General features: G+C 39.4%; 1 long non-coding RNA gene across 2 annotated transcripts; it reads left to right on the forward strand.

The window, feature by feature from the left end:
- Nucleotides 1-549: 549 nt before the first annotated feature.
- LOC149916980 (uncharacterized) lies at nucleotides 550-87268 on the forward strand. Of its 2 annotated transcripts, none has more exons than XR_016468514.1 (4): nucleotides 550-609; nucleotides 82785-82899; nucleotides 84529-84610; nucleotides 85360-87268. It is a non-coding gene; the product is annotated as an uncharacterized LOC149916980 (long non-coding RNA). The 2 variants fall into 2 exon arrangements; XR_016468515.1 differs by lacking the exon at nucleotides 550-609 and adding an exon at nucleotides 80550-80647.
- Nucleotides 87269-144179: the final 56911 nt, after the last annotated feature.

Below are 144179 nucleotides of genomic sequence, written 5' to 3' on the forward strand. Positions count from 1 at the left end.
TTTTCACTTGTGTTGACTTAAGAAGTCTCTAAGCGATTCTAATAACAGAGACCATAAATTATCTCTGTTGGTCAAGGTGAGAAATAAAGCAATGGCATGACAACACGATCTAGCATTCCTGGTAGTGGATTTAGAATGCTATAGCTCCGTAACACAAAGCACTAATTACTTATATTTTTAACCTATCAATTAAATGACATGGGTTATTGCTGTTTGTTTAATCACAGTGATACATCACAACTTAATTTTGGCAGGTTTTACGCCACGCTGTGGATCTTTTTTTTCAGCTCGTTAATTTGTTTTAACACACAACTGAAACTGCAAGGCTGTTTTACATGCCTTTTTTTCCTCTTTTGCACAAGGAGCCTCTGCATTTGAATCCCTTAACGCCCCACAGCTGTCATGCTAGCAAGACCCAGGAAACTTTAGTAGGTCTTTGTGGGCTTAGATCTAGGAGAGACACAGGTGCCTGATTAGGGTGAGTGATAACTGATCTGCTACACCTTGTTTTGCAGGTATTTCAGCCACTCTGCCGCCAGCGGCTGATCTGTTTGAAGGCTGAGGGTATAGGGGAAAAGCTGCTGGACTTCAAGGACACGATGAAGTTTGGTGAGTGGAAAGGTTTTTTTTGGTTTTTATCAACCTTTTTCTGTTGGTGGCTAGTTCAAGAAAAAGGTTTTCTAAATCAAGCTGTGTGTTTTGGCTGTGAATTTGGCTTCAGTCTTGATACTTGGAGGTGCAGAGTTAAGGGGCTGTGCCTTTTTTGTTCTCTTTGCAAGGTCTGAACCTTGCGTGCCAACCTGGGGCCCCGCTGCTGAGTGCCCTGGGCTGCTGGTGAGAGCTGGAGTGTTGGATGCTGTGTGCTGTGCCCCTGTGAGCCTCCCTGAGGGGCCTTGGCTGGGGCTTGTAGCTTCTGTTTTTCTGTGTTCCTTAGTCCTGCAGCTTTGTGCTGCTAGTTTTTAAGAAGATAAATGGCAATGCACAGCTGCCTGCCTGCAGCAATAGCGGTGACTTGTTTCTGCTCTAAGGGGAGTTCTGAAGGGAAGCTGGTCTGGACCTCAGCGTTGGTCAGGCATCAGTGTAGGTCAGGCATCTGACCTCTTTTGCTGGGCAGTTGGTCATCTGTTGTTGTTTGGGATTACAAAATAGTCTATAGCTTAACACAGCAACATGACTTCCCCTGGGTGATTTCTGGGATGGTTTTTTTTTCTTCTGTACATGCTGAAGAACTTGAGTTTGTTACTTAGATTATGTGGTATGAGGTGTTTTGAACTCTGTGAGCAGCAGAATTTCCTAAGGTGCGTAAGAGGTGTAGTGTGAGTAAGTTTTTGTGTCCCCCTGAGTTGTGATCTGGAAACAGGTAAGCTGCTGTGCTAGTTGACTGAAAAAAGTAGAAAATGAGATGAGTCCTTAAGAGTTACTTGTCAGTCGAAAAAGGACCTGTTTCATTATTTTTCTTGTGGAGAAATGATGCTCAGTGCTGTAGGAAGTGGAGTTACAGTAGCACACGAGTAGTGAGATTGATGCAGGGATGCGTACGCTGATTAAGAGTGTTCACTGTGGATCACATCCAGGAGGACTATATTTGTTGTCAACAAGCAGAACGAATAGGAAAAATTATTTCTGGTCACAAGAATGTGTGTGCTATGAGGGTCAATGGTTGACAGGCAAAAACACTGTACAGATCTTGCAGTGCTGAGGTGCAAAAAATAAGTCTGATTTAGCTGAACAGTCTTTCTATAAGGCTGTTATGTGGAAATGTGGGTGACCTTGGAAACAGAAGGGCTCTCCCTCCAAGAGGGCTGCTCAGAAAGGCTTGCAGTATTGCAGGAAAGGCATTTTGCAGTGCACCAGGTGGTGAGGATCTGCGCAGGCTGGAATCAGTGCAATCTGGAATGCCAGGTGGCACGCTGAAGCCTGGTGCCAGCAGAGACTTGCTATCATTCTCATTGTATAATTCATTGGTGATCTCGCTAATTTGAAATCAGATCTGTATCTGGTATTGATTTAAAAATATTCTGCCAAATGAATGATAACTGGCATCAATTGTTTGTCAAGATGCAGCTGAAGTCACAGTCAAAGCGAGTAAAGCTCTTGAAATAAGCCCTTTTCCCCTTTATTTTCCCTTTCTCCATCACTCTTGTATTTACAGCTTTTATTAAACACGAGGGCTTTGTATTGGGAATTGTGCAGAGGTACCAGTCAGGCCTGGATGGGATTGCTGAAACCCTCTGAGCAGCATCAGAATTATTAGTGCTCACCTCTGCCTTTCTAGTGTTCCAGATCTTTTCCTGAATGTTTATAGTGGCATTTCACAGTCAGGCCTGGCTCAGTGACCTTTCGGTGGGTTGTCAGTGTGTGGTTAATACTCACTTCTCACACAGTTGCTGAAGCAAATGCCTCTGGCACAGTCTGCAGGTGAAGTCTGTGCTGCAGATGAATCAGATGTGATAGAACTGCTGCAGTCTGGAGCGTGTGGCAGTCTTTAAAGCCATCTCAGGTTTTGCTCGAGACGTAGCAAAATAAAATGTTTTTAGGTGCTTAGTTTAAAAAGGTGGCAACGCTCTTTTTTAGAAGGAAAATAAATAGCCTTAAAAATGTGGGTGTATCTATGAAGAAAGAAGCACTGAATAGAAACAGCGTGAAGAAAACGGGAGTGTTTGCAAGCTGTCAGAGAAGCTTGCCTCCTTATTGATCTTTGGGCTTAACAGAATGTGACAACTTACAGCAACCTAAATGAACAAGCATGGGAGAATACACAAGGTCTGATTAAAAATTTATTAAGCTGAGCTGCAAAACCTCTGAAGGATATTCATGTTGGGACTTTTTTTTTTCTTAGCTGTATTGCTAAACAATCTAGAGTGAATTAGGCTCCTACAATTGGAAATTTAATTTGGGGTCATCTTTAAATGAACTCTAAAAGCATTAGACTCTCTTTGGCCAGGATCTTTTTCTTGGGCCTAAGTCCAGCATGTCGTCTCCAAATCAATTCCAAGGTCCTTTGCCAGCCCAAGTTGTTATTGATTTTTTTTTTTTCTTTTAACAAAAATTCATCTCTGTGGTGATCACATTATGTGTCCTGGCCAGTAAATCAGCAAAACTGATTTCTAACTAAGGGGAGCTGATGTATAAGGAAGTGCTGTTACTCGTGTTTAGCAGCGGCACAGCATCTGGAATGCGTGTCCAGGTTGATGGATATCCTCCCAGCAAGGCCAGCTTCTGGACTGGCCATCCTGTGGCTGCTTGGATGTCACGCAAGAGATGAGTACCTGCATACATACACACACAGACAAACCCCTACAGCACCTGCCCTTCCTAATTTCAAGTCTTGGAGCTTTGGTTTATGCTGGAAGCAGGCTGCAGCCTGGTGAAAGGGTGCTGCAGTTTAGAGGGTTGGCTGCTTTTGAGCTGGTGAGTGCCGGAGGCCTTGGGGTGCATGTTGTCAAATGACTGTGGCACTGATGACAGGAGCTCTGCTTTTTGACCCACCTGCACGTTACGTTTTGATGAAAGTCTTTTGATTCATTTGTTAGTGTTCTGATACGAGGAGCAAATGTGAGACAGCAAAGATTATGATACTGTGGTAAAGGTAGAAGTACATATACGATATTCCCTTTCACAAATGACTTTTCTGTGATTGACAAGATCAGGCAAAGCAACACACAGCCACAGGGAGTTTGTTTCCTGCTTTTCTTTGTTTTTTCTTTTTAAACATGATTCTGAAGTAGATGCTTGCTGGCTGGAAGAGTGAAGGTGCCTGTGTTTGTATTACAGGATGTCTTATGAAGAAAATTTCTGAAGGAAAATATTTTTCTTCTAAAGGTAAAATAATCTTTTCCTCGTGTTAATTGCCATGAGAGTCAAATGGAAAATAATTGGCATGAGTACAGTTTGAATAGGGGGACACGAAATAAAAACAAGTATCTCAAAGACCAGGTGGCAATGCAAACCAAAGCAATGGTGTCTTGTGTGCTACTAACTTAGTTAGTGCAGTTACCAATAATTACCGCATCCTTAAATGACCATATTGTATTCACTAATGTCACGAAGGTCAACTCGCAGTCATAGGATAAAAGGGGATACTGCAATAGCTCTTAATGTGCATCGAAATGAGAAGATTGATATTGACAGAGTGACCTCTGCTCTGAAGGGGCAGTTTATTTTGAATGCCTGCAGTTTTTCTTGTTGGCGATTGACAGCCTCGATGGTATGGCTATTAACTTCCTTTGGTTTTAATTTTTGTTCCCTGAAGGAGCAGCACAGCCCGTGCTATCTGTGCTGTTTGGAATGACGCAGCAGTAGCACGAGTGAGAAAAGGCTGCTAAGACTTGTCTGCATGAAGTTGCCGTGCCCCTGTGCTCATGTCCCCCAAATGCCCTTTGATTGGTCTCTGAATGACCCCGGCTCTGTGTTAATGTCTGGCATGCAGTTCCGCAATTAAAATGTGTGGCCTGACATCAGTTCCGAATTTGTCTTGCCTTCAATTTTTCATGTCCACCCAATTCATTCTTTTGTCCTCTTATCCTTCACTGCGTCATGTAAGCATACGCTTTATTCTTCGGTTGCTTTCAGTGCAAAGTTTGCATACAACTCACTTTCTCAGTTCTGTTCCATTTTCCTCCTATTATACTTTTTCATCTGTTCGTGCTGCTTTATACTGAAAATGACATGAATTGATCTTATGTAACATACGGATCTTCCTCATGGTTGCAGTGAAGTGATTTTGTTTAGGACAAATTTAGCTAATTCAGAGGGGAAATCGTGCTGAAAGATGTTATTAAAAAAAAAAACAAGCTGCAGGTGATGCACACCTCTGTGTTTGTTAGTAGGAAAAGGATGGATTTCTACAAGACATAATGTTTGTAAATACTCAGAGGCAAACCAGGAAGATAATATTTGAAAGAACTAGCCAGCATTTTGTGCTTGCAGTTAAATGGATTGTCAGATTTCAGGAAGAACAACTGCATGTTCTTTTCTGCTTGAAGGATATCTTGGTGCACGTACATTTCTAAGCTTAGATTAGATAAATGTAGATCTTGAAGACTCTTCTCTGATTTTATTGGGTGGTTAGGAGTTCAGGCTTAGTAAGCACCATTACTGTCGAAAGAAAAAGTGTTTTAAATAAGACTTGTGAATATCTCTGGGATTTGACTCTAGTTGCTGTAGAGGGAGGTCATATTCAAGCTATGGCTTGAATAATCAATACAGCTGTTCTGAGAAGTGAAGGAGAAAGAAGTTGGGAAGTATAGCAAATCTGTGAGAGTGCATAGGTTTCAGTAGAGGGCTCTTTAACCTAAGCTTCCTTAGAGGCTGAGCATACTTAGAGTGCATCCTACAGATTTGCTTCCTGAAGAATGTGGTATTGCAACTTCAGGAAATGGTCTGCACTGTTTGTACAATTATATCGTCAAGAATGGCAACGACATTTCCTTTTTTCTTTATTTTGTTTCCCTCAGCCTTTTGATTTGCTAAGTGCATTGCGAAAGTCAGGGACGAGTATTTCTGAAGAGACAAGTTGGTGGTTTCTTTCTTTCCCACCCTCTCCATTTTTTTCCTACTGGAGGCTTGTTCTACAGATATGATGCAGCTCCAGACTAACGTGTGGTGCACAAGTCATTCCATTTGGCTTAGCTGAATGGAATCATTGCATTCAGATGGCCAAGGGACATTTCTTTGATGTCCCATGGGTGTAAGACTGGTGACTGCTCAGAGATGGGAAACATGAAGAGGTGGTTTGACAGACCTGAGGTTATTAGGGCAGACAGAGGCCTTGGTGGTCTTCCCCATTCTCTGATGGATCTTTTGCCATGCCAGAACTTTGGTGATCCCTGAGCAGCAGCACGTGGGGGTGATGCCTCTTGCTTGTATGCTTGGGGCAGGAATGAAGACTGATTTCTTGTTTAAGGTAAAGTTGTAGAAATGTGATGCTTCAACTAACTTCTAAAAATAGGTTTATAAGCTATGCATTTGTAATAAGTTCACATCGATTTTTTTTCATAATATTAAGATTTATTCTCTCAGAAATATAATAAATCTGAGTTGAGAAACAGACCAGCATACACATTCATCAGCTGCCTCTTGGGAAATGACATTTGGAAAGAAATAGCTGGCCTGGAGGCTCACTGTCAGCCCGAAGCCCTCTTTCAGAGAAAGTTTTAAGGTTTAATCATAACAGCTTTGTTTTCAGTGTTCAGACCACAAAACTCATCTGGCAGCTTCTTGAGGTTCAACCCTATATGGTGAGAGACAGTACAATACTTGTGAAGCAGCACGCTGTGACTTGCAACCACATTTACTTATGAATATTTGTGTGTCTTGCTGTAAGCTGGGTGAGAGGTGTGAGAGCAGAGCCATGAAAGAAGTGGGGTCAGGGACTTGAGAGCAAGCCACCCGTTTACTGCAGAGGGAGGGAGGTGTTTTTGTCACATAGTTTGAGGAATGCCTGTTACTTCAGATGTGGGCATCGCTGAAATGATTGATACTGCAAAGTCTGGTCATGCTGTGTTTGAAAGAGCGTCTCTTGTATTCACCTGAGCCAAGGAGGTGTGCTAACATTTCTTTAAAGTGATACCTGTTTAAAAGCATCTGTTTTAACTTCAACACCCTTTGTTCTTGATGTTTTTAATTTGGGTGTTGGTGAGATTTGTTTCTGCACGTTGCAGGCTTCAGTGAATTCCTGCTCTGCTCTATGGGTCTGGGAATAGTGCAGAATATCAAGGGGGAATGGTTTTAAGCTGAGACAGGGGAGGTTTAGGTTAGATATCAGGAGGAAGTTTTTCACCCAGAGGGTGGTGAGGCACTGGAACAGGTTGCCCAAGGAGGCTGTGGATGCCCCATCCCTGCAGGCATTCAAGGCCAGGCTGGATGTGGCTCTGGGCAGCCTGGTCTGCTGGTTGGCGACCTGCACATAGCAGGGGGTTGGAACCAGATGGTCATTGTGGTCCTTTTCAATCCAGGCCATTCTTTGATTCTGTTAGCCCAGGGTATTTAGGTGGGAGAGCTGTTTCTGTGCAACAGGCTAAAAGAGTTGGGCAACTTTACACATTCCTTGAGAAGAACTTGAGAGATTGATTGCATATTTTCTATTACTTATTTTTGTCTATGTGTAGATTGTGCTAAACCCTGTTTGCTCCTCAAACTATTTCCATTGCTAAATTTGTCAGCAACAGATGTGGTAAAGCTAAAATAAATGGCCTGTAATGGGACTTGATATTAGGGATTATGTGTGATATTCAGTCATATTGTTGATCTCTCACTTCTCTTAAAGGCATTCATTTGTAACAGTTATTTATCAATGGAAAGAAATAAAAGTCTTAGGTTGCCAATCTCTTCCTGAAGTTGAGATGCTGAGTTGAATTGCAAAGACTTTCTTATACTTTGGAGCCTACTTAAATTGGTGTCAAGATAGAAAAGGAATACTGAAAGGCAGAAGGACACCTGGGGACTCATATCCCCTATGAAATGGGCCTGGATGCTGGGTGAGTGGGACAGTGGGGTGCAGAAAGCAGCCCGTTTTGTACAGCATCTGCCCTTGTTACAGGTCAGTGGTCCCACTGAGAGCTCTTAATTGTGCTGCTCCAGGTATTCATTCAGATAACTGCTCTCTTCAAATGATTTGTTTGATGAATGTATCCATTTGGTCTCATTCTGGGGAAAATATTTCTTGTATCTTCTGTACCATTCTCATATGCAATGCTCTTGTGAATAGTTAGTGCCAAAGCCTAAGAATACAGTTTTGTTTCTTTAAAACCACACGGTGTAATAACAAATAATAATAATTAAAAAAACAGAAATAGTTCAATTTATTTTGTTCAGGAGATGCAGATTTTCAACTGCTTGCACTTTCCTTCTATTTTTTTTCTTTTGTTATCTTCTGAACTCTGTTTTCCCAGCTCTTTTTTTCTGTGCAGTGGATGAAATCTTATGTCACAAACATCAAATAAGAACTAAAAGGAAGTTCTGTGCAGGAAATACTGTCTGTGCCTAGGGGTCTGTATCTCTAAGGCTTTGCCAGGTCTTCTGGTTCATCAGTCACATGAGATCTGGAGATGGCAGCTGCCACCATGTTGCTGATTTGGCTGTTAGCAGTGCTGCTTGGGCCGTCAGGAGAAAGGGCTCCTGCATTTCAGGGCTGTCACTACCAAGCATTTTGAGCAGGGGGTGATGGGGGGGCCTGTGATAGCTTGCCTGGTTTGTCCTCTGCTCTCCTCAGAGAATTCTTGGAGTGCAGGAGAAGGGCTGCAAGGGTCAGAAAGTCAGTGTTTTTCAGCAGTTAAGTCATAGTTAGAGTTCTCAAGTAATCCCAGTTTTTTTAAACTGTTCTCTGAGGGGAGGGAGGATGAGCTGTATGACAGGCAAACGTGCTGCTCCAGATAAGATCTTTTCTGTATTGAGAAAAGGGGGAGTCTTGTTGATTTGTTGCCATTTTTCATCTGTTATAAAGAGCTGAAGTCATGAATGCCTGTTCCCCTGCTACCCTGCAAGAGGGAGTGTTAGGCTGGCTGATGGCTGCATATATATGCAGTGACCAGGCAGCACTGTTCTGCTTGTTATTAGGCTGGACCTCCAACCCTCTGCCAGGCCATTGCTGACAGCAGTGAGGACCCAGCCTGCCAACTTGGAGATAGACAGGGAAGAACTTGAGTTCAATTGAATTCTCCATGACTGAAGATGTTGTAAATATCTGGCCCTACACAATCTGTTTTCATGGTAGTAGTAGGAACTTGCTCGTTGGCTTCTCCAGCCTTTTTTTCTCTATGCAACAAATGAGGATAAAGCATCCTAGTACCCAGGAGCAAGTTTCTGAACAAAAAGATGTCAGATAATGTAATTCTGAAATTATAGGCAGGTTATAAAAATGACACTCATTTTCTAAAGTTCAGAGCTGGGATATTTTCCTTTCCAAGACACCTGGGAATTTTTTTTTTTGAGCTTATGTTTCGAAAATGATAGAATTTGGATGGTTTGCTCTTACTGCAGCATTAATTTCATTTATGAGGAAAGACAAGATAACAAACATTGACCTGAGCTAGAGAAAATATTGACATAGGAACTAAAAACATTACTGGTTAGAGTGCAGGATGAGAGCTCAGCGCACTGAGATTTTATGCAGCTTGAACCTAATGCAGAGACCGATTGTTGGGGTTAACACCAGCTGGGGGAAGACTTGGCAAAACCAGAAGGAAAGACTCTGGAATGTCTCTGAATTTTATTAGGATTTGGGAGTTTAGCTTCTCTCTTATAACGCGTTGCAAAGTGATTGACAGTCTCCTGTTAATTCTCTTCCAAAAATATAAGTCATCTGTATTGCTCTCAGAAGGCAAGGTATGACCCACTGCATATACAATTTGTTACTTTTCACTCAGTTCTTTAAATATGCCTTTCATGGTGATCAGCAAAGTTCCAGAGAATTCTGTAGCTTCATATATTGGATTTAGTTTTAAGTCACTTCATGATTTCTAGTGTTACTCCGTCTTCCTTCCCCCCATCCTCAAATAATGAGGTTCTGCTGTACTGACCATTGGATATTTTATCTTGAATGGATCTTGAGAAGGATACCTCAAGCCGTCTTAAAGGACTGAAGTGAAGGAGATGGAAGTTAATTGTTGTCATTGAGCTTTCTGCAGGATTAAACTAGGTGAACAGCCGTAAATGAAGCTAACAGGCATCAGCAACGATGCCACCAGGTTGTAAACAGTTAGATAACCCAGTGAGAAGTGAAGTGTCTGGAGATAGGTTGGTCTGCATGCTATGCCTTGCTTGGTCACTATGACCAGGGGAATCCTGCTTTTTGGATTCATTTCCTCACATGGTGCCTGCATCTTCCTCACTGTGCAAGCATGGGACACCTTGTGAATCCAGGTCCTGGTGTTGTCCTCCCTTTCTACTTTGCCTTTTCAGAAGAGCTGAGGAATCTTCTGTTTCACTACTAAACCAGGAGAGACATAAAATGGCTAACAGTACTGTGCAAGTATTGCATTCCAAGATCTTGCAGCTACCAATTACTTGTGGTGCAGTAATAATTAAGTAAAGCCTATCTGCCTGAGGTCAGAAAGCCAGAAATAGAGTATATCTCTCCTGACTCCAGGTCCAGTGACACAGCTGCTAATTCACACTATGACTACTCGAGTTCATTAAAAATCTCCCACAGCCCTGCCACCCTCAGCAGCCAAAAATTCTTCTTTTATTAGAAGAAAGGAGCCTCCTTTGGGACTTCAATTCCCCCAACACTGAAAGAACTTATCCAGCTGAGAGCATGCACTGTCTTTTGAAGTACTGCTAGCACTTTTTGACCTGAGAAATGAGAAGGGAAGTGAATTCTTACATCTCAGCTTGGAAGGTGTGTCTAATATAGCCAGGACCTGTGTGCTGTACGCTTCTCTTCCGATGTCAGATGGCTGCACTTCATGTGTGTTAAAACTTTCCTCAGATGAAAACTTGATTTGTTGTAATGGAGAGGATGCCCGCTTCCCCTCCTAAGCCAGCTGAACTTTTAAATAGATCTTGAGAATGAATAAATGGCAGTTTTTTAGTTACTTTAGAGCAGATTTTGAGGCCAGCCTGGGTAGGTGTTGCCTGATCTGTTATAGAACTCAATGACCCTGTGATTTCTTCATTGAGCTTATAGGGTGAGATTTTTGAAAGGGTAGGTAGTATCAATTCTTGATGTACCTAAGTAGTCCAAAGTGAGGGCTAATGATTCTTCTCACAAGTTGTTCCAGCTTTCACCTACTAGCTTTAAAGCTTATGACTGAGACATAGAAATGTGTGTAACTTCAGTAGAGACCAAACATACTTCACTATGGCCCAGGATGTTCAGAACATGAGCTGACATAAGATTTGGTGGCAAACTTGATTGTATTGGCAGCTCACTTCAGATAATATCAGTTCTGGTATAATTTCTGTCCGGGCTTTAAATGCTTTGCAGAGTTATTTTTGAGGAGAACTGCAACTACTGAAGTTGTTTCAGCATATATGTTATGAAAATATTTAAGACTTCCTTCTTGTGTAACATTGGCTTTACGCTGCATGAAAGACAAACATTTTGAAAACTTGTGATGCAAAGCAGTGTTAGATAAGTTCATATACTCAACTTGATCCCAGATCCTCTTGAACTGTTTCAGCAAGGAGATTTGGGCCTTATGTGAACTGCTCCAAAGCTTTACTTTCGACAAGGAGAAAAGGCCAGTTGCTACTAATAAAATGTGTTGATGCCCTTTTACTCTTTAGGATGATGTAATTGTATTTTTGGAAGATGTTTACATGTTCTATTGTATGATTTCTCAGTCGAATGCTTTGAAAAGCTGCTACAGAAGCTTAGTGTTATGAGTTAAAGCTAAATAAATAAGTCAAGCTCTCTGCTGCCAGATTTAAGGCAATATTGCTGTTTTAGCCTGTACACAAACATCACAAGTGCTCGTAGCTAAAAGTGGCCAAGAAGTGCAAGAAAGGAAAGGGAAAGGAGGACAAATCCCTTCATTATTCCTGCAGATGTTTGAGCTACTGGAGACAATAGCACTTTAACAGACTGTTCTTCCCTGTTCCAGGAGCGATGCCAGCACTTGCAGGAACAGGAAACTTGGCAGTCATAGCAGTCTCTCTTTATTAGTGAGCTGTGTCACAAACTTTGTCTCACCTACCTCAGAGATCTGCAGAATCGGAGAGATGATTGCAAGAGAAAAGCTGTACCCTAGAAGTCAGACAGAGCTAGAGCCACGGGTGTTTGTCTGTTTCACTGTTCCTCCTTGTCAAGGCATTCCAAATTATATAATGTCAATGCTCAGCAGTTAGTGATCTGAAAGACTAATATCATCAAGCCCCTCTTTTCCAGGAGCCTCTAACGAAGATTTAAAAATGCATAGAGTGGCATTCAACTGCAGGTGATACTCATGTTTTTGTTTTTTTTTCTTCTTGCTGTTGCTAGCAAGTTATGTTAAAACCACAATTTCAAGTGTCATAACTGAATTTTAAGGGCGTAACAGATCACAGGACATGATAGATTCTATGGGGCTGTGAGCAACGTGGTCTTAGAGGGACGTGGTCTTAGAGGGAGGTGTCCCTGGCTATAGCGTGGGGATTGAGCTAGGTGATCTTAAAGGTCCCTTCCTACCCAAACCATTCTATGATTGTGTGATATTACACAAACTGACTCCATTTTATAGTTACTTAAATGGCCTAGATGAAGGATGATTAATTTGAAGCATGAGATTTAAGTAGCATGTTCTCAGTGCACAGGCTGAGCTGGAGTTAAACAGGCATGATGCCAGAGCAATATCTGTTGAGCCTTTGCATGCATGCTTCTATGTGTGTGATGCTACAAAAGTGTCTGTTTATTGCTGATTGCAGTAAAACATGAGGATCATATGCTGCCTTCTTGGAACAATGTTAATCCAAGAAATTGATAAGGTAAAGAATGTGCATGTAGGAAATGTTATATTGTCACATAGACTCTAACTCTTGATGATGGGCAGAAGATTTCCTGGGCATCTTATTTGTACTTTCACTATCTTTTTAAAGACAGTAGTGATCAAATTCTACAGTTTTTTTACACAGTGAACGTGAGGTTCTGCTCTGGGATTTAAATGCTTATTTCTCTCTATATGCATGTATCCTATATATGTATTAGGATAGGATTATATCAGAACATTCTGCAGATCTATTTTTTTAAGAACTCAATGTAGATTGGGTTGTTTTCTAGTGAAACAGAATGGCACGTTGACCTTACAAAAGATATAGCTTAAAATGGACAGTTTTATGTAGGCTGCCAAGACAAGTTATTGCTAGGTTTTGTTTTATTTTTTATGTTTATCTGTATATCTTTAATGATATGTCTATAAATATATCACAGGTTTGTCAGTGAAAAAGGGAGAAATTGTCCTGGCTGCAATTTTTTGGAGGGGAGTGAATTGTCTGTCACTCATTTTTTAATTATTGCTGACTAATTGTGTCAAGGAGCATCATGCTATGAACAAAACCAGGAACACTTGCAAGACTCGTTTTCTGCTTTTCTTCCTTGATATGTTTTAGAGATGCTTATCAGTCTGTCTTCTGAGATTAAGTATTGATCATCAGAAATTGCAGAATGCTCTAAGCCTCAAAATTGCTCAAAATAAAATAAACATATGGACAGTGTCATTCATCTTGTTTTATAGATAAGAAAGCAGTAGCTGAAGGAGTATGAACTTAAATGAGGTTGCAAGAGAAACCTGTCTGGGTGCCAAACTGTACAGTCTCAAAATTCATTCAGTGTCTCAGCTATAAAACCATGCTTATGTTCTTGAACTCATTCTCTGTTCACCTGTAGGTACAGTATCTTGTTCAGGTAAGGTTTATTTGTGTATTATTTTCAACATGTCATGGCAAGTAGTTTGAGATCTGTGCATCAGAACAATGTGAGCGTAAGGGGGAGAAAAAAGAGAAGAGGCACCTCTATCTATTGCAGTGATATGAGATGATGTGCATTATTTGGAAAAAAAGAATCCATTAAGAGCAGTGAGCTTGAAAGCCAAAACAAATGACAGGATATGTGAAGGATTAGTTGAATGGAGCATCTGTTATTAATAGTGAGCACTGCTTTTTGAAAACCGATGCGAAGCATTAGCATGGTGGTGAGAATTAATGTTTTTCCACGAAAGGGAGAATGAATGGGAATCATGCTTTTCTTTATTTAGAAGTATTGTTTTAACGTCTTGCTTTATCTGAAGTCCAGATGCAAATAGAATTCTAAGTGAAGTGATGCCTGGAACACTGGCTCTTTCTGATCCTCTAGGGAAAAGCATGCCTGGTGCAGCAGAGCAGATTAATTCTTCTAGGGAATGTTAACTACATGCTTGATCAAGGGAAGGCAGGCTGGCTAATGCTCGTTTATTGAGTGGTAAGCAATGGAAAATTAGCAAGGAGCTGTGGCACATTTTGAGGGCTTTATTGATCTGATTTCCCTGCAGAACTGATTTCTGCATGAAAGCAATCTACCTGCTCTCAGGAGCTGGAGCACATACACTGAAGTTTAATCGAGTCTGGCAACTGTGATAAATACAGATTGCTCTCAGGAGCCTTTCACAGGTGGCACCAAAGAACAAATGCTCGGTAATCTCCAGCTCACACTTTCCTTCCCTTCTTTTTCTCTCTTAAAAAAAAAAAAAATGTATGTATGTGTATATATCCTTTTGTTCATTACTGTTTTTCTGTGGCAGACCCTGAGATCTGAAGGATTTACAGAGAAATGTTCTTCAAATCTGCAGTAGCAATCAATTTTTTTTTGTTAGGGCTTATGTGGCTGTTGACAGTGAGTGTTGTTTATGTTGCTGTTTATAATTGTAGGTCATGTAAAAGGTTGAGGCTTTTCCCGGACTATAAATGCAGGTTTCTCAACTAAGATCAAACCCTGAAAGGTTCAAGCTTAGCTTTACACTATGGAGATGTTTGCTGCTACAGTCTGTGGTCAAATAGTGATGTTTTAGGCATCCTTATAGCTTTCATTGAAGGATCTTGGACCACAATGATTAAGCACCTTTTAAGTGTACTTGAGTATTTATAAACTTACATTGTACTGCATATCAAATGTACTGCAATACCCAGAGCTTTGATATCTGTTCGGGGGAGGTGATGCAGCTGAATGGGTGCAGGAAGGCTAAGATTCCATTTACTGTGTCAAGAAACTTATGTTCCTCCCTTGCACTCCCTTGTCTTTTAGAGGTGCCTTCCTGTGTGGTGATGCACAGGAAGTAACAACAGGGATTTAACTGGCCTACAACTTCAGGCTTCTCTTTTACAATGAAGGCTAACAAAAAGAACCTGAAAAACTTCCTGCTTAATGTTATGCTTCGTGTTACTGAAATGCAGCTGTAGATCATGTTTTGCTCAAGTCTCCAGCTGTCTGTGTGTGAAGGGAGCAGCAATTCCAACTTGTTAACTTGTGAGTGGAAAGGTCATTTCATCTTTGCTTTTCATTAGGTGGCAGGTAATGGGAAAGCTGAGTTGTGACAGGAAAGACCAAGTAATGTGTCTTAGCTGCTGGTGGGCAGGTGGCTTTATATGCAGAGCTCCCAGATGCAGGCATCTTAATTATGGCTCTTGTAAGGTGGCAAGCTGACTGTTGTGTTGAAGTCCCTGGTGATAGGAACTCAAATTAATTTCACTTTTTGCTTATGAAAGTGAATTCGAATCATTTGCAGTCATATTAATATGAATAACTACATGGGAAACAGTATTCTTTTTTCATAATTCAAGCATTTGCTCAAGAAGGTTGTGGATGCCCCGTCCCTGGAGGCATTCAAGGCCAGGCTGGATGTGGCTCTGGGCAGCCTGGTCTGCTGGTTGGTGACCCTGCACATGGCAGGGGGTTGAAACCAGATGAGCTTTGTGGTCCTTTTCAACCCAGGCCATTTTGTGATTCTATGATGATGATTCATTTGTATCTGAATATGGCAAATGCTAACATAAAAGGACTACGTTAAAGATTTGTAAGCAGTTCAAGAGGTGCTATCTTCACAGTACCTCACTTTAGCTGGTGTCTGGCAGCTGCTTTTGTAATAGAAGCTCCAGTGGACAAACAATTTTTGAAAATGTGTTGTTGTCATATTGGTATTGGCATTTCCAGAAAGTACTTTGCTTCCATTAATTATTGGGTTTCATTACGAACAGTGTTAGAAAGTACTGTTTTTAGGGACAAGGGTGAAAAAAAGACAGCTTATTTGTGTTTATGAAATAGCAGGATCACAGAATGGCCAGGGTTGGAAGGGTTCTCAAGGATCATGCATCTCTAACCACCTGCTACAGACATGGCATCAACCTCTGCATTTAATACCAGCCCAGGCTGCCCAGGACCCCATCCAATCTGGCCTTGAACACCTCCAGGGATGGACGGGGCATCCACAGCCTCTCTGGGCAGCTGTTCCAGCACCTCACCACTCTCTCTGTCAAGAACTTCCCCCTGACGTCCATCTCCCCTTGTCCTGCTGTCACTCACCCTTTCAAAGAGTTGATTCCCCTCCTGTTTGTAGGCTCCCTTTAGGTACTGAAAGGCTGCAATGAGGTCACCCCACAGCCTTCTTTTCTCCAGGCTGAACAAGCCCAGCTCTTTCAGCCTGTCCTCATAGGGGAGGTGCTCCAGTCCCCTGATCATCTTTGTGGCCCTCCTCTGGACCCTCTCCAACAGCTCCCTGTCTTTCTTGTACTGGGGGCTCTCCAGATCTGGACACAGGATTCCAGATGAGGTCTCACAAGGGTAGAGTAGAGAGGGACAATATCTACTATCATTTTTGATCTTAAAGCTTCAGAAACAGTTGGTCGTTATTTCTGATGAGAAATGTGCTTTCAGGCAGTGTTTCTGCCTTGCTGCTGCTGCAATACCTGGTGGGTGAGCATCAGCAGAGGCCACCAGCATCCACAGGTAGCATCAGTGGGAAGCATTCAGGCTTGGGAAAATGACTTTGTCCACTTGTGAACTAAACCCTGAGTGCACTGCAGAGAAATGTCTCCAGCGGACCTTGGCTTTGCTCTTCTGTGGGTGTGGGGTGAGGTGCTGAGCACCAGACAGTCGTGCAGGCAGGGATCAGGTGTATTCAGACACCCAGGTTCACGTGGCCTCATAATGTCTACTAATAGAGATTAATGGGATGATTGAGAAAGTTTCTCTGTTAATTGTCCAGGTGGTCTCTCATGTGAGTAATTTGGAGGTATCAGACCTAGGAGCACTACATTTGTTAAAACCTATTGGCGAATTCTGGGGATGTGCTATTGCACCTATGGAAGTATTCTCTTAAGAAAAAGCATTATTGTTTTCTGGTGTTGTGTAGGGCAGAGAAACATTCAGAAGAGAATCAGAGTCTGTTTTTTAGCACAGGTGCAATACCTGGACCTGTATAATGGGTAGCCTGTATTGGTAGTCTTTTCAAATGAAAAGCATTGCTGATGTTTTCACAATGTTACATTTTTGTCTCTCCTGGGTTTTGTTTTTAATTTTCAGATCCTGTTTACAGGGCTTGTTCCTGTAATTCTTGGTGTTTCCACTGACTGTGCTAGGGTACTCTGTGTGGGAACTTTGCAGAATTGCAGCCTGTGTGCCTGCTGAATAATAAATGATGCAGACTGAAAATAGTCTTGCTTTTAAGCTTTTCTCGCACACATTTTTTTTTTTTTCTTTTGGCTGCTGCTTGTGGTTAATTCTGCTGCTGATTAGGGAATAAATGCAGGCAGCTAATATCAGATGACTTGAACAAAGAGGGATGTAAAAGCTGAAATTTTCAGGATACAGATCTGCTAGCTGAGTTGTTGTATGTATTGTTTTATATTACAATGACTAGAATTAAGTTATTCAAACGAATGTAAAGGAAAGACTGTTTCCTCAGATGATGCACTGCATAGGGGAAATGAGAGTAGAAGGGTACTTCCCTAATTTCTGGTATTCTGTCACCCAGTTGGAGTCTCGAAAGCTTAAGAACTGTTTTTCTATCAGTTCAAGTCCTCCTATTTCTGAATACATTTGGAGAAACTGGCTTTATCTGCACATCCACTTTTGATACGTGGCCTTTATGGTCCATGGACATCAGGCAAAATACTTTTAGTGCTGTGCCAATAATGATAGAATGCTGAAGTGTTAGGATTTGCTATTAGTTACACGTGTATTTTGGAGCAGCACAACAACATACACTTGGAATTAGTCTAATCCATTTTACAATCCTGTAATTTATCTTCAAGTTAAAATCCTGATTTTTTTTTTTTTAAAGTAGCACAAAGGGAGAGCTGTTACATTTACTTATGCAAGATATTTGCGAGGCAAAACCACTACTTTCCCTGCTGGAATTTGCTTTCGAAATATAAATTTATCAGAGAGAGAGAAAAAAGCATTTCTTGTTTGACAGCAGTAGCAAGCAGGGGGTCTCAGACCATTTGCTGGTGAACAAGATTACATATCATAAAGCTGTCATGAGTTGGCACTAATTTGACAGTTTGTTGGCTCAGGAGACTCCAGCACTGTGAATGCAGGGGATAGAAATGTCTCTGTGATGCCATGAGGTTCACGTGGAGGGCATTGATGAATGGCAGACAAATTGGATGCTTAAGTAAAGTTGTCTTGCGCTTGGGGGGTGCACATTAAACCCTGTAAATTTGAGTTGTAAATTATGTAATAGAAGAAAACGGGAGATTGAAGATGACTTAAGTTGTAATATCTGGGCTTTTGTTGTTCTAGGTTTCTTTGGTGGGCCAATTTAAAGCATCTTAATCTAAGTATCGGAATTAGTCTGCATGCGCTCTCCCACTTAGCGGTTTCCCTTGGAGTCTTTTATAATAGAACTAATTAACTAGAAGCTAATAATCTTTAGGCAATGTGCAGGCTACTTTAGGGTCTCAGAAGGAATGGGGGAAGAGAGAGAGCCTAGGAAAAACGCATATCAATAGAGATAAGGGATGCTATCCTGAGGAAAAGGTAAATGGGTAGCAACAATGTTATCAGTAGTGAATGACAAATGAACAAAAAAATACCCCAAGCCACAAACAACAAAATACGGTTGCAGCAATAATTTGAAGAAATATTAACAGAATATCTCAAAAACCATTTTTCTATCTGTTTCTGACTTTAGATTTAACTAACAATAACAGCTGATGTATTTGTTGCCCTTTGCAAAGAGCCGTGGCCGTGTGAATGCTGGCTGTACACTCAGCCTTGCTCATTATTCCGTATGGATTAGCAGGAACATCCCTTCTGATTTACGGACTTATTAATTTGCTGACTGCATGGAGAACTGAGTTTTATTTTTGAAAACTACAAATAAACAGTGTAGCCCAGAATTACTCTTTGGCTTATCTATTTCCTTGAGATCAACAGTTGACGTTTGGTGGAAAACAAGTTTAGCATAACTGGAGATTTATTTTTTTCAAGCCAAGATGGCACACCTCAGTTAGGTCACTTTTCTTTGTATGTATTGATCTATGTTTTTCTTATTTAGCCAGACAAGCAAGAAATGAAACTATCTGTTTTTAAAGAGCTGATATTCGTGTTTTTTCTTCTCGCTGTTGTGCTGTGCTCTTTTGCACATGATTTTCCTCCAACCATTGAGCAAACAATCAGCCTGCTCCACGCTGTCTGCTGCTCTAAATTAAATATTGACCAGATGTGATAGCTTAACAGCATAAACTTGCTCTGAGTACAAGACAAGCTCATTTGTACACTTAAGATCACTCTTATGTAGGTGAATGCTCCTCTGTGAAGTGTAATAACAGATGAGGCTTTTGGGCTCAGGCTTTGCATGTACAGATGAAGAGAGTTTGATATGCAAGGTGGTTCACAGTGAAGACATACCTGAATGAGTTGCACTGGTAACTGTATTTTGATCAAATGTTTCTTTTCATCTTTTAGAGACTTAGGAAAACTTAAATTGCTGAGATATTTCAAGGTCAGAGTGTGCTCGCTTGCAATCACGGTCAGTGTGAGCAGTTGAATTTCTACAGTAAATCCATACGTTATTTCAAGAGCACTTATGTAAGCAAGGCAAATGGAAAAACTGCTGAATGACTAGGGAGGCAAAAAGCAGATTTAGGGCAAGTCAGCCTTTGGGGGAACTGCTGAATCTTAAGTCTTCAGTCTCTGAAATGGTGTTTATGGTTTCCAAACATCACAGAAGACAAAGGTACTTTAGTAAAAAGTAAACAGGCTTAGGAATAAATTAAATGATTACCCAGTTTTACCTCTTTCATTTTTACTAAAATGATGGTTACCCATCTAATGTGAAGAAACTGAGGCTTGGATGTAGATGTTGGGACCAATGTTGGTCTGTCTTAAGAAATTCACCTGCCAGAACAGTGGTAGCTGTGCTGTTCTGTGTAGATGGAAGTCTCAGCCCCAGGCCTGGCTCTGGAGGAGATCCCCAGCCCAGCAAAGCATGTGTGAGATCTTGCCCATGTTGAGCAGAGTGCTCAGGAAAGATGTGTGCTGTGGTTATTGATCTTTTCCTTCTTGTGCTTTCTTGAACAGGAAAAGGGTAATTGTTGGTGCCTGTTCGTTGCCTCAGAGAATCTGTGTTTCAGGTGCATTGAATTGCGACCGAGACTAGGAAAGAATGGAAGTCAAAAATCAATGTTTTGCTTAATTTAAATTCATCCAATTTCCTTTGAATTGCTAAACATGAATGAAGGGGCTGTTTGCTCACTGGAAGTTGCTTCTCATGTGAACTTTTCTTGTCAGTCTTTGCTGCGTGCTTGATTTAGATGACTGGGTGAAATCAGCAGTTAAAATACTCTTCTTTAGTACTGTTATTTTATGATTTGATGTACTGAATATTAGGAAAAGGCTGAAAGCCAACCCATATTTGGGACAGTTGCATTCCTGGAGTGGAAGTACAACATAAATGAGAATGGTCTCATTTTCCCTTCTCACAGAATGGCCTGGGTTGGAAGGGACCTCAATGATCGTGGATCTCCAACCCCCTGCCACAGGCAGGGCCAACAAACTCCCCATTTAATACCATACCAGGCTGCCCAGGGTCCCATTCAGCCTGGCCTTGAACACCTCCAGGAATGGACAGGGCATCCACAGCCTCTCTGGGCAGCCTCATCAAAACTTATTTCAAGTACCTCTGGCTTTAAACTGAACAACAAAACCTTAAGCCTGTAGTAATGAAAAAAGAAAACCACAAGCAATTCTGAGAGAAAGGGCAGAAGTAGTTATATAATGCTTTCCGAAAGGGTCTTGGAAAGAAAAGTAACATAGGTATTTTAGTTGTGCTACAGGATCATCTAAAGTTGTGCTGCCAAAATCATGTAATTAATAATTAAAAAAAACCACTGAGTATGGGAAGTGAAACAATGGATGTAAGGTCATGAAGGCAGGCTGTTCCTTATTTGCAGGCATATTTATATCATATTGCTTGCCTGTCTTGAGAGACAGTGGTGCTTCAAATGGAGAAGTGCATATATTCTAGGTGACAGCTTAAGTAAAATTTGCTGCATGCTGACACTTGGTCGCTTGGTAGTGGTAGTATATGAATGACACCCTGTAGAAAATCCCCTCCTATTGAGTTATTTAAATGTCATGAGCCATAAAAACAAAAGTAACAACAATCAGTTTTAGAAAACAAATTGGTGGTAACCTTGTTTTGGTAACATTTAAAAGATAGAAGTCCTTGGTACTCTTGAAAGGTGCAGAGCTACTGTCAGGAGTGCTTGCCACCTTCACAAGCCTGGCTTTAGGCTCCAGCTTCTGAAGTACTGTGGATGTGCAGCCAGACACTGAAATTGCCTCCAGATGATGACAATTGTGTAACACAGTTCATCTGTACACACAAAACTGGGACAGAACAGTAAAATGACATCAACCAAATGGAAAAGTTACTGGAAAAAAAAAAAACCACCAAGAAAACTCTTATCCAAAAAGGACTAGAACAATATTATGCTGAAGAAATGCCAGAAATCATTGAATCATAGAATGGTTAGTTTGAAAGGGACCTTAAAGATGATCATCTATTTCCAATTTCCTTGCCATGAGCAGCTTTGCCTCCCACTAGATGATGTTGCCCAAGGCTTCATTCAACCTGACCTTGAAAGCTTCCAGGGATGGAGCATCCACAACTTCTCTGGGCAGCCTGTTCCAGTGCCTCACTACCCTCTTAGAGAATAATTTCTTCCTGACAAGTAACCTAAACCTTCTCTCCTGTAGTTTGAAATGATTTTCTCTTATTCTATCACTATCAGACCATGTAATAAGTCCATCTCTCAACTATTTATAAAGTCCCTTTAAGCTGGAAGACCACAATCAGGTCTGTCTGGAGCCTTGTTTTCTCCAGGCTGAGCAAGCCCGGTTCTCTCAGCCTTTCTTCATAAGAAGTGTGCTCCATCATCATGGTCCTCTTTTCATCCTACTCCAGCAGCTCCATACTTGTCTTGTGCTTGGGGCCTCAGGCCTGGCCTGAACACAGTACTTCATGAACTCAAAGTAGAGGGGAACAATCATCTCAGCCCTGCTGGCCACCTCTTTTTTGATGCAGTCCCAGGTACAGTTGGTTTTCTGGGCTGTAAGCTCACACTTCTGGCTGCTGTGAAACTTCTCATCCACCAGGACTCTCCCAAGCCCTTCTCTGCAGAGTCAAGCTCTATGAGTCCTTCTTCCAGCCTGTACACACACCTAGGATTGCCTCGACCCAAGTGCAACACTTGGCTTTGTTGAAGTGAACCTCATTAAACTCATGTGAAGCCACTTTTCAAGCCTGTCCCTTGATGGGGGGTCCCAAAAGGGACCCTTTTTGATGGCATCCCTTTTTCTATTGTATCAACTGCACTACACAGCTTACTGCCATCAGTAAACTTGGTGAGGATGCACTCAATCCCCCTGTCTGTGTCACTTATGAAGATGTTGAAGAGCACCAGTTCCAAGATGGGCCCCTGGGGAAACCACTTATGAACAACTTCCACTTGGACTTTGAGCTGCTGACCGCAGCCCTCTGGCTGCAATCACCCAGCCTATGCTTCATGTACTGAATGTTTCAGCCTTCAAATGCACGTTTCTCCTGTTTAGAGATAAGGCCTTGTGCAAGTTCAGGTAGATGATGTTTGCCCTTCCTTTTTCCACTAATACTATCATCATAAAAGGTCACAAGATTTGTCAGGCACGATCTGCTCTTCATGAAGCCATGCTGGTTGTCTCAGATCACCTCTTTGTTTTGCACATGCTTTAGCACATCTTCTAGGAGGATCTGCTCCATCATCTTCCCAGGCACAGAGATGAGGCTCATCAGTCCGTTGTTTTGTGGGTCCTCCTTTCTCTTTTTCTTTAAAACGAGAGTGATGTTTTCCTTTTTCCAATCACTGGGAACTTGACCTGACAGCCATGAGTTCTCAAATATGATGGAGAGTGGCTTGGCAAACATATCAGCCAATTCCTTCAGGACCCTGGGATCATCCAGCCCCATAGACTTGTACATTTTCAGCCTCACAAGACCATCTTGGGCTTGCTCTGCTCTTACAGTGGGAGCGGTCATAATCCCCACCTAGAGTTTCAAAATGCTGGTGTATAAGCTTGAATATCCAGATCTGAAAGATGGGGAAAAGTACATCAACTAGAATTTATGCCTAGAATAAGAGTGAGAAGACAGGGAAAGGGTTTTGATTGCACTTGCATTGGGTGCAGGTTTATGTGTCACTGTCCCAGCACCTCTGTGAGAGTGTACACAGATTATCAAGAACAAGAGAAGGAGTTTGAACACCACATTGCTCTGACCATTCTTTTCCTAGCAGGTGTATTTATATTCCTAACCTTTCAGTGTGAACTTAGTAAAGAAACCTCGGTTTCTCAGCGTGATGCACAAAATCCAACAGATGGAAAGGGGTATCTTTTCACCTCATCTGTAAAGAGTGTTAGTAAGGCAGATAGGCTGCACAAATATGCAGTAAGCACCACGTCTGCTAAGATTCATTTCCATTCCAGAAGCTGCCCAACCCATATGGATTTTGTAACTGGGAATCCTGTTGCAATGCTGTAGGGTTTTTTTTTTTTTTAAATGAAGCATTAAGCTATTTGATGGTTTCCTTTTGTGAGATAGCAGTGACTAGATACCTTGACAGTATGAAGGTTACTTGTATTGCCCTTCCCTTGTTGAGGCTTTAGCATCTGGCTGTACTGGAGCTGCATCCTGCTAGGCTGTTTTGTGTGGAGGTATTATCCATCTCTCCTGCTAAAGCTGATCTGTTTTGTGAGGATTCAGATGGGAGTTTGAGGATGCAAATGGATTGAATGGGAAATAAATGTGGGAAAAGTCATGTGGAGTAGGAAGAAATCTGTCATTATGGTGATAACTGTTGAGTTTTAAATATGAAACATTTGGAATGAGAGCTTTTTCTATCGTGGGTGAGCAGTCTGGTTGCTGGGCTGTCTCGTCGAAGAATGAATTAGGTGTATCAGTGGGGCTGACATTGATAGTTGAAGCTTGCTTTTATAATGGAGCTGAATTTGTTCAGTATACTATGGGAATACTTGGTAGACTACCCCCTGAGCTGAGATGTGCAGAAGTACTTTGTTTTATGTGCATTAACGAGACACAGAAGCCAAGTTCAGTATTTTTCATCCTTGCTCAACTGCCCAGCACGGGCATGCAGAAGCTGAGCTTTAGGCAGATAGGGAATTTCAGATGATGAAAAGTAGCACATCAGAGGAATTTACACAGTGAACATGGGTTTTGAAGATTATAAATTTGGCTTAGGTACTTAAAATCATGTAACTCCAGCTTTCGGTATGTAAATCCCTCATGGATCTTGGACATGATTTATTTTGTGCCTCAGTTTTCTGTATGCAAGAAGAAAAACATGGTTTACAAGTACTCAAATGTTCTGATGGTCTAAGCAAGAAGGAAGTTGTGATAAACATGTTCAGGTAAAATGTTTATGCCTGAGTGAAGGAAGGAAATAGGTTTTGAATGTTGTCTAATAAAGGCATGTCTTAGCAAGGTCTTCCCTGCAATAGGGAAAGCTGGCCTCCTTGTTGTGTTTGTCTAGGTTAAATTAAAACTGAGGTTGCAGAAGAGCAGTGTATCATTAAAATAGGCTTTGGGCCAACTGGTGACTTGCTCCACAACTTCAAATTGTATTTCTGATCTGGATCGTTTCAATTAGCTATTGAGTAAAATTGTCACCGACTGTGAGATGTGGCCAGTGCTTAGAAAGGAGACAGGAATGGCAACAGTACTTCAAAAAGAGCATGGGTTGGGGCACTGGGAGGGAGCAGTTTTGCTTAATCTACTGATTATACTTTTGCTCAGCTCTCTGAAAAGAAAACGTGTAGCTCACACCTCCTCCTTTCCTTTTTCTAGTTAGCCAGCTCCACTTACATCTGCACTTGGCGTTATTAAGGGTCTCTTATGCATGCTATCTCAAGCTGCAGAGGATCCAACCTTGAAAGTTCAAGGCGTTTCATCTGCCTTCTATTAATTACCACTTTTATTCCTTGTGATTCTACTTGCTTTTAAGGGAATCTTTTCTATTTCTCCTAAAGGACAAGGCATGTATCGATCATTTCGTGACCTTTTCTGTATCTAAGATGTACTGCTACATTCAAACAGCAGCGTATCTTTGTGATATCGTGGGAGATTAAATATTGCAGTTGAAAACATGTAGTTCATTTAAAGTATGTAAATACTGTTTATAGCACTTAAGAAATAAGACAAGGGTTGGGGAACATAACGAAAACCTTGCAAGTTTGAGGGGAAAAAAGATTATTTCCAAGATATGTATAAAATGGAATGTTCAAGTAAACAAATTTGTATCCATACTAAGAGACAGTATGCTGTTCCCTGTGATTTATGACAGTTTTAAATAGAAACCTTTGCTAATAAACTCTATACTAATAATGTTCTTAGTGAAAGTGCAAAACTAGCAGGACAAGGGGAAACGGTTTGAAGTTGGGGGAGGGAATATTTAGATAGGATACCAGGGGAAGTTCTTTACAGAGAGAGCGGTGAGGTGCTGGAACAGCTGCCCAGAGAGGCTGTGGATGCCCCGTCCATCCCTGGAGGTGTTGAAAGCCAGGTTGGATGGTGCCCTGGGCAGCCTGGGCTGGTATTAAATGTGGAGGTTGGTGGCTTTGCTTGCAGCAGGGGGATTGGAGATTGATGATCCTTGAGGTCCCTTCCAACCCTGGCCATTCCATGATTCTGTGAAAACTGTATTTCTATACATTTTTTTTTTTTGCAAAACAAACGAACAACCCACTAAAAAACAAAAACCTTGTTTTAGCATACGAGCCACATCTTTCCCATAAGAAAATCAAGGCGCTGGCAAGGGAAATGTTCTGTTAACTGGTTAATGTCCCTTGTAAGATGGATTGGATCATGGTGCAGGGAGCTCTGTAAAGGCAGCCCTAACTTCACTCTATTAGCACTGTTAATTTCCTTCATCTTATTTCCTTCCCTGACTACTTGTGCTGATGTTAAGCAGTATATGGTAAGTTAAGTGTGGGTTTGGTACAGAACTGAAAACCACCTGTAGAAAGCTGAAGGATGTGGATTTGCTGGTACTCTGAGGTGTACGGGTTGTGCTTCAGAGCTAGGTTAAAATTTGTGGGTTTGTTGCAGAAGCACCACGTTAAAACTGGAAAACCTGGTCTGAATGGTCAAGAAATTATCTGTTTTTATTTATTTGTTTTTTGCTTTAGTGATCATAGAGCTGCTCCTCCTGCTTGGATTTAACTCCAATTGCATTAGCATTTTAGATGCTCTTAGATTTAAATGAATGGTAGACTGAAGTGTGGTAATACTCCTCCATGTTTTTTACTCCTTGCTCCTTTACTCCTTTTTACTCATCAGTCTAATGGGTGAAACCAAGTCAGAGCAATGAGCGAGCAGGAAGTACATGCCACCTTATGAGTAGGTCTGGATGTTTTAGTTTCTGAAAATGGAAATTTTTCATATGCTTGGGAAAAATGGAGAATACCTTCAAAAGAAGAAATCTTTAGGCATCGTTTGTGTTCTACTGCACTACATCTAATCCCAATTTGAGTGTGTTAAGCTCTCAGAAAGCCAGATTTGACTCGACTCTGAGTTGTCTGGTTTCCCTTCCAAGCTATTGAACCAAAAAAAGGAAGAAAATCAAGACATGATAGAATGCATATTTTCTAGCCTCGGCACTGAGTTTCTTCTGGAAATGAGCTAGAAAGGGCTGTCTTGGCAAACAGCACATTAGTTGTGACTTCTGGTCACTGATAACGACATAGATCTAATTAGGATGTAGTCTTAATTAGGATGCATTGGAAAAGTTGACCATATGGTGATAGAAGATGGGAAACTTGTGATTTAAAAAAAAAAACACCTTCTTGCATAGTGTAGAAAAAACTAGTGGTGGTTTTTAATTTTTCATCTTTAGGGATTCCTGGCTGCCAGAGATCTTTTTGATTAGAATCCTAAGAAAGTATCATATTTGAAAGCTGAGGACATGCAGTATTTGGGAACACATTGGCCTATTCTTGACCTGGAATAGATGTGCTGCATAACAAAGCAAAGCTGAGGAAACTGTAGAAACTTTTGTTTTTGTTTTGTTTCTAAGAGATGCTGTAACTGGCTGCGCTTAATAATACATGACTTGGAACCACTCTGGGGAGAATCGTGATAGATTCACCCCACTCTTCCCACACACGTGTAATTATGTCAAACAAAAATATTCTGAAGGGACAGCCATTCTGGATTACTTACTTTCAGCTGTGTTGCACCTGCCACTCCCCTTCATCTTTTGATGTGAGTCGTCTCCTTTAGAAAGTCACAGCTTGTGTATATCCTTCTTCACCAATATTGCTTTGCTTTGTTTGAAGGAGCAGCACCAGTACAGTAGAAAGCTTTGATTAATGTCAAGATGAATAATCAGGGACTATTGGGATAGAGTATTTCTTATACCTGCTTTAGAATGAGCACCATAAGTCTTAGGACACAGCTGTAACTGCCCCAATAAAAAATAATAAGCGGAAATACAGAGAGGAGTTAGAGTGTTTCCCATCTGTCACTAGAGAGCTAGAAGCAGCTTCTTACAGCTTTGCTTTTTTTTTCCATCAGCTGCCTGCTGGCTGTTAGCTTTGCAAACACCCTGTTATAGAAAGTCTGTGTAACTGTCCTGAGACTGAGTTCATCTGCTTAGGCTCATTAAACAGCTGTAGTAAATGTGCTGTAGAGGCTGTTGGAGGGGAAACCTCCATAGAGGTGGTTGTATCTTCTACTTTGTGGTCTTGACCTCAAAGGATAGCAAAGAGCAATGCAAGTGGTACCTCAGCTTTGTTGTGTTGGTTTTTTTTTTTTAACCATTCTTAGAAGCTTTGAAGTATAGGCATAATTACTCTAATTATAAAAATGGTGCAGTATCAGAATAGGCCTTAGGACATGAATTAGATTAGACTAAAGGTCAGGTGGAAAGCTCCATCAGCATGTCCCAGAGCACCACTCAATGGCTGTGATACATGAGAAACTCATCTAATTGCTGGAGTTGCAAGCAAGTACTGATACTTGTGTCTATTATCACTTGCTTTTTTTTTTTCCCCTTCTTAAGGCATATTGACTTCTATTAGGTATTTAATGCAACTATCAAAAGCAGTCACTTCCAGTAGCTCACAACATAATTTTGGGTATTTTGTAGACAATATTTGTACACAGATAAATGTATCAATGAACTTCTTTAGCAGTCCTTCATTACCAATAACGCTTCAAATTAATTACAACTTTTCTCCTTTACACTTAGACTTACTGGACCAATAATCAGAACGGTCATTTTCCTTCCTTTTGATAGCCTATTTCACTTCACTGATTCTTATAACTACTACAAGGCTTATTGGTTTTGTTTTTTAACATGTAATAACACATTTAATGGAAAATACAGTCTATCCTGAGAACTGACATGTTGAAATACCATTTTCCCTCTTTATTCTATAACAATAGTAAATATTACTGAACTACTTGAATTTCCTTCTAGTTTTGTATGCTGGGGAGAATAAATAAAGGCAGAACCAAAATGACCTCTATGTAGTTGATTGGTTTCACTAAGAATACTTCAGGGATGGTGGTTTTAACCAGAAAATTCTAAGTTACAGAATGTTACTAGTGTATCATCTCACATTAGTTTCATTTCAGGTATTTGTATTAATGATGTTACACTGCACTTAGAGACTAACAATTGAGAATGTGTTTTTTTTAACCATTTAATTATTCATCTTAATGCCAGACATGTTTTTCAAAATCCTTTCTCAAGTCATTGCTTGAACTACAGCCAAGAACGGACAGTATCAGCCATTGGAATAACGTCTCTGAGAGTCCTTCAAAGGTTTTTCTTCCTCTTGCCAAAAACTGAGAAAATATATGATGACAATAATTCAAAAACTTCTGTGATCTTGATATCTTAGACAAGCAATTCATTTGTAATGCAGACAGGGTAACTGGTGCACAGTTAGACTCATCAGTGTGTGCTAGCTTTTGCTTTCAATTGGACTTCTTGTCACAGTTCTTATACGACCTTTTCTTCTTACTTTGTGTGCGTGGGTTTTTTTCTGCATTGTGTCCCTGTGTTCTAGCAGCCCTTACTTATGTTCTGGAGAATGGGAGGAAGAAAAAGTTAATTCCTGGATACTGTGCCATGAATACATACGTATCATATACCATGAGGTGTTTGATTCCAGGTGTGGTTAGCTGTGTGACCTGAGATAACCAGTCTGCACTGAATGTTGGAAGGTAGTAGTTCTTGATGTTTCCAGTCTGTGTGTTGCACATGACATTGCTTCGAAGCTTTCTTGTCTTCCTCCATGTGCTCACCTAAGTTTAAAGGACTCCTACAAAGTGGTAAATAAACTTGTCTGATTCAGTTTCATTTCTGATTTGCAAATTGAAGGTAGACCTAACTCAGAAAACAGGCAGGTATATAATGATGAGGAGTCCTGCCATTACTGCTTTGATAGGTGTACAATCCAGGGCTGAATTCTTCTGCAAAAAAGGGCTTTCACAGGAATAGAAGTGTCCTGTGTTTGGCAGGCTTATGTAGATTAAAATGTATTGGGCATCCTTTATGTCTTCTCTGACCTGTGTTCTACCCTACACTCTTTAGCCCACCTCTCACACCTCTCCTACAGGATTCCTTTGGTGAACAGGAAATGCAACAGTCATTTGTTCCAAATATGCTTCTTGGACCTTAGTGATGTAGCAAGAAAATGAGGCTGATTGTGCTGAAGAAGCTTTTCCTAAAAGCCAACTAAAATTTACAAGAAGAGAAAATTGCTGCTTCGGGTGATGGATTTGCAGGTTGTGGAGAGGAGATGGTTAATGGAAACGATCCATCTCAGCTCCATCAACCTTTCCATTATGAAAACTTTTTATTAAATGCTTGTAATGTTGATTGATAGTAAATATTGGGTCTCTGTTCAGTGGTTCGACACGAGGTTGCAGCATGGGATTTTTCCCTGCAGCACACCATTAACAAGAGAACTCGAGCTCCTTTCCAATTATTTTAACCTGTCAGTCTCTAATTCACCACACAAACTTTGAATTACATTGCCTCTTCAAAACTTTAGTTAAAATGTTCCTGTTTGTAATATTTCAAATGAGATCTTATACGTTAATACTTCATTTTTGGTGAGTGTTTTAGCTTTTATTCAAAGGGACAAAAGAAAGAGATGGTGCAGGGCCCAGTGCAAGAGGTTCCCTATTTTTACCCACCTGAAATTGCAACTGTAAATGCTTTCTGGAAGAGCTGATCTCAGATGCCTAACAGCCCAGTAATTTAAGAAGCAGAGGATGCTAAGCCAAAGAAGGCAGAGAGCACTCTGCTTGCAAGGGGCCTTCAGAAGGCTATACTTTATTTCTTAAGAAGGTGAGAAGACTGTGTGTCTGTGCTTTTGAATGGTGTGCTCTACTGACTACGCAGAGCACAGTGTTGGGTGAGACTGCAGGTCTGTCCTTTGTTTTGTAGGCTGTAGTGTGTTAAGCAACACAGTCTGCAGTGTTCTGGTATGAGCATTTGAAGCAAGGATAATTGAGTGTTGTTTGTGTTGATGTTCTAGTTATTCTGTTTACTCCTTAAATGTATGTAGGAGAATAGCAGCTATGAAATCTACAGCTGTAATTGTAGAAATGCCAGGCAACTAGTGAAGGCTAATTTGATGACTGGAAAAAAATAGAATGGAGCTGCTTTAGGAAATGCAATACACATCAGACCTGAAACTTATCACAAGAAAGTAGTAACTTTTTAAAAAACTTCTGATTTTTCAAAACATTTTTAGTAGCTGAAGTATTTCTTCAATATTCATTAATACTTCAATGTCTAGTTTTTTAATAATCATGCATTCAGTGGTTCACAATGAATAACTGGAAAATATAAGCTGCTTCTAGATCAATTGTAGCAGACTGAAAGTAAGTGAAACTGAATTGCCTCCAATTTTTTTATTTTTTTTTTTAATTTCAGTCTTGTTGTGATTTGATTATATGCATATTTCCTGCCCACCACATTCAGGTGTCATGAGAGAAGACTTTTAACAACCTGGTCTACTAGTTTTTTGAGAAGATGGCTGTGTGAGGTTGTACATTTGAAAGTCTTGGTCTTAAGTAGGTATAGATGGGCAGCAAGTGACTGTAAAGCTCATTGTGCAGTATAATGAATTAATCAAAAGAGCTGAATTTATGTAAACTATAATCCGGTAGCAAATTGCAGTGTTCTCCAGGAACCCATAGAGTTGGGTGGTGAAATGAAAAACTACTCTTGGGGAAAAGAAATTTGACAGCAGTTGAAGCAAACAGATGAAAGCTGTTATTGGCGAATAGTGAGAATTAGAGATGAATTAACACGTTAAGCATTTCAGAGCAACCACTTGTTTTCCAAGGGTCTTCTGTGTAGACTCTCACCCTGCTGACCTGCTCCACGGCAGGAAAAAATGAGTGATCATTTGCAGTAAAATATGGTGAAAATACCTGCAATCCAGCTGTTCAATTTCATTCAGCCTTCTCAGTAAGACTGTGCTTTCATGCTACATTAATTCTGAACTTAATTGAATGCTGTCATCTGTGTGCCATTTCACTGCAGGGATTTAGTCTGAAAAAATAGAAGAGCTTTAGTTGATGGTGTAAGGGAACATGTTGGCAATTTCTTCTTGAAATAAAGAAGCACGCTTCTTTAACAAATATGCTCACGTTACCTGATCAGATGAATTGTGATAGTTGAATTAAAAGCAACTGATGAAGTTTTCTTGCTTGTTCAGCTATGCCATTAAACTCTTTCAACGTGAAGATATGTTAAATATTAAAAGCTTCTGAAAAGCACATTTCTTTGAGTTTCCAGCTGCTTGTGCATCTCTTTTCATATTCCGATTGCAGGAATCAATCAGCAGAATTTTTTGCTTTCATTTGAAACAGAAAAAAATAGTTCCTAGCACTATTGGCAATGGGTGCAAGAATGGTTTGTGAGCTAACTAAAGCTCTGGCAGCAGAACACGTGTATAAACGAAAGCTCAGAAGCCTGAGTTACTGCGGTGTTTATTTCTTGTGGTGTTTCTCTTTTTGCTTTCTTGATCCTGGCAATGTTTAATCCATATATATGTGTGTTTGTAGATGTGTACGTATATCTTCGTGAGTGTTGAGAAGGCTTTCAGGGTAACCTTAGGAGATATTTGTCACATCAGATGTGCTCAGTCACTGAGGGGAGCTCTCTGCTCATGTGATGGGACCTGCCAACTCTGCTCTGGGAAACGTGAAACGTTTTACCAGCTTAGTTTAGCAGGTGCAAATATAAATATTTGCCATGATATGTGGCACTGTTGCTTCTGCGCTGCAATGTTGCTCCAAAGTTATTTAAATCACGCTGAAGTGACGGGGGAAACTCACCTTGGATAATGCAGGGACAGCTGTCACCCTGCCTTACACACCTGGAAAACCCGTGTCTCTTCATTAAGAATTATGAGGACCAACAAGTTGGTAAATAGGAACTTATAGCCATTGTCTTAGGTTTTTGTGTTCTTTCCTGCTGCTTATGTAGAAAAATAAAACAGAACACGTGCTGAACATGTGCAGTCAGCCTGCCCAACTGTACACACGTGCTGGTTCTTGCTGGCATTGTGAGCCAGCATTTGGCTCCAGTTGGAATGGTTTCTCTTGGATGAATTGGTGACCTGTAGAGCAAGCAACAGATAGATACAGTTTTGCAGTCAATATTTTTTATCTACCGTGGCAAGTGCTTTTCCAACCCAAGTCAATATGGGACTGTCAGCATTCTGTGTATGTTTACTTTGATACTGGAATACAGCTGCCTTGGGAAAAAATAAGTGCGTGACAATTGATTCTCTGGGCCATCTCTTTAACCAGCTATGCAGAAAGAGAAGAAAAAACTTCTGAGATCACTGAATATGTGACATGTGCTAATGCTCTCTGATGGTGCTGGAGTGGAGTCAAGCCCTGAGTGCTTATCCCTTAGCCATACACCATCCATGTGGCATGCACCTGCTGTAGGACAGGGGAATCCAGTCCTGTTGGACCAAGAAGTGGTCCATAATAGCCCAGAAAGCTCAGCTGTAGTCCTGAAACTTCAGTGTTTAACAACACAGGAACAAGCTGCTCATTGCTCACATGTCTTAAGGTGTACCAAGAGTGTCCATAACTTTTGCAGTTATCTAACTTGCTAGAGTATGAAGATGATCACTAATGCTGAGGTGCCTTTTTTAATGGTAACTTTTCTTGATGTAACGTTATCTAGCGATGAGTTCAGTACTGTTTTATAGCATGAGCCTCCTAACCTTGATTTCAATTTGTATTCTTTCACCTGGAGCTGTAAGACATTCTTATTGAGTCTTGTTCTGATCAAGTGCAAAATATGGATTTACTTCATATATGCAACATAGACGTGTGTTCATGGGCAGATTCACTGTTACCTTCATAAACATTCCCTTCTCCCTCAAGTTTATTGGCTAATTATAACCGTGTTGAGAAGTCATCCTCTGTTCCTTGAGTTACCTCAGATAAAGCCATTCGACATTGACCTTTTGTGGGTTGTATTTGTTTCTTAAGTAATTATTCTATTGTGAACTCTATTTCATGTTATGATTTCATTATGAGCTGTGTTTTAAATGACCAGAACTGAAATTGTGTTCTTGTTTAACTTTTTTGTTTAGGGCTTTCTTCTGCAGATGCTTTACACATGCACCTGGAGAATAATGTGTATGAATAAATCATATATACAAATAAATATATTCTTTATTTATAGTTGTAATTGTTAAGTAAGAATGAGCCTGGTAATACGAACATTCTTGAAATATTTTCTCCATTTTACCTCGTTTTCACTCTTGTACGGAATCACTGACACTTACTATATAATTTTATGGTAAATAATAAATTTTTATTATTATATAATAGGCATAGCCTATTCTTTTTACTGCTCTCCTATTGTACAGTTGTCCCTGATGCTAGCTGCTATGTTTTGTTATTGTTGTGCAGAGTTCTCAGGTGCTGCGTGATATTTGTGATCCTTTAAGCTAATGATGAAAGATTGAGCAATCATCCACGTACAGCATTTGGAGTTCAGAATCCTTAGTTTTGTTTCCATCTGTATTTATTCCAAGCTCTTTTCCTTCGTTTGAAGTACAAGTGTCACTGACACTCAATCTTCTATGGAGACTGACACCAAGTCCAAGTAGTTGGAACACATCACATGTGCTGAAGTCCAGCCTGAAAACAGTCAAAGTGACAAAAGCTGAGTGTCTGTCTGTGAGTTCCACTTTGCAGTGAGCAGAATTTACAAAGAAGGTGGATGGAGATTTGTCACTGTGGAGCTTTGTTCCAGCAAGAATGGAATTATTCCTCACTTCTCATTCCAGCTAGTATTTTCAGCAGGAAAGTGACTGTCTCACTTAAACGAACAATAACTCCCGGAATAGATGCTGCTGGCCCTTCTTAAGGATTGTAAGTTTTATAGGCTTTGAATAGGTAATTTTTCCTTTCGTTTGCACTCAGTAGAGCAGAAAATGCTGTAAAGACATTGAATTAATAGGTTATATAACAGCCTTGCTATGCTTCTTAAACTGTTCTCATCCATGGTCATTGAGCATTGCCCACTTTCTGACTTCTGTACTCTTGGATCCATGGCTTTAATTCAAGATATTGTAACACATAGTCTTTAACTGGTGTGATTAAAGATAATCTTAAGTGAGGATAATTCTGTTTTTTTCAGGGCACTTTTTTCTCAGTCCCAAACTACAAGCATCTTTATTATAATAAGTATTTAGTGAGGAGATAAGGGCAAATGAGATTATGCACAGTGGCATTAAGTGAGCAGTAGATTTTTGAAGCAACAAAACTAAGACCGGTGTTGTAAAATAGGAACAGAAGAGGTCTTTGACTCTGAGTTGGAAGACAGAATGACAGCTGGAGCTGAATTGTAGGTCAGTCAGTTCCCCAGGCTGTAAGCCCACCTACCAGAGAAGGTTTTTCCACTTGTCATCTGTTTTCTCATTGCACTGTAGAGCCTTGGAAATAGCACAGTGTAACTGAAGTCAATACCTGTATCCAAGCATCCTTATCAATATCAGCTGATGTTATCAGGTCTGTGAGAGACAGCATGTTTTGGCACGTTGAGGAGATAGACAGGCATGAAATTAAACTAAATGCCACAAAGAAGGACCTTTAGAATAATGGGGAAATTATTTTAACCTTTCTCTTCCAGTATGGCATTCTGCTTAGTGTTATCAAAAGCTGGGGACACCTTCTTCAATGAATCACTTAATTATCACGCAAGCAGTTTCAGTATCCAAGAAGTACACTACCTTGTACGGGATGTCAAGCACCTGGGATATTTGATGTATCTGGAGTGGTACTTGACCCTGTGTTGTAGTGTATCTTTATTTAGTGTTATATACATTGCTGTGATGCTCTCACATCACCGTTGATCTCCTCGATGACTTTGAGAATGTGTTATTAGTTTTAATTGAATACAAAATTCCTTTCATGAGAGACCTTGCTTGGGTGCTTTTTCTTGGTTGAAATCTCACTGTAAGTGCCTGCTTCTCCATTAACAGTCCTGGCAGCATGGTGGATTTGACTAGTTGATAACGGGGAATGATGTGAAGTTCTGGCGATCCAGGGAACTACAAGGTTGAGGTGAAATGTTCCCTGCAGTCCAGAGGTAGTAAAGAGTCGAGTGCAAGTGAACCTGAATGCTGTCTCGTTTGCTTCTGACGTTGAATATTTTGTGTCCAGGGAGGGAATTTGGTTTTTTTTCCTTATAATAAAGAGAAAAATAAATGAGTTATTGGTGTAGAAGTGAACTGGAGGTTATGAACATGTTGTAATAACCCTTTTATTTATATATTAGCTGTTGAGGAAGTTTGACGAATTTAGTCTAAGTCTGGTACCTGGGGCAGTAGAGCTACCAGCCCTGTGCTTATCTCCCTCGATTTGAAGAATGTGAACCAGGTATTCCCTGGTTTCCTTTGGTTTTCTTCAGTTTTCTGATGTTTTCTGATTGCGTTTGGGAAATACTGTTGTATTTGATATGTAATAAGTATTATATTGGGGGATAAATCTGCTATTTAGCTGAGTATTATAGTTGTGTAAGTTTCCTAGCTCATTGAAAATTACAGTTTTAGGCCAAAGTGCTGCTGTATTGTAAAAGGTAGGAATGAGGATTATTGTTGTGAAGATAGGATTGCATAAGCAGGACACAAGAGGTGAGGTGGTGGGAGTCCAAGTATGCAATCAAGCAATATTGTTAAGAAGCACAGGCTGCAGTCTAATTTACAATGCCTTCAGGCAAAACTGACTGGCTGCTCAGTTAACAAGCTGAATAATATCCACCAACATGGGGAATATTTTAAGGACTAATGGTGGATGGGGGACAGAGCACATGGAGACAAATGTCCCACTTGAGACCTCTCTCAGATCAGTGTTAGCTTAAACTGTACTTGGTAGGAAAATGGACTGTTACGGTTCACTCAAAGTTGAGGAAGAGAATTTCGGTGTAAATGCTTGTGTATTGCTGAGACACTTTTCAGATTCCTCCTCTTAAATCAGCCTTAGGGTTATACATCTTATTCATACACAGAATACACATCATAGATGCAACTGTGAGATACATAAAACCTGCCCTTTGTTTTGGATATTAGAATATAAGTAACTATGCAGAATTTCAGATGGGTACTTAATTACTGGTGCAACACAACAATATATAATTTTCTCAGTTAAGTTTGGTTCTTTTAAAATTCTTCTGTACTGTTCCGCAGTTCTGACAGGCACTTTTTCATATTTCACATAGCATTATAGATAGGCTGTAAGACTGGAAACCATTGCCACGCATTGATGCCTTCTTCAACCTTATCTCTTCCTCTTTCTGAGTGATATGAATTAGTTCATTTATTTAGGTGTTTGTTTATAGAATAAGTTCTGGGAGCTCAGCCTGCCGTGTCTTCACAATGCTAAAAAAGAGGACGTGCCATCTTAGGATGTATGCCTGTACTTGACTTGTTTACTTCCTTATGCAGAAGGATTATTCACAGTAAATGTTTATTTCTTGCATTTGTTTCTTTGTAATCTGAGTAGCATCCATTCTGTTTCCATTATTTGTTATATTAATATTCATTAGAGAAGTATGCATTGTACAGGGTCAGTTATCGTGCTGCGTTTATAATGCAGTCTAATTCCCGATCCTGTGGCTGAGATTGTTCTGAGTCATCTGTATTTGCACAAGCAACATCTGGGGACACGGAAAGCTTCACCAGAGAGGTATCAGATCTGCTGCTTTCTATGTGAAAGCATCTCTTACCAGGTCTCACCACCCCAATTGTTACACAGACTGTCTTGAGAAATGTCCTGAGAGAAGCGAAAAAGTTGAAACAAGCAAACTGCACTTCCTTCAGATTTTTTTAGAGGGTAGAATTGATAGTAACTGTTGGAATCTACCAGAAGATGAATCACTTGTAATTCCTGCAGCAACGGACATCAGATACTGTGGAAAAAGCAGTGTTTCCAGGTTCTGTGTAGGTGTCTGTAGATAACACGATAGGCATAACCTAGAGATTTGGGTGTAACTGGCTTCAAAGTATTTTTTCTGTAGATGTTTTCTTCTCTTTTCTGTAACTTTGAACAAGAGCTGTGAAGCAAAAAGCATTCAACTACTTTGCTGTTTATAAACGTGTCCTATTGTTTTTATCTTGTTTTGATATGAGAGGAGACTTCAGAAAAAGGGACTGTGGAAGCATGGCTGAGCAAGCATCTTTAATAAATTGGCTTTTGGGAAGTGAGGAGGAGGACGTGGTGGATTAATACTGTTCTAATGGGTTGAAGGTCAGATGTTGTATATGGCAGTAATTAAAATATTATGTTACAATACAGGGAACAGCAATCTGTTTTTCTAATCAATAAACAGCTGAAGAGCTGCAAGTTACAATTCCCCAATCACATGTATGGGGCTATTACACTGCAACTGTATAGTTAATCAATTTACTAACATCTGTGAGATGTCTCTTCTGTCAGATGCGAGGTTTCCTTTGTAGGATAAATTCCTGAATAGGACTGAATGCTGGTAAACTTCAGCAAGGCTTTGAAAAGTAGCGCTCCATTTTCTGTTCTCGCTGGCTGAAAGTTGAAGTTGAACACTTATGCAGTTTTTTCAAGACCTGTGTTACATTGGAGGGATCTGGATCTGTGCCTCTATCAAAAATCTATCAAAAGAGGAGAGGAAATGATACTGTTCAAATGACTTAATTATTTCAATTTTTTTCCTTCCTCTTCATCAGATGTGCATCCAAAAACGTCAGTTGCATCATTAATGTCACTTGGGAAGAAAACACTGTGGCTCAGCAATCAATGTTTCCAAAATACATTGCTGAAGAGATTCCCCTCAAACATACCAAAGGAAGATCCTCTATAGATTCATTTATTGAGATATTTACATTGCAGCGGCTGACTTGTTCAAAGAGACTTTTATATTCTCTCATTGAATTATCTGAAGCCAATCAAGATATTTCATGGTAAGAAGTCACTTCTTGTGGTACGGCTGCTGGCTGGCAGAAAGCCTATTAGAGTCAAAGAGCGTGAAAATTGGGTTGAGATATCTGTCAAGGATGTTGGTAGCTCTGCTTCCTACAAAAACTGGAATACATAATGTATTTAGAACATGAAATATAATGGATCTAAAATAGGAAAAAAAAAAGGATACAATACCTGGGAAATCAGCAAGGAATTACATTAAAAAAAAAAATATCTGTGTTTACAGAAAAAAAAGTTATATCTTGTGACTTAAATTGCTTTGCATGTGTTGATATTGTCAGGTTTCTTGAGTATTTTCAGTGAGCAGCTGTTCTGCACCGTTGGAGACAAAATTTATGTTGTGTTCCAGCCTATTTGCAGCAGTGGGGCTTAACCCCCTCCTGAAAGAACTCCTATTCTGAGGCAAGAGGGAGCCTGAACCACAGCAGATTTTACCTCTGTTCGTTGACGTGTGCTTTAAAATATCACCAGACTGAAACTTTGAAGCTTGGGAAATGGATTTTTATAAACAAAACAGAAGAGAAAAGTTTTTTTTGTAGACCACTTTGCAATTAGTTCAGCAGTACGTTGTCCTTATACGCTATTACTTCTGATTTCAATGGCCCTATGAGAACATGTTGTGCTCAGTTTTTAATTAAATTAGCAAATATATGATATTTATTTTTGAAACTAGCTCGCCAGCAGTAAGATATTTGAACAGAAACTAAGGACAGCAGCACTGTAACTCTATAGAGAATTGGTTCGTAGCTGGCATCAAAACCCTTTCTTAAAAACTCGGGTACTCTGGATGAAGCTGAAAATCAAATCACAATGATAAAAACAATATCTGAGGTCATTTTGGCTTTTTTTGAAAAACTGGATGTCTTTTCTGTGTTGATGGATTTCAAAATGTGTCTTTTAAATATCATCTGAATAGTATTTATCTTGTTCTTTACACCATTGTGCCCAATGTGCTAGGGTGGAGTAGAGTGAATTTAATAGTTGTCAGTATCCACTTTCTTCCAAATATTTTCTGTTTGGAAGAAGGTGGAAGTTGCACTTTTTCTTTGGACTACTGTGTGTGTCCCGGTTAAGCAAGGTCAGTTTCGAGAGGCAGAAGTGAAATCTGTCAGAGGCAATATTTATGAATGGACTTTCACTCTGCTGTAATTGAAATTAATGTTGAGTCATCTTTTCCGGTAACTTCACCAGCAGACAAATTTCAGTTGACAGAGGGATAAAAGGTCTGAATGTCAGCTCTCCAAGAGATAGCACAAAATGCAGCCAGGGCTGTAAATCATTTCTTGAAATGATCATGTTGAATTCTAATTGATCTAGAGACACTCCTGGAAGTCTTGTAGCAAAAGCACATCTTTATTTTAATTAGAAACTCCGATTTGCAGAGAGCGAGGCAAGGAGAGCAAGTGGAAAAGTTCTGGATATTTTCATGCTGATAGTGCCTACTTTCCATGGAAGCACAGTGGCTGTGTTACCTGCCTGTAGAAGGTAAAAACTATGTTTAGATGTTATCTGCAACAGGTTTTATCATGTACGATCTGCATGTTCTTCTGAAGCTGACTTAATGATTCACAGTATTTCGTAGTGCTTGCTAAGATCTGTTTGCAGTACATCTTAAGAAAACATCTGTGCTCCACTGGGACGAGATAGATGATGGAATATTAGGAAATGCACAAGAGGGGAACATAAAACATTTTGGCTATATGTATAGTCCAAAGGAGAAGAAGGATTAATTAGGATGCATTTCAATCTTTTTCAAGTCTTTGTATTCTCCAAATGTATCCAGTACTTAATTTGGGGCATATTAGTCTAAATTAATGAACTGAAGACCTTGGGACAGCTTTCTTCTTTAGATGGTACAGAAGTGAACATTATGGGGAAGTGAGAGTTATAAATGCAAAAAGCTTGCTTACAACAATTAAAGGAGAAAATGAGGAAGCTGCTAATTTTATTTTGACAGCTGGTGCTTATGGTCAGTGATGTCTGAAGTTATTTAGAATTTTGAGGTAAATACTACCTGTTAGTTCCAGTTTTATTGAACATCTCTGGGATGTGAGCATTCTTGAATGGATGCTGTGAAACACATAGGCTGGTATTTTCAGTTACTTGGACTAAAGCGTGCCACAAAGATGTTAGAGCAGCATAAGGTCGTGGCATTTTCCGTTCTGTGAATATTTATAACGTTGCTTAATGTGATTCTTGATTTTTTTCATTAGATAAAAAAGGAAAAGGTTTTCACTGAACTACCAGTCTGATGTTAATTTTCTCCCCTTGGTGTTAAATGAATGCAGCAACCAGCAAGGTTCTTGGAAGGGCAAGAGAGCTGGCGTTCTCTGCTTGGGTCTGGCAGCTGGATGTGTGCCAGCCTTGAGTTTTATTTTCTGCTATTTGCCAAACTACCTTACATTAGACCTTCTGAGCTTCTTGAGGCTTTTCTTACTTGAACTTCTCGACTGCAGTGAGTAACGCGCTTCAAACATCCTGTCTGGAGACAAACGTCCTGGTTGCAGTGACTGTGCAAGCTGTGGTCTGCTCTTTATGGATAGAGTATGTGTAAATGACTACTTAAAAAGCAGCAAGACCTTCCTATGATTTCTCAATAGCAGAGAATAAATGCAAGTCTGAGATGAGTATTATGTTTGGCCATGCATTTATCAGGTACAAAGTGAATATAAGTTGGGCAGCATTGTTGTTGGCAATGGCTCTATATATCCCCCACATCATGTGAACTGCCTCACATTCCTCCTTTTGGCTGGTATGCAGCATAATTTGCTGTTTGCTAAATGCTTGGCTTCCTGTGATGGCATTCTAACCTGCAGTTCTCCCTTGAGACCTCGGAACATCAATACAAATCCAAAGCGCTCCAGAAGGAGAGTTGTGTGTGAGCTTGAGTTGAAAGCGTAATTCGGAACCTCTTTTCATCTGGTAAAAAGTGCCCTGAGAAGGAGTGGCAAACTTTCTATTTAAATCTGATTGGATTTGTATTCTATTTGATCATTTTTGTGAATCCCTCATCTGGATCAAGACAAGCATTGTGAAAGATGTATTCATATGCATCTTTGTTCAAGATCACCTCACTTTCCCAATTCACTTTTATTTGAATCTAACTGAATTCTAGAAATAAACCATCAGAAACTATTTGGGGTGGGGAAAAAAAAAGGAGTCATCCAGGACTTTCTATTTAAATCCAAAGTGTAGGAGCTGTCAATATTTCCTTTCCATATTTTAGTAGATCTGAAGATGCAGTTATTTCCATCTGAAAGTGTTTGGCTGCATATTTTCACAGTGGCAGCTGAAGTCTGGGATCCATCCCAAGTATTAGCCAGGCTCTTGCTGCCTTATCTCACATTGTAGATTTATTCCCATCTGAGTTCAGCAAAAGGGAGCTTAAATGACATGAAAACTACATTACTGTCCAACTAGCTGGACGTGATTGGCTACTTTGGTCATAAAATCTCACATCTTGTGCAGAGCATCAGGAAGGAGGATTATAGCTTTGCAAAACAGTTGACAATAACTATAAGCACCTAGCTTAAGAACGTAGTCCTATTATGAATCAAAAGAAAATAAAATAATGGGATGGTTTGGTAGAACAGAGACCTACAGTTTTGCTCTTTGGTAGACTCACATTCATAAGCACTGTTTCAGAAATCTCTTGTTGCTGCCACCAAAGAACTAGCCAAGGCTGGCTTTATGAATCTCTGTAGTGCTGGGCAGATGTAAACTTTGGAACCAGGTAAACCACTCTTCTGTCTATATCTGGTATAACTGTGGCCTTGTAATGAATAGTATTTCTTTTGCTGTTCCAGTTTCATGTTCTCCTCCTCATGTCAAATTTGACAGCTGTACATCCATGGAGCAATTTAAGTTTCCCACTGAGAGTAGAGATCAGCTGGACTGCTGTGCTGAAATCCCTTTTGCTGAAGTTGAGTGTAGTCCTGCAATCCACTGCAGCTCTGGTGTTGAAGCAGCTGTAAGTCCTTTTTGGTAGCCTAGTAGTTGTCAGATCAGCTTTCTGTGGAACCTGACTGTCAAATCTGATACAAGAGAAGCAGCTGAAGTGGGCAGCCAGAAGTGGTCTGCTCTTAGTTTGCAAATCCACCAGGAGGAGCCGAACAGGGCAGTAAAAATATAAATTCGATTCTTGAAGGATGCTCTGGCTAACTACTTTGTTTAGATATTGGAATTTCATAGTGGAGGTTTTTTATGAGGTGGTTGCTGTTCCTAGAACCAGAATAGATGATGATAACAACCTTGGCTACTTTCCAAACCTTAGAAAATGATCTTTTTGGATTTTTCACTTAGAAGAATCTGCACTTCTCATAAATCATACTTGATCGAAATTGATCTGCTTTCTCCTTCCTTCTGAAACAAAGAAATGGCAGAGGAGCACACAATTTTGCAGCAATAATCTGTTAGCTGCTTGTGACTCTGGCTGGTGCAGAGTGAAACCTAATTGTGTATGATGAAGTGCTAATTTGCCAGGAGAAGATGAGAAGATCAAAGGGTGCTAAGGATTTTTTCTTCTTTTACACTGCATTCTGTTTTGACAACACAGAAAGTTAGAGGACTAATGCTTGGTTCCTTTATTTTCTGTACGCAGGATATGAAATTGTTTTACATCAGTTCATAATATGATAAATGGGTATTTTCTTTCCCTAAACACAAAAAATTGTTATGCCGAATATACTAAAATCATGAGGATGCTTGTATAGTGGCATGCATGATTTATGATGCACGAAGTGGGCCTTAGGTTTTTATTATATCTGAAAGTATTAGGAGGAATATTTGTATACTAAGACTTTATCTTTTAGTGAGATTGTGGTAATTAGGGGAAGATTTATGGATTGTGTACAAACTCTAAATGCGTAACAGAATTAATTTCTGATGTTAAGTAATTTGAACTGACAAGATCTATCCAACCTGTTTTTTTGTGGTTCTTTCCTATCTATTGAAGCTTCCTCAAGTCTGGTCTTGCATGTTTTACTGGCTTTTGTGAATTCAGTGCCCAAGGCAAGTGCAAACACCTACAAAGCACAAAATGGGTGTAGATCATTCTACTTAGCTCCTGAGCACAGATGGAGGGATTGTACTAGTGCTCAGAACCTACTGTTGTCTGTGTCCTGCTGCATGGAAAAGGGCAGAAGCCAAGGAGGGCTCACTGGCTTTTCATTGAAGAGTACAACAATCTGGTGGCAACTTGCTGTTTGTTAGTGTAACCCAGAGATAAGCTTCAGCTTAAACAACATCAACAAAAGAAAGAAAAGCCCGGTTTGAGGAACTCTGTGTTCAAGTTACTCACTTAAAACTTGCCACTTCTCATTGAGCTGAACAGCATGACAGCTGGTAGCAAACAAGTAAACTCATTGCCATACTATCTCTCACTGTGGATTTTGCCAGAAGGTATTAGTGTCTCTTAACTGTCTAGTAATTTGTAAAAGGCAAAATAACTTCACTGGAGAGCTCTGCAGGTGTGCTGAGTTCTATGCTGGAGATAAGTTGTTCTGCTGGCTGGACTAGGGGGCTTCTGCTGGAACACCATCTTCTCTGCTTCAGCCATATATTAGCATGCATGTCTTGTAGCATGGTTGCATTTCAGTGTGTAACTTCTGGAAGCATCTCTACAATTAGTTGCTCAATGTTACCCCCAGCTTTTATTAGATTTGCTTGCTGAGGCTCAGGCTAATGGCCACCCAGCAGTGTGAAGCCAGCTTGGTGCCCAGGTTCTGTTCCATCTGCCTGTTGAGGCATTCAAGGAGATGAATTTTTAGTCTTTGCCTTTACATGTGGCTATGGTTGTGCTGTGCATGATGCAATGTCTGCTCATCAACTGCATGTTGGCTGATCTTGCTAGCAGTGAAACTGCAGCTGATCAGCTTTGCCCTTAGATTGTGAAGCCAGAAATTGGTTGCATGTGGCTTCCTGGAGAAAGAAGAAAACGAGGCCCTCGTGATATAGATAAACGATGTCCAAAGCACTCGTAAAACTATGGAAGTGAAAAAGCAGCGTTGGGCTCATGTCAAGAGAAAATGAGATGATAATTTATTTAGTGAGATCTTCCGAAGCGAGCAGTGTTGGTGTTTGCTGCCTCGCAACGTGGTCAGAGGGAGGAAAGCAGGAGCAGGCTTCATCTACTGAGAAATGCTAGAGAAACAGAAATCCTTACCAATAAATGATTAATTACTGTGTAATGAATGACTTTCTGTTAAAATTGAAAAATGGTGAAGCCTTTAAAGGGAGAGTAGCAAAAGTTATTTGAATTTCTCTAGGGAGGGGAAGCAAAGCAGCCTGGAAGCATGCAGTTCACATTCTGAACATAAGTAATATACTGCTGTAACACACTTGAGCTAGGTATGACTCTGGCCCTGAGTGTAGGTTTGTTCTTTTAAAATTTATTGAAATGATAGATTATGTGGATTGATTAAAAATATATATATATATATGTCATCTATGCATCTTGAAGATATAGTCCAGTGCTTCAGTGCGTTTTCCATTAGGGAGGAAGTTTATTGCTGCAGTTGATAACCTTTTTGCATTTCTCTGGATATTCAGGTCAGAAGATCCAAAGCCACATGTTATTTGGTCTTAAAGAAATGACTTATCATTCCTCTATTTTTTTTTCATGTCTTTAGAGGCTGTAAGGGTTTTTGCTTATTATATTAGCAACCCCCTGTGTTCCTGCTGAGTTCCTGTAATTTCTTCATTCAGAACAGAAATGCCTCCATGTCTGAGTTTAGCAGCAGCAGTTGTGTATGTCAAATAGAGCCAAATAGTAGGTGTTAAGGCCGGAGGTATCGTCTGGAATGTTCCCCATTACTTCTGAAGAAGGTGATGGGGAACTCAGTATTTAGGCAGTTAAGGACAGGTTTGGTCGGCTAGCTTCTAGGAGTGAGTTTGAGAATATGTTGGTAATGATTAAGAATACTGTTAGTCTCAAGTATATACCCTCTGAGTTGTGGTATGTTGAAGAGAGCTGCCTTTTATTCTAATACAAGTGCTTTTTTTTTTCCTTAATCATACGAATACAGTAACAATGAAACCTGTAAAACCACACATTTTATTTTCATGCATTTTTCCAGCAGCGAATTTAACTGCAGTATTGCTACAAGCAGACAGAAGGCTTTTCCTGCTAACAGATGGGGAGGATCTTGACCCATCCTTTGTCAAATATCATGTGAGTCTGGTAGCTGATTGCCATCAGATGCGTGCCTGGGTGGGTGCCAGGGTGGCCAGGTAGGGTATGGCCGCAGCCATTCATCACACCCAGCCTGTCCCCCCTCCTTCCCCCCTGCCACAGAGATAAAATGATCTAATAAAATCAACTTGACAGTGAGACACAGGGCGAACTGGTATTCAGTTCTTGGAGGAGAACCTTGCAAAAAACAAATACAGGCATCTATAAGCTGGGAGCACTCCTAGCCCCTGACAACGTTTCCAGCACAGTAACTCATAGCTTTCAGGGACTGAATTGTTCAGGAGCTCTTCCGTGGTGTTTTTGGCCTCCGTCTGTAGAGGTGTTGTCAGAAGAAAGCAGGGCTTATTGTTTTATAGCTGCTGCAGCAGATGGACACAGTAGTGACTGGTGCCACGTGGTTTCAATGGTGACAAATGAATAGAAGCAGGGCAGGTAGCGAGGAAACCGTGTACAGTAATAAGGGCCTGGTCTTAGCTTGGATTGAATAAACTCTGGAAGTTCCCTTGTGTGGTGTTTCTGCTTTTTTTTTCCCTTAGTTGTTACTTGGTACGTGCTTGGTTTTATTTCCTGAATTGGGATCGAAGTTCAGTGTAGGCCTGTTTGGTGACTGCCTGTGAAATCCCTCGTATGATCAGTCGAGCTGGAGACCATGTTTCTCACCTGAAATGGGGAAGATTTCCAGCATCTTATCCCAATAGCATTAGTTTCATACTCCGAAGCCCTGAGTGGTGTAGCAGGCCTTATTCTACTATGCGGGCAGATTTCTCAGAGAGAGACACTTGAGATAAAAGCTGCCATGAAGTATTTATAATCCACACAAGGAAAGAGAGAATTATCTCCCATGTTTTACGTTTTGTGAACACGGGATTGTCAGATGGGTTTAGTGAATTCAGCAGCAGTGGCTTAAGCTGTTCTCCTCCCCAGCTGCCTGCCATATGGCTGAACACCACCCGGCAGCCTCAGTGGCAAATCAGGGTTTTCTGCTTTGAGTGATGGAGCACACAAATTTTCACTTGAGATGTCCTTACTAGCTGTGCGTGTGGTGAAGAGAGCAGTAAAAGAGTTGTCTTTGTCCTGTGTTTTTATTAGCTGAACATTGATGAACTACACAGACTCTTTTTTTTTTCTTTTTCAGTTTATTTTTCCCTCTGCAGCACATCCCATCTTCATTCTGGCTAAGTAAGGCAGGGCTGAATTTCATTTGTTAGGATAGCTCAGAACACATTACCTTATAGCTGCTTCTTAATAATGAAACCATACAGAAAGAAACGTGCTTTCCACGTGAGAAATGTTTGCTGGCCACGTATGTCAGTGTGGTTTACTTGACTGCTGCAGACCTTTCTGCATGTGAAAAGCAAACCCTACATTTTTTACATTTTAGTTTCCTCTCACTTAAAATGAGAGGTAGAGACCAAAACAACAGAATACTTGCTGTCTGTAAATCGAATTTCCAAAGCTTTGAACTGCAGTCCTTATCTCTTCATAATGTTTTAATAAATTCAAGGATTTGAAGGCCACTGGGTACCTCTGTGGTAATCTGTTATAATTTTGCACGCAACATCTGCCAGATAATTTTATCTATATCAGGTCTATAATTTCTAATTTTCCTCAGCTCTAGGCTATTTCTTGTTGAAATTAAAGAAAAATTGCCCTTGACTGAGAGCATCATCTGGAAGACAGTTCATAGACACAGTCCTTATTTTCATTCTGTAAAGCAAAAAAAGTACTTTATCTGAGGGTGTTCTATGCTTCCTCCTTTTCTGCTATTCTGTTGTTATATTTTGATAACCAGATTATATTTCAAACAACACCTAAAATTATGGCGTTTTCTATGGTTTTGCTGATATGTTTATGAGAAATGGTCCAAGGATGTAGGAGGTTCAGAAATACTGTTGAATGATAGGGACGGAAGGAGGACACACATTCTTGTCCAACCAACGTGTTTAGCTGTGGTTACTGCAAGTTGCTCTGCCTTAAATGCAGAATTACAGAATCATAGAATGGCCTGGGTTGAAAAGGACCACAGTGCTCATCTGGTTCCAACCCCCTGCTGTGTGCAGGGTCACCAACCAGCAGACCAGGCTGCCCAGAGCCACATCCAGCCTGGCCTTGAATGCCTGCAGGGATGGGGCATCCACAGCCTCCTTGGGCAACCTGTTCCAGTGCCTCACCACCCGAGAAAAGAATCACTTTCAGTTGGCTTTCTGGACATTAAATTCAATAAAATAATGTTATGCTGACAGGAAAGAATTTAAAATGTGTGGTGTAATGTAAACTGGTAGGATATCTGTTTCAAGTTAAGTAATTATACTCTAAATATTTTATACTGTTTCAATTTTCAAGTGTTTAAATTAGTCCTCAAAACAATGCTTTAGCTTTTCATTTTGGAAATACTGCAGCACAACTTCTACGTATCCCTCTGTTTTTAAACCAAAGTGATGTTTAAGCGGGGAGTGCTCTCAGTTCATGTACTTTAAAGCAGAGCTGCAGATTTTTTTTAGGGCTGTCAATACCCTGAGTGTTTTCTAACTCATTTCTGCTGAGATGTCCTTGTGATGTCAGCCAAGACCATCAATTCCCTAACATTTTTTTTCAAGCACAAAAGCAAAAATCCCTTTCTCCTGCCCCTATCCGGTTTTCTTGCTCTATGGCTCACTGCTCTCGCGAGCTGTTTATTATGAGCCTGGGTTATTCCATTTGCTTTGCTGCCCTCTGCAAGCCCTTAGGGCTGGTGAGAAAGCAAGAGGGCTGTGGGGTTTCTGCAAGTGTGGGTAGAGCTGTGCTCTCCATTGAGGTGCTGTGTGGGTGCCAACAAATTGCACAGTATGACTGACTGCAGTCACTGTTAATAAAAGCTGGAGAGCAGCTGTTTTAGCTATCGAGTTGAGTTTCAGCAGTGCGTGCTTTAAGGCTTGATTCAGGTTAAGTGGCCCATATGGAAAGCTGTGACTTCCTCCTTTTTTGCTGGAGGAGTTCATAGGAATGGCTGTTGTACAAAATGCACACTCATGTTCTGCTGATGCTGTCAGGTGCTTAGCACTTCCTTTGTTATCACACACTGGAACTAGCAAAGACTTGACGTGGCTGCAAAGGCTGAGTTCTGTATTGTGACATTATCTTTCATAATAAGTGCTGTTTATTTGAAGAGTTTAGATCTGCTGCTAAATTTTTATTCACTTTCCACATTACTGAAACATTATAACTGTGGATTCTTGGATTCTCGAGGATGATTTTTTTTTCTGTTCTGTTAGATAATTTGTTTGTGTAGGGCTTGTTATGCTAAGTGGCTCTAATTGCATGGGGAGCTGGCTCCTGTGGTGGGACAGCCCATGTTCTCAGCTTTCTACAGCATCAGCACGGCAAGGTTTGGGATGGCTGCAGTGGGCAGACAGCACTGGTGCAGCTTTATTTTTATTTTTTTCAGTTGAGAGCTTGTGGAGCTAAATGAAGTGCTACTGTTAGGACTTGTCTGCGAGAGTTGTTTGGTTTTCGACTGATAGCTTCTGATCTCAATCCAGCCTCTTGTGGCACAGTGAAACTTGAAGTAGAAATAGGAGAAGTGGTTAAGAGAGCACGTCGGGTCTGAGCTCTAAGGAAAAAACAGTGATAAACAAGGCTTTCATTAGAATATATACTTTCAATAATTGAGTTCTTATTAAAAAGTTTTCTCACAGGCCTGAAAACATTTGCTGGTCTAATTTTTAGTATGCTTCTGGTTGTGGCCCCTTGGTTTGTTGTAAGCTTGATTTAAAAAATACATATATGCTTATGAGATAACTTAGGGACTCCAATTTTACAATTTAAATCTTGTTAGAAGTTGTCATTACAGACGTGTTTTATCATAGAATCATGAATCATAGAATGGCCTGGGTTTAGAATGACCTCAAAGATGAACTAGTTTCAACCCCCTGCCACCATCCAGTCTTGCCAACCACCAGACCAGGCTGTCCAGAGCCACATCCAGCCTGGCCTTGTTTAGATAGTTAAGATCCAGAAGCTGATAAAAGCTTGAACTTCTGGGTCAGTGCCAGGTATATTCCTCTTTTTTCCTGCAAGATTAATATATAAAAATGTCTGTAACTGAGTAAGATGCTGACAGTGCAGGCTGTCTACAAAGAAAAGCACACTCACTCCTGCAGTACAGGAAGCTGGATTGAGCCCTGCAGGCATTGAGGATAGCCTTGTTGGGCTGTACTGGGGAGCAGCTCGGGCCAGCAGGGATGGAGGCACACAGTGGGACCCAGGGGTCAAGATGGAGCCAGGAAAGGGGGAATGGATGTAGATATCAATAGGGAAAATTGTGGAATGCTAAGAGGAAAATAAATAAATAAATTTGCATCAAAAGTAGTCAGATACTGGAATAGGTCTTCATGATTTTCTACCAATTGAAATAATCAGATCTTGACTGGGGCCTTTTCCAATTTGAATTCCTTCTGATTCTGAGTTTCAAGTGGATTGTTTTTAAGGCATTATTCACATAATTCTGTATATTTATATGCGGAGTCCTTAAGATATGAGTCTATTTTGACTAAATCAGTGCTAAAGATAAGATGAAAAATCCGGAATGCTCAATTTGACCCAGAGCAGAAGCAGAGATTCACAAAATGGTTTGATGTAGAGCAGGCCTTAAAGATCCTCTAGTTCTATCCCCTGCCATGGGCAGAGATGCCTCTTGGTAGATCAGGCTGCCCAAGGCCCTGACCAACCTGGTCTTGAACATCTCCAGGAATGGGACTTCCTTGAGCATCCTGTGCCAGTGCCTCACCATCCTCATAATGAAGAATTCCTTCAGTATTTCTAATACAAATCTTTCAGTTTAAAAAACATTTCCCCTTGTGCTATCACTACGTGTCCCTGTATAACATCTCACTGCAGCTTTCTCATAGGCCCCTTCTAGGTACTAGAAAGCCACAGTGAGTTCTCCCTGGGCCCTCCCCTTCTCCAGGCTGAACAAGCCCAGCTTCCTCAACCTTTCCTCATAGGAGAAGTGCTCCAGTCCTCTGAGTAACTCCATGGCCCTCCTTTAGACCTGCTTCAACAGCCCCACATCTTTTGTGTAGCTGGCTGCAGGCCTGGATGCAATATCTCCAGGTGGGACCTCAAGAGAGTGTAGCAGAAATCATCTCCCTTGCTTTGCTTCCAGCCCTCTTTTGATGCAACCCAGGTTGCAGTTGGCTTTCTCGGTTGCAAATGCACACCGCTAGCTCTCATAGAGCTTCTCATCAATCAACACCCCCAGTCCTTCTCCTCAGGGTTGCCTCAGTCTGTCTGTTCTCTGCCCTGCTTGTGTTTGTGCTGTGATTGCCCTGACTCAGGTGGAGGACTTCATGGCTAGATTTCAGTTTGAGGTAGGGTGTACTTCACATGCTTCAGCAGTGGGCATGCCTGGTAATACAAAAATAAGTTATATTAAGAATGAGATGTATTGTGCATTTTGGACACCTTTGGGTCTACTGTACTTCTGGTTTGTGTTAAGTCACTTTTCATAAAAGTACTGCTTGGAGAGAAAAGGAGAAAGTGTTAATGAGAACAACAGGATGTGAGCTTTGAGGTAATTTTTAAAGTATGATGTGGTCTGAATTTAATTCGTCATATTCGTTCTCACTGTTCTGCAAGAAAAATGGATCACAGTTATGATCTGGTTTTAAATGGGCTTCAGTCAATCAGGTGAGTATAATGATGTAAAACTGAAATAAAGAAAGTGATAGCATTTATCAAGAGAAGAAGGAATTGAGTTTACTGAGACTGCAATATGCCCTCTAGCTCACGCACTTAATCTTGAAGGACATCTTTTTTAATGTGGTGTGATTGCTAATGTGAGTCACAGCAATATCCATTAGCTTTGTTTGGGAACTGTACAAAATGCATGAAATTCAAATCCAGTTGCAGAATGGTCAAGAATTTGGATTCATTCTGTTATTTAAGAAACGTAATAAGTATCATTTGTAAACTTCTGGTATTGGATCAGGTTTTGACTATCTCAGGAAGTCTGGTATATTGATTCTGATCTGACATCAGTGCAAGGAAATGGGCGAACTACAGAGCTTCTGAGATAGCATTTATTGTAAACCCAGATTTGTTTATGTTTTGCAGTGAAACTCATACAGCGGAAGCACCGTTTAGAAATCAAGGGCACACCATATCCTGCAATCAGGTATTTCTTTCTCCTGCTTAACGTGTATCACCTGTGAAGGGGTTAACAGGTATAAAGCTACTGCTTGCACAGGCAGAAGGTGTCCTTGGGACAGAAGTGACTCAAGGGGGAAGGAAGATGCAGTGCTTTTAACATAATATCTTTACAGGGAGTTTTGGCAGGACATTGTCTTGTGGCATCTGAACGCACAGGATTTGTCTTTCTCCTGCTGGCAAGCACAGCTTCACTTACACTTAGTTGAATTAGTATCTTCCATTTAATACATAGAGTTGGTTTTCTAATTGCGCTCCTCTTCAATACTAGTAATATAAACAACGGACAAAACGCAGAACGTGTTCCAGGGACTGAGTTGAAAAATGAAGATAGAGACAAAGGTAACTTTTTGACCAGTTAGATTTGACTTCTGTACCCCTGTGGTAACTTCAGACTACACAAAATAGGGCATTGCATGTTGTTGCTTGCGTACCGCTAGTGGGATAGAACCATCAGCTTTCTCAGAGCAGTAATTTGTTTGAGTGAAATGTTTGTTTGTGCTTGCATCTTGAAGGCCGTCGCTATCACTGATGTGTTGTGCAGACACGTTTGAGGTAAAACATAATAATTATCTTTCATGGCAAAAACACAACAGTTTCCAGTTACTGCTTGCAAATACCAAAGCACTGCAGAAGCTGCAATTTACTTTCTCCATTTCAGTTATCAATACTCTATAAACGTCCCTTTCCTTATTAGATGAGAAAGGCAGACATGTCAAGTCCCAGCGCAGTAGCATTTTATAAAAACACTTGTAAGGTTTTTAGTTTTCCACTGTAATACTCGGTGAATCTTTTTTTGCAGAACAGATAAACAAATTATTGAAAATTTGTGAATTCTCACTTACATGTTAAGTGATGAAACTTCTCAAAGTCCATTCAGAGCAGTTCCTCAGTCTTTTGCAAAACAGAATTAAAAATCTTTTGCTGTTTTGTTCGGAAAAGCAATGATGAAGAACGTGACCAAAAAACAGTGATGTGCATTCTATATCAGATTGAAATCCTACCATAAGAGGAAAATCTTTGGTGTAGAGGAATCCACCCTTCTCTTGATAACAAGGCTCCCAGAAACTGCAGTCATAAAAGGTGGAGCCAAGTAAAAACAGGAGCCATTCATTAAAGGAAATGGCTACTAATTACAGACAAATAGATTTCCTATGCTACTTTGTAGCTTTTATTTTCCAGGGAGTACATCTTGTCTGGTTTGCTTGCACTGATGTCTGAATAAAAGACCACAAGTCGCTACATGGATTTGTCTACTTTTCAGCTGTGAATAAATGGGCTTGCCTAATGTAGAAGTGGTCAGCTTTAAATCTAGCAATGACACTGAATGGATAAAAACATGACATAAAAACAGAGTTTTGTTGATGTTCCTGAATAAATTACCAGTAAGGGGAATTAAGTAATGAGGTATCACTGTTGTGGCAAGAAAATTTCCTGCAGGTGAAGCAATGAGGTGGTACACATAGTAAGGTACAAGCTATTTCACTATGCATAGGGTTTTGTAGGAATGCTATAAACACCTAGCAGTACTCAAATGATAACAGCAGTGCAATGGACTTAATCCAGTCCTTGCCCATGCGCTGCATGCGTTAGCACAAGAGTTTGGCTGCCATATTTGTTACTCAAGAAGTTAATCTTGTTTAGAACCATGGTCCCTCAGCTGCAGCTGGACACCTTTTACAGCACAAAAATAATCCATGTTGTGCTATTAAAAACTGGATTCACTTGACTACAAATGAACTGTATTTCTAAGAGTAGATTAAGGAATTATTTATCTTTCTTTAGACAGTGTGCTCTGAATAAATGGTGAGCAAAGAAACACAATTGTTTTCTTAGACCTTGTGCCCATTCTTGCTCTTCTCAAGCGACCCGTGTCCTATGCTTCATCAGCAGACACTGAACTTGGCTGTGATCTCTGAAATGTTTCTGCCTTTAGCTTTTTGTTTGTGCATGTTGTCAGGATCTCTCAGGAAAATAAGTAAGTAAAATTTTGTATTTCCCATACAAATTTTGTATTTCCCATACAAATTTTGTATTTCCCATACAAATTTTGTATTTCCCATACAAATTTTGTATTTCCCATACAAATTTTGTATTTCCCATACAAATTTTGTATTTCCCATACAAATTTTGTATTTCCCATACAAATTTTGTATTTCCCATACAAATTTTGTATTTCCCATACAAATTTTGTATTTCCCATACAAATTTTGTATTTCCCATACAAAAATTGTAAATTCTGAATCAAAGCAATGCTTAAAAATGTATAAATAGGTATTTCCCTGAAAACTAAGAATGTTCTACCTTAAGCTTTACCTCCATGTCTGTCTGTGTTTTCCTTCTCCTGTGCTAGAAGCAGTGTGAGTGGCCACATGGTCAGCTGGATGACAGAAAAGATCTGGATAAAGTGTAAGAAAAAATACCTCTAAGAAAAAAAACTAACAATACTATGGCTCTTAAACTGCTTTAGCTATCTGTAAGGCTAGAACTTGGGGCTTGCTTTTGATGCGCTGTCTCATAAATCTCAGATGCTCTGTCACAGCCTCAGAATTTTGTAGTTGATTGACCTTAGAGTGAGTTTGTTTCCTTTTGGAAGAGTTGAAATCGCCACAAACAGATTAGGGCAGAACAGACCGGTTCATTCAAATCAGTTTTTTTTTTCCAGATTATACAGCTAACTTCATTTGAAATGACTGAAAGGTTTAGAGAAGGCGAAGGTCAAATTCCAAATACTATTTTGTTTTGCAACACGTTCACTGTACCTTACAAAAAAAAAAAAAAAGAAAAGAAAAAACCCGAAGCAACAAAAAACAACCCAAACAACCTCCTCCTCAAATGAGTGATTCAGGTTAAAAAAAAGATATTAAGAAGACATAAAACCAACTACTCTGCAGAGCACAAACTCATCTCTTTCTTTGTTTGGAGGTCACCTAGCCAGCCTTGCTCCCTGGTGCTTCAGTCTTGTCTTGCTGTGCATGCACCTTGCAGACTGGCTGCCACCACCATGGGCACGAGACCCTGCTGCTATTCCTGCCCTGTGCTGGTGTCAATGTGGAAATTCCCCATTTGCATTACTAGTCCGTGATTGTTTATTCCTATTATTTATGTCACTTTGTGGATGTTCCTTGCATTGTTTATTGTGTCCCTTTGGAACAAATAAACATTTTAATTATGTTTATTTGAACATTTTGGCTTGCCAAGATAAAATTCATACTTCTGATTGGTCTAGATGGAGAGATTCTGCTTATTGAGTCTTCTCAGACTGCTCATTAGAACTGATTATTTTTCAGCTGTTAAAGTAAGGGAAACCTCAGGAGACATATAATTATTATTTTTAAAGCCTAAGGTGTAGTTATGGTATCAGCTTAGATAATGATTGTGTTCAGCCAAGCAATCTTGGGGCGAGGGGAGATATTGACAATGAATAATTTAGAGCAAGCTTCTGAAATAGTGTTGTAACAGTGAGGATTTGGGAAAAGTGGGACAAGTGTGGAAATAAATATGGCCTTTTTCTAGCTCACGTTCCCCACTTCACGCCTGCTCCTGAATGTCTGTCTGCTTTCAGGAATAGAACCTTATCTCCAGAAAGAATTTGGAGCATTTGTGTGTTCCAGCTGTCCTGAAATAATTCCAGGTGACAAGGATTTATTTCAAATCAGTGCGATTTTCATCCCTTCTTTGTTCTGCCCCCCAGCTGCAAATTCCTAGCCTGATTGCTAGTTAACAGTCTGGCCAGCCTGAAATAAACAAGCAAAGGAGCTGTCGGCAGCAGCTGCAGATGTTTTGGTGTGAGTTCTTTAACTTGGACCCTTGTGAAAAGGAGCTGTTTATTTAAAGTTAATTTTTGGCAGTTGTTAATTCCTTAAGACAATTATCCTATAAAACAGACAACGCAGGAAAAAAATCTATGGAAAAATGAGGGGCCTTGTTAAGACTTAGTGAATACAAGTTTTGTCAAGAATAAAGGCTAGAAAATGAATGAGGGGACTCCAACTTGACTTGTATTTGTCCTGGGCAGCCTGCTTCTGTTCTTCTGTCTACTGAAGTTTGAGATGTGAACCCTAAGTGTTTTGAGCTTTGTGGGGAAAAATGCTCAGTGAGTTCTAGGTGTCATTATTTAAATCATCTTTTAGGTTCTATATGCATGCTATCCAATTGAAATAACACTGGCCTTTCCTCTAGAGTGCCTGTGAAGTGCACTATTTCTCTTTTCAATGTGCACAGGCTCTTTTGGGAAAGGCCCTGTGTGAGACTCGTAGTGGATCAGACATGTCTGAGCACTGGGGATCTGAGTGTTTCTTAGTGCCAGAGCAGAGCAGCAGTTGGTTGCTGAGTCCCTGAGAACTCCTGAAACCTTCTGCCTTGGTTGTTTGTATTCCAACTGTTATGTTGCTTAGTGCATTGGAAAGCGTGTTGCAGGGGACAGAATTTATGGGCTTTTAGCTGCAGGTTGGAGGTACGGTAGTTCCATAGTGAGAATGGTATGACATCTATTTAAGCTGATTTAGTTCTGTGTGTGGACACTTGGATATGGGCTGAAGTATGTTTTAGGTCCATTCAGCCTGCACCTGCTAAATTGCAGAAAGCGAAAGCTGCCTTCGAACACTCAATATGGAGAAGAGAACATAAGCCATGAATTTATTTTGTTAATGGGCTCCAAATGTTCTCAGATCTGCCTTCACGTTTTGTCTGTTTCTTCTTAATCAGTAATTTGAGAATTGCACAGCAAATTAGGATAAAGCATTTCAATAACCATAACTAGACCCGAAATTCTTACGAAGATGAGGTGCTTTTAAATCCCTACGGATTCAAAAAGAGCAGGAGGGAGAAAAAGCTAATTTCCTGAAGACTTTTTCCAATCAATCTGTGCATTCACCGCTCAACTGTGCTCCCATTCCCATAGGACAGCTTCCCCAGGCAGCACATCTGCAGAGGTACGTGGTTACTGTGCTGTGCTGCAGCCCAGAGCACCCTCAGCTGTGACTTCCACTTCATCTCCCTCAGTTGAACTACTGGCAGCTACGGAAGGCTAATAATGAGCAGGTTGCCATAAGTTTTTTAAAAAAGTGGCAGGAAACATCTTAATGCAACTGTCAGTCTGTGCACATACTGTAGGCTTGCTCTCTCTGATAGCCCGGAGCTTAAAAGTGCTGTTCTTTGCCAAGGAAGAGGCGGCTATCTTCAATCTGGCATCTGAAAATGACAAAGAGATCTATCAAACAGAATTAGGAGCACAGATCCTTCCTGTTCTGTTTAGCTTCGTAATTCAATCTGAGTCAAACCAGAGGCCTTGCCTGAGGAGAAGTGCTCCTTCAAATCTAATGAAGCAGTCCTCCGATTTACCATCATGTGAACATTAATATGTAAACTTCCTAAGGTATAGAGGCATATTGCACTGACAGGAGTTACACTTCCAAGTGTGCTGACTTAGGAGCTCTACTTCACGCTCTCTATAGACTTCTATGGCAACTTCACTGTTCGTCCTTTGATGCCACTCTGGGGCTCCTGACTCAATTTCCACCCCATCCCGAGGACTATTTGTCAGGTTATATGAGAGATTGTGGGAAGCTTTCCTGAGCTGCACATTGCGTGGAAGTTCTGAGAAGTTTCCTTAAAACTTCGTTGACTTTTGTCACAAATGGTCTTTGTAGACTTGTTTTGGAACCTACTTAATGTTTGCTGTCCTATCCTGAACGTGACCTGTGATAAGACTATTTGGACCTCCTGCTGTTTTTTCTTTTCTAATGTTCTCAGATGATAAAAAAAAAAAAAAACAAAAACAAAAAAAAAAAACAAAACACTCTGTAAGTGTGATATGATAAAGATGCAAAAGAAAGTGGTATAAAGTGAGAACTCAGAATTCTGACTCAACATAAGTTTTCTACCATATTCTCTTCTTTTTTACAGACAGTTGTTTTCCACCTGTTGTGTTCCAAAATACATCTTACCAGGGCTGGTACAACTGAATGCTTTTATGCTATGTATTTACTTGAGAGGCTATGGGTACTGTTACTGGGATAAGACACTTAATAACTAATAACAAAAATGGCTTATGAGGAAAGTAATTGACCAAAGATACCTTGATCTGACTTGAGACGTTTTATTTTTCATTCTGCCTTGTTTCTCATCTACCTTTGTTTTGCCGTAGCATCTGAACACCTCAATTGCAATTCCTTTGCTAGAAACTGCCTTTATTATTTACATTCAGTACCTTCTAGAAAGACTCTAACCTCCATTGCTTTTTTGGGGGTTACTGCTGTTAGCAATACTGAAGTCCTTGGGAGGAATACTGTTTAGCCTGTAGTATCCTATGAGTTTTTGTCTGTTTGCAAACATTAGCATGTTTTTCTTGTGACAGATAAGGATTGAGACCTGGCAAAATATCAGCTACTGGAAGAGGTACCTGAATGACTACTTATAAGAATCAATGACATGTATGATTTCTTTCTGTGGACGCATTTTGAAGATAAATCTTTGTCATGTCTTTTGAGTTTGATTTTGTTTGCTGTACAGATGAGATTTAAAAATGAGTATATAAGAAGTCATAGAAGGTACGGAACCACTTAGGGATGTTCTGTGGTAATATAGCAGAGATGCTAGAATATCATATGGTAGAAATGCTGAAAAAAGAAAAAATGTGAATGCATTCTGAACAGGGAATCATTTGGCTGAAATCTCAGGCTGGTAGAACCTGCGTAGGGTTGTGCATTCTTAGGGAAACTGCTTCTCCTGCTAAGTTAGGTATGGATGGTTAGAAACAAACTCAAGCTGACTTAAGTTCAGTGTTTGGCCCATTTCAGTCTGAGATTCAAACTCTGCTGTGGGCATTCGTTACCAGTAATAAGTTCAGGCTGTAATGACAGAGGCATTTATTTCATTCCCTAACTTAATTTTTCACAGCTATTTTCCAAAACCTTTGGGGAATAATGAAACCTGAGTTTCTACATGGAATGAAACAAGATAGAGGAAAAAAATACTGCAAGCAATGAAGTTTAACTTAGTAATGAAATTATCTAGTGCAAACTTTATATTTCTTGAGTTCACGTGTGACCATCTCCAGCCATTTCATGTTGTTTCAACACTTTTTCATAACATAAGAGTTATTTAAAAACTGTGGTATGTAAATGAGGTCATATGAGTTTAATTTCTTTCTGTACAGATAGCAATGAAGTATTCCTTCTCATCTGCAACAGGGGAGGAATTCTGGGATTCTCTTCTTTACCCGCATGATGTTTGGCTGAGTAATTTTCCAGTAATTCAGGAGCTGGCAGCAGTGAAAGGCTGCAGCAGGAGCAGCATGATGCTCTGACAGCCGAATGACTCCAGCATAGGCAACAGGCCAGTGAAGGCCAACTGCACTGCAGAGGTGACCTGATGACTGTCCTGAACGTGAACAGCAGGCTGATCTTTTCACTGTAGATTACGATCAGCCTGGTGTGATGTTCAAAGTGCTCCACGTGCCTTTGCATCCCTGTTTTTCTTGCATGCTGCCTTTGAAGCCATGTACTATCTACCATGAAGTCTGTTGTCTTCTGAGACTGTGCTGACTTCCCATCTATTTAGTTTACTTTGGTCTATTTTCGTGACTCTTAGAAGCAGAATACAGCAGTTAAAAAAAAGAAAACTGAACTGTCCAACCCTTTTTCTGTGCTGTAGCTTTCTTTGGAGGTGACTGTTACTGATAGAGCACAGTGCTATGGTATTTAACTGTCTTTTCCAGCAGTTATCGTTTTGTTTTGATTCTATGGATGTATTAGACCTCTACACTTCTATGTTCTCTAGTGTTTTTGTCAAGAACTACTTCTTACTTCATATGCATGCTTGAGTTGCACATCTGGCTTGATGAGATTGGCGTGCTAGCAGTAGATTCTATGAATGCACATGTTTTAAAAGCAATTTCAACTGAGGATAACAGCAGCCTGCTGTCTGGTTTTGAGATGGGCAATCATTGTACAGCCTAGAGATCTTCAGTGTAGGATTAGAATGTTGCTCAGGCTGCTTTCTTGGTGCTGTGATTCCTTGTTTGGAGTTGAAACCAACGAATGTAAAAAAATCCTGGGCTGGAAGAAATACTTGACCTAAAGTTTTCAGCTTAGAGATGGATGGTTCTGCTTCTTGGATGAGAAAGATTATGAGAAAGATAGGCCACAAGCTGTAAAGAAATACTGTATAACTGAGTGAGAGTGCTCAGGGTAGGAGAAGCAGGTAAGAGCTTTTCTCTGTCAGCACTTCAGGTGACATCAACACAGAAACACTGAGCTCATCTCCCTGCAAACATCAGGTGCAAATGTTACCTGAAGTGCCAGCTGCAACTGGCAAGTCCTGCTGGTTTCAGTTAGCAACTACATCTGAAATGCAGTAAGAAAGTCTGTTGATTCTATTGTCTGGCTATGTGGATTCCACAAGAGGTGGTAATACAGGCTATTTTAAAAAGACTAACCTTCGTAATTGTCTTAAACAAGCAACTGCGTAGCTGTTTTTATGGTACCCTTCCAATTGGCCAGCACTGCATCATAACGTAGAGGTCTGTCTCTGCTCTTTGCTATTCTATATGTTTTTTGACAAAATAATGAAAAAAGATGTCAAGTTCTTTGCTTCTGTCTTTGCCTGTGTAATAGCACGCAGATCAAATGTTAAGCTGATCTTATAAAGCTGTGAAACCTGGAGTCTGTGCTCACTGATCTCGAGCTGCAGCTTTGTCTTGAAAGACTTCTGGCTGTGCTGAAGTATCTCCAAGCCATGGGCTCCATATTCCCATTCTGTATCCATACCTAACTAACTAGAAGGTGTGGGTAGCTCTGTGTGACTGTGACCTGAAAATCTATCTGGAAACAGGTGATACTGGAAAACAAATCTCAAATCTTAGTTGTAGATGGTTTTTAAAGTTTTTTTTACTACTGGCTTTTGCTGAATGAAATGCCAAACAATGCAACTGGGAGGATGAGACATCCCAGCAGAAAATAACCTTGGAGTTTACTGCTGGTTGGCTCTGCCATTGGCCTTGCCATTTTAACCAACTAAGTCAGGATCTGTTGTGAGATAAGAATGCAGCCAACTGGGACAGCTTTATCTGTTACTGGGAGGTCTTAAACTACCTCATGCGTGTATGAATTCTGTTTTTCCAGCATTCGAGTTGGTGCAGAATAAGAGAACTCTGAAAGAGAATTTTCAGTAAGAATTCTAGGTCCTTGAAAACATGGGCAAAAATGTTGCGTTTGTCAGTAGCCTCAGTCCTGGAAGTAATGAATTCTTGAAAGTTTTTAAGGTGAAAAACAGTATGCTATATCCATCCCAGATGGTAAAGGTATAAAAAGTCTGAAACCAGGGGTTACAAAATAGGAAGTATCAAGCAAACTTAATAAAAGGTGGTGCTATCACAACACAACACAATCCGTGTTTCAGGAAACTAATAGATATACTGGATTCAGCATTCCTGTGAGTCAGGAGTAAGTGATTCACCAGATTTCCATTATTGATGTGTCTTCAGCTTTGTTTAAATATTATGCCTGCATTTGGAATCCTTTCACCACTGGTGTTCTATGATAGCCATCTTGAGTTGTACGAAGTACTGAAATCCTGTGAGTATATTTTTAGTATAGCCATTGCCACAGCTTTTGGGACAGATGTAATTGAAATCTTTTAAAACTTTAGGGCATGAAGAGAGAGCTGTGACAGATTGAGAGAAGTGACTTCAAAAATGGTTATTAAAAATAGGTCGCTTTGAATTTTACAATTAGGACAAATGTTTTGAAATGTAGGGAGAGTTTCTAGCAGTTGCTGGCAGAGGGGGCTGTGTGTCCGTGGTTAGCAGAGCATCCTTTAGCCAGGGAAACCCAGCAGGGGAACTGTAAGTCACTCCCAGCAGTGAGGAAGTAAGGAACGTATGACCTACAAGTGTTTGAGTGTTTTTGGTGGGGATCATGGATGCCTTTTGCTAGGGCATAAGGTGGAAGAAATGTATCAGCTTTTGCATTGCTGCTAAATGTAATACCAAATACATAATATTAATTAAAATAGAGATAGAACAGGACAGCATTGCAAGCTGTCATTGCAGTAGTGTAAGACTTAACTCATCGTAAGAGGACAGACAGGAGGTACTTGTGGGAAGTTTTGCTCTTTGATGTGAATCTGGTTTGGAGGCAGTTATGTATGAATGTTGGTAGACTAATTTGGTTTCTTTTAGGCATGTTTTTGAAGAATGCTGATAAGGGCAGCTTGAAAGGAAAGTTCACGTTCTCAACTTTCTACTTCAAGATTCCCAGAGGAATAAAGTATACGTCAGTGACATTAAAATGGGATAATCATTAAACAGTGAGAAATTTGTCTGAATTAATGATAGATAAAAAGAAATCATGCTGCAGAAAGGGAAATTGTTAATTTCATGTGCGCTTCTCTGGTACCTGAAAAATGCAGAGGAAAAATAAGTGACAGCTTTTGAGCAAAACAAATAAATACACAGTAAGATGTCTAGATAATGGGAAAATAAGGGTGAAATTTGCCTTAGACATAACCAATTTAGTAAAAATAAAATTTGCATATTGTGAACTTTAAGCTGCTAAGAATTCTAACTTGAATACAGTACTTGTTTCCACTTAGTTATCCCTTCGTGGACTCCTCTGAAAGTAGTCCAGTCTGAATTTCAGCCTGAAAGAAATACCAACACCTCTGACTGCAGTCCATTCTGTTGTAGTCAGAGAGGCTTTAACTGCTCTCCCAAAGCCCCGGGTGTTATTTGATCCTGCTGAGAGCATCCTGGTGTTGCTGTAGCACTGTAGTGCTCAGCGTGAGTTAGCTGCCCAAATATTTTCCTTGCAGATGTTTCTTCCCCTGCTGCTGATGCACAATCTACCTTAGGCTCAAATGTAGGTGTATGTGCAGGGTACTCAAAACCCTGGCCATGTAATTAAGCTGTTCCTGGCTAGCAACAGCAGTGACGTGGATTGAAAATGAGTGCTATTAAATTTATGCAGGGCTCACATATTTCAGAAGTGAGATGCGAGGTCTGTACGTTCAAATAAACAGGCTGACTGTATTTCTTCTGTGCGGGTTGTAGACTCCCTCTTTCTCACCCCACATGTCTACGTTAACTAAAGGCTACAGGGAAACCCACATAATTAAAAGGCACTGAGGTCATGAGCTGGTTATGAGGCAATTTAGGTTTCTTCTGCAGGCCTGCTGGGTCGATGGAGATACAAGCCTGCTTTCGATGGGAACAATGATCTTCTATTGTAAAATACGAAGGAGAAAAACGTGATTTAGGAAAGTCTAGTGCCTCACTGAGACTTAATTGGATTTTCAGAGATGTGTGTAGCATTCTGTTTCACTTCAGGATGCATAGGGTTTGTCATTACTGAAGTATTGCATCTGAGATAGATCACAGTTCAAGTAGCACCCCAGTATCCGGGCAAATGTTTACTCAAATGAGAAACTGCCCTGTGGAAAGTATTGCTTGAAAAGCTGTGCTTTTCTTTGATGTATGGCTGGAAAAAAAGAAGATAATTTCCTGACATTCTGTTTTAGCTTCACGTTTCTGTGGTTCTCAGAAATCCCACTTGGGTTTTACATGTGGTGAGACAGTCAGCTGCTCTTAGGGTTGCATGTGTGTGGGATAGCAGAGATCACTTACCTCTACCTGAGCCAGGAGTTGTGCCTTCTCATACCATCAATGTGCGTCATCACCTTAATTAATTCAGCTTAGGTTACCCACCTGCCTAACCAGTAATGAGCCAAATACTAAGAATAACCCACAACTGTGTTTCTGTGCGTGTATTATACATGCAATTATGTATATTGAATATTTATATAACTATAAAACAAAAGCAAAACCCCCCAAACCACCAAGAAATCGCTGTCCTTATTTCTCCTTAGTTTTGGAATTGGAATTCACCGTGAACATTTGTTTTGTTATGAAATGAGGCTCAGAAGTTAGCAATCCAGAAGGGCCTTTTCTAACTTTTGTTCTGCTCTGTTCTGCCCAGCACCCCTCTTTTGTTGCTGAACTGCAACAAATGGCCTTTGTATAACTGAGGACGTGGCACAAAGGCGTCTTAATGTTCCCATTATTTGGGAGATGCAGTGTATGCTGCCCATAGGATAGTTTTCTGACTCTTAAGCCCACCTTATTTCAGCAATATATTTGTTTCCTTATGCTAGCTAATATTCCAGCATGATTAGACAAAATCCTTTGTACATCTGTAGGAAAGATCAAAATGCAGTTTTGTTTTCTGTGAATGCTATGAATCCATCAGAAAACGGAGAGGGCGTTTGCTAGTTGCAGGCAATTTCAATATTATTTTTTCAAAAGCACATATTTTATACCCTCAGTTATTCTTTGGTACTGATGGCAAATCTAAAATTATTTTTTTTAACGTATTTTACTATTTAGTACTAAATAGTAATTGTAAATGTAAGTGGAATTAGACAGCAATGCAGGGTTGGGTGGTGAGCTGAGGAGCAGACAGAGCTGCTTTGGCCGTGCTGTACCAAGTTGCAGCATTTCCAAGTGGATCTGAATCTTACAGGTAGTTTTCAGCCTCGGGGAAAAACTTTTTGTTGTTGTTATTGTTGTATAAGATGAATCTTCACTGTGAAATGAAGCAATGAAATACAGGAGAGGCTTCAGCACCTCCTTTAAAAACAAACAAACATAAAACCCCCCCAAAATTGTTTATTCTTCTTTCCTGCATCACATCTTAGTCTCACTGAAAGGCTCAAGGCTTCACGTGCTTTTTAGTTGAGAAACTCCTGCTGTATTCTGAGCTGGGCTGTGATGTCTTTGTGAGGGGTGATGCAGCTGTTTGGCATGGGAAGCCCTGGTAGTGGCTGCTGAAACAGCTGCTTGTGGTGCTGTGCTCCAGGCTTTCATTGCTTTTCTGCCCCAGCCTTCATCCAGAAGATAACTTGGGTCCTCAATTAGAGTCAGAATGTTAACTTAGAACTTTTTTTATACATTTGAACAGTTTATTTCATTTTTGAAGACGTTTCAGAGAGTATCAGGCAGCAGAATCAGATGTATTCATTTATTTTTAAAAAAGACTATTCAGACTTCAGGACTGAGGAAAGTCTGGCCCTTCCCAAATCAAAACAAGCATCCAAAGGGAAGGAAATGCAGTTTACATAGAAGAAACAGCTGCTAATTTTTTTAGTCATCCCGTAATGAAATGTGATCATTTAGTATTGTTATTGTTGATCTCCTTTCAATTTATATTTCTTCAGTTTGACATTTATGTGCCTACACTTCTATTTTTTAACTCCGCCTTAACTAACGATGAGTGGAAAAGACTAACAAAAAGCTGATTTTTAGACTGATTTCATGTGGATTGAATCTCAATCTTAGCATAGCAAGCTAAGTCTCAGCTTAACGACACATCATGCAACGTGTGCCATGATTAATTTTTTTCAGTGTTTCTGTGTAAGATGCATTTATCAATTTGTAGCTCAGCTGTGTATTATTAACGTTTTCATGTGGGCCAAATGTCATCCACCTGTGTCAAGTTATGAATCATGGATCTTGGTCCACGTTTCCATTTAATACAGCCTGATAAAGAAAAAAAGCTGCAAGACAATACAAGCAGCTGATACTACCTGAAATAGTGTTACGTGGAGGGGGAGGTGTACTGACTCTCCTTAATTCTAATGTTTCTTCCTTTATCTCTGTATGGGGTTAGAGTCCATCGATCTGTTTCTCTTTTAATTAACATCTGAATTCTTCTACAGGTGCAGGATTTGTTTTGATGTACTCCCTTGATCTTGACCCATATCTGAATAATTGAGGATTGGGTAGACTCTTTTATAAATGAGCTAATCATTATACATTAAACCCTATTAGAGTCAATTTGTTTAATTCCCAGTAGAGCTAGTGAAGTCCTTATCTGTGTCAAAATCCTCAGAACAAAAGGACTGGCTGAGGCAAGGAAGATAAGCTTTTTCCCTCTTACCCCTGACAATACTTCTCAAAAATCTATTATGCAAAGGCAGGCTGAGTGGAGTTAGCTCTCAGAGCATATGCTAGACATGTCAGGAACTAGCAAAGCATCAATAGTTTGCAGATCTGTGTGGTTCATTCTCTGCTTGTCTTTCCCTTTAAAGGAAAGATAGTAAATATTAGTGCAGTGGTGCTAACGGTGAAATGACATGAAAAATAATTAGTATCAGTGTTCACAACTCTGTGAGCAGTAGTACACGCTATGATGTGTTAAATCCTCAACAGTACTGGAACAGCCCATGTCCCACCTGTAAGCCATTTATCAGATGTTGGACTTGTCTAATTGCTGGTCAGGTCTCAGAGTGATGAATCCTATCTGCATTCAACTCTCTGTGTGCAGAGCGCTGAATCAGCCCGCACAAGGGACAAGTTGGAATCACAGAATCATAGAATGGCCTGGGTTGAAAAGGACCACAATGATCATCCAGTTCCAACCCCCTGCTATGTGCAGGGTCGCCAACCAGCAGACCAGGCTGCCCAGAGCCACATCCAGCCTGGCCTTGAATGCCTGCAGGGATGGGGCATCCACAGCCTCCTTGGGCAACCTCCCAAGGGCCTCCTAATATCCAAGCTAAATGAGCTCCGTTCCCTCAACCTTTCTTGGAACCAACAGCGTAAAGGAACAAGGAGTAATCAAATGAATGCAGAGGAGGATGTGCATACCCATCAGCTTGAACTAACCAGTTGGGAGATGAAGAGTTCTGGTAACTTTGTCATATGGAAATTTGGAGGTATAGAGTTAACCTTTCTGGATTTAGCAAAAACCTGGTGGTTTACAGGAGGTTTAAATTTTCACTGGATTTGCTAGATGAGTTGCAGATGAGATAAATAGGTGTTGTAATTCATTCTTCTCTCATGTTATTGTGCTCTCATCTCAGTACTCTTGACCAGGTTAAAGATGCAGACCAATGAAAGGCGCATTATTTTCAGTTTAGTGTGAAGGGAAGATATAATAATTAGTATGGGATTTATGGAAGGAGAGGAGCAAAATCGTCACCTGCTCTAGCACTGTATGTGTGCTGTGGCCTGCTTGCATCCACTGAAGGTTTTACAGACCAGGGATAAGTTAATTAACTTGAGGGACTTCTGGAGAATGGATGCAGTAGCAAGGTCTGGTGAGACAGATGCAGTTTGCTAAGCTTTAGCACTTAATCTTCCCCAAAAGTAAACCTTTAGACAGACATCTTTCAAAAAAATGCTCTCTCCGAGTCCCAGTAATTTTCAGGGCAGTTGTAAAAAAAAAAAAATGCGTTGCCTTTAGGATATTTAATAAGAGTTAGACAATTGACAGTTGAAATGTATTATTTTGCTACTTCAACTTCCCTTCAGTAGCTGGGAGGTCTCAGCTACCATCCCAGCTTAATTCATGCTGTTTATGGAGCCTGGCAGTTTCAGAACTACAAATAGAATTTATGTCCATTTTGTTGGATAAGTTCTTTTATGACTGCTTATGCTTAGTCACCTCTCTTGCTTTCTATGTACCTGCACACTAAAATGGCCACTCACTACTCCACTGAAAGCTGTGCTTGAAATAATTCAGAGATTCAGAGAAGCCGAAATCTTTAGAGTATGGGATTTTGCACAATAAGCTGTAAATGAAATGACAGCTTTACTTTAGTTATTAAAGAAGGTGTTATCAGTGTATATTGTTGCAAATGCAGAATACTTAGGAGTTGGTAACAGATGAACTTCTGTGGGAGAGAGCGTTTCCTCTTGCAATATAGCAGAAAAGACACAAATAATACACACACTTGGTTAGATGCAGATTTCTAGTGCAGACGTTTCTGCTAGTAACTTCAACCCATGTATGAAGGAAATAAATTTGCTGAATGAGTTAGTGGTCATTTAGCTTCTGCAGTAACTTATTTCTTGTCCATTGCTAGGCAGATGCTGCCAAGTACAGTGTGTCAGACTGCATGGTGAGAACATGATGTGTTTTATCAGTGTCTGCTTGCCAAATCTATTGCACATCATGTTTTGGACTATTTTCAAGCTAACATTCCTGAGAGTAAGGAAAGAGTTTTGTGCACTTATCCTCCTCTTTGGTGCCTTTTCTGTCACATTTATTACAAATGTTTTTCAAATGAAAACATAACTTCCCCTTAATAGCATGCATACAGTATTATTTGTCTTCTAATACTCTGGTAGCATTTAGCCACGGGCAAAAGGAATTTTATAAAGAAACTTTCTTAAGGCAAGAAAGTCTTCCTAGGATGATATAAACTGATTGCCTTTAAGGTACAGGATATCATGCATTTTCCATTTATTGAAGTATACAGGTAAATAGGAGGAGGGTCACCTGGATTTAAAAGCGTATGCAAGTTATAAAAAGGCAAATCACTAGAAAATTGTTTTATTCTTTGTGAGGAACAAAACTAGCTCACCTTGGCTTTCTTTTTTTCAACTTTCCTAGAAGCTAAAACCTGTGACTTGCATGATGGCTTTAGAGAGAACAGATGCTCTGATTTTTGGGAACCCTTCATATTCACTACACTGTTCCTGCTTGCTAATATTGTGCTTCTAAAAACTGCACTGTAGCATTAGGTATATAAACTATCCTGTCCGTAAGGACGATGCCCACTAAATACTCAGCAGTGGCAGAGAAGCCTTCAGGTACAGAACAGGATCCAGCCCTACAGAATTACCCTCCCTCACCAGGTATTTGTTGTGGAGAAGCGGAGCTCCCTCTGTGCAGAGGCCGTCACAGATCACGCAGTTCAGAGCAGTTGCTCTAATTCATGTTGAGTTTATGGAGGTCAGCCCGTAACTGAGAATCAGAAGATTTGTCCTGACATTGCACCTTTCCTGTGTTCTCAGCCAGAAGTAGAACAGAGAAAAATTGCATCTACATTAACTGTGGAAGAATTTTTCTGAAACTGTCCTAGAGGGCACTAAATCAGCTGTGCTATTGATTTTGTACAAAAGACAGCTGCAAAGAAGATGTAAGGACATGAAGAATTACAATGATTAGATTTATACTTGAGCTCATTTAACCTGCTTTGTCGTATACTCAAACAGACAAGCAAATAAGATGAATTATCTAATGAAGGCCAGCCTGGATGGGGTCCTGGGCAGCCTGAACTAGTGAGTGACAACAAAACCCACAGCAGGGGGGGAGTTGTAACCAGGTGATTTGAGGGTGCCTTCCAACCTCAGCCGTTCTGTGATGCTATGCTTTATTCTATTCTACTTTAGAATGATCTGAAGAGGAAGGTGGTCAGGTAGATGTAGCATGTGGTTGGTTGAGTTAGCTAAGTAAAAATCCAGTCTCATCACTTAGCCCCCCGTCCTTCTTGGAGGGGATGAGAGAAAAGACAGCTCAGAACAACTAAACCTCATTTCTCAATCATCATGTTAGCAGCTATGAAAGTCAGGTGCAAGTGCTATTGACAAAGCAGGACATGAATTCCTTTCTCAGTTCTTTGCTGTATCAAAATGGTACAGTTTCTTTTTAAATGAACTGTATTTTCAATTATTACTTAACTTCTAAATGAGTAAAAATGAAAAGCCTGCTTTCTTGAGTACCTGAGCATCCAGGCTTATGGGGAATAAATGCTCAAATGCATGTCATAGAACTGACTTGACTGTCTGAAGATGGTGGCTAATTATGACTAAGAAGCAGACAATAATGAGGAAATTATTTCACCCTCTATTTGCTTACAAAATGGAGACCTTTTCTCAAAATGCTCTCCATCTGTTCTGAGACTTCTCCAAGCTGCTGGAAACAGAAAAACAAGTGAAAAGTTTCACGTCATTGCAATTTGATGGTTCTCACTATAAGGTGAAATGCAGGGAGAGTGTGTTAGGTTAGGCCAGGGAAATCAATAGGTTGTACAACGTCTTTGGGTTGGAGGCTATAGGGGGGAGGAAGAGTTTGTAGCATGTGTTCACATGTAGGGATGTTTATTTGCAGGGCACGAGAGAGAGAAGCAGGAGATGGTTTTATAAAACGTAGGTTTTAGATTAAGCTGCAATGTACCCATCTTCCTCTGTGCTTCACTACAACTTGTGCAGACACAAAGTACTTTTTCGAAGCAAAGTTGCAAGTTAAGACTTGTTTTTATTCTTCAGTACCTGGAAATTATATGGGAACTTGCAGACACTGATACTATGGTGCAAAACACTTGGCTGCCTTTTATGGTTTAAAGAACTGATCTGTGCTAGATGATGGGCAAGAATGTTCATGCTTGTAAACAACACTTACAAACATTCATATAATCGTGCCTTGAGAACAGCAATTGCTAACAATTAGTAGAATTAAATCCTGTGTTTGAAGAACTTTTTAAGGAGTCTTAGCAAACTGTATGGAGAGGATCAGTGGAACTGACGCATCTTAGAATTTTCACCTGAAGCCTATACTGTATGGACTAAGTATCCCAGATGTGTGGATAGTTGAGGCCTACGTTGCATTGTGTATCAAGGTTGAAATGCCAGCAAACTTAGAGAATTGTCTTCTAGCCACCCAAGCACTGAAGGCTTCTGTGACCTTATTACCATTTCTCTCCTCGTGAAAGCTGGTGATGAAAGTGCACTCCATAGATCTCCTATCCCAGCCTGTTTCCTGTGATCTTCTTACAAGAGTTAGGGAGAATTCCTAGCTGAGGAATGAATCTTAGGGTTAATGCGGTCTATCTTATCTCAGATCCCACTGGGAGAATAGGCTTTCTGTAATTCAGCTGCAGGTTATCCCTTCTTCGTGCAGACAAGATGGATGGGGAGATGGAGATGCTTGTTAAAAAGTGACTGGGTAGGTTTTTAGAAGACAAGAAAAAAATTTGCTTCCAGTTGGGCATGTGAGCAGAACAGTTCAGGTGTAGTAACGAGGATGTTCTTAGAAATGACCACTTCTTATTCAAAGCAATATATTCAGGAAAATATGGAATGCACATTATTGAAAGTGATAAAAACATGTTGTCAGAGGCTGAATGTAAAACCAGGTTCCGCCTCATCCCCCAGTATTACATCTGTTAGCTATCTCCTGATTAAATAAAAGCTCTTTTAGATTTAGTAACTTTGCTCTGGATATTGTGGCATCACTGTGCATGTAATGGTTTTAATAAATTTCATTTATAGAACTAAACAGAAAAGCAATCACTGGCAGAAAGGACTCTGGCTGCAATACTTTAACTCTTTGGAAACCCATTGTCATCCAGCACATGTGTTGAACCTCACATCACCTGCAGCACTATAGGCACCCACAAATAATTAATGTCTTTTGGTTTGTTCGTTTGATTTTAAATTGAAATACACAAAGAAGCCTGCAGTGTCTGCAGTTGATTATGCTTGGTTCTGTTTGTTTTGCTTCAGTGATTATAGGAGGGGGGTAACTTTTTTAAGAAAGATAAAACCTCTTACAGGACTTAAGTTTTCTGTAGAATATTAATCCAAATATTGTCCTTCTCAAAGTTTCAAAGGGAGAAACAAGTTCAGAAAATATTTGGAAGATGAGAGCAGTCAGAAATAACTGTGGTGTAGTGGTCCGTGATGTAGAGTTTGGACCCAGACTGGAATTTGCTAAAAGCTTATTTTTCACAAGCGTGCTGTAATTTATTTTCAGGTGTGAAAGCAAGGCTGCAGATCAAATAAATGCACTTTTAGCAGTAAAAGGTGATTTCTGTGGGATCCTGTTGAATGATTGGGAAGCCTACTTTGTGTAAATCTGCAGAGGATACGCACTGTGTTAACTTTCAGCTGCTTGGCTCTAAGTTCAGTCTGAAATGGGACAGATGTGCAAGCCTGGAAGTTGCCAGTTAAATTTTTCCTGTTGGCCAATATCTTTGTGTCACGTGTGTATGGAGCAAGCTAGGTTATATATTCTATGTGCTGCAGATAGAATATATCCACTGGAGCAGAACCATCATTTTAAGAGGAGCTTCATCATTCTGTGACAGCAGGAAATTGCAAGATATCAGTAACTTTTATTCATAAGTGTAATTCTGTTCTGAGTCTGTATTGCAATAGCACTGGGGCCAGCTCTGGGACTGGGCCCTTTCTGTGTGTGTCAAAAAAACAAATACCTTATCTGATTGTTCTTTCAAAAACTTTGGGGAAAATAAATAAAATGATTTTTAAGGATTACAAAGAGAAAGCAAGTGAAGCGCATGGGAAAGATTTTGCTGTTCTTTTTCCTTTCAGGGATAAAAAACAGGATCCATACTGGAAAGATTTCCACTTTTACGTCTCCTTTGTCTGCACATGTTTACTTTTTTCTTTCTTCTGTGTGGCATTTTAATGGAGGTGAGGCTATTTATTTAAAGGAAAACCACAGATTTGAGAAGGCAGTTCTATGCACAGATAACATGGGTTGTTCTAGACCTGGACACAAAATCTGTACTCTGGCCAAACCCCTCTCTGTGTTGCCATGGAGCAGTAATGCAATAATGAAGTACAAATGCTGCATGGTATCTCCACCAGAAATGATGAAAACAATATACTTGCTTTTGTTATCGCTGCTGTGTTACACTTTGCTTCCACTGATGACAGCAGATAATTGTGCGGCTTGCTTGCATTTAGTTAAGCTGTTGGCATGTACTTGTGAGATGGTATGCTGAAAATTGCTGTGAAACAGGAGCCAGCTCCTTGGAGAGCTCTCCAATGGGAGCTGTGCTGATTGAGTTGCCATCTTAAAGAATTAATATATATGTGTTGTTTTTTCCAAATGTCCTCCGTTCCATCATATTTGGTGTTGGGAGCACTGTGTTGAACAAGGTTAACTCTTTTGATATTGTTATCTTTGTACATTGCTTTCAATGAAAGAGATTAAAAAAAGGCCACGAGAAATAGCCAAGCCAATCGTCATTCCACTGCCATCTGTGAAAACTGGGTTAAACTTAAGCAGTGGAGTATGACTGGATTTTTGGGAGGAGAAGTTGTAAGAGAGACATACTTTAACCTCCTTGTGTTCAATTCTAAATTCCGCGCACTTGCTATCTTCTCAGGGCTCCCAGAACATGAAAACAAGTCGCTTAGCGTCTTGGGAGTCTTGATACCTTTTTAAAAACAGAAGTTTAGACTGTATTTTACTGAGTCGAACATTGGAAAATAGCGTTTGTTCAATTCTAATCAGGATCAGAGGGAGTTGGAGATGATTATCTAATTTAATTTCTCTACTTGGAAATTATTATTAATGTTGTTATTGTTGCTGTTGATGTAATTCCAGGATGTACAGATGAAGATCTCTTAAATGAACGCGTTCCTTTTTGCAAAATATACTTCATAACATTTGTGTAAGATAAAAAATGAGAAAACGATGATTAAGAAGAGAATAATCACCTCTTTCAACAGTTTGTGTTATGCTGATCAAAAGTTCCTTTTGTCTATGCAGTTGTTTGTCTGCTTTTAAGTCAAAAGTAATTTTGCTGCCACTTCTGCAGCAAAACAGGTCCTGTGATGGCAAATCTGACTTGAAAGCCCACCAACCTGTTGGCAAGATTTGACTGGGAAGTGAGATAAACAAAAATTGTCCTTGGTGGATTAGGTACTTGAGAAAATAGGTGTTGCTCTCATCGTTTCCCATACTCTAATCTTGCTATTTTAATTATGAGGGGTTCTCTGAAAGTGATGTCTCCAATTTATGATGGTAGCCCACAACATCAGAGGTGGATGTTGGTGGTATGGCAGTAGAGGCTGAACCTTTCCATTGATATATCTCATTATATTTTGTTGCAGTGTGACAAATGGCAGCAGAGGGGCAGTGTGACAGAGTGGTGTCTGACATGGGAGGGTGTATGGAGCAAAGGTATGGAACTGAATGCCTCTGTGCAGGATAATTAGCACCCACTGACATTCATCGATACATGCTGAATGCTTACAGGGCTCTGCTGGTGCAGATTTGTATGAGCACAGCGTGCAGGCCTTTGTTCATTGCTGGTGAAAAATGCCTAGCTAGTGTTGGTGATTGTTGAAAAACAGTGTTGCTGAGAATGTAGTCTATCATAGTGCTCATATATTTGTTGTAGTTTGCGTGGAAATAAATAGGAGGCATTTATTTCAGAGCAACCTATGTAGTTTTACATCAAGTGCTTAGGGTGGTAGCTTTTAGTTTGTTCATGTGGATAATGCACTGCAACTATGTAATGAATACTTAATGACTGGGTAAGTCTTACAGCCTTATCAATAGATGCTTCCTCTTAGCGACTGCAAGCACCAGTAACTGGTGGCTGCCTTGGCTTTTGGAGCCCAGAGAGTGTGCTAGCAAAGCATTGCAGCTGTGAGAGACAGTCAGTAGTTAATGGAAGGAGAATCCTTTGAAAGAGTGGATCTCCACTCTCTTGCACTTCTGTAGGTGCCAAGCTACTGATCGAACTCCTGGAAATAAGTTGACATTGCAGTGGTTCTGATGGCCCAGGCTGGGGAAATGCAGGCTGGAGGCTGTGTTCACAATTGTTCTGTGTGTCATGACTGGGTGAAAGATGACTCAGGGTGGACAGAAAAGCCTCTCTCTGATTTTGCTCTCTGTTGTTAGCTGCAATGCACGCACAGCTGTATAAAATGAAGGCGTCATGCCTTTAAGCAACAGTTGCATAATCATTCCTTTAAGCCAAATTTGCTTTCCAAAAGTAGTGGATAGAAGCAGGGAAGTAAGAGAGAGCACAATGCACAAGCAAAGAGCTCGTAGCAAATTGTAATACTTCAGATGCCTTGACATGAATTTACTCAAATTTAGTATGAAACAGGAGAAGACAGCCTTTGACCTTTTCAACTGTTTCAAATGGAGTTGCACTGTGGCAGGGGTGTCCAGGAAAGATCAGCCGTGGCAAAGGGACATGTTTTGCTTGTGGGCAGGGTCAGTATATCAGTAAAGTCAGCCCAGAGCTTGTCAAGGCTGATTACCAAAAAAAATAATAATAATAAAAAAAAAGCTCCTGGATGCTCTTTGTTGTGCCTTTTAAATGATGTTTTATGCTGTGTGTTCCTTCTGCTAATAATACTAAGAGTAATGAGGTTGATTATGATGTGTTTTATTTCTTAGTACTGCAATACAGTCAAAAGTAATAACAGCTTTGATTTGAGGTTTGCTAGTTCTGTGGGAGAAAAGATTGGTGAAACAATATCTCATGAGTTTTGATGCTTTTCTGGATTATTGCCCCATTAACATTTTATTTCTTGTCCTTTTTGTGGTTCTTCCTTTTCTCTTCTCCATATCTGTCCCTTCTCAGTGTGGAGCAGTTACTTAATGGCCATCTCACTTTTTCCAGGAGGAAGTAATTTCTTCACTCAGTCTGGAACGAATTGAGCTGCCACGCTCAACTCATCACAGTAAAATTGTTTTTATCTGTTTCTCATGTTCTCAAATTGTTGGAATCTTAATAAATGCAGACAAGTAATGCATTATAAAGTAATGCAATAAAAGCAGGCTATCTGAGATTCAGGTTTGATCCTGAATGTTTGGATTTGCAATACATAAACCGACTGCAGTATATCTTTTTTGCACAATCACAGAATTGTACAGGCTTGGAAGGGACATCTAGAGACAAGCAAGTCCAACCCCCCTGCCAAAACAGGCTCCCTAGACCAGATTCCACAGGTAGGCCAGGCACACGTGTAGAGAAGGAGGCTTCTCAACCTCTCTGGGCAGCCTGTTCCAGTGCTCCGTCATCCTTACTATTTGTGCAGGACTTCCTATGCTTCAGTTTGTGGCCATTTCCCCTTGTCCTATCGCCACGCATCACTGAAAAGAGAATTTCAGTATCCTATGCTGATGTTCTTCTGCAAAATGACTACCACAATGCAAAAGCTTTGCATGTTGTGAAGACTGTCTAATACTGGGCTAGAGGTGAATAGAAACCTCATCACCATAACCAGCTGGAATTTACAACTCATTTGTAAGCGGGTTCTACAGTTAGAGTTCTGCTGCCCATCTTTGACATTTCAGCTTCTAAAGGCTCAGTCAGATTGAGAAGGTCATATCTGTGCTGTATGCTTTAATTTCACTTCTTCTCCATGTTACAAAAGCATGCGTTTATCATGCTGCAGTGAAACAGAGGTAGCGTTATTGGAAATGAAAGGGGAGCTAGGCCATCCAGTGTTACCTGCTGAGTGTGAGCTGCCAGGAGCTCTGATTTAAGTTGTGGCTCGTGTATCTTAAAAAATTCAGATCTTTCCAGTTAATGTGTTTTCTAGGCATATTCATCAGAATTGATTTGATGGGGAAATTGCTAACATCCAAGTGAATAATTACCAAAGAGCAGCTGTAAACAGGCTAACAGTTTCTGCACAAAAGCATTTAGGTTTTTAGCAGATCAGAAGTTGAATGCAGAACAGCTATCTCATGCTGGTCATGAAGATGGTAAACACTGAACAGGGATTTATTAACAGGTGTTTAATCTCTATGACACAGAATGTAGTCTTGCTCTGGTTGGCACTGGTACAGCATCAGCTGAGAACTATGTTCTCATGTCCCACCATTTGAACAAATCATGGCCTGATCTGAAAAACTGGGTAAGAGCAGCAGTGTAAAGAGGAATCCTTTAAGAAAGACTGAGTTTTCAGTCGTTAGGCTAGGGAGGAACAGGATAGTTGTTTTCAGGTATGTAGAAATGTCATAAATTATTTTTCTCCATATTTGGTGGTGAATAGGACAGAAAATGAAGGGAGTATTAAGTATTTGATTTGATGTAAATTTGACATTAATTATCGAATAAAATTTGTGTTAAAATTGAAGAAAAGCCTTTTGAAGGTGGTGATAATTAAGCTCTGGGCTGTGAAGCCTCAGTCATTGTGGGTGTTCTCTGAACAGATTGAGAGAAGCAGTCAGAGGGATGACATGAGGGACTTGATGGCTTCTTGTAATGATCAGTAGTTTTCATACTTGCTCCAGAACCTCAGCTGAATCAGCATATAAGTTAAGTTGTCAGATGTAGCTGATGATTCAAGTGTTTTCTTACAGTATTCAGAACTTCAAAATGACTTAACAGAATCACAGAGTGGCCTGGGTTGCAAAGGACCACAATGCTCATCCAGTTCCAACCCCCTGCTACCTGTTCCAGTGCCTCACCACCCTCTGGGTGAAAAACTTCCTCCTAATATCTAATCTAAACCTCCCCTGTCTCAGCTTAAAACCATTCCCCCTTGTCCTATCACTATCCAGCCTTCTCCAGGCTTTGTGTGTTTCTCTGACTCAGTCATGTTGTTATAAAGCTCTGAGCTTTCAGTGAAAGGAAACCATTAATCCTACAGTAGTTATGGCTGCTATTTGTTTACTGGCCTTTATTTTCTCTTTAATTACAATACAGTGTCTACCTTTGATATCAGTTATTTCTGTTGTTGGTTTTGTAGAGAAATTCAAGGTAATGAACACATTATGCAGCGTAAAATTAAGGTTATTATGTTACTTTGTGTTGCTCATCAGATTCTTCTGGTAATATTTCAAGTCTGGTAAGTCATACGTGTTTTGAAGATGAATTTGTTTGATGTGAGTAAACATTTTTACAGCCTTTAGCTACCATTTCTTCATCCCTTGATGAAGAAGGTGGTTGTGCTCTTCGTTTATGGGAGTAGTCTGTTGTGACGGGAAACTAGACAAAGAAGATGAACATCAAAACTTGGAGTGTTTACTTGGATTTTATACAAGAGCCTACATGAGAATGAGCAGATTATATAGCCTAGGCTGAGGGTGTGACCAGTGTTGTAGAAGAATATATTTTTGTTTGTGTAGCATGCAAGAGTAAAGGTAATGCTAAGAAGGTGAATAGTCGGGATCTGATCCAGTATGTGATAGGAATGAAAAGCCCTAATTCCAAAGATCTGAATAAATTCTTTTCTTTGCTCATGGTGGGGGGAAAAAAAGGGTTAGCACAACTCACTTATGAGTCTCTTTGTAAGGGCTTCCAGAGAACTTGAGTGCTGTGGGTGTGTTGGCTTTCTCTCATCCTGGTTGTAAATTGTTTCCAGTGCGTGTTCAGTAGTTATCTCCGAGCGCCTATTATTTAAGCTGAGTCAATGAGTTGTCATCATGTGGCATTTTCTATTATTTAACAGAAAAACCTTCAAGATTATCTGGTGGATTTAGAAAGGGGAAGAAGGTTGATGTTCTGCAGTTGGACTTGGAAATTCACTTTGGGTGAGCTTCCTGCTGCGGTCCTGCCAGCTGCCTTGTGCCACCTGCTGCAGCTCATGGAGCTGAGCCATCCCAGTGAGCATCCTCTACTGGGAGATGGCTTGAATCAGCAGAGAGAAAATACTGGACCTCAGCTGAAACAGAGGAGAGTATTTGCACAAGCAGATCAGAAGTGTGGGCAGTGCTGATAGGCTGTAGTTGGCAATCTCCTCAACTGCCATGGCTGCAGATGAAAGAGAAAGCTGGATTTGTGCACTTCGCTTCTCACTGATATACTGTTATCCTCGGCTGTAGAGGAAAGGACTTCTATGTAGTTTAGAGACAGCTTTTTAAAATCGTAGAAGTTGCCGAAGTGCAGTTTGGGTCTTAAATAAGAGCTGTTCTCTGATTTTACTGCCCAAGGAGCTGTATCTCTCTAGTTCTTGGCTTACTAGGAATGCAACATGCTCTTTCCTGTTCCTGGTAGCTTCCTTGTGCTCTCAGGCTTTGTGCTTGGAAGTGCGAACATACAGTTTAGCAGAAACTCCCCTCACTTTTAAGACAACTGTAAGCTTTTTAGACCTGAATATCTCCAATCAATGTTTTTATACTCTGCATATGAGCATTTGATTATGTCTAAAACACAGGCTAACTGGGTGCCCACGGAGAAACACAAACGATTCTTCCTGAAGAATGAATGGGAAAACTGGGAACACCCTGTGGGACTGCTCTCCTTGAGAGCAGCCCTGCAGAGAACGACTTGGGGGTCCTGGTGGACAAGAAGCCGGACATGAGCCAGCAGTGTGTGCTTGCAGCCCAAAAGGCCAGCTGTGTTCTGGGCTGCATTACAAAAGGGGTGGCCAGCAGGGACAGGGAGGTGATTGTCCCCCTCTACTCGTCTTTTGTGAGGCCCCATCTGCAGCACTGCGTCCAGGTCTGGAGCCCCCAGCACAGGAAGGACGTGGAGCTCTTGGAGTGGGTCCAGAGGAGGGCACTGAGATGGTCAGAGGGCTGGAGCACCTCTCCTGTGAGGAAAGGTTGAGGGAACGGGGCTTGTTTAGCTTGGAGAAGAGAAGGCTCCAGGGAGACCTTATTTTGGCCTTCCAGTACTTGAAGGGAGCATATAAACAGGAGGGGGTACAAATGTTCATGAGGATGGATAGTGATAGGACAAGGGGGAATGGTTTTAAACTGAGCCAGGGGAGGTTTAGGTTAGATATTAGGGGGAAGTTTTTCACCCAGAGGGCGGTGATGCACTGGAACAGGTTGCCCGAGGAGGCTGTGGATGCCCCATCCCTGCAGGCATTCAAGGCCAGGCTGGATGTGGCTCTGGGCAGCCTGGTCTGCTGGTTGGTGACCCTGCGCCCAGCAGGGGGTTGGAACTGGATGAGCATTGTGGTCCTTTTCAACCCAGGCCATTCTATGATTCCATGACTGCCTCTAGGTTTTCCCTTTTGTTTCTTCCCAAGGCCAGTCAGGTGGTGGGAGGATGCAGTTATGAGAGCGACTGATTTGTGCAAGCAGACTGCACTCATTTCTCAAGCAGCGTGACAAACACCTACGTTGGTTCGTGCCTGATCTTACCCAGATGTAAGGTAGCAGTAGTCTTCCTTCGTTCCTTGAAATCATTTTCTCTGGCAGGTGTGAAGCTTCTAGGAAGCAGCTTTTATTTTACAGGAACTATTGCTTCTGTGTTCCTTAGCACAGTCTGGGCTTCTTGAGGAAGGCTGTATAGCTACTGCACTCAGCAGCTCTGCTTCGTTTCACAGCTGCCATCTGCGGGAGTGCAGCACAGAGGCTCTGCAGGGAGAAAGCTGATATCTAGCTAGGTAGCACAGAGAAGAGGTGAAGAAAGGTTTAAGGAATAAGAGAACTCCAGGGAAAAAGGCAGTGCACCCGGTGATTTCAGTTATTCTTCTGTTAAGCTTCTAGCATCTTCTTGAGCCACTGTGAACTGTGATTTGGATGCTTTCAGTGAACAGGACAATTTGTAGAGCTCAGTCGCAGCATGTGGAAAGAAGTCAGGGTCTTAAATCATGACTGGTATCTCATACTTTCTATCAATCTTTACAAGTTGACTTTTCTGCAAATGAAAGTTAGAAAAAAAATTTTGAGCAGAATCAGGCAATAAAATGCTGCCTGGTTCCTGCATTACCTTTACTGTGTGCAATGCTTCGAGTCCTTTGTAGTCGTGTGATCTACTGAAGGGGACAACAAGCAGTTTGCTCAGGTCTCTGCAGTTTGAAACCACAATTACTTCCTTCTGATTCTGTTTAATAACTTAAATAACTAACTTCTGTATTTACTTGATAATACAAAACAAGAGACTGTGATGTACTTCAAACTGAAAAGTAACAAAACACGTTCTGAGCTTCTCTCAAACAAGGAGTCGTTCTGAAGCATTTCATTCACAATTCCTTTCAAGTGTCTTCAGAATATTCCTCTAAGTGTTGATTTCTTCATTATGCATTAACAATAGCTAGAAAAATAGTTTTCCCAAATCTATTAAGTTAAAATTCAAATGGATGGCAAAAATAGGTTACAAAGTGTTATCTCTGTTTTTAGACCTACAGAGAATTCAGTATTTGTAAGCATGAGATGTACTTAAGAGTGAAGTACAACTTGCATTTCTCTGCACCATCTACTCTTAGAGCAGCTCTTTGGTCTGTCTCATAGGTCTGTCTGAATTAAGCTAGCAGCACTGACTCTTTGGAATACACCAGAAGCTGACAAGAAACCGTCCGAGTAATGAACTGTAAAACCTTTCTATCAGAAGAGAAATGCAGGTACAAAGAATTCTCTCCAATCTCTTGAATGCATATAAAAATAGATAATAAGGTATCTTACACACTGACTGATTAAAAGAACAGAAAAGCATGCTCACACATTCATCATGTGCTCTGTTTAAGAACCATAAGGAGTTTTCAGAATTTGCTTTGTTTTGGGAAACTTAAAAATAGTGAACAAACCTATCCTGGCATCCCTGCAGTTTTTGCTGCAATGAATCTTTTACCAAATGAGTAATTTTTGTGCTCTTAGAAAATGAAATTTCTGAGAAATGGTGCAAGATCTTTGGCAGAAGGCAAGGTGAAGTTACTTAAGTACTATGGTGCTTTGCAGATAGCTTTTCTTCTCCCCTCTCCCCCTACCACTCAAGCTCTTTGTTCCAAAACTGCTCAATTTTGGGCATTACTTTGTTAGAATGTTAATTCTTGTGGGAAGAAAATTTTCTTTTCTTTCTATGAGGTTGATACCTGTAGTGAACCGAAACAAAAGGGAAGTAGGAAACAGATCTAAGAAGGCAATGTTGTTTTTCTGTATCTGATCCAAGAGGTCAGTATTAGTTCCTTATAAAAACAAAAGGCACCTCAAAGGATGTAGTGTGGTCCAGATTACGTTCAGGGCAGAGAGAATAAATGGAATGGTCTAAAAGATGTTGCCACATGCTTCCTAATGGGACAAATGATTGTTGGAAATATTAAACAGTAGCTGAATTTATTTGGCATTCAATAGGAGATGGTATTTCCATAGGAAAAAAAAAACCTGATAGATAGTATACAGTAAAAGTGACACAGTAAAATTTTCTGGCCTGTGTGTTAATTGCTCTGTCTGAATTAATACAGCTGTATTATTTATTGGAATACAGTAATCAAAGCTGCTGCTGACTGTTACAAAGGGGGAAGGGCATTTCAATTAGCAGTCATTGCTCCCAAAGGTGCAGTAAAGAGAAATAAGCAATAGATGTATGCAGGTATTCAGGGCAGAAACTGTAAATGAATGGCTCGTTCTTGCACTTGATCAAGATCTGAAAGGATTTACGCTTTGTGGAGATTCTTAGTGATGTTCAGGGTGGTTTCTCATATTGTTTGTTGTATGGCTGGCTACAATTTCTTGTGGGCAGGTGGTCCATTAGTATTTGCAGCAGATGTCTTTATTTCCTTGTGGGGAGAAAACAAATGCAATAAGTACCAATCAATTCATAGCTACTCAACAAGGAGCTCAGATTTACTCTTGGAGAGAAGTGAATTTTGGTATCCATCTGCTTGGTGTTCCAAGTTTTGAATTTTGGTATCCAGCTGTTTTTGGGCAGCTGCCTTCTCTGCACCTCTCACGTATGACTTGATCTTTGCTTACACTCCTATTTTTACTTAGTTTGTGGTTGAGCATCAGAGAGGAGGATTAAAGCTCAGGATGTTTCCTAGGGATAGGGAATGTTCCTTTACTTGCCTACTGAAAATTTCCAAAATGCATAGGAATTGTTGATATATCTAGAATCTGTGATAGTGGCTTGATTTTTTTTTTAATTATTATTTTATTTTTTTAAATTCTCTAAATAAGTGATGTGTTGGGTAACCTGCAGGTTTTTGCTGTTTGTTCTTTTTCTTTTAGGCTGACATGAGTTACTCATTATTAATGCATGGAAGAATCCATGCAAAGAGTGTTGCCTCAAAGGTGTGATAGTTCACAGCAGTATACAGGTCTACACTGATGGAGTAATTCAAGCTGATGCTTTCCCATTTGTTTGGTGTTTTTATAATACGGTCTTTAAGAGCCTGCATTGCCTTCATAATTAGTGCTTGAGTGGTTTTATTTCCTTATTCTAATGGGTTCGTTCAGGAGCACAGGATTCATGAAAACATGATTTGGATCTTAATTCTTTAGGTGGAACTCCAGGGATTCCTGTTATCAAGTTTCATTCACTCTGTCATTCTTTGCTCTTTTATTTCTATGCTTTCTTTCCCTGCACTTTGACTTAAATCTCTACGAGTCTTCTATATCCTATGATCACTCACAGTTCCATTCCTGTTGATGAATGGTGAGTTCTTCAGAAAATACTGGTTTGTCAGAACGTTATTTTTCAGACTTGTCTGAAAATAAGCATCGTGCTACTAAGACAAACACGTGGTTTGAATCCTGACACAGGATGTTCTGTTTCATACATGGAAGAACGAAGATCCAGATTGATGTCTCTGACTGATCTCATTCACATTCACATGGACATCTCCCTGGGTAGCATCTCTGACCTTACCTCGTTGTGGTGAGCTTGCTTGAATGTAGCACCTGGGACCAAACTATTTGCACAGCCTATTTTTTTAATTATTATTTTATTATTATTATTACTTAAATATTGTATCAAAAATATATTTATTTGAATGAAATACTGTTTGTTGCTTCACTGAGTTTTGGGCTTTGCGTAAGAAAAGCAAGAAACCAAGTATAAGTAGATAAAATTACTAGTTTCTCAATTAGAATGGAGACAGTAAAATATAATTATATACAAGTCCAACACAAAAATGAAATCATTATATCAAGCTAGTTCATAGGTTAGGTATCCTGACCAAGAGACAAATAGCTATGATGAAAAGAAGGTCTCTGACCTTACAATGTATATCATGTTGCTGAAAGAGAGACAATGTCAGAGAATAGACATCAGAGAACAGAAGGCAGACCTTTTAGTAGCTCAAGTTGAAATTCAGCATTATTTATGAGAAAAAAAAAATTAGAGAACTAAAAAATTCATAAGACTGTTTGTGAAGTTGCTGCTTTCTGTGAAGGCATCTATACTTCTATTACAATATTACTTAAATAGATGCTCCTTATTCTTATTTTATTGACCTAAACTCTGTTGCAGTATTTCATGAGTTCTTCCTGTTCCTCGTACAATGGAAATTTGGCCCTAAGCTAAGGCATTGCAATCAAATTCTTGATGTAATGAAGCAACACCAATATGCATATGCCCATAAATACATATTTTTGTCTGTATAAATGAAGCTCTTGTATTGGACAAGATAGCTAGTGATGAGCAGTGTGTAACAAGGGTAACTTAGAGTAAGCCTCTTTCCCCCTTAGAGTATCAGTTTGAGGAGTGTGGGAAGAGGTGGTTTTTAGTTTTTTACTCATCTTCTTTTTCTCTCTCCAGTTTTTCACTACGAAATGCTTTGCCTTGCTTTAAGGAAGCAGGTACCCATCCATTTGACTTGAGAGAATCACTTAGCTAATTAATAAAATCAACTTTTCCAAGGAATTGTCATGTTTCAGATATTGGAATGTTGTTAAATTTAGGCACGTAAAAAATTATTGTTTTGAAAGAACGTGCTCTTAGTTAATATGGTTTATCCCCATTTTATTTGTGAGTGCTGAATGCAATAGATTATTCCATACTTTCACATCTTTTCTTAAAACATCCTTTTTTAATCAGTCAGTAAAAAGTAGAATTCTTCGGCAATACGGATTTGCTCTGAGTGAGTTCAAATATCAAATGCAGTCTGAAGCAGCATGCAGTAGTCTTAAGAGCATCTTTTTAGTGATGAAATTCAATTTGAACTCTTCCTTATCAGGCTCCACTTGATTGTTTTCCTGTAATTTCTTCAAACCTTGCCATCAATCAAACCAATGTCTTAGAAAACTCACTAAAGCAGAATTTGAGTCATCAAAATACACTCATGAGCTTGGAATAGAAGAACCATTTAGGAACTTTGGACTGGATGGACTAAATGTCCTGCTTGCCTGCTGAATTACATTTAAACAGAGTAGGCATATGTGGTTGCATAAATTACTGAGTGTTTGCAGGGAGGTTTTCAGTACTGGATGCAAGGTCTTGGTTTGGCAAAACAATATAGATTGGAAGTGGGTCAGGTACCAAGAAATTTTGATTTGTCTATTGCAGGGCTGGAGACAAACTGATACTTCATTCTAGAAAATAATTTCTTCAGTTATTAATCAATGTGGAAAAAAAGAGAATGCAAAAGGTAAAATTCAGTCTTTTTTTTCTTATTTTCAGGCTTTGAGCCGAGAGATTTTAATTATATATTCAGTTTTTCTAGGGATGTGAAGTTAACGAATAGCATTAAAAAAGAAAATCCTAAAAAACCAAATTAGGCCAAATATAGATATAGTCTGGGATCTTTACGTACATGTATGTATTTTAGAGATTATGCATCTCTTGTCATGATTCCTCTTTGGTTAATTATTCACACTAGTTTTTGCAATTAGCTGAAGAATAATGGCTTTTCCTTAATGGATATTTTCTTCTTTCTCTGATTTAATCCCTCTTCATTGGATTCTACTTGTTCACTAAAATCTGATGTATAATGAAAGAACAGTGCAGGGATTAGATACCATGGCATTTCTGAAATTTGGCAGAGCCTGAGTGAGTGATTGTTGTGTATTCACAATTTTATTCCTTCACTAAGCAAAAATACCTGTTTGCGATAGATTGGCGATAGCTTTATAGCTGTGTTTGGATGATAAAAATATAGACCTCTAAGAATGATGATTGGAAAGAATAAGTGGTCTGCTCATAGCTAGAGGAAAGCGATCTGTCTATGTAACTCCTGTTGCAGTGCGCTTGCTGCCAAAAGCAAGAAAAATGTCTTTTAATCCAATATAATAGTATTTATGTAGATCACGAAGTCTCTGAAGTTTTCACCTTGGAAAGGACAACTTACTGGAGAGAACTGAATGTTTTCACCTTGATTTTTATTTTTTTTCTGTTCAGCTTCACAGAGACAACTTTGCGCTCAGGGGAAAGAATCTAGTGCTGTGTGAAAGGTGGGGAAAGCAGAAAAACAAGCAGTTGTAAAGTCACGTTTTCATCTTCCAGAATTCATGTAAGGATCACAGTAAGCGTTAAAAACGTGGCTATTTATCTTCACGAGTGAAAGAGGTATTGTTTGACTATGTCAAGGAGAAATTGTAAATCACTCTAGTAAATGTGCTCAACAGAGTTTCCCTCTCTTGCTTGGCCTTGCAGTTAAATCCAGCTGTATTACCATGAAGAAAACCAAGCTTGAATCAGGATCCGAAAGGAATCCTTCCTGCTTGTTGTCAGAAAGGCTGGATGTTCTTTCTCCCTTCCTGATCTGCCTATCTTGACTAAGAGTTGAAGCAGTTTGACACGAATGAAGGCTGGTTATATATTTATTTAACAATTAAAAAAAAAAGAAAACAAATCCTAAAATGCCATCTGGTTGGCAGTGGGAAAAGTATGTTTGTGCACTAGATCAAACAGAGGGATTTGTACAAGCCTTGAAAAGGCAACTTATGTTTACCAGGAGGCAAAGATGGGGGCTTTCTGCCGTAAGAATAACTTCTGTTAATTAGAGGTAAGAGCCTCATGGGAGCATGATAACAACACCAGAGCAAGTTGGCCAAAGTTCTGTTTACCAAACTTGAGAGCTTTCTGCTTTCTCCCTGTGCTGAGAGTTGGTCCCAGAGTCTCGTTGCTCATTTCCCCATTTCTTGGCTTACACTGCATACACGATATTTCTCTTTAAAGTCTTGTTTTGAGCTTTTCATCTAAAAGGTATTCCCTTGCTCCCTTAAGTACGTGACTCTGCACATTTCTTGGCAGTAGCAAAATTTAGTTTCCACAGTCATGGAGGCAAAAATGGGAGTGTATCTTCTGCCCCTTCACAGCTTCGTGGGAGGAGGTGGAGAGAAGGCAGGAGGAAAAGAAGAAAGAAATTGTTCATGTTGGCATTATCATGGATGTTGCCATAGCATGATGGTAAATTCTTGGAAATGATACCAGTTTCATTTGGCATTGCACACATTTAGAGTTATAGTATCGTGTTTTTCATGTGTTGATCCATACCTGAATGATTCAGTTCCTTGCTCTTGCTTCATCAGTCTTGCCCAGCAGTAATTAAGCTACAGTAACCCTTTCCAAAGGCAGGGGAGTTTAAATATCAGTAATTTGATCTGCCCTGTTTACTGATCTCTGCTGTTAGCAGAGTTGAAAGAGAAATGTTTTAATTAAAACGATTGGCAATAAGTTGGTATAATGCCATAATTTGCACTGGGCCTCTTCTAGAAAATGACTTAACCTCTGCCTCTGTTGCCAAGGCAACTAATGGACATAATTGCAACTGGGTGTATGTAGGCAGCAAGTGGAGGGTCTAAAGCTTTTTTAAATTGCTCGGCTATGATGATGTTAAGGGATTAAAATGTGATATTAGCGAAATGTATCCAAAAAGTCTTTTCCATACTAGAAGTTTAATCTTCACAGTTTGTCTTCTGGTACAATTTTGTGTCAAAATCTTCCAGTCTGTACTCTAAAACCTTATGACGTCATACTTACTGAAGTTCATTAATGCAGCAATGTATGTATAATAACTTGTGATATAATCTGGAAATGGCAATGGCTATTCTACTGGGATTTAAGGTAATGTATTTGATGGAATCTTATCACCAATCTGTATTGAATCAGCCAAGAGTTAAGAGTTAGATCATGTATTATAAAGTATCTTGAATTACATTTTTAGACAAAAACCATGAAAAACTCTTTTTATCTCCTCTTCTTGCTTAAGGTTCCTAATAGTCACGGACTCCACGGAAAAATGGGGGATGTTTTAAGAGAAATGTTAGAGTTGCGAAGAGAGCTTAATCAGGCAGCCCTGATTTGATGCCTGTCATAGCAATGCACGTGCAGTTTGGTGGGATCTTTTAAGAAACATTTAGATTATACTCCTTGTAAATTTTTTTTCCATAGGAAGAGGAAGGTAAAATCAGATGTTTAGTATGTTCTTTCCATATTGGAAAATATGCAGGAATGGAGTCTAGAGAAATTACAATTTTTATTGAGAAGACAAGGGGTGCGCTGCAGTCTGTGCACTTGTGAATTGATCCATCTCTAGCATTTAGGCTTTTAAAGATGACAAGAAAAGAAATAGAATCTAATTGTATAGCATGACAGTGCAAACTACTGGTTTCAGAAGGGTAGACTGAAGCACGTGCAATCACCTATCTGGAGCTAAGGATACAGGATACAGCCATTTGAGGATTTCTTTGTATAGCTTCGTGTTGACCTTTCTTTGGCACACATGTGCAGTGTACCCAGAATACCAAGACAATGAAGAATAGTGAAGTGGCAGAATGAGTAGTACTTAGCTTGAAGGAAGGAAAGGCATCTGAAATATCATGATTTAATCAGATAGTTGGTTTGCTTTCCCTTTGTTACTTTATTAGTACATGTATTGGGGAAATAAACTTGATGATCTGTGCAATTTATGATGTAGTATTATATACTATGAAATAAATGATAAAAAATATTTCATTTTGTTTTTATAATCATTGCTGGAAAAAAATTTTATTCTAAGTTTATGGAATTCTTAGAACAGATAGAATTTGAAAGATAGGAGCCTGAGGAATGAGAACTCAACTCCCAGTTCTCAGTTTTTACACTTAGCTTTTCTCTTAAATGAGGAAAGATAAGAGTTGACAAAAAAAAAATTATGTTGAAAACCTTTTAGTACAGTAAGACCACAAATGATGCAGTAATGAGTTGCATATAAATTTATTGACTGTGTCTTAAACACCTTAGCGAACGTGTTGAAAAAGAAGAAACTTAAGTGATGACTGTGTAAAGGAATTTATGACAACATAGAAGTTGAGGCCCTAAGTTGACAACTCTTAGCACTTGAAATAGTTGAACCTCATGGTAGATATTTGCTAACCAAAACAGTCTAAGTTGCCTGGCTTGTGAAAGGGCACCGTATCAGAATATGATGCTGTGAGGATGGTTGCATTTCCATTGGTATTTTTGTATTTCCATTCCCATATTCTCACTCCAAATACATTTATTTATATATATATATATATATATATATAGGTAGATACATAGGTATGGATAGTAAGAAATATTAGTGGAAAGCATCACTGGAAAAATACGAAGTTGATGTTGACATTTAGGAAGTTAAGACAAACACGAGTAGGAAAGCTCCATCGTAAACTGGGAGACTAAAATGAAGAGCAATCAATCTAAATTTCTTAATGCAGTATTCACTTTTCTGTCTTACACCGCACTCCAACACCGTTCTAGAGAATGGAAAGGGAAGATAAAAGCAGCCCAGGAGAAGTTGGTCTCTGGCAAATGAGTAGGAGGAAATATAAGGAGGAATTCCATGTTGTGAGCATCAGTCCTGCAAGAAGAGCAGGATCTGATATGCAGCGGAAGTGGAGATGGGTCAGAGAGGTGGGAAGGCACGTAAAGGGAAGTCATGTGTACGTGCAATTACAGAAGCAGATGAAAGGCAACCAGATGCAGGAAGTGGGAAGAATGGATGCTGATGTTACTCTTTCTCTCTCTCATACATTTCCATTATAAAAGATGCATGCCAGATATCTGTGCTGGTCAGTAGAGTGTATGAACAGCACTAAATAAAGGACAGATATGCATACTCCTGCAGTTCTCAAAGGAACCAGTCCTGAAGCTGCAATTCAGTATGGTGACTTGACTTTCCTCTGGCCCTGTTCATTTTTAGCTGCAGCCATACTGAGTGTAGATCAGGAACTTCCTTGCTGTTGTGCTGATAAAAACAAAGTGGGGGGAAAAAAAAAGCCCTGCATGACATGGCTTCCCTGAGTCTGATGTCCAAGCTTGTGTTAACTCTGCAGAACTCCAACTACTCAGCCTGTGCAACTTGGCCCTAATACTTCAGCCCCGTCTCCTGCATATGCTACAGTCGACATAAAGTTTTGCATCACTGAGGAAATGGGCCATCTTCTTCACCTGCCTTGATCTGTGTTTCCAATCAAATGTTATTCTGAGGATGTGCTCCTCTGAAATGTACTACTTATTATTTCAAGTTGATTTTACCGATGGAAACCCCCGAAGAACATGGACAATAGTTGCTTAATCTCATTAGATAGGTATTAAATCACTTTTCTATACCTAAGAGTTTGGATAGAAAGATTTCAACTGGTGCAAATATTTCTTCTTGTATTTCTCACGTCCATAATGATGCATCCCCTGGGAATTAAAGGAGAAAATGAGACCGAACTCTGGCAAAGTGGGCTTCTAAATGAAAATGTTAAATATATTTGAAGAAGAGAAAGAATATTCATTCGCTGAAGATCAAGATTAGAAGGCTTTGAAAGGGAAGAAAATCTCAAAAGATAGAGAAAGTAATGTAGAAAAAATTTGAATTTGGTGACTAAAGCTACAGTGATTAAATGAGCAATTTCAGTTGAAATCAATCAGACTGCAAAAGAACTTTTAGTGCGTGGCTTAATCTTGAGCTATTGAAAATGGCAACATACCTGCTGAAACCAATTGTTGTGTGCTTATGCTCTATTGTTGCAGGGGATGTCATTTACCTTATTAAGAAAAATGATAACGATAGATCTGCAATGTTCTGTGCAGTTAAGAATGTAATTCTCATTTCTTAAAAGCCAGATTGACAGCCATTGTTGAATGGTCCTATTTGATGAATGAAGATCATTTGAAAGCTTTAGGTGGTTAGAACGCTTGATATCCAATTCATTCAGGTGTTGGGGGCATTATGTTCTAATTATATCCTTTAGTCTTTCATTTTAAATAGTATGTCTGGATTTCAGTTTGCCTTTAAAACCAGGATCAGCTGAAATTCACCTCTGAGTCTGTGGAAGCGTGTTATTGTTTGGCCTGTAGAAACCTTGTCATTTCCTGTTAAACTGCTGAGCTGAGGAACATGTAGGTGGTATTCCTGTAGAAAGTGTTCTGTGCTGTGCACTTCATAAGTTGTGGCTCTACAACGTATGTATTTTTGCAAAGCAAAGCAGAATATTAATATTTGGCAGCTTTGTTTCACCCACAGATGCCTTTTCTTCACATTGGTTTAAAAAAAAAACAACAGTGGATTAAGCCATCTGTATGTGCTTTTGCCTCTTTTGAGAATAGGAATTGTTCATTTAGAAAAACACAGTTCATTGGTAAAAGTTATAATAGCATAATTTGCAGCTATGCAAATAATCTCTTGTGTTCTGTGATCCATTTCATCTGTTCTTTGCAAAGATTATTGGCCCTGTAAGTATCTTAGGTTGGAAAACAAGCCCTGGCTCTGCCTGGAAGCTCTGACTCCAGCCTGGTTTATGGAGCAGTCTGTGAAATTGGGTGTTTGCATGCAGATATCCCTCTTTCCTCTAACAGGTAGGTCAGCAGCCAAAGTTTCTTTATTATAGTCTCGTTCCAATTTAGACACGTGGGCTTGGGCTTCATAAGGACTGATACCAGGAGGCTCGTTAAAGCCGGTACAGATTAGTTTAACACAGAGGTATCAAGCAAAAGGAAATAAGGTGAGCAAAAGCAAGTCTGTAGTTCCAAAATCTACAGAGCTGGGAAGGTGCATAGCAGAGAGACGTGGAGGTGAGGACTGATCTATTCCTTAAAGGTGGGTGCATTCATTGACAATGCATGTAGGTGAAACCTCATTTGTCTGCGTAAAGTTACTAGATCAGAGGCACTATATTAAGTAGGTCCCAGTTAAGTGAGAAAAGAGCAATCCTGTAGTCCAGCAATCAGTAGGATGCTGTCCTTCTTGAAGGAATGAAGCTGCTCTGTAGCAGTTTAAGTAAGTGCAAAATCATCTCTAAATTTCTTGATGAAATACAAAGCACGTTTCCGAAAGACAGCACAAAAAATGTGCAGCACTTGGAAACTGGCTTAGAACAAATGAAAGGTAGAAAGTATAAGAATAGAACAAAAGGAAGAACCGGATTTGTTTTGTTTAAAGAAGCTGAGGAACACCAGAGATATGAGCAATATGGAGACCCTTGGTAGCCTGTAAGCTGAAGACCAATTAACAAGCTTATTTAGTTCTATTGCTACGCCCTGTTGAGAGTACTGTTTTTTTCTTCTGGAAGTGAGAAGAGTGCAGAAATGCTTAAGGAAAAGAAAAGGGATAACTTATTTCCTCAAACATGTAGTTTATAACTAGCTCTGTGTGTACCCAGAGAGACATGCAAGGATTTCTCTCCTTTCTAATCTTCTTTTCTGCAGTATTTAACTTGTCTGGTGAGCCTCTCATGCAAAGCTTTCAAGATTCCAACTTGGACTTCTTATTAATTCCCATCACTACTGTTTATGCCTTTCTTTCTCCACAGCTTTTTCCTTCTAATAATTAAGACAGTAGTCAAATTATCCTGTATTAGAATTTGAAATAGATGAAACAATGATAATTTATACTGGGAGTTACGGAGTGATTTGATGTATGCTTCATTGCCTTGTGGTGCAACTGGGCGCAAGCAAATTATAACTCAAGGCTTCAATAACATGCTACAGAATGCTATGGTGCAAGGTACTGTATGTGCATTGAAGAGGAAAGGAGTAAATATTAAGAAATGACTAGCTTAAACAGTTTATTTTCCTGCAATTTGTTACTCTAACTATGTGAGGCTAGCATGAAATTGCATGGGAACAAACTCTAGCTTATGTCTACAGAAGTTGTTCCTATTTACTGATCCAATTATTCTGGGATTTTTCTAATTTAAAAGCAAAATTACGGGAAGGTAAGTCTTTTCTCTATGTGAAAGTGCTGAACTTAGGTTTCTGTGGCTTAAAATCTGGTGCCTAACTAACCAGTAGGCTGGCCAAACCATATTAGTGATCCACAATGGTTTCATCTGTTAGAGACAGGAGGTGAAACCACTTTCAGGAGCAGATGGAGAAAATGCAGTTCTGGGACTCTCTGATAGTTATTCTTTAAACTGTGCATCTGTTTTAAGTTGCTTAATAGTGTGAAATAGTTAAGAGTCCTGTGGGAAACACAGAGGGCTAAAAGCAGACAAGCAGCAGATGAACAATACATTAATGACATAGCTTTTCATCTTACCACGTTTATCACTGTGACGTATGTAGCATCATACAAACACACGCTGTGAGATTTGTGTTCAATGTATGTAGTTGGTTTATGGATTCACTTGAAGGGATTCAGATAGTCAGTCTAAATTCCTACTTAAATTGCAGAATGTTCATAACAACGTAGTCACAAACTGAGCACAAGCAGACTGATTCGAATCTCGTGGAAAGCCAGACCCAAATAATCACATACAGAATCATATAATTGCTCAGGTTGGAAGAGAGTCCAACCACAACCTAAAATATCCATAAAATGAAGGTAAATTGTATACTATTGTCACCTTCCCAGAGCTCACTGCATCAAGACTGCTTACTTGAAGCTATGCTGTTTTGCAGATTTAAAAGAGTGTGTTCCCACTGTGCTGGAATCTATAATACTATGCAGGAAGCTGCATCCATTTCTGACTCACCAGCTTTTGGGATTAGTTGTATAGTCTCACAGTAAGTCAGGAGAGTTTGTTTTGCTGGGGAAGTTTGTTTCTGACCACCTGGAGAGTTAGCCACTTGGTGGGGGAATAATAAATGGTAGCTTGTAACGTGCTGAGGACAAGGCAGAAATATGTAGGTTCCGCTGGTGATTATTTCAGATGAATGCATTTCCCACTCGCATAGCCATCAAGATTGTAGTTAATGCTGTTGAACTATCTGGTTTCCAGAGCAAACTCATATGCTAGTGCACTGGAAGATACTATCTTTACTAGATTTCTTTAGAAAGGGCTCGAAAGAAAAAGTAGTAGACATAAAAGAGTCTGGAGCTCCAAAAAGGAAGATGACTGGCACTGCTTAAAACAGTTGATAAAGCTATATGGATGTGCTTGAAACCCTCAGCCACTTCACACTTGGCTCTGTTCAGCCTTGAGAGAAGACGACTCAGAGGTGATCTTAGCGATGCTGATAAATCATCCAAAGTGTGGGAGTCAAAGAGACACGGCCAACCTCTTTTCAACAATCTGTGAGGACAGGACAAGGGGAAACAGCCAAAAATTTGAGCGTAGGAAGTTCCACACCAATATGCAAAGGAACTTGTTCTTAGTGAGAGTGACAGAACAGGCTGCCCAGAGAGGTTGTGGATTCTCCTCCTCTGGAGATACTCAAGACCTGCCTGGATGCCTTTCTGTGTAGCCTGCTGTAGGGGGCCTGCAGGGGTGTTGGACTCAATGATCTCTGGAGATCCCTTCCAACTCATACAGTTCTGTGATTCTATGAGTATTCTTTCATTAGGGTGGCTGTGAGTCATACGGGCTACAGGCAGTAATAATAACATTAAAACCCCCGCAATCTAAATAAAAATTCAACTTGAAAAGACAATTACCAGATGGCTTCTGATAAAATCAAAGGCAAGTCTGGAAAACCTGGCCAAAATTACAGGAAACTTATGGTTATGGAAGGACTGTTGTATGGCATCTTGCAGATGTGGTATCTGTTGCTGAACAGTAATAGGATATTAACATGCCAGGCTTTTGGGAATACTATCCTTGAAGTTTAATTGGATGGTCACCCTGCTGCCCATCCCCAAGAGAGAGTGCTGGAACCCATTTCCTCCTAGGATGCTCAGATGGAAAAGATCAATACAGCAGAAATACTTCAGGAGTTTAAAATAATAATCAATCGCGAATCAGGCCTCACCTATCACTTTTGTGCTTTGTTTCTAGTTTTAAGTTATATTTTGAAGTATGTGTGAGGTTCAGCTGCAAGTGGTTCTGCTCTAGCAGGAGAAGTGCAAGCATTCTCCTCTTCGTTCTTGATCCAGGCCTTCCCTTAAGCAGGTACCTGCTCCCCCTTTATTCTGAGTTATTTTTCCTTTACGTATGCATGCTATTTCTTTAAGTAACGATGAGCAGAAGAAATCATCCTTCATGCATCAAAAGAACCTAAACAAGTCCACATTAAGGTGATAGTCCCACAAGATTCTTTATTATCAATTATCTTTAAGAATCCATGACAGGTATGGGATCATAAGAGAGGGGAGGATGTGCAGTAGTTGGGCAACTTGGAGACTAACGAGTCACATAGCAGATAGAAGAGTAAATAGTCTGTGCAACAGCTAGAACATCTGTGTTTTTAGGGGAAATGCCTCACAGAATGTGAGAACTTCAGACTGTAGTAAAAACAGAGCTAACAGGATAAAAAAAATGGTCTGTGAGTGAGGAGGAAATGCACCAGGCTTTGTCAGCAAAGTCCTGAAGGAGAAGACATGGTGGAAATGTTCTTTTCAGGCTGTGAATAGGTGTCAGTGCGAGTGAATGGAAGGATGTCAAATATGTGAACAAGTGTTTAGGATGCTCTGTCCTGCTTGCTTTGTATCCTGCCCCTGGTGTATTTGGAGAGGGAAGGCGGAACCACTGATCTGGAAAGGTTTTGCTTAGCTGTGAAGTTCAGGAGAAGGGAAACAAGAAATCCTGGCTGCTTACGCTGGAGCAGTGAGATGCAGATAATGTAGATGTGCCTATTAGCCACTGCTGCAAGATAGGAAAAACGTAAGATCCAATAAGCTGAGTGCAAAGGGTGTTTAGCAAGCAGCTAATGATTTCATGTCCCTCTTTCTGCAGATTTTCTCAGAGTGGCATTGTACTGGTGAATGGCAAGGCATTAATGGTGTTGTTCATGCTTAGTTCTATCTTTGATAATGCATACAGAGAATTCCCCCAGCATTTCATAAAGATCAAGTCAGAGTGTCTCATGCTATTTTTCCTTTGCTGGTTTATGTCTTGTCATTAAGCTTTAAGGCTGGAGGCCCTGATTTGTGACTGGTTTGATCAGGTAGAGAGGCTGCTTATCTGCTGGAACAAGTGGTATTATCTCTGTTTGCTGAGATATAGAAGGCAAAATTGGTTCTTGTTCACTTTGGAAGACAATTAAGTAGTAGCTTGAGGGACAACTTTCATTGAGAACAAGCTTTACAAGTGAGCCTCTTTCCTCTCCTCCCCAGGTCATTGTATTTTGGGGTATGTTTTTACACGTGGGCGTGTAGTGCTGTGCAGAGATACAGAGCAGTCTTCCTGAGTTACTCCTGATAGTGGTGCCTTCTCATAGCTAGAAACTAGTTCTGCAGAAGATTGCTCTGAGCTGTGGGAAGGTCTGGAGGCAAGGACGAGTAGTGCTGTAGGAACAAGCAGCAGACACAGTGAGCTAGAAGGTAAGACTTCATTTATTAAGGTAAATACTGAGGAAAGCGAGATGTTTACACATTTTCTTTTAAGGTAGGTGGTGATGCTGTGAATTTTCTTACGTGTTATGTTCTAAATAGTTCAACACTCCCCTTTTTGTGTCCCCCTAAAGCACTGACCTCAACACCCCAAAATGTCACTAAAAGACACTATTTTTCTGTTGTTCTCATTCTGTTGTTCCCATGGCCTTACAGCTGCAAATTCTGGAGCCTATTTTAGCATCCTTTGTGCAGCACTCTGTAGTTAATGCCTGCTAATCCTGTTACAGAAATAACTGTTTACTCACCTATAGTGTATGAGCTCATCCAGAGGCCAAAGCTATCTTCTAATGTTTTTCTAGTGTGCTGGACTTCTGCAATGTAATTCTTAGGTGATGAGTTTTGAAAAATTTCAAGCATACGTAGGACTTTTAACTGATTTCTCACATGCTGTTGACATTCAAGGTTAGAGTTTCAGAGTTAGGGCAATGGAAATGTATGAAAATAATTAATGGTGCTATATGTATAGCACATAGGCGTAAGTGAAATAGTTTTGAAGGTAGAGTGATTATTATTAAAACAGGAAATTCATTCACTACAACTCAGTACTACTTTGTCACTTGAAAGTCTGAAGATCAAGAGAAAATAGCCAAGAATTCTTTAAGTGGCTTCTTAAATAGAATTTACAAGCCTAACAGTGGAGGCATACTTATAATTGAGGCTGCTTTTCTCATTAATCAATATTGTATTTCAGAGCAGAGCATTTCTAGTCTTTCTCAGTTGCAAAAAAAAAAAAAAAAAATTTTTTTTCAACAACTCAGTGAATTAATTAATGCCATCTATTCTTCAGATTCTAACCAGTGGTTGTCAGGTTCCCTTAGCCTGTGTATTGATCTGTAATATAACCTTCAATTTCCTGCATCTGCTATTAAGTGGAATAAAATTCATAATGGTTGCACTCCTGAGCAGCTGTTCACCTATCCAGTATTGTGGGGTCACCAGGGAAAGTTGCTAATACTTGAGAAGAACTTCCCTGGTATATATTGATGTCTTCTGTTGTTCAATTAACATTTATAATGTGGAAGAATAGAAGATAGTATTTAATATGTCAGCCAGCCTTACGACAACTCTGCTTCCATTTTCTGATGCCAAAACCTAATACAATGTTTATGTCCATTAGAGTTAAAATACTTTCCTTATTAGCTGCCTAAGTGCATTTTTCCAACAATAATAATGAGGGGCATTCAGTAAACTAAAACTAATTAATCTCTTCAGTCTCCTTTTTGTATTTATCTGATGCCAAAAGCAATACAGTTTTTCTCTAAAGCAGATTAAAACTAAGCTGTGGATGGTGCCTCCTTCCTAAATAAAACCTGCAAAATTATCAATTTCCGCAACTACTGTTATCTCTCCTTTCAGAATGCTGCTGCTTATTGAGATCTGGGGTTTTGTTTATGCACCTATCTGCCAGCAAAGGTTAGGCATTATTTGCTTTCTTGCTCTTGTAATGCAAGGAAGCTGTGGGGATCTGGAGCCCAGAATCTGTCGGTCAGACAGGAGAGGAGCACTCATTTTTTTTTTTCTTGCATAACATAGGAGAGGCTCTCTAGCATCAGACTCTGCTCCAGCCCACCCATTACTGCAATTGTGGGGCATCTGCCTATGCCTAAAGGACCGAATCTTTGTGAGTAATGGGAGAAACGGTCATTAATTCTTTCTTTTTCAGCAAAACTTGCTTAAAAATGGTGGAATAGAGAAGAGAGTCCAGAGTACACAGTGGTGTTTTATAAAAAAAAAAAAAAGAAAAACAAAACCACACACAAAACCACACGTTTCCTTGACATCTGTGATGAACTTAGGATTCTTTGATCTCATTCAGTTTTTGGAGGATTGACTGGGACCCACTCAAATAGAACAACAGACACCTACATCAATGCAGTATCCTCAGTGACAGCATCTGTCAGAAGGGATGAGTATGCTCACTCTTATAGAATGCAGTAGGTCATAAAGAGTTCAGTCAGGCACAGAGTATTAAGTTTGCACGCTGTATCAAATTATAATTACCAATTTTTGATAGCTAATGACGAGGTGAACAATGGAATTGTCACGATTGTCTAAATATGTATATATGTCATTCTTTTGCTGAATTATTAGGTATTACTACAACACTTTCTCATGAGTTATGTGTTAGTTAACTTGATGTTTGGATACTGCAAATGTGCTAACAATGTAAATCATTAATAGAAAACAAGTTTTCTCTGCCTTTTTCCTGTGAGACTTCAAAAAATGAATCATTCCACTGTTTATTTTCAGAATGAATCTGGTGTGAAAATCTGTTATTCTCGGGGAGACTTCAATGGTCATGGCTCTTTTCAAAAGTGTTGGCAACCTTAGCTTTGACACAAAGCACTGGCTTGAAGTATTCCAAGGATTCCTTAATTGTTCTTTCAAATTTTTTTTTTTTAAACTTCATTTCTTATGACATGAGTCCATCACATGTTGGTCCGCATGATTCAGTGTGCTGTGCGTGCTGGGAATGAAGCCATGCATTTCTGGAAGAGTAGAAGATCGGAGTAAATATCTCTAAGTTTCACTTGATGCTCTCCCAGCCTCCCATTTATTTATTTATTTTTTTTTCCCCTGGGATTTGCAGAGTCCTGTTAAAGATTTCGATTTGGTAAGTCTCAATTCTTGATGCAAAAATCTCAAGAAAATGTATGCTTCAGGAATTGAAGTGTTATCTATATTGTTCATGCTGGAAAATTTCTGAGAAAAAGTTTTCTTGTTGTTGCTTTGGTTTCTTCTCCTTGTTGCTGAAGTCTTTGAGGTTAAAATAATGGTGTTTACTTGAGAAAGTGAATGTGTCCGTTCTAGGCTAAAGCAAGTTAGAGTGAATGTTGTAGGCAAGCTAATCAAATAGCCTGCCTTGGATATGCTTAAAAGAATAAAAAAGAAAATAATATAATAAATTCTTCAATTGATCTATTCGAACAAGTTAGGAGAAAATAGCACAAGGTAGCAAAGTAGAATTAGTTTGTGGTGATTCCTGATTTTTGTCCTTATGCATAGTGTTAAGAGAAACTTAGAAGATAATCATTAGCCATGGGTGCTCGATAACTCAGTAATTAACAGATGGCAAGGAGAAAAAATTAGGATATTTTTCTTTTAAAAAATACCTCTTTGTCTGTTATTCTCTTTCAGAGGGGAATAAAGTGATCTGAAAGGAGTGCATCTTTAGTGATCTCCTTAAATCTTTTAATGACATTCCAGTTAATGTCTTTAGGTGTTTTCCAAGGAGTCAGGCTATTCCTCAGAACTCAATGTTAACAAATATACTAAAGGATTCCTAGAAATATTCCAGAGGGTTTTTATTCTCTCTGCATGAGTTGTCTATTTATATGAGTCTAAGTCTCTTCTGGTTATCTGTCCGCAAGCACGTGCTTGTACAACTTCCACACTGTACTCAGGCTGAGTCTCAATCCTCGTCCCTAAGAAACTTCAGACAACTATGCAGAACATCTTGTTTTGGAGACCCGTACTGTAAATAGGGCTGGAAAATACTGGGCAGCATCGTGTAAAGACACAGCTTTTTATCTGCGTGGTAGCAGGACAGTTTCATTCCTTATCCTTTCATTTCTTCTGTGCCCCTAGCTTACTGCAATTATATTGCTATCACTTAACGCTCAACCAATTAGCCTCCTCTTGCTTCAGTCTCCAGACTTGCTCCTCCACCCGTACGGTGCACAGATTACACTGGGAAGATGGCCTTAACCTCAGAAGCTCATTTAGCTCCGGGTGCTGTCTTGGTGAGCCTTGATACCTACCTTTGTATACATTCAATTTGAGAGGAAAATAATTCATGTTGGGTTTTGATTCCTTTCCAGTATGTCTCCAAGTGTCACGATCTTTGTTAACTGTGATGGTATGAGTTACTGAGCCTTTCAACACGTGCTGTAGAATGGTAAAATATAGATTCCATCTTCCTTCCTTTTTTTTCCGAAGCACTTTTATAAATCAATAATTAGATTGCCGAATTGCTTAAAGGAAAGAAATTAATACAGCTTACCATACCCTTTGGCGGTAAGAGTATTTAAAAGTGAACTGTGCTTAAATTTCATAAAAGCCTCCTCAGCAAATCAGTAGAAGAATATTGATCTTGAAATAAGTATGTGAATTCTAATTGTGTTTTGTCTTTACACAGGAGGACCATTACTTTATTTAGCTAGAGTTCATTCTTTAATTTTATAGTCTTGGTATGTTGTCTGTGAAGGTTTTTGCTTTACATTTGAGCGAGGTTTGTAACCACCCAGTTCTGCTGATCTTTTCTTTTCACAGGAAAGTATTGACCTGGGAGAGCTAAAGAGAGGCTTTTAAGATCAAGTTACCATCACCAAAAGTCTCTGCAACATAGAACTCCAATTCCTGGTATAGAGCTGTCGGTTCAATGACTAAGTCAGATGCTAAGTACAATAATTGCTTCTTGCTGTGCTACAGACTCTAAAATCAATTTATTCTGATTATAAACCACCATATTCATAACATACGCTTTAATTACATATATATTTTAATTTTGGAAAACCACATACATCTGCAGGTTAATTCTGCTGTTTTCATGAGTGGTTTTTGACTGGTAAAATAGGACTATCGAAGCCATTTGGAAAGTTCTGAAATATCTTGTCTGGGTGTTCCAATCTTGGAAGAGTGGGAAAAGAGTGAGAGGAAAGAAGCTCTTGTGCAGCTCTACAGCATTAGGCCTTAAGAAATAGGTGGAAAACCCAGGGAATCTGAATGTGTAATAATGCTTCTGTAATCTGTAGTTAAAAAGTAAAACTACTGTCAAAAGTTAGCTTAAGCATATCTTTTGTAAAGCAAAATAGCTTCAGAGACTCAAAGCAGCTTTACAGTATATAACACAGAAGATGTTTCAGTACTCGAGTGGTGCTTGAATCTACAGGCTAATGTTTCTTTAGCGCCAAATCATTGTCAATTTACTTCAAATGGAAGCTTTACTATTTCTGACATTTATAGCTAATATGTTTTGTCGTATACCAAGACAGGGATCTCTTCAAATCAACTCTTCAGCATAGACTTGAGCCTTTTTCTTCCTGCTGTGACAGTCTAGCAGAGTGTGAGCATCAGCTGCTCTCAAGCAGAACATACTTGTTTTTTTTGTGGGGAGGAAAAGTTTGCTTTGCTTTTTTATTTTAATCTATCATTAACTTAATACTTAAAAGGATATGAAACAATGGTGAATGGTGGTGAGTTGTAATGTAGACTCTGAGTATCCCCCAAAAATTGCTGCACCTGATCCTAGCAATGGGAATGGTATTGTCACCCTAGAGCAATGGGTCACTTGAGTGCAGCATGGTGATAACAATAGCAGTACTGCTCCTAGAAAGAAGGTAACTTGAATAACACAAAATCATAGAATGGCTTGGGCTGGAAGGGACCTCAAGGATCATGAATCTCCAACCTCCATGTTTAATACCAGCCCAGGCTGCCCAGGGCCCCATCCAACCTGGCCTTGAACACCTCCAGGGATGGACGAGGCATCCACAGCCTCTCTGGGCAGCTGTTCCAGCACCTCACCACTCTCTCTGTAAAGAACTTCCCCCTGACATCCAACCTCAATCTCCCCTCCCTCAACTTCAAACCATTTCCCCTCGTCCTGCAGTTATCTACCCTTTCAAAGAGTTGATTCCCCTCCTGTTTGTAGGCTCCCTTTAGGTACTGAAAGGCTGCAATGAGGTCACCCCGCACCATTCTCTTCTCCAGGCTGAACAAGCCCAGTTTCCTCAGCCTGTCTTTGTAGGGGTGGTGCTCCAGTCCCCTGATCATCTTGGTGACTCTCCTCTGGACCCTCTCCAACAGCTCTCTGTCTTTCTTGTATACTTTCTTGTATATGACTGTTTGTCAGATATTTCTGCTAGAAAATAATGCTTTTGGAACTTCTATCTACATTTCATGTCTCGTTTGCATTTCTTTTAAAAAAAAACAAACAACATGTTGCAGCCTAATTTAAATAAACTGACAACATTAAGCAGTTGTTGGACTGCATTCCAGTTGTTCAGTTTAACACTTAATTGATGTCTTCCTAGGAACACTAATCTCTGGGTACCTAGTGAAGAAAGGCTTTCTATAAATCCAGATTATATTGGGTAATTTAGGTGCGTAAGAGCTCAGGCTAATGAAGAAGTTACTGCAGAGTAAAGATTACCCAAGTTACTTTGCATTAAAATTCAGTAAGGATTTACTAACAGATTTAGCAAGAGTTTGAATCTTATCCTGTGTTGACAATCCTGAAAAAGTTACTCCAACTGTGGTAAATCCTTACGTGGTATAGAAAGAAGACATTTGTAATAAAAAGCTAAGAACTCAGCACCAATCATTTCATAGCAAACCTGCTGTAGAAATCATTGTCAGAAAAAAGCAAGCGAGGAACAGAGAGAATTTCTGTATATTTATATTCATTGAACTGAAGGAAAACATCTCGGTTCATTACTAGAAATAACAGCTAGAAAAGAATAATGTGTAGCTGACACCACTACTGCATTCTGGCATTTGCTTTTACTTTGCTGTGTTTATCATTTGAATCGCAACTCTGAAACACAATTTGGAGACTCAGTGAAGTGTAATAAACTGAAAATGGAAGACAGGATTTCTTTTCCCTTACTTGCCCATCACAGGTACTGCATCTGTTTTAGCTGGGATCCTCGTGTTGTGAAACTCAAATCTTTCTTTTCATTTCTAATATCTACAGTTAATTTTAGTACCCTATTATGTTGAATAGCAAGTGATGATAATTTTTTTCTTGAAAAAACTTAAAATTTGATGGATGAAACTGTGAGGGGAAGATATTTCCCTCATTTTAAAAGAGGAACAATTGACAAATTATGAGAAAAGTGTTTTTGCCACAGCCAGACTGGAGGGCCTGATGACAGAAATTGATGCTCTGTTTCCTCTAGCAGCAAAGGCATTATTTCCCAGACTGTTTGTCTGCTTCTCTCCATTGCTCTTTTTCTGATTTATACGTTGTACTTGCATCATTTGTCTGATGAACTATGAAAAAGGAAAGCGTAACCACTTTCTGCACAACTTGGGATGTGAAACATTCTTCAGCTGACTTCCCCCACGGGGGCTCAGGGATGTACTGGATCAGTTTCAGTCCCAGCCCTGTGCCAGACCATGAGTTATCACTCAGTTAAAGACCTCAAAAATCTCTGCTAAATGCAGCAACTGAATGCACAAGCAAATGAGTCGTATGCGATGTTTGAAGGAGCCTTTTTGTCATCAGACTTACAGTGTGTTAATGCAGACAAACTGCAGTGGGGGTTGAAAGGAGCACAAGAATGGTCATATTCTTCCAAATATTTAGTTGACAAACTCCTCCTAAGTATCAGTATGAAACAGTGTCCAGTGTTTACTCTTAAAAAGAAATTGCAGTGACCAAAAATGAAGGAATGCCTGGTACTTGCTTTTAAAATTCAATGTGTTTGTGTGTTTTGGACATTGTAGCTTTCATAGCACATCATCTTTTCAAAGCAGAAAAAAAACATAACCTCAGACAGTGGGAACCCTGAGACATATAAATGGATAGCTTTAGGATGTTGATGGGAATACTGCCAGCAAGGTAAAAAGAAATATTAAAAAAGTGCCAAACATGCAGACTTGTCATCCTTTGCCTTAATGGGCACTTACAAATGTGCTACTTGCAAGAGATGTTCTTCCACAATATGATTGTGGTTATAAAACAAACAGCATGGTCAATAATATGATCTAATCTGATTGAAGAGGTCAGTTAGAAAATTATTACCCACTTTACAACCCATTAACATCAAACCTACATTACAGGAATGTATGTGATAGATTAAAAACTTGCTTACTTTAAGCAGGAAGGTCTAAATAAACTCCATTATAAATGTTTCTTTATATTTGAAGCAAAAGGAATTACCCCTTGGTGACTAGAATGAGATGAGGAGAATCAGAACGAGTTGCTGAGTTGAGCTTTTTAATCTCTTTGCCTGAGTCCTGTTTAGTAGATGGGCAAGTGGAAAAGATGTTTTTGGATGATTAGCTTCTGCTTGGTGATTGACACAACGAGGAGGCTGCACAGAAACAATTCAAGGGGAATTGAAATTGTTGAATGGAGTTACTGGAATTGGGGGAGAAAAAAAAAATTGTGCTCCGCTTGATGCGGAGCAAATTATTTGCTATATCAGGAAAGACCCAATGACCCATCTAATCTTGTATCCTGCCCACAGTGTTGATTTATACCAGACGCTTCAAATGAAGATAAAAATCCTGTAATTGTATAATAGTGTAGAAGGAGGGTATGTTCTTTCTTGACACCAGCCCATGGTCAGCCGATGCCCTGTAGCATTGCATTTTAAGCTCCCGTCTTTATTCATAGCTGGTGAAATTGCAGATGCTGATGGCAGTCACGTAAATTAATTCAGGTGGATGGATAAGCGTGTTGCTTGGAACACAACCTGCTGTCGTGTTCACTTCATGTTAGCTATCAGTAGCAAATTATGTAGGACGGCATGACACAAGGTTGGGAGCAAACTCTGGCTCCATAGTGTGCTTCTAACATGCAGCATCACAGGAACATAACAACAGGAGAGCCCAACTTCTGGTTCTTATTTCCTGAGCGGGACATACGTGTATCTGTATCATTTGCTGTGCCATCAGATTTTAACTAGTACAAGGTTTTTTGTTGTGTGATTAGCTCATGTTTTCCAGACTTGTCTTGTCTATATTGTACCTTATGTCTTTTAGGTATATTGATAGCCCAGGTCTATTTCTGTGTGTGATTTCGATGTAATTTGGCAGGTACTAAGCAGTCTACAAAAGGTCGTTCCTGGGGTAAATTTTAGTTGTTATCTTTATTTGTAGAAACTCTAGGGAGTAAAAGCATGAGTTGGAAGACAGCTCTGCTGAGTCTGCCTCTCTGTTTCTAATATCTGTTCTGCTCGTGGAGCCTTGTCTGTAGTTAGTATGAAATAAGGCTAGTTAAAACCAGATGTGCTATGTAACAGTGTTGATCCTGTGTAATGTAGTTGATCTAAGTTCAGCCAGCAGCTGGATATGGTACCAGCCCCATAGGTTGTGCTAATGATAACAACCTTGGTACCACTGTGTTGGTTTGTATTACTGTAGGAGTTCTGAGCACTTGAGAGTGGCTTGTGACAGTCGACTATGCCATAAATGAGAGTAATGCAGTTGGGTTCTGGATTCAGGATGGTGAAGAGAGAACTACGAAGGTTGAGTTGAACAGTCCTAGCAAAAAGTCCAAGGCCCATTTACATCAGAGCAGCGAACACGTGCTGTCACAGAAGGCTATGTGGACAGAAACATCCCCAGCTGTGCTGGTGCTGCAATGTTCATGTTGCCATTATTTTTCCCGTTTCCAGGCTGGGACACAGCTCTTTAGCAAGAACAAGTGCTTTCACACTTGTATTTCTGGCCACTGATCAGGCTGCTGCACCACTGCCTTTAATGTAGGGTGGTCCGGGGAGGTTTGCTCTGCTGGGATCTGAACATTTCTGGGCTTGCTGAGGCTACGCCACAGGCCTATTTACATTTGGCACAGAGCCTGTAAGGCTCTGTGGAACCATTATGCCACATTTCTACGTGGCATTCCAAGCTGCCTGTATTGTTCTTTCTCCAAAGCATCGTTTACAGGTGACTGGAAACACCCGCCAGGAAATACTCATCTCCTCAGTGGCTGCTAGTGTCAGTGGAATGTGCTTTTTGGCTGCCCGAGGAGGAAATAATGTCCATCAGGACCAGACTTGAGAGTGACGCAAGGTTTGATAGTTGGATTGTACTATATGCTTGCTATAACCATCACAACATCTGTAAGGGCAGAAGGGTGACACACTGTGCAGCTGCAAGAATCAGAAAGTCACTTCCATGCAGGAAACCCCAGCTGAGTCCTTCATAGAAAATCCATCACCGAGTGTTCAGTGATGCGGTTTCCAAGCTGTTTGTTTCTCTCTTTCTTCTCTCTTTTCTCTTTCTCTCTGATAACATAGAGGATAAATAACTTCTCCTCTGTTTCCCTTAGCATTTATTTTGATGCACTCTCTCCCTCATGTTCGCCACTCTGGACACACAGCTGATCATGCAAGACCAAACCATAAGCTCTAGGTAAAATTTCATGTTTGTTCTTCATAAGCATCCCTTTCACGCTCATTCATTTATCTCTCTCTGGGGAAGAAATAGTTTGTGCCAACAGATAAAACAGACAAATATTTCTGCAAGCTGAGAAAAGAGCAATGCAAATTTAAACAACTAGTAAAAGTAATCACAAAAAAGCAGCCAAAGTAGTTGTCAGCTATTAAGCGGATTTCGACCGCTGTAAATCCAGCATTTAAGTGGTGAACTAATGACAGAATTTCTAACAAAGGCAAACAGTAATACATCTGTTCTAGCATTAGGGCTGTATCAGCAGCAGTACAGACACAGTGAAAGTCGGGGCTCTGAGATTGGATGATCCTCGAGATCCCTTCCAACCCAAACCATTCTATCATACCATGATGTCAGTTTTAATCTGAAAGATTTCAGTGGTTATGTTTTTTTCCATGTTTCCAAAGTGAATTTACAACCAACGTGTTGTAGATGTTGTAGATTGTCCAACCAACGTGTACGTAGATGTGGGGGATGTTGGTGATGGGGGAAGCCTTCTTTCCTGGCAGTGATTGCTGTGAACTTTGTGTGGCCTGAGTCACAGACAAATCCATGTGTTCACCCGTGCTGGGAGGAGTGAAGGAAGGAGAGAATGAGCACAAAGCCATGACATTCTTTAGTGAAGTCTGTTGCTTGTTTTTAGATGTTTTGATTTTAGTTTTTAGAGTTGTGGCTTCATATTTGTTTTAGTGAAGTTGACAACTTGAGGTTTCTGAAAAGAAGGTGTTTGATGTGACTGGATTTCCTAATTTGATCTTGTAAATGACAGTGCTAATTGTTAAGTGGAATATGAATAGAAATGAGATGAAGCAGTGTGGAAGGGAATTTTTTACATTGCCTGTTCTGTTTAAACCTCAGTCTGTCCAAAGGAAGTATGAATTGAACTTGTTGGGCATGCTACCACAGCCTATTTTTGTTGGTTAAATTTTGATTTCTTGAAGTTCAATTTATTTTATTCACTTGACTATTTAAATAAATTCATTGCCCGTTTTGAGGGTTGAATGGGGGAATATCTTGGTTTTAATGTGATGCAAACCAGATTAAACTAACGCCTCAAACAATGTTACTCGTACAAAAAGACATTCCTTCTGACCTCTAGTTAGTTATTACTTTATGCTGTGGGGATGCTTCAGTAAGATCAAGTTCATTTCTGTCTATCCACCTGAAATAATAATTTCAAAATCGAAGTGTAGGTTTGCATTTAGAAGTATTTTTAGAAAAGATTGAAGGTAGCATCTATTGAGCTGAGAAAAACCTGTTTAAAAAAAAAGGAATTTTTATTTCACTTCTATGCAGTGTGCAGAGGCCAATTATGAGGGGAAGTAGCTTTTATTGAGGAATCAAATACTACTCCATTGTTGCTTTGAAAACCTGCATTAAATATGCTTGTCTAGACATTTTTTTCCTCATGCTTATATATCAGGACTAGCATTTTATTTTTCTTTCCTTAGGTCAAATCGACTATGCTTCCTTTGGGCACAGGAATTTACCATTATGGAGTCCAGAATGGTGGGATTTTGGCATCGTAGGAATGCTTGCGAAGACACCGTGCCCTTTTGCATTTTAAGAAACTCTGATTTGGGTTTGTCTTCTGCCAGTAACTTAAAAGTGCTTCTATTGAGGCTGAGATGCTTGGTAGAGAGCGATCAATGCTGATTTTTTTAAAGGAATGGAAAGGTTTGACCACGTGCGTGATAGCCATAGCTTAACTAAAATCCTAGCTTGAGTTAGGCGTGCTTTTAGGCAAATAGTAATCAGTGTTTTCCTTTGCAAACTGCAGTATTGCACAGTAGTCAGTATTAACCAGCAGTGTAGCTAGTCATTGTCTGTGAAAGCCCTGGGTTTTGTGTGTAGAATATTGTAACAACAAGCTATTAGCACTTTGCTGCTTCCAGCAAGAATAGCTCGCTAATTCAGTTTAGTAAAATACTGCGATACTTTTAGTGCCAATAATGAGATCTGGGGACTTTCAGAAACAACAATTACGGTGTATCATTTCTGCTGTGCCCACGGCAAAGCCTTTAGGCAATGAAACTGTTTTGAGAAATGAATATATACTATTGCTAATGTTGGCTTTCATTTATCTAGCAAATCGTTTTCTCATTTGCTGTTTTGCCGAGTTTCTGTTGTTCAGCCAACACAAACCTCTTTTATTTTTACAGAGAGGAACAGGTAACTAGGGTAAGATGTGCCTGGTTATATCTGAAAAAGACTGATATGAAGTCTCAAAAATCTTGCTTTGTTAGGTGTTCCTTGGGGAGAAGTCTGAGATTGTTCTGAAGGACAGTGAGCAAGTCTTCAACTACACGAGCTAGCAGTGCCAGCCCTGCAATGGCAATTGGGCACAGCTGAGAAGGGCACCTACCCTACTGCACAGTGACCTGAGAGTCCTGAAGAATTCCCTCTTTTTGATTCTGAATCACCCTTCTCACACCAAGCTTTTCTCCTGCTGTGGACTCTTGATCCACTTTTGGAAATGAATCATGGATGAACTAACCTAAAAAAGTGCTCAATGTTAGAATTCTGTAAACTCCACCATGATTTTCTTATCAAATAAAGCGAAGGGGAATTTTCAGAGACGCTGTTAGCACTAAGATCAGTGCTTTGATTCTCCTCCACTGATACTTGAGAACGTTGTTTGTACTGTGGTTTATGAAACCTTAGCACTGGGCTCTGTAGTTGCAGACAAATGTGGTTTAGACTTGTGTTGGGGGCCTGTAGGTGATGACTGAATACATTTTTGCTGAAAGCTCAATTACAGTATATCTCACGAGAGCTGCACATCTCGACATTTTCAGAGGTTTTCTACACCCACTACCACATCTAAGGAAGGAAGAGGAAAACCCAGAGTGAGCATTTGTCAGTAGACGTGGGATACGTGGCTTTGTGAAACAGGCAACATGCTGTGTGCTTTGCAGTGACAACCAGCAGATAGACTTCACTGTAAGGTTTTGCACCCCTTTTCCTTACCATGATAGTAATTTTACGGATGGGTCTTGAGGCAGATTGGCCTGAAGACAGCTATGAGTATATATGGAAGGAGACAGCCTGCATCTGTTGTTTTAGGCATTCATTTATGGGGGATGAGCAGTTAGACACATTTCCACAGGAAGAAACGATGATCTCTTCAGTTAGTGTTAAGGTAAACGATGCACAGGCAGGTTCAAAAAATGCTGATTTTTTGAGAATAAGGTTACATAGATTAATTACATCCAGGGAACATAAATAAAATGTTGTGACGGGTGCACTGCAAGGAGGTGGGAATGAGCAGGATAACCAAAGCTGAGTATTTCCCTTTGCCTTACCTCTTGCCCTGTGTGGTGTGATCCTCTGAATCATCTATTTGACGTGGTACAGCACACGAATTGGAGTTCCAGAGCAGTGCATCTATTTGTGACTCAGATAATCTGCACCTTCAATCTCTCTGAGCAACTTTTGGAGGGATCCGTGCTTTTTTTAGATAGGACCATTTCACGTGTTCCTTTTTAGATTGTAGGAGTCAGGGATGTCAGAAACTTCCAAAGACCACCCATTTTTGTTTTTTTTTTTTTCCTTGCAGTTAATTACACTAGATGAGTGGAAAAAGTGCTGGAATGAGGAAAACCATTGGTCTTGCTTATATTGCTGCACTGCATGTGAAGAAGGTAAGCAAAATTTGCATAGATCAGATATAACTCTTATACTGGTTTCCAGAATAGCTGCTTCTGGGCTCCTATGAAAACCATGTTTAGATTTTGATGAATTGCAGTTACACGTTTGACAAAACCGTGTTTATTTCTGGATAATTTTTTTGAAGAAATAAGAATGTGTGTCAGTTATCAGAGGCAAAACAAATAACTGTAAATACTCCAATCTGTGCATTTCGTTAGATGTTCCAGTTAAATCTACTAAGGTAATTTTATCAAGTAGTGAAGGTGAATTTTTAGGTTGAATGTATTTTCTTCTGTGTTTTTCAATTGGGAATGCAGTTTTGAAAAACAGAGGAAGGATACACTGTGGCCCCCTTCAGAAACCTAACAGAATAATCTAGCCCACCAGGAATCAAACTCACCATTTCCTGCCTAAGCTTTGATGCTCAACTTGGAAAGCTGTTTAACTAGATGTTGTGTGGAAATCCTAAGTGTTGTCTGGCATAACCAGACAAATGGTAGTAGCTTGCAGTGCTATTCCAGTGCTTGCCTCTAATGCTTGAATACTACCATACATCATTTAAAACGGAGCCTGACTTAGGGTTGCTTTGGAAAATGAAGGATGTAGCACTTTCCAGGGATGCAGTGCTGTGATGGATGGAATTCACAGCTGGTGTGTTTAGTCTCCACGGACTTGGCCTACTGGGTTACTCTATTGTGCAGTTTGCTGTATGACACTTACTTGTGTAAATATTGCAACAGATTTGTATGCACTCAATTTTCCCCAGCAATTCACTGCTTCTACAGTCCTCTGTACTATTAACATGTCCTGGAAAAGGCTTTCTCCTTTGAGTAAGCTGCCAGCTGGCCAGTAGTTGATATATAGGCATTAGCTGCCACTGGGGAAAATCAGGGTGAATTTAGTAATTTAGAATACTTTGGCACAACAAAGTGCTGATCCCCTGACGAATGACAGCATGCTTAGTTACAGTAGTGTTATTCTACCAGTTAAGTGCCAAACAGCCAAGTATTCCAGTGTTGACTTAAAGAACAGTCAGTTCTATGAAAATAAATTCTACTGAGAATTGCCAGTGAAATCTTGCTAGTGAAAGGGGAAATTCAGAAGTGAGACCAGAATGCCAAATGTTGTGTTACATGCTGCAGCACTGGTATGGCACAAGGCTTTTTGTCATGTTCATCTTGGTTTCCTGCACTTGGTTAAAATGAGTTTGATAAACTAGAAAAAACATCTCTCACTTCTAGACCTTTCCTTCTTGCCTGTGAGCGACAGGGATAACGTTAGATTTTATGCTCCCCAAATGAATTTGAATGTAAAAACATCCTAACACACTGTAGCAGAAATCTCCTGATGTAATGGGAGTTAGTTGTTGCGTGCTGTGATTTACCTGACTGGCTTGTTTACTTGTTTTGAAGAACATACAGAATCAATGCCCTGAGCCACGCCTGCTTGATAATTTTAATTAAAATGACTTCATTTTCCAAATCTAAGTTGCTGACAGATCTACAGGAAAATATGAATTTTCACAATATTTCTTTTTAAATCCAGTTGCTGTAGCATACAAACTGTATGAACTATGGGGCTGAGTAGTCCTAGTTAACAGTATTGGGGAACTATCCTCAGTTTGTACAGAAAAATTGTCTGCTGTAACGTAGCATCTCAATTTCAGACACGTGACTACATTAAATAAATCTTTTTGATCCCTGGAATAATATAGAGCCCATAAAAACTCAGCGAAGTGCAAAGGATGTTCATCAAGTCTGTCTGAAGTTATCAGGCCATCTAGTGAGTGAGAGGACTGTGGAACTGTAGTAAAGGTTTGTGTCAAGCTAGAGGCCTTTTCTGCAGAAGACATCTTCTCTTTTGCCTACTGGAGATATCAAAGTTGAGGTGTGATCTGAACGATGTTAATGTAAAAGAACCTTAAATTTGTTCAAATCTGAGGAGATGTTTTGATTCCTCATTTCCTGATTCATTTCAAACAGCCTATTTTGAGATCCTGCTTATCAAGGAATACTTCTCCGTGTGTTTATTTACTGAGTGGGCAAGATGAGATAAAACATGCATGTAGTCAATACTGCTATTAACTGTGTAACCTTTGATCCTGTGCTGCAGAGATCTACGCACGGGCTGCCTATACAAGAGGAAGCCAACTGGTGCTGACTGTGGGCTACCTGCAGTCCTTGCACTATTTGAGAAGTCCTGGCAGGGGATGATGGAGATTAAGTGTCACCTTCTCATAGATCGCATGCAGAGAAAGCTGGGGCTTCCTGCTCGTGTTCCAAGGTTATCAGTTGCATCTGAATTGAGTTACCTTACATAGGAACAGCAAAATGGTGTGCAAATGATGGTGGCATTTTATGTTCTTTTGTACCAAAATACTGTCGTGTCTTTTCACTCAAACCTCATTTAGTGCTTGATGTTCCTGATGAAATCTGAACGGGATGTTCTAATGGATGCATAAATACTTGAGGAAAAAGCCACACTGAAAACAATATGGGAAGTCTTGGTTATTTATTTTAAGTATTGTTTCTTGGCTAGTCAGATATCCTTAATGTGATCGCCCTGTGCTTTATGCACACAGATTCCTCTGTATGGAGGAAAAACTAGAAAGCAGAATGCTCTCAAAGATCGTCCTCGTCCATCTTCGTCCCCTTTATGCTTGCACAACAAAAGCTTAGGAGTACATTAAGAATAAATGGCAGTAATGTACTGATGGGAATACTTTGATTCAATGTGGACAATACGGGCTGGATGAAGCCTAACACTTAAGGGTATGAACTCTGTTGATGAATCTTTAGGTTCTCTTTGTCATGTGTAACATTGCATGCTCTGAAAAGTCCGGAAAAATGGTTTGAAGATGATGATAGCTCTTACACAAAAAAGATTTATGAGAAGGTGCCTATTTGCAGATGGGAAGTGAAAAGCAGCAGGATGTACTGAGTTATTTCATAACTTTCTATAATTTGAGGAGAGATGCTAAGAAACTTTCTGTAAAGTTTGGGAACGGGAACAAAGCTGTGCCAGAAAATCATCTCTGTCCATTTTGCTTCACTGGGGAACCTCTTCCAGAATCTGAAGACATTGCTGCCTTTCTTTCCTATTTTTTTTTTCTTAATGCCGTCTGGTTTTCAGTGTTTGTTTATTTTTCCAAGGAGACAATCTTTTGGGATAGGGCATGCCCTTTTTGCCTTTGATTTCTGCATGATGTTAGTTAGTTTAGATGAGCAATTTGCTAAACAGAAAAAAAAAAAACAACAAACTTTCTGGCAACTGATGTTCATCTGTAGAAAAGCTGTTGGCCAGCACAATGCTTTGTCTTATATTTTTCAACCATTGCTGCTTGCAGTGCTGACAGTTCATCTTTTAAAGAGAGAGAATGTTTAAAAAGAAAATGAACTAATTGAACTTACCAATATCTGCTAATCAATGGCTATATTTTTCCTTATGATTATATACAGGACTTATTCCTATACTTGCTACACTATTCCTTATCCTTTTGGATCTTAAACTACTATTCATAGCAAAGACAAGGATCTGTGCAAGAAATCACGTGGAATTGATTAATAACCCTAATTACACTGCAGTGAACCACGGGGTAATATTTCTTACTGGCTCCCGTTAATAATCAGTTATGTCTCAAAGCAGTTGGATCAATAAGCTATATTTTTTTTTCTTGGGCATGGCAGTTACTGTATTAGGATGAAGAAGGCTGCAAACGTTTACTAAAATTCCTTCAGATATTTGCTATTGGTTCATTGAAAGTCTGTTGTACTGGGGAGGTTCAAAGAGCTCAGCTGTTGGCATATCATTTGTTGGATGATTTCAGCTAGCTCTGCTGAGTGTAGGGGGCATTAAGCAGGAAAATATTTTATATGGGCTCATCTTCAGTTCTCTTGCCTGCTCCCAATTTGTGCTAGAACAGCCCTTTGCTTGAGCAGCCATGGCTTTTGGGTACAGGACTGTGTCAACAGTGCTGTGTGGCAGTGACATCTGTGTGTTGTACCCACATGAAGACATTTTTTAATTTGGCTATCCTTTTGCTTCTCCTGTAAGTTTTGAGTGCTGTGCTGTGTGTCTGAATGTGCAGATGGGAATCTGCCCAAGTGTGGGATCGTTTCACTTCATTCCCTGTCCATACCTGTAACTGCATCCCGACTGCAGCCCTAACGCGGGCAACTGATGGGCTGCTTTTTGACTCCTGCTATGCTAACTGATGAAGGAAAAAAGTTGTACTGTCATGAGTTTTGTGGAGAGCGGGGAGAAAAGAAATCCCTGAAGTGGAAGTGATAGGATGTGGATAACAGATTTTAATTGCTTCTTTCTCAGACTGTCTGTAGTCTGGTTAAAACAGATTTTCCTGCTGATTCGCATGAAAGAAGAAAAGGCTTTAAATATTGATGTGCATGTGAAGACTTTCTGAAGTGCCCAAATGGACATTTCCAACTGAGTTTCTCTGCTAATGTCTGCTGTGTTTGATCTGATTGGCAGCTGCTGGGCTCCAGGTGGGGTACGTTGTCCCTCCTGCTCACAGCTGCTCCAAAGGCTTTCTGTTCATTCTGCTGACACCTGAGTAGTTCAGGTGTGTTACTCGCATAACAGAATGCACAGGCTTTGTTTTTGTTGGTCATTTATCAGCTGATGATATATTTCTTTTGAGCCGGGACCAAACCATTTCATTTTTAAACCAAAATGATGCCCAGCAACTGGATTTTAATGATAACTGAAATAAAAAGAAGCATCGCAATGTTTGATTTCTATTATTTAGTTACTTATTTTTAAAATATATTTCAGCTGAAAGCCTAGAGAGATTTTTCACTTGTATTCACAACCACGTTTGTCAGCACAGGTCTGTGATTTGTTTGAACAGAGCTTTTCACCCTTGCTGCTCTGAAACTGCCCTGCTCTCTAACCATGTGATTTCAGTTGGACAGGCATCTTAAGGCTTCTTGATGTAAAGATATTTTAAATAAGTTCAAAGGGTTAACACAGAGGACAAGAGGAAGGCTATTTCTGTATCTGAGACTTCAGTGGGAGTGATTTACCATGAATAGAAGAGCATATCTCAAAAGTAATCTTATCTGTCTCTGCCCGCAGAGAAATTTATGGTGACCTAAGGATATCTATAATGGCACGATTTACATGGCACCTTTTGGCTGAGGAGAAATAGCAGTCTCAAAATGACTAAAAGGATTAGTAGCTTTAGCTTTGTTTTCCGAAATAACATCCTCACAGCATCGCTGACAATTATTTCTGGTTTAATCATTTTCATCAAGGCGTTTATTACATCTGTGTCATAACCCAAAATAACAATGCCATTTGAAGCCTTATCAATCACCTGGTTAAAATTTAATGCTCTCTTGGTTTAGCCTTTTTTGGTCTCTGAAGTAATTTGGACAACTTTATGTGCTTGCTTCTCAACACAGCTTGAAGGTGAATGTTTGCTCTAAGTGACAAAACTAAGTATAAAGAAGACAGAAGCCTAAATCCTGTTGATAGTTGGCTCGGGTCCTGAGTATCTATTTTCTTTGAGTAAGTGGCAGTTGAACTCCTAGGACATTTCAGTGCTTGGTATTATTTTATTCCTATGCTCTGAAGTCAGAGTGGAAACCTAAAAGTCGCATGCAGAGTTAATAAGTTTACAGTTGCTCAAAACATCTTTTTTTTTTAATCATTCTTAAATTGGCATATTTCTTTAGGTATTCACAGGAAAGTTACTGAGGTGCAGACTGAAAAAAATGTTGATGAATATAAGGGAAGGCAGTATGGTGGAGCTATCTGGTGGCTGGCTAATGGCAGGATGTCCACATGACAACAGCCTTCCTGCCATTGAGGGGGAATATTTTCATGACAAGGGAATTGATTTGGAGACTCTTTCTGTAATGCTTTCATTTATTTAACTGGGGATAGGAGGAGAGGAAGAATGTGATTGATTGAGAGAACTGTTTTTTTACGGTAGTAATTTAAATTAAAAAATAAATATCTAACAACCAGATTTTTGCCTGTTAGACTCCTAGCATAAAGGGGCATAGCAGGGTTCCCAGGGTAACAAGAGCAAATGTTGGGTCCTGTGCCTGTCGAGGAATAAGCACGTGCATCAGTACAGGTCAGGGGATGACCTGCTGGAATGAAGCTCTGCAGAGAAGGACCTGGGGGTTGGCCATGAGCCAGCAGTGTGCCCTGGTGGCCAAGGAAAAGGCCAGTGATATCCTGGAGTGCATTACAAAGAGTGTGACCATCAGGTTGGGTGAGGTCATCTTCCCCTTCTTCTCTGCCCTGGTGAGGCCACATTTAGGCCACTGTATCCAGTTTTGGGCTCCCCAGTTGAAAAAAGACCTAGAAGGAGTCCAGCAGGGGGCCACAAAGATGATGGAGGGCCTGGAGCATCTTCTGTATGAGGAAAGGCTGAGTAACCTGGGTCTGTTCAGCCTGAGGAAAAGAAAGCTGAGGGGGGATCTGATGAATGTTTATAAATACCCAAAGGGAGGTGGGAGGCAAATGGGTGAAGCCAGGCTCTTTTTGGTGATGCGCAGTGATAGGACAAGGAGTAATGGCCTAAAACATGAACATAGGAAGTTCTGTTCTAACATCAGGATAAACTTCTTTATGGTAATAAGGTTTCGAGTGTCTCCTTTTATGGAGATAATCAAGACCTGTCTGGACTCCTACGTGTATTAACCTATTGTAGGGTACCTGCTTCAGATCATGGGACTCAATGATCTCTTAAAATCCCTTCCAACCTCAGCAATTCTGTGAATGAAATGCCTCTTGCACTACAAAGGTAAGGAGTAAATATGTGAACCTATGTCCATCTACATGCCATACTCTATTTTATTTCCAAAGTTTATAAAAGAAAAAAACAAACCTCTATAACCTCTTTATACATCTGTACTCCAATACTGCTTTATCTCCCTGAGTTTTCATTGCTGAGACTTTGCTACTGCAATTCAACCATTCTGTATGTGTCCTTAGGTAAAGCATCCTTCTAATAGGCAATTGTAAAGATCAATTATTATGTGCAATATGAAGTTTTGGTTTATCGTTTTAAATGACCTTCAGGAGACCCTACCTAAGGCATGCAGTTGCTTTGCAGTGTAGTGATATAAAATGTCAGTATCTGATTTCATTCTGTGGTTGTTTTTTTTTGTTTAGCTGTTTTTTAGCTTAGATGGCATCATAATATTGGCCTGCTTTTTGATAGACAAAGATGCCAGTGCTCTCATTGGCTGGCTTCAGATTGAAGAAATCTGTTATTTCTAATGGGGACTTGCTCTCCTGTTTTACTCTTGTTTTCCCCTGAACAACTTCTCAAATGATAATTTTTGTTCCTTTCCTACTTCCTTGCTGGAAGTAAATATATTCTGCAGACTACTGTATTTTCCTGCCTTCCAATTTTTTTCTGTTCGGTGAACTCTTAAGCTCTTTAATGAGAGAAACATATTCAAATACACAGATGGAATGGGTAGGTCTGTGGAACTGTTTTCCCTTCATTTTTACTGTGCACAGTTTGGATTAAACTAAGTTTTTATTATATGAATGTATTGATATCGGTCGTGCTTCCCATTTTTTTCTACCTGAATTACTTAGCCTGTCACTGATTCATTCTTTTTAATGTGGAGATTTTACAACCTAGTGAAGGAAAGCTTTTGTAGTGACACCTGATCCTAATTAATGAGTCAAGACTACTTCTACAGACGGTTACTGTTTGCTTCACAGTTGTTTGGTGATTGGCTGTGCGTTGTTTCGTGGTTTTTGTTTGTTTTATTAAAACCACAAAAGAACTCACAAAGACACAAACCACCCGTTGGCAACAATTGTTAGACACGTACTTGCTCTTTAGAGTCTTGTTCTACCAAAAGAGAGTGTTTCCCATTGAAGCTGTGCTTTTAGAAACCTTTACTCTTGATTTTCTGAAACTTTTCCTGTTTTTGCTTGTTGTTGTTAAATACTTAATATTTTTCTTTAATATCATTCTCATGTCTCTTTAATAGCAGATAAAGCATTTCTGTAAGTTGAAATGGAGAAGCACTTAGACAAATCATTTTGGATCTGTTGTAATTAGCTAAGTCCCTTTGATAATTACCGATGAGATTTGGTATGATGGTATCTGCATGACATTTTATAGAGAAAATGCTGCAAATTCTAAAAGGTTTGGGGGTTTTAATTTCCTTCCAGAAAATCCCTCCTGGAGCAGGTGAAAGGAGACAGTAACACGCTGGGTAGGTCATTAAAGTTTTCAATTTAAATTGATTACAAGGAAACGATATGCCAAAGGACAAAAACAATAGATGAAGAGAAGTGTCCTAGATAGCAGGAGAAGATGAATGCTGTATGTTTTTCCCACCTCAGACTGTCCGTGACTCAGTATGGTTGTCTAGTATCTCACCATGAGGAGGTCAATACAAGGCCATAAATCACAGAGAGAAGCTTTTCAAATAATAACGCACTCTGTCTTCTCACTAACGGGCCCAAGTTAGGACCCTGAAATACTGAAAACAAGGCTAACGTGCACCTCTGTGTTGGTGACAATGGCTTCTGTATATTTTGCATCCAGGGATTCTCTGGGGAGGCAGCTTGAAGCTCAGCACGTTGCAAATACAGCAGATTTGTAACCTGCTTATTAGTTATTTATGAATAAAAATTAATAAGAGGACTGTGGAAGGTGTTAATACGTAATTCAGCTAACAACCATTATTGAAACTCACATAGACCAAGTGAGTCTAGAACTGTTTTTGGGAATTTTGCTAGCTCTGAGATTAGATTTCTGTTCTTCCTGAGTTTGACTCTTGAAGTTCGTGCTCATATTATGGCGTGTAAGAGCAGATGTAAGCATTAACAAGGTGTTCTCTTCACATTTTTCTTTCTATAGTTATAATTTGACAGAATAATGTCCAATATGCATTTTCAAAGTTTTCACTAGTTGAATAAAGTCAATGCTGGTTTCTAGAAGATGCTGTCATTCTAGTAACCATGCCTGCATTGAAAAAACATGCGTATATTACCCAAGTGATGGATTACAGAATGCAAGACTAAGCATAACTACTTAGAAATAAGTATTATTGCCCTTTGCCAGTGAAATGGATGCATCGTTGTTTTCTTTCAATTAAAACTGAATAGTGAGAGAAAAAAAAAAAACAACCCCTTCATTCTGACTAGTTATAAATATATAACTTTCTTGTTTATATAAGCTTTCTTGTTTGCACTGCAACAAGTGGGTGATGCCGACTGATTTTTCTTTTGAACACAACTAAACCACTACAGCAGAATTGCTCTAATTTTTGTCATTTTGAATTTCTGAGGTTATGAATTTGCCCCTGAGTTTGAAGATGGTAATTCTCTGTAAGTGTTGGAAAAACACCAGCAAAAAACAAGACAAGTACAAAATGCTTACAGCTGAAGAACAGTCCCATAGAATAGAAGATTTATACAAGTCTGATATTTTTGTATAGGTTTTCCGTGAAGTTGAAAATCTGAAATATATCATATTAATGCAAGCAATCAAAACCCTGAACTTGAACAGAACCAGTAGAAATAAATGGTCTCAGTGACTGCTGAAGTCAGTTAAGGTACAAAAACTTTCAACTGTATCACATGAAGATCTGAGCAATAATGGACTTTTCTTCTAAGATCTTAGCAGCTGATCATATTTAATATCAAGTGAAATCTCTCAATGGTTTATTCAGTGGAAGAGGTGGAAATCTCAATCCTGTTTTGAGCCGTACCACTAACAGGTTTTCTTTTCGTTCTCCCGTTACATCTAAAATACAATCATTTCCATTATATTTTGAGAACATAGGGGAGGAAAAGCACAGTACTGAGAGTTAAAGTTCTGAGATGTTAGCAGATCAGATGAGCCTTTGAATACCTCTTAAAATCACCTTATACTATCTTACTTCTTCCTTAAGAGTCTTATTTTTAGCATGTGAATGTCTCAATTAGAACAAAAATTAAACAATAATGACAAGCCTTGATGTAAGTGGGATCATTTAATTATAAAAGAAAGCTTATCTTCGGTAGAAAAGAAGGGTATTGATATTGTAAGAGACCTGAGATCTGAAGTTCTATTTTATTTGCAGATTCTGGAAGATAAAAGAAGTTAGTTCGTATCTTTGTGTCTTTCACTTGATTATTTTCTGTCACAGAAAATTTGTGTATCTTTGGTCATTATGTAGATACGTTTATCATCCATATTTCTATCATTCAAAACAGCGTCAATCTATGGTCCGACTTTGACATCAAGGACATGAAAAGTAACTGCTCAAAACAAAAAGCTATTTCAGCGTAAATTTGGAATAATCAAATATAAAAGAAAAAGACACTTAATATGAGAACCTTGCCTTCAAACTAATTCCAAAAAATCAATGATTTGGTTGAGCTAAAACTTTTACTTTCCCCCAAAAATATCCTTAAAACCCATGAGCTTTGTAACTGCCTTATAAAACTGAAATGCCTATTGATTGTCTTGATTCCCAATGACTGCTAATTTTATAAGAAGGGATAACTTGCTTCACATACAGTTCGTTCACGCAGCAAAGTGAAAATTCCATTTGTGTGAGGTTAAAATGTTTATACATCTTGTTTTATAAGGGGTAAACAAGGAGATTCAGGCAAAACGTTGTGGATTCATGGCACATTAATCCCTTCTACAAAGGAAGACTCATATCATCTTAAAATTATTCTTCTTATTGTTGCACCTTCAGCCAGTTTGCCTTAAGCTTAGCCAATGATTCTCTGTTAAAGAAGCCATCTCTATCTCAAATAGAAGTTCTGAAAATACTTTCCTCTTACAATTAATGCATTTCCAGCGTGCAAATTAAGGTGTTTGCAGTTGGAAGAAGTTGTATGCTCTACATGGATCAAAAGAGTCTTGGGCTTGATCAACAAATTGATAGGTAAGTCTGAACTAAATTGAACTTGGACCTTTAAACCACACCTCTGAACCAACTGTGGTTCACTATGTTGAGTTAGCAAACCCACTTGGAAATTGTAGTTATTTTACAAGCAAGGAAGATGGAGCTTCATGTCAGCTACATGCACAGGTATCCTGTGTGAAAATTGTGAATAAGGAATTACTATTTTAATGTGGTTACTCATCTAGAATCCATTTAAATTCATTCTTTCAATGACCAGCATCTTAAATTTCTATTTTAGACTCTGAAGATGCAATACCAATAAAACGTAGTTGGGATAGTTGAGAAGAGCAGAAGAGTTTTACCAGTCACAACTCTAGTGAGTGCGTGTGTAAAACAAATATTGCTGGGACAAAAATTACTGTGTATTCTAATCAGGATCATATTTCCTGTTGTCAGTTGTACAAAAACAGTGCATCTAACATCCAAATGAGTTGAGATGTGTTTTGCTGATTACTGCAGCAGATGGTACATCTCAATTAGGGAGAAATATTTTCTGTTGGCTTATTATACTTTTAAATTAAATTCAGATTGAGTGGAAGATCAAACATAACAAAACAAAGGATTTTCTTTTTTTTTTTTTTTGCTTCTTTTATCATCAGGCTGGGTATTGCACAAGAGTAATATATTACATTAAGCAGTAACCATGAATGGCATGCAAAGCTGCTAATTTGGTTTAATTTGTTTCCCACTGTAACATCAGTATGTTCTTGTGACAAAATATGTTGAGAGACAGAACCTGGAAGCTGAAATTAATTGCGTCTGATTTGCATGGAAGTTACCTGGGATATGAAGAGATGATGGAAAATATGTCAGTTGTGTGGGAGAACAGCGGGTTGCAAAGGAGATGGTATCCACCACGACTTTACGTGAGAGGTAACTGATCATATCAGGGATTATCTGCCTGTGAACATGACAAGGAGTGATTTGGTTTGCTGCAAATTCTGAGAAATCAACTATTGGTATGTAAATCTCCTTAGTTCCCTTACCAGATATGCCAGATGCTACCATGAAAAAAACAGTAATCAAATATATTTATTTTTAACCAAATATATATATAATGAGTTACTTTTCACGTAAAGTAGTAGTGGATACCATTTCCTTTATATATATACATATATATATATATACTTGACTGACTGAAAAACCAGAATACAAGCAATTTATGTGACTAAGCTCCGGCAGCCACGTAAATTAGGGATGTTGTGTTAACTGCTACAGTCAATGCTGATCAGTGACTGTTGTAGCCTTGCAATTGGAAGAAAAGGAATCAAACCATTTCACAGCCCCCACTGAAGAAATAGAAACACAGTGTTTGTGTTGCTAAGGCTATGATGTTTCCTCTGAGAAACGTGTACTTTCATGACATTTCTTTCATTAGGAATAGATTCCTTATCAGTAAAATAGTACTGGCAGTGCTTTCATTTTGCAGTATGGTAGGGTATTCTGTTGTACTCTGGAAAAAAAATGAAGGAGTTTGAGGGTTTCTAAAGGAAATGGGTCACATTTATTCCTGCTGCAACCTCTTTGTCAATGGATAATGAATTAGATCAAAACTGGGTTTTACCTTACACTAAAGATGAAGCTGACCTTCCTTCAGATAACCACAAATGGGCAAAAGTGGTTTTCTTAGTCATTTTCTATCTGAATGCTAAGTGTTCATCATGATACCTCATTTATCATTGTAAATATTTAATTGTGAGACAGATCTGGATGTTTTAAAGCTTCTCCCTGCTAGCAGGCCAGTGTGTTTCTGCTGTTGTGATAGATAATTGATCTGAGCCAGGTGTTGAGAATGTAGCATGGATTCCAACAATGGCTGCGGGGCGATAGGGACATCAAAAACTTGTTCTCTGTCTACTCTTCCTGGCAGTGAAGCATGACAGCGTGAAGACTTGAGAATATTTGCAACTTACATTATCTTTGGAGTAGGAAAAAATAATTAAATAATGGAATATGGCTGAAATTGAGACTTGGAATATTTTAGTCTGGTCAGGTGAAAATCCTGTTCAGTGTATTTCAGAACAGTCAAATATCCCACCGTACTTGGTGTAGTAAAATGCTTGAAATATCTCTACAAGTGTTTAGTGGTTATGAGAACTAATTCTGGAGGCAGTGGCTTTCTGTCAACTGTGAAAGGTCAAGGAGAATAGGAGAGGTGCCTGAAGACTGGAGGAAAGCCAGTGTCACTCCAGTCTTCAAAAAGGGCAAGAAGGAGAAGCCAGGGAGCTGCAGGCCAGTCAGCCTCTCCTCCATCCCTGGGAAGGTGATGGAATGGCATATTCTGAATATCTTAACTGAGTAAGTGGAAGAAAAGAAGATTATCAGGCACAGTCAATACAGATTCACCAGGAGGAAACAATGCTTGCCTAAACTTGTAGCCGTCTATGATATCACAACAGGATGGGTAGATGAGGGGAAAGCAATGGATGTTGTGTACCTTGGCTTCAGCAAGCCTTTTAGACAGTTTCCCTTAACATTCCCATAGGTAAAACAGGGAACTATTGGAGAGAGTCGAGCAGAAGGCTACAAAGATGTTTAGAGCACTGGAGCATCTCCTTTATGAGGGAAGTTGAGAGACCTGGAGAAGACAAGAACGAGAGGGAACCTTATCAATGCTGGATGGGGTCAGGCTGTTGTCAGTGGTGTCCAGCAAGAGGACAAGGGGCAGTGGGCACAAACTGGAGCCCGGAAAGTTCCAAATGAAGGTGAGGAAAAAAATACTTTCAGGTTGACTGAGCACTGGAATATGCTGCCCAGAGAGTTTCTTTTTCGGTAAGATATTAAAAACCTGCCTGGATGCTTTCCTGTACAACCTACTCTAGGGAACCTAATTCATTTGGCAGGGGGGTTGGGTTAGATGATCTCCAAAGGTCTCTTCTCACTCCTACAATCATATGATTTTCTTCGATTTATCAAGGACAGCATCAGTGTATTTTATTCATTTTCTTCCTGCACTCTAATACCCTCTTTGTCAAACAAACCAAAAACCATAAAGAAATATAAAATCTACCACGTGATCAGCAGTGTAAATTTTCCCAAGGTACTTTTAATTTTTACATGGAATGAGTTATCTATTCTGTAATGAGAGGGTCTGGAAAATGTCATTCCAGGTATAATAGCTGAAACTGCTTCATCTTGAGTTTTATTTTTCATTTTGTCTACTGCTACATCACTCTCATTTGTGTTACCTAAAGCTTTTCTTATATTTAAAGGACTCTTTCATTTTGCTAGATGAATTCTAGTTCAAAGTATCCTGGCTAAGCTGGAAAACCTAACGTCTGCCCTTTACAATGTCCTATACTTTGGCCTTGATTAGTGATGTTGCTTACACCGTCAATTATTAGTAGACACTGCTGCTGCTCTGCTCTTTGATCCTCTCAGACCTTTATTCTGCCATGCCTGGTGAATAATGATGATGGGGAAAGAAGGTCTGCTTTGTTCAAGGTTTGCAGCCCACTACACATACATTATTTCTTCAGCAATCTTCTGTGATATTTATGAATGTAAAGATGTGATTCAAAAGAAGCATAATGTCAAATGAATGCAGGTCTATAAAAGTACATTGGGCTTTGGAGGATGCTTTAGTTTCCATTGTATGCTTCAAAGTGAAAAGTAATGAACGGTAGCTTTTAGCTGTTTACACTTCTAATAGTACAGAACTAGAAGAAAAGAATGATCTGTGCCTTTCAGAATTTCTCAGCAGCCTTGTAAATTTCTTCACTGATGGTTATTGGTCAATGAACTGTTAGAAAAAGTGAAAAAATAGGGAACTAGATCAGGTATAGGACTATAGACATGGTTGAACTGAGGTTCTGGCCTCTGCTTTGCTCTTCGGACGCTTCTCTGATATATGTATATAAATATTATATAAAAAATAGTATTGGGACAAGAGGTAACATTATTAAGTTAAAGCTTAAAATTTGAATATCGGTTATTTTAGGGTTCTTTTTTTCCCCCACAATACATTTGGAATACACATAAGATTGTGTATGTCCATAGTGGTTGTGTATTTAGATGGCGGTTGTAGCATTTCGACCAGTTGAGTTTAAATTCAGCCTAATTATTGAAATTAGTTCTACCTACTGCTCTAGCTGCTTGGCATTTGTAATTACACAAGCTCTTAAAAACTGAGACCATTAAACGTTAAAGGTTGATATTTAAACGTGTTTGTATGTGTGCATGGAGAGAGCGCAAAGCACAGAAGGTAAGAGCACTGTGAACTGTTCAGATGCTTGTGTATGATCTTTCCACTGTGTGAATACTTGCAACTGAGCAGAAAGTTAATGTTAGTTAAATATAAATTAAATGTACGTTTGTGTCCCTCTACATTAATAGGATTTATAACAGAGAAAGAGGAGTGAAGAGCCAAGGAAAGCATATGTTCAGGCACTGACCTAACAGAGTTCTTCAGCTTCCATTTAATTCTCTTCATCGTGAACTTGTATACAAATTTCTTTTGTAAGCTTGGCTCAGCTATCTCTTTTGTTGTCGTTTCACATTTCCTCTGCAAGTGCATCATTGTGTTGGCTTAATGCAAGCAATCTGCTTTTCTCTTCTTGTTGTGGGAACTGTCTAATACTGCAGAACCTTTTGATCCTGAAGGTGTTTTAGATACAATCAACTTGGTTTTCATGGCAGGTAAATGATAACCTTCCATTATAGGAAACTGCATTCTTTTTTTCCTCTCATAGTCCTATGTACAATGTGAAATTGATATTTAGTACTATTAGTCTAATGGGAAATAAGGTAAGGATTTGGAAGAAGAAAATCATACGAAGGGTCATACTGAATGCTACTACTAGTTAAGCATCCTGTTTACAGCATTAATAATAAATAAATATTACTAATAAAATGAAAGCCTACAGTCAGCCTACAATGCACCTGGCCTGCTGAGAAAACATCCTTTCTTTTTCCAGCTGGTTCAGACTTATTCCAACTTTTTATCTATTGGTCTTCTGTGTGGCTGTTACTGAGCAACAATAATGCATGCTGTTTTTGTTAAGGTTTTTGTTCTCCCCCCCCTCCTAATAGTTCCTTTGTCTTGACTGACACTGGATATGTGGGAGAGAACAATACAAAAGCGGGGTGTCTACAATAAAATACAAACAATTTTGTTGTTCTTAATTTCAGTCTTTGGCTCATGGAAAGCTCAGAAAGTCAGGAGTTTATTCATCAATTTCTTACAACTCATAAGCTATAAATCTGTATAAGAAAGAAAAAAAAGGAGGATGAAAATCAGACACACTTGATAGATTTCATAATTATTTTTGCGTCTATATCGAGTTACTATGCTTAACTCTGTGCATTATACATAAATTAGCCATCTAAAGCAAAAATATTTTTTGCAGATGTTATTTCTTATCACTTAAAAATATTAACATCCTCAATGCACTGTTAAGTAAGCAACTGATCCAAAGACATTACACGAGATGGTAAAGAAAAAATACTTAGCAAATTAAAAAATAAGCACATTCCTCTCCCCCCTCTTACGGTACTTCCAATACTAGAAAATACAGTGCAACTTCAGGAACTGCAAAGAAAAAAATAGGACTGAAATCCTCAGGATTGGTTTATGGGATTCATATGTTTGAACTCTGCCCAGACAAAACAGAGTCAGAGACATAACTGTTATTAGTTATTTGTGAAGGGTAAGCAGCAACAGCAACAAAATTTCTCTTATTGTAGATAGACAAGGTGTTGTATTGTCACTGAGAAAGGAGAAATTCAGGCTGAACATCAGGGGAGTTTTCCTGCCAGGAAAAGTTATCAGACTGGGGAACTGAATCAAGGATAGGAGCCCAGTTGAGACAATTAAAAGAGACTGAGGAAAATGTACTGCAGGGAGCCCTGTCCAACCATTGCAGGATTGGATACGAACCTGATATTTCTTCTTCATTTCTACCTTTCTACAGTTTATTAGCCCACAACCCCTTTCCTCTGCCCTCTGGTACCTCCAGAACAACTTTCAGGCTATTTGTGAAAATACTTTTATTCCAAAACACTTTGGAGCCTTTGTTCTGGCAGAATGCTGGCCACCAAACCTTCCTTATGGGGCCGCTTGTCTGTTTCAGCTTGTTTTGGGATGTTTTTTCTTGTAAGAGACTGAAAAAATGTGGTTGCTTTTAATCCCATGAATGGTGGGTGCTTTTTTTATTATTTATTTCAAAAAATTGGGAAATTCAGCCTTAATTAGAATAATTCTAAAATGTATTGAGTTGGGACTTAGAGAACAAAAATGTGTTCTTTTGGCTTTCAAACATTTTAAGACTTAAACTATTGAGCAGACGACATGAGTAACAATAATGATGCAAAAGATGTCATCTCCAAAAACTCTGAAAAGAGAATGCCAGTTCTTAGAAATATCACATTTGAAAAACAAGCTTTTAGGAGTCTCTTGCTCAAAGTCTAGTTGCAAGTTGACTTGTTTTTGTGCTCAGAATCCATTAGACTTCGAGATTCTTTCTCACTTATTTTATAATTCCACTTAATTTTCAGACTTGTACAAAGTGTCAGGGCTGTCAGCTGTGGGAAAGGGGATTAGAAAGCAAGTCAGAAAAAACCATTTTCCCCAGTGTGTCTCGTGTTGTCAGTGGCCTTTCAGCAGTGCTCTCTGCCTTCCAGCTGCTATGTGACATGATAGTGTGCACTTGAAATCCCCACAGACTTTGGCTATGTAATTTGCTGGGAAATTTTTACCTCCAGACACCATTATCAGTTTTTCACTGTTTGCTAGAAAGACTGGCAAATGTTTGTTTAGAACTATTTACAAATAAATATTTATTTCGTAGGTGCACGATGTGGTAAACAGGCATTTTTATGTGATGATTTTACAAGCTGCTCTATCAGTGTATTATTTTATGTGCAACTAAGCTACTGGTCAGTAGTAGGCCATTGCTTAATCTCTTTCAAGGAAATGCAGTTCCTTGGAAGGTGTGTTTTATCTAAGCTGGAAAGAGCATGTTTTCTGATATGATGCTTTCCATCTACAGAGAACAGAACAAAGGTTTTTCACTTTTACCCTCTGTCGCATCAGTTAGAAAAAGTGTTTGTAGGTTGCCTTTAGAACTGGCTGAGGACTGAGGCTAACTTGCCTGTGAAGGTTAGTAGTTTTTCAGAACCAAGTATTTCCACGTAGATCTGTTTCAGACAGCCAACGAACAGGAGTCGTAATGTTAAGGTACTGGAAAATCACAGCTGAAAAACAAGCTGAATAACTCCCATCACTGCCTCCCAGCAATATGAAAATGTAAGTGTCAGATAACATCCTTTGGGCAGTTTGTTGTTGTTGAAATTAAAAATAAATGTAGAAAATTATCTTTTACTTTCAGGTTTTTTTTTTTTTCAAAATGCTTTACAGCCCAACCAATGAAGAGGAGCAAATGGCTTATTAGAAATTCCATGTCATTGCTGTAAGATAAAAAAGCAGTAAACGTGTTAGCAATTTGAATAACAGACAGATTCACAGAATCATAGAATGGCCTGGGTTGAAAAGGACCACGATGCTCATCCAGTTCCAACCCCCTGCTATGTTCAGGATTGCCAACCAGCAGACCGGGCTGCCCAGAGCCACATCCAGCCTGGCCTTGAATGCCTCCATTGGGCAACCTGTTCCAGTTTTCCACCCTTGGTGTGAAAAACTTATGTCATGGGTAGAAGTTCCTACGTTTTAGCTCTTTTACAATACTATTAAGTTAAAAAAAAAAAAAAAAGTAATAATCCTAAACATTACATAGTGTTAAATAAAAAATATGCAATTTACCTCCCTGGTGATATATATATTGAGATGGCAGATGTTGCTCAAATACAAGCTGAATAATATCCTTTTGTTTTGCACTTGTTATTGAATTGCATCATCAAAATAATGTGTATGTTGAATTAGTCAGCCTGAAGGCTTAAAGAGTTGAGGGATAGCTTGTAAAATCTTTTTAGATTTTGACTGTAACAGCTGCAAAAATGCTGTAATGACATTGCAAGCACCTTGCCTTTGTAAGTTGTCCTTGTGGGTAGTGTGTCTGCAAAGGGGATGGACACAAAAGTCCCAGTGGAAAATAGATGAACAAGATCAGGTTGCACAACCCAGTGATGGATGTGGCTATTGTATATAAAATGGAGATGGTGACTACATAGATTCATAGAATCATAGAATAGCCTGGGTTGAAAAGGACCACAATGATCATCTGGTTTCAAACCCCCTGCTATGTGCAGGGTCACCAACCACCAGACCAGGCTGCCCAGAGCCACCAAAATGCTTCACAGGATGCAAGGAAGTTCTCCTGTCGATGATTATTGCCTTCTTGTTTTCTTGTTATTCTAAACAATTGTTCCCAGCATAGCTTTGTCAAAGTTTGTCAGCTTTGAGCCCCCCCTAGATATTTGTTCCAATAGTTTTGGTTACTGTCTGGGTTGATGGTAAATGTGAGTGAGAGTGGAAAGCTCTTTAAATCCCTGCGCCAGATTGCATACCAGGTTATAGATGAATTTAGTGACTGATGAAAGATAAACTTTCCAATTTAAACCTAAACCAAAATGCAACTACATTTCATGTCTTAATTTTATTAAGAAATTAATTAAACTTAGGCCAAAAATAGAGCTCTCAACTGCGATCTGTATTTCATCAATGACATCCCTCTGGAAATACAGGAGCATGACTCTTCCCTGATGCCCTCTTCCCATATTTTTCTTAATTCCCATTTTATGAGGAAGATAAGACAATCTAGACCTTTGGCCCCGTGCCCTACAATGCACCTGAGACATTAATGGTTCAGAAATTATTTGTGTGTCATGCCTTGTTGGTTAAGTATCGCATCCTTATTTAAGGCTTCAAGTTTCTTTTAATGCTTTAGACATTTAAGTTTTCAAGCAGTGGAACACTTAGTATGAGTCATTTGAACAAATTAGCTTTAAAGAAAATTTAAAAAGAGCTTAATGGTGGTAGTCACTTTTTTCTCCTACAAATCTTTTTAACGTTAACTCATCAAAGTGGATTAATTTTGGGAAAATATTTTACACGTCTTGAGTTAGCATGACTGTTTTCTAACATTTACATGCTGAAAAGTGTCCGTGAGTACTATAAATTTCTTCTGTTTTCTCTGTGTGCGGAAAAAGAAATGCGTTTTGTAAACTCAGATACGAGCATGATGGTTTAGTGATAAGCTGTATTGCAGTGACTCTGATTCTGCTCACCCTGAGTTCTCATCAGGAGATGAGGCATTAACCACCGACTGCCCTCTGCAAGTCACTGATAAGGGACCAGGCACATGCTTTTAAGACTAACTTTACACCCTAATGCAGATGCTTGTATGTAATGTTCGTGCTCATTAATAGCACTAGTATTAATTTCAGTGGAGAACACTGGAAAGAATACTTCTGTATTGGACTGGATGTGATTGATTAATGTGTTTCTGCTCCATCTGGAAAAGCAAGTAGTCTGATTAGAGTTTCCAAAATGCATACTGTGTTATCAATAGATCCAGATGGGGGACCTGCCCTATTTTTATTATTTTTAAAAACTCTTAAACAACTTATTAAGTCATATGTTTCTTTTATTACCTTTACCAAACGCTGTGCTGGTGCAGTCATATGAATGAGGGTATGCAGTTAGAACTTTGAATTAAAGTTTGTCAGCATTGGCCAATTTTTTTTTAGGGACACTTTCAGACTTTTTTTATAAGGAAGATGTTTCTGTGCTGACAGCATCAGTTCTACCTAAGAGGTGAGTTAGCTCCCAAGTGTTCTTTTTAAGATTTTTTTCCTTTCTATCTTTCTTTTGAGGAACCAAAATGACTTTTCTTAAAACCTGTGGTTAGGAAATGTTTTCCTTTTGTAATATGAGAAAAATAAGATGCATGGGATTGTAAGATTGAATAATCATAAAAATATCCAGATATAACTCAAAAAACCTTTTGAAGTATTCTGTCAAATTGGATCTTTAACACCTCATTCAGAACTAGAAGCTTGTTTTCGTTTTTTTTTTTAATAAAAGTTGGGCTTTACTATTTTCTTCCTAATCTTGTATGTCTATTTCTTTCCTGTTTTGAATGTAAGTTGCTTTTCACAATAAATATCAAGTAAGCTATTAATTAATTGTTGTCATTATGAACATTTCTGCAACAACTGGCTTGATTTAAGTTACTAGTTACTAATAACTTGATCAATTTGTCAATGTTTCGATTGGGTGCATAGTTTTAATTAATTTATTTAAAAATTCAGTTTTTAATTACTGTGGCAATCAGATTAAGAGAGAGGACAATTTCCCCAAATAAGTATTTTCAGTTGCAGTTGTTGAAAACTATGTGCTTCTGGTTGTGTAGATGGAGGTGGTGGCATTGAGTGTGATTTTAAACTGATTGAGTCACTGCTACTGATTTTGCTGCTCCAGTAGGAAGAATGGGTTATGAGTGTTATCTTCTCAGCATTTTCATAACCTGAAGGAGAATTTGTTTTGAAATCTGTTATTGCTGTGAGCATATATGCAAAGTTTTAGTCATAGGGGTGTTTAAGATTTCCAGTGTAGATGTAGCTTGCGTTCCTCTACTTTGTTTCCTTGAGATAATCCTTAGTTTCCTGTTAGTGGTCCAGGCCCTTTCTGAGTGACTCAGTAGTTCATCCATCATGTTCATCTGTCATCTATCTATCAACCTTCTCATAAGGTATCCTCACTGTCTGCTTATTTCACTGCTTATTTGACTGATTTTTGACTGGCCTGCAAGTCGTTGAGAATTGCTGTTATCATTCCATCTGTAATGTTCACATTCATGAAGTCCTGTCGAAGGCTTTTAAGAAGGTATTAAGCTTTCCATTCGAAATGTAGTCATCTGAAGCCTTGGAAGACAAAGTCTATGTGCAATATGCCTTTGTCTCATTGTGTTCATCTTGTCCCTCTTTTGCTTTAATTTAAAGAACATATTTTCATATTTTGCTGACATTAAGAAGAAATAGATGTGATTTGTTATACTGTACCTCGCATTTGAAAAACGCAATTGAAAAACACAGCCCATGTTTGTGGCCCCGGGGCTGCAGTTTGATGTTTTTTTTTGAGTTTTCTAAATTCCAAAATTGTTGAAGATGGGAGAACGAGAGCCTTATCCCTGCCATTTAAGTTGTTTCCTAGCCATCTGAGCTGGGCCTGCTCCTGCATTTCTTGCTTAGTTTACATCTGTGTCTGGAGACTCAGTACTCACCAGTTTTGCACTTCAGTTTTGCACGAGGCTGTCTTTATCACATACCTTATTTCCATGTGCTTTGCTACTATTATAACTGTAACAGCACTTTCTCTTGGAATGATTATCTTAATGGCAAAAAAAAAGCAAAAAAGAGACAGGGAAGACCTAAAAATTTGAGTTAGTGGGAAGGGAAAATGTCCCTGCTTAGCTTGGCATTTTTTCAGACTTTATTCTTTCCCTGTTGTACTTTTGTAGTGTTGTAGATTGGACAATCAGAAGTCCTAATTTAGAGTCCATGATGGGATGTCAGCCACCACGTGCTGTGCGTTACTGTTCTTGTCTTTTGACTCGTTTCTTTCTGTGGGAGATGAGGAGAGCTATAAAGAGAAAGGGGAAGCAGGCTGAGAAGTATCATTCACCACACTCGCATTAAAATGCCTTTTAACCACTGGCTAATGGCTGTTTTGGTTCCTGCTGCAGCACAACTGCCAAGACACTTCCACTGATGGACAGTTCTGACTTTCACCTTCAGAGGAGTCCAATTCACAAGCTGGAGCAGCTTGTGCCCACCATGATAGGAAGGGAGTGGCAAGAGCCAAGCTGCTGCGTGCCAGGCAAAGGTGAATGACTGTATTTCTGCCTGGCTGCTATGTCTTATTTCTGTCTAAGGAGGAAAAAATATCAGTGTTCTTAATCATGCATTTTAATCATGCTTGGTGTAACGCTGAATAATATTCTCCTATAAATGTGTATAAAGAGCTTTCCAAAAGAAACCTTAGCATGCTGACACTCTATCCGCTTCTAAGACTATCCAAACAGAAATTTAGTAATGAAAACCCTGGGCCAAAACTGGAACGATGCTGAATGACTACCATACCGTCAGTTGGCAGCTCGGCTGAATAAAAATTAGCCAAGTACCACAATGTTTGATCCAGCAACATCAACCAAAACAATCAATTATTCTTACTGTGTAATTATCTCTTCTAGAAAGTGTGAAAGCACTGAAATGCCTTGAAGCCAATTCTTAGTCCTTCCACGTCCATTTTCTTCTGCTTACTCTGAACACTCTGGCTATAGATGACTGCTCCTTTGCTTACAGTTTGCCCAGTTCATAACATGTCTGACTGTAACTGGATTCTTGCATGTTGTTGGAACTCAAGTTGCAAGTCTCTCTTAAAGATTAACATGAAGTAAAATCTGACCATGTTTCTTAATTTATTTGCTTGTAAATTGGCTGTTTTATTCATTTTTAACTATTCCCATCCCATTTAAATAATCCTTACCGTGCTTCTTCTCTTTCCTTCCAATTTATTTCAACGTTCACATCTTGTTAATATTATAAATTCTAAGAAAAATTAGTTCTGTGCCTGTTGAACAAACGCGATCACTTGTACTGCAGTAAAAATTTATCGGCAGAAAACGTTGGAGTGACATTTTTTAAGATATCATTTGTTAACAATAGGATCTTAAATTTTGTGATATCGTGTTCCATCTCTGAAGAAAAATAACAAGAATCCATTATTGTTATTAATAAAAACTGCAAAAATCTGATGTATTTAGACAGCTTCCGAGAAAAGATGAAATGCTGAATTAATAACTGAGAGAAGTAGAACACTGCTGACTTGTGAAAAAGATGTCTTGAGAAAGAGGACTGTGATTTGGCTTGCAAAGCCATTATGACCATGAACAGAGATGCATGGAGTCATTTCTCCTCTGGTTTTGGTGGACAAAATTGCTCTTTTTTGTGTAAGTCTATTTGTGTTCAGAGGCATTTTAGAAACTGAGAAGGAATTTAACTTGAAGAAATAATTTATCTTTCCTTTTTCTTTTAAACCTTATATTTAACTCATTTACTTATATTAATGCTTCTACTTGGCTTTTTTTCAGTTGGCCACGTTTAATGCTTTCATATTACCTTCTATCCAAAGAGCACCATATTCTCAGATAAACTTGAGTTCATTTTCTGCCAAGCAGTATGCTTCCTGTAATATTTTGTTTTGCAGAACTCTTGATTATTCCCATGTCCATATTGGTCCATTGGCACTTTCAGTTTGAACTCATTAAATCTCAGAAGCCTTCTCAGACAGTCAAGTGGTGACAGGGCGTTGATTAAATTTGTTAACTGTAGAAGAAATTTGAGTCAGCTCTATGTTATGCAATTTGTAAAAGAGCTTACAGAACTCGTTTTCTTCTCTTTTCATTCCATTGGTGTGAAACACATAGGAGTGTTTCCTGCTTCTCAGTAGATGTAGTCAACAAACGTTCAAGTTTTCAGACAGGCAGGCTTCTCAAGCAGTCAAGGAGTGAATGTCTCAAATGAAAATATTTATGTACAAGATTTTTTTTATTTGCATGACTCAATTTACTCTTTTTTTTTTTTTTTTTACATTGGCTTTTTTTTTTTTTGTCAACATTTTTCCTGGGTTTTAAAATCAGAAAGAAACTCTATGCCATGGAAGAAAGATATCACCTTTTTATATTATATTAACATGTGTTTGATAATTTTTATTAATGGCTTCTTAATTTTTTTTTAACACGTTGACAATATTCACTATTCACTACCTATTTGACCACACAAACGTGACGTGAATCTTTTTGTAACAAGGCAATCAAGATAACCTGTTAAATCAATTTTTGTTGCAAAGTGATGCTTATTGCACGTAACTATTACAGACTAATTAAAACATCTTTGCCTATATTTAAGGGCTAGCACTCTAGCTACAAATCTTTCTACAAGAAGGGCCAAGGCTTGAGCCTACATACCTCATGAAATTAAGCAGTTAATAAACCTAACAATTCCTAGGTTTAGAGTTTAGGCTGAGCCACAGATGTATCCTCCTCTGAAGCAGAGATCACCAGTTCTGCTGTATATGTTGTTCCTTTGAAGGATGGGATCTCTGTAAAAATATGCAGCCCTCAAAAAATTGGGGCACGGATTGGAAGTTCCAAGGAACTGTTTTCCATGTCTCCCCCTTCTGTGAAAAATTATGACTTAAAGAAAATGTCCAGTGATAGTTACTGAAGTTCCAACATCTGGGAGGACCGGTAGGTCAACAGACCGTATGTGATCCCTGTATTTATTTCACTCAGCATATTTGAATTGGGAAGCATGCTGGAAACAAACAAACAAACAATCAGTAGCCAAGCACAGAATTTTTATATTACAGCACTTTTCCTGTAGAGTGCAGGCAGCACAGTGCAAATTAGACACTCAGCTCTCTCCATGTACATCTACAGAAAATATCACATCTCTCGTTCCTCTCCTGTGTAGAGCACTATCTATCAAAAGTGCATAACTTTGCTGAATAAACATATACTAGGAACTGGGATGAATCTGCCAAAGCTTGCATTTTTCCAAGGCCTGGGACTCCAAAATGGAGACAGGTTTTCAATTAATTTGTGATGACAAGATTAAGAAGGAAGGTAGTTACTTTTGTTTAACGCAGTCCCATTGCTGTAGGCGAAAGGATAAAACTTTGTTTTAAGGGGGAACTATGAGTAATAATTAGAACTGAATTCCCCTACAATAGCTGAATGGGCATCAGAGTACTTATGGCAGATCATTCCTGGCAGTAAATTGCCACAGATCCATTAAGTTAATTGAAATTCAGATAATTTCAACTTGCTTGGATTCAGTCTTCTATAGTGAAAGAACACAAGGCAAGTCAAATACCAAACTTGTGGTTTTATTTCACTGGGTAAGATATGACATCTTAGTCTGTTTTCTGTTTGCTGCAAAACTGGGAAAATCTGCTGATCTCTCTGCCTATAAAATGATATAATTTCATGCTGTATCTCAGGGATGGATTGATGAGATTGGAGTCTCCTGACTGACTTTGGAGATTTTACTTTGGTTCACAACAGTTGCACACCGTTTGTAGAGAACTTGGGAAACAGTAGATGAAAGATGGTATAGAAATGCAGATGACTTTACATAAATATAGCTATCAATACATTATCAGTTTCCTGCTCTCTTAGGCCAAATTTTAGATCTAGAATTTTCTCCTTCATGAAACTACGTAATCAAAGAACGGTCTACTTTATCTTTAACAGATAAGTGTCTTTGAAGCATCCTTTCAGATATCTGTTTGCTGACTATACTGAAGTTCAGTTTCTATATCTAAGTGCCTTGCATGCACCCTTTCTTCTTTCTGTGTGCTGGGAAACTGTTGTAAATGGTTTTCTTTAGCTGGGTCAGGAAGTATTTTTCCATTTGTCTTCTCTTTATTCCTGCTTTTCATTTACAGACTAATTTCATAGTTAGGCACTAGGCAGCTGCTCTTCTAATGTGTGGACTGGCATAGCAAATAATTTTATTATGTCTGCAGTGCACCAGGTTGCATTATAAAGTTTCAGACAAGGCTATCTCCTTCCTCTCTCTTTCATAGCTTTTAGCTATGCCTATGCAATTAAATGGGGTAGCTGACTCTGTGGACATCCTGATAGATACAAAGAGGGATAGCCTCTTTGAATAGCAAGAGTATCAGTTCAAGATTAGTTCAAGCCGATCTAATTGCAAGCTGCTTCTGTTGACCCTCATTGTCTTGGTTTCCCCTTCTTCTCAGCTGATTTGGTGGCGTGGCTTTGTGCATGCCAATGATGGCAAAAGGGAGAAGCAGGAAGGAGTGGGAGAGAGGAGAAAATAGCTGTGGTATCAGGACTCGCATGGTGCCAAGCCAGACCAGACTGGTGTCATCAGCTGTGTGTACTCACCACCTCCCAATAGTTGTATTTCTTTTTGCTTCCAAAGGCGGTTTTTCAGAGTGCTCTCATCTTCACAGTTCTACTCTGGTAGTATGCTGGGCAATAATATCATTGTTTATTCTACTATTTTTCCAGGCTTTGAGCCTTGTGAAATTCTATGTAATCTGGAAAGTATGTTTAAGTCAAGAATACTAGTACAGGTTTTCAGATGTAAGATTTCCATGTTTATATTGAAGACATTGTAATGTTCATCCCGAGGAAGCCATTTTTAGCAAGTACTATAGCAGATGTATTTTGCAGAATTATTCTTGCCAATTGGATTCATTTAGGACACAGCAGTATGAAGACAAGACAAATTCAACATATTTCATGGCAGACTTTGCTTTGAGTTTAGGAAGGCCAGCTCCACCGTCTGCTTTTCATAGAATCATGGAATCACTGAAGTTGGAAAAGACCACTAAGATCATGTAGTCCAACCATCAACCTATTCCCACCGTGCCCGCTGAACTGTGTGACTCAATGTGACATTTACACGTTTCTCAGTGTTGACATGTCCCAGGGCAGCCTGTTCCAATACCTCATGACTTTTTTGAGTTTTTTTTTCCCAATATACAACCTTGTTTGGCACAACTTAAAGCTACTACTTGTTGTCCCAGGAAAAAATGTCCACCTCCACCATGCTACAGTCTCCCTTCAGGTAGCTGTATAGAGCAGTAAGGTTTCTCCTGTTACCTCCTCTTCTCCAGACTAAACACCCCCGCTTCCCTCAGCCACTCCTCCTAAGGCTTGTGTTCCAAATGCTTTACCAGCTTCATTTTCTCAGTGGGAGAGTTACTTCAAATTAACTTTCAAATATATCAAATTCAGTTTTAGTTCTACTGGACGAATATCAAAACACAGCAAACAGATGTGCTCATCATATGTAAAGAAGCCAATTCCAACCTCCTTAGTGTCAAATAAAAGCCTTTTAGGCACATGTTCAGAGAAAGTATATTCCTACTCATGGAGCCAATAGGAAACACCTGTCAATGGGATTTGGATTTATTTTCAATTGTATGAATGCCTCCTGATGATCCTAAAAGGATCCTAAGTAAATACCTCTGAAAAACACTGGGGAGAAGTCTGTGAGTCTGGATGCTCATTTGCACTGCTGTTTTCAGTAAGACTCCTGTAACTTCACTTCTGAGCCTATTTCTGAAGGATTCATACAGTTACTTTTAGAAGAATGACCAGTTCTGGCATTGTAACTTCAGCAAATTAAATTTTCCACTTACAAGAGCCAGCAAGTAATTATAATAGAAGTCTATTTGCAAAGCTGAAACTCTCTGTACCAAAGTGATGAATTCTGGCTTTGTGGAGCTGATAAGGGAGGAATGAGGTTGTCTATAGTTTAAGTTGGGAGCTTATGAGAAGTAGTGACTGTTTAGAAGATTATTTCCTTTCTTTTCTGCTGAAAAAAAAAAAAAAAACTACAATTAATTAGTGACTATAAAAATGAGACGATATACAGTCCATTACCTGGGTAGTTTGCTGTCGAAGCTGCTCTACCTTTACATTGAAGATTTGTGGATTCCACATCTGCATGGGCAATAATAATTAAAAAAAAATCTGAACTTAATTAATTTAATCTGGTTCCATCTGGAACCGAAGTACAAAATGTGGAGGAAGTGAACTTTTATCAAGACACAATTGAAAAATGCATTAATTGCTCATGGCTCCCAATCTCTTCACTCTGTAATTCTTCCAGAAATTTTTCAAAGTGTGTTTTTACTTCCCTCTTTAGTTGTGCTCTGTGGGTTAGTTACCTATCTACTGGTTTCTGCTGTAAGGGATGAAAGTCATTGTCTTACTAGATTTTCAAAGACCTTTAGGGTGCGTGTGTGTTGGAGGAGAGGCTTTGTGCAGCAGAACCTATTTAACACTGCTGGTTTTCTGACTGTTGGTTCTGAGAAGATCAGGTACACAAGTGAAGGATAGAGCCAGCTCAATTTCACATGCTTCTGCAGTGTTGCTGAAAAGCTGCTTGCTGTTCCTCCTTTGTGTTGAAGAGTCAGTGTGATTACGCCCTGAACTAGAACAAGGAACCTGATTCACCCTGAGAACCAAACATTTTTACTTGTTAAGTTTTTAGTTATGTCACAGTAGCATGGTCAGCAGTGTCAGCCCAAGGTAGGAGAAAATAACTAGAAAAAGAGGGTAAGAGCACACTTTACATGGCAGCTTGCAGTGACGTTGGATTAAGATGATTTTATAATTAAGTTGCTAAGGAACTTAAAACTTGTGTTACAAACAAATCACGTTGGTGAGTCCTGTAAGATGTAATTTTGTTTGTATTTCTTGAAAGCCTTTAGCCTCCCTTCTGTTAACGTGCATTTAATTGAAGTACTGATGATGTAGATGGTTGTTCCTAATGAAGGTGGGTATACAATCCATTTCACTGGAGTCAAACTTCTGCCCATTCTCTTCTCACGTACTGATAAGATTGATTGCTTCTGTTGCATAAATCCTTAGATTCTAAAAAGCCTATTGCTTTCTCTCTTTTTTTTTTCCATTGATGTTTGTTTTGGTTTTTTTTTTCATCTGTTGGGAGTTAATAGCCAAAATGACTAATTTTTTCTTTTAGGAGTTGCAGAGCTCCACTGCAAATCCCTGAAAGGAAGCAAGGATGAGTTGTGTCTTTCTGGAATGTATTGCTTAATTTTTAGTACACGTTTCCCTGAGTGTGTGCCCTATGATTCCACATGAAAATGCTTTAGTAATTTCATATTTCCTTCAATTTCTGTCAGCTTCACTTTTGAGCCTAACGAATGCTAACCAGTGTAATTATCTGTGACGTTTTACATGTTATTTCTATGCTATCCATTCCATTGAATCCACAGAATGATGTTCTCCAATCCACAGCAATTATGAAAGCTTAGAGACAGATTAAAAATAAAATAAATAAAAGAGGATGATTAACTAAAGAAACACTGCTAAAACAGCACACGGACAGTTTGAATTTAGTCCCTTTACAACTCTCGTTAAGATCTGTGAGCAATCTTTTTCTGTGCTTGCCGATGCTTTGATCTTTGCCATTTGTCTCTTCTGTATTTAGGCCCGGGGACCCCAACTCAAAAAGAACATTGAGTGGGTCCAGAGGAAGGCCGTGAAGATGCTCAGAGGACTGGAGCACTTTACTTATGAAGGAAGGATGAGGGAGATGGGCCTGTTTAGCTTGGGGAAGGGAAGGCTCCAGGAAGATCTCCTTGTAGCTTTCCAGTACTTGAAGAGAGCTTGCACATAGGAGGGGGACCAACTTCTTACTCAGTCTGATAGCAACAGGATGAAGGGGAATGTATTTTAACTAAACGAGGAGAGATTTAGATTTTATGTTAGGAATAAGTTGTTTGCTCAGAGGGCAGTGTGGCAGTAGCAAAGGTGCCCAGAGAAGCTGCGGGTGTCCCGTGCATGGAGGTGTTCAAGGCCAGGCTGAATGGGATCCTGTGTAGCTTGAGCTGGTGGGTGGCAACCAGCCCACAGCAGGGGATTGGAACTAGAAGCTCTTTAAGATCCCTTCTAAACAAATCCATTTTGATTCTTGGCTTCTATGATAGTATCTATGTCGTTATCTCAACCTTTTAAGATATGTGAGATGAACTTCTGCATGTGAGGGAGAAGACCAGCCTGATTTATCCAAACAGATGAAAACCAAGTCCATTTGTTTTTTTAAGGATGTATAAGGAATCATGTGAGCAACACTCACCTTACATAATATATTGATAAAAGGAATATGAGATAGAAGGGATTGTGGGATTGTGCAAAAGCGTTTTGGACTTCTGGAGCACAGAAAGTGCTCAAAATTCAGGCAGCTGGAAGAGTCTCATGATACTGGGTTTGCCTGACCTGAAAGGTGCTGCTAAGCATCTCCTGCAGGTCCCCCTTGGTTGCATCTGTTTCTAGCTTGTGATGTAGAGATCACAACAGAATTTACCACACCACTGGTAAATTCTTGCTTTCTGATGCGCTGAACTTGAAAATTTTTGTATGTTTTTAATAGAAATAGATTGTTATGAGATATTTTTCAGTGTGCCCGTTTCTATTGTTGGCCTCTGACCTTGGGTTTTGATGTGAGGTTTGTGTGGCTTCTCAGTATGAGAAGCCTCACAGCAGTAGAACTCAGGCAGATGTGTTTTCCAAAGTGAATATGTGTACAAAAATGCTGTGTTATAGAATATGATGGTTTTATAAAAGTGTTGGAAATATTATTATAAGGTATGTAGGCTGAAAGAGTAGTAGCAATCTGCAAAGAAAACAAGTTGCACAAAATACACTGTTTATTGAAATAAGTATCATCTACATTATTCTTCAGTAAGAAACAAAGGAAGATGGTTAAAAAAAAAATTCTGGGCTCAAGGCTAATGTGTTTGTTTTTTTGTGTGTGTGGGTACTGAATAGATAGGTGTATGGATTTCTTTCATATCTCATGCAGAACTTATAATTTTTATCTTATTGCTTAGTTCTTTTACTGTACTTCTTGCTATGTTGTAAAAGGCATAGATAATTCATTTTTAGTAATTCCTTATTAAAGCAGTCTTATATTGAATTTAGCTACCTGTCCTACTGATCCAGGAGTGCAAATGTGTCCCAAAAAAACAATACATATATATTCCTATATTCCCTGTATATTTTTTTCTGTTAAAATAAGTGTTTTTTTAGGTATGATCTCTCCTTGTCATGAAACAAACAAACAAATAAAATAGCGTAAAATTAAATTTTAAAGATGAAATCCACAAAATCCTCGTTGTTAAAGTTTGTAATCTAAATATGAAATATATCCTTAAGTGTATGGTGGAGTAGTTTGTGGATAGAGCTGTATCTGGTTGAAACATTCTAATGACATTTGAGCGATGTATCTTATGTTTCATTTTTGCTACTCAAATAGAAAAATTAAATGGCATCTAGTTTCACTAACATTATTTTCTGCAATGTTCCAGTTAATATGAAAACTTGCTTAAGAAAATTATCTTTTTGTATTTCTGTTCTTGGTTCCAGTTAAAAAGCAGAATGATAAGTACTAATAAATTTCCTGCAGAAGCTACAGAATCTACAGTAGATTTTCCTGCAAAATAGAGTTCAATTTATTGTCTATTTTCACTTAGAATTTTATTCTCCACCCTTAATTTGTAAGCAGTATCTGCTGCTGCAGTGCTTGCTGGGTTGGGTTACTTTCTGAAGTATGTGCAAGAGGATCAGGTTTTTGGGAAATGGTTGTAAATAGAGATGTTTGGTTTCCATGTTTCAGCTCTAAGGTGGAAAATGTGCTGCAATCAAGTGGATGAAGGTGTTACATAGAATGAATCATAGAATGGCCTGGGTTGAAAAGGACCACAATGATCATCTGGTTCCAACCCCCTCCTATGTGCAGGGTCACCAACCAGCAGCCCAGGCTGCCCAGAGCCACATCCAGCCTGGCCTTGAATGCCTGCAGGGATGGGGCATCCACAGCCTCCTTGGGCAACCTGTTCCAGTGCCTCACCACCCTGTGGTTGAAAAACTTCCTCCTAATATCCAACCTAAACCTCCCCTGGCTCAATTACATGAGAGCTTGTGAAGCACTGTACGCAAATGATGTGCTGAACAAGGTTCTTCTGGAGTCAGAGGGTGCCTGTTCAGAGATTTCCAGGAGGCCATTGGGTGTGGTTGCCTCCTAAGCCAGGAAAACTGCACAACATTTGATCATCTTCTGAAAAATGTTATGCAAATGTTAAGCCTAGGAACTGAAATTCTCCTGTTCTATTGGTGATGCAGGAAGTAAGTAAATATCTGCAATTGGTCACTGGCTTCTTATGGAGCTCAGAGATGGTCTTGGAATGTAGCAGAAATAAAAAAAATGCTTTGTTTAATAGTTGAGGGCAGACAAAGGACCAACTGTGCTTTAGTCCTATTTTAAACCTACACCTCAGTTCCAGTTTGAGGACACTGCAAGTTAGAGTAGTGTCTGTTTTGTTGAAGCTGGAAGTAGCAGAGGCTTTCTAAAAACTGTGGCTTTTATACTGCAGCGTGTACAAAATTCCACTTTTTATTTTACTCCATGAGGAAATAAGATTTGCAGAAAAATTTATATATATATTAAAAAAAAAAATATGTTACAACACCTTATTTAGTTGTCCCCGATTTTTTGTAGGGAGGAAAAACAATGAAACAGTTTTATGCTGGTGATCCACCAATTAACCTTTGCTTTTTTTCTCTTTTTTTCTTTTTTCTTTTTCCCCCTGAATTCCATTTACCTTGTCTGCTTCTGGTTTTGTTTTCTGGTTTATTTATTTCTTTATTTTAGGCTGGAAAGATTATCCTGTTGCATTGTAAACAAACACTGAGCCTTCTGAAGAGATTTCTCATCTGCACTGTTTTGCTGGTGAGTTGCTTGAAGCCTGATGCTATAAAGATAATAGAATTAGCAGACCTAGCAGACCTCATTATTTTTAATTACTATTACTGCTGCTCACACACTACATGTAATTTGGTAAAGCTGGAGTGGGGTGAGGGGAGGAAACCAAGATTTCTGTATTTCAAAATGGTCCATCATGGGAGTGGCTGCTGTCACATCCTTCTGTGAATTATATGGTTTTTTCTGGATTTATCTTTATAATAATATTCAGAACAAATCTCAGAAACTGAACGTAACAAAGGAGGAAAGGGGGTGTGAGCCATAAATAGGTCAAAATCTAAGTACCTTCAGCTCACAGTTTGGTTCATTTATCAAAGCAAAATCAATTGTTATTATTAGCCTATTATCATCATCCTTCCAGTGAGCTGGCTTCATTTTAATCAATATTTCTAATTAGGCTACATCAAATACAGTTTTTAACTGTAGCATCCCAGTTCAGTCTAGGGTAATTATACATGTGTTATTTGTCTCCATTCTTTCTGCTCTATCTTGATTAATAAGATGGTTCTTAACAAATGAGTAAGAAGCAACCATACTCCAAAAAGGTTTGCAGTAGTTTTGTATCAGAGTTGATAATGGATCAGCTACTGCACTGAGATACTGTTTGTTGTTTATTTATGTGAGCTATACATCCTAAATAGCTTGTCACGAGAGAAGTCCCTCATTTTTAAATAACTTGAACTAGCTGTCACAGAAGTTTAAAGTAACAACACAGAGACTGAGAACCAATGCTTCTCTGCCATGGTTTCTCCTGGCTCCTTTTCACTCTTGTACAATAAGCGTTGATGCAAATGGATGCAAATGGCCAGTTTCCCATTCCCTAGTAGTTTCTTTTCATCCCGTAAGTATCTTTGTTGCTGCAGGGTTTGTCTGATAGCCACCTAGCTGATAATATATATAAGTAAGAAGTGAGCTGTCCTTTTGCAGAAGATTTCAGTGAATTTCCCTGTGGAATTCCATTAGGCTCCATTACAGATCCCATCTCAGTAATAACCCAAGCAGAGTTAATAGAGGAGCTGGAAGGAGAAACAGAAATTTTGCACCCAGAAATCTTAATCTGAGACATAATTATATTTGTTGAGTTCATCTGAGGACATAACAAACTTGACAAACTTTGAAGTCTGACAGACTGAAAGTAGACGCAGTCAAGTGTGTAAATACTTTTTGGAATATATTAAGTGTATCTGATTCTGTGCCTCTCCCTTATTTCTTAGCCTCCCCCCCTTTTTTTTTTTTTTCCCTTTCTAGTGTTTTAAAGAGTTAGTAGAGTTCTCAAGTAGGAATACTTCTCTAGTGATATAAAACATTCCTTTCAGTAACAGCTTCTACGGTCTGGCGCTCACATTTCCTATTGCAAGTGCTGCCAATGTTCATTAAGGAGGCCTGCGATACCAATTGCAGTGGCATGTGTATTTTAGTATTTTAGACAATTCTCTTCATTTGTAGACGTGCAGTGTGAATGGGTATGAGCATACTTTAGCCTTGGCCTTTTAATTCCGGTGTCAAATATC

Source organism: Phasianus colchicus, chromosome 8 (genome assembly GCF_987193195.1).
Source record: "Phasianus colchicus chromosome 8, bPhaCol1.hap1.1, whole genome shotgun sequence".
Classification (NCBI taxonomy): domain Eukaryota; kingdom Metazoa; phylum Chordata; class Aves; order Galliformes; family Phasianidae; genus Phasianus; species Phasianus colchicus.